Source organism: Dipteris shenzhenensis, chromosome 2 (assembly GCF_047967505.1).
Source record: "Dipteris shenzhenensis isolate YYH24624 ecotype China chromosome 2, Dip_SZ_1.0, whole genome shotgun sequence".
Lineage (NCBI taxonomy): Eukaryota > Viridiplantae > Streptophyta > Polypodiopsida > Gleicheniales > Dipteridaceae > Dipteris > Dipteris shenzhenensis.
Window position 1 is genome coordinate 20441281 of NC_141597.1, and position 144179 is coordinate 20585459.

A 144179-nucleotide genomic window follows, 5' to 3' on the forward strand; every position below is an offset into this window, starting at 1 on the left:
GGAAAGATTAGCAACGACTCTTTGAAGTCTTGCCAAAGCGCCGGCAATTTCAGTGCGCGAGGATTTCATAAGTTTAACCCAATCGTTGAAGGAGAGGGCTTTGATGAGTAAAGGGGAATTTTTTGCAAGAGCATTGAGATCGTGAGTCCTAATAAAAGAAAAGAATTCAAAAACCTGGAAATAGAAGAGAACCGCTTGAGAACCGAGAGAGGAAAGTGGGTTGTTGAGGGTCTTTGACTAGAGCGAGACATCCCAAGAATGTTTCTGAAAAAGAAGGGAGAAAAGAGAAAAAACCAAGTTAGATCAGGGAGTCAAAAAGCCAAAGAACAGCCTTGATGACTTAAGGGTCCTATGTGCAACCATCCAAAGTTGCATGGGAAAGCGGGTGTGTGTAGAAGACATTTACAACACCCCTTTCGATAGTGAAGAGTAGACAATTTAGAGTAGGAATGAGAAATATTTAATAGATAAAATTTGAAATAAACATCCACTAAAAATGAAGTAGCATCACTAGAGGATGAACAATTTTTTCTAAAAGAGGAAATGTGAGCAGTAGAGCTTTAATTACTCGTTGGCAGCATCACTTTTATTGAAGAGGGGAGTCTACCTACCTACCACCATCCAACAAGCAAAACAATAAGAACCAATTTTAACTAAATAGTTGGGAAGATAGGTGTCATAAACACCCCTCCCTTGTTATCAGAGTCACAATAAAAATTAATACTTGGCCATACACTTATCAAAGCATAATGAAAAAACAAGATTATTTGGGTAGAACAGTGAGTTTAGAGGTTATGGGGAGAGAAAATAAAAACAAATGAATAGGAAGAAAATAGGGGAAATGATTAAAAAGAAATAATCTAGATAAAAATTAAGGAGATTTGGATGTCGATGCCAAACCACAAGACAAGAGATTAAGGGAAGGTGGGGGTATTGAGAAGTGTGAAGAAATAAATAAAAATTAAAGGACCATAGATTAAAGGGGAAAAACTTAAATTAAAGAAAGATTAAAGGACCATAGATTTAAAGAAAAGTAAAGAAAAAACATAAGGAGTTAATAAATCTAACTATGAGGGAAAATAATATAAATAGGGAAGGGGGAAAAATTTATAGGGAGAATGAAAATAATGTATATAGAGAAGGGGGAGGAAAAAAGAGAAAATAGGAAAAAAAAGGGGGGGGGGTAAGGTTTTGGTTTTGGTTTTAGATAAATGAGGAGAAAGGGTTCATAAGGTTTAGAGAGGGGGTGAAATAAAAAGAAAAGAGGGAGGGTTAGATTAAAAAAGGGGGGGTTGGGGGATAAGGTATATAGAGGGGTTATGAAAAGGGGTGTACAAGTAAAGAACCTGTGAGTCCATAGTGGCATGATGCACGGAACCAGAGAGGTGTACACATGGCAGAGCTCGCATGAGGTGGTACAAGGCACATGGAGTGAGGGAGATTTGCAAGAGGCGACACTATGATAGAGCAAGAATGGGCGACAGTGGGCAAAGGTCCACCGTAAAATGAGTGAAAATGGAGGTAGAGGGCAAGAGAGTAGGAGGCTTGAGAACTTAGACTTGAAAGGAGGCACGAGGTCCAAAGAAGAAGTGTGGAAGATGATGGAGATGGCGGGTGAAGGGAAGGCTAAAGAGCAGACTGTAAGCGGGCAACTGTAAGCGGGCACTGGGGAGCCGGAGTCCAAGGCACAGAGTAGTGTAGACTTTCCTGCAGAGTAGTGCGCATGCACAGTCCACTAGAGAGGGAGAGTGCTCCGGTGAAGTAAAGAGGGAGAGTGCATTGGTGAAGCACTAAGGCACAAAGGGAGAGTGCACGGGCGAAGCACAGTAAGTCTGTGCACTGTAGACAATGTTGAGGTAGGGAGAGGAGGGATAGGGAGTGATGTAAGAAGAGGGTCTTGTTTTATAGCCATGTAGAGGCTAGTCGACGGGCATAGATAACAGGAAAGTCAGGGATATGAGGCGGTGAGGACTCACTGTGGGGCCCGCGGCTCTAGAAATGGAAGAAGGGGGAGGGGGCGGGGGGGGGGGGAAGAAAGGGAAATAGGAAAAAGTGAAACTAAAGGGGGAAAGGGATGGGAAGTGTGTGTGTGTGTGTGTGTGTGTGTGTGTAGTAGTAGTAGTAGTAGTAGTAGTAGTAGACATTAACAACACCCCTTTCCATAGTGAAGAGTAGACAAATTTGGAGTAGGAAAGAGAAATGTTTAATAGATAAACTTTGCAATAAACATCTGCAAAAAATGAAGTAGCATCAATTAAAGAATGAACAATTTTTTCTAAAAGAGGAAATGTGAGTAGTAGAGCTTTGATAAGTAGATGGCAGTATCACTTTTATTGAAGAGGGGAGTCTGCCTACCTGTCACCATCCAACAAGCAAACATGATAAGAACCAGCTTAATTTTGGTTGGGAAGACAGGTGTCAGAGACACCCCTCCCTTGTTATCGGGGTCATAATAAAATAGAAGCTTTTCCATATACTTAACATGCTTGATGTAAAAAAATGTAATGTGAAAAAGGGTTAATTTAGGAGGATAATCTATTGTAAGGGACTTATAGACAAGTGGGGGGGGGGTTAAGGGGGGAATAAGGAGGGAAATTTAAGGAAGAAAAAAAGTTTTTGGTAGAGGGAAAAACCTGAATGAGAATAAGGTAATAAATAGAAGGGGTAGAAGGGAGAAATATATAGGAGAGGTTTTCTTTTAAATATCTTGGGAACTAACAATTAAAGAAACAAAGTGGGTGAGAGTGATGCATTCTTAATAGCGAAGGGGAAGGTAAAAAGACAAACTAAGCAAGGGGGATTTTGCATTGTGTGAGATGATGAAAAGAGGGAGAAGTGAACGGGTATAGGAAGGGTGAGGAATTGGGTCTTTATTAGTGAAAATTTTAGACAAGGGAAAGTTTGATAGAATAAGGGAAAAAGATGACACAGAGAGAGAGAGAGAGAGAGAGAGAGAGAGAGAGAGAGAGAGAGAGAGAGAGAGAGAGAGAGAGAGAGGTGTAGGGGGAGAAGGAGATCTTTGAGGAAAAAAGGGGGGTGGGGGGGGGGGGAAGAGGGGGGAGAAGATCAAGTAAAAAGAAAGGAAAGGGAAAAGATATAGTAAAAAGAAAGGAAAGAAGAAAAGATATAGTAAGAGGGGGGTAATATAGTTATATATAGGGAAGCTTACGGGTTAGAAGAGGGGATTCTAAAGGAGCAAGGTTACAAAGTTACATTTTGAAAACAAAAAAGAGAAAAAGGAACCTTAGAGTTCACATGTAGGTGGATGCCATGCCCAACTTCTTTCATCATCCCTTCCTCCCCTCGCACATTCATTATGGCCTCAATCACATTTTTATCACACCCTTGGACCCACATCTCGCTCTTCAAGCACTTATCCAAACCTTCCATTATGTCTGCTGTCTCTCCCTAAACTTGTACCCCACTCCTCTATTAAAAAGCCTCTCCCATCTCTTTTGGAAAGAATTTTGTTCTCTTTTTCCCCTCCTTAAAATCCAAAAGTCTCCTCTTGAAGACAAAACTCTTCTTGATGAAGTTAACTGGCTTCTTGGCCATGTGTTCATCACCGGTCTAGGTAAAGCCTCCCAAACCTCTTTGTAGATGTTTAGTACATACCCTGACCCTTGAAAGATTAAACTCCCCTGAATTTCTACCCACATCCAACCCCCCTTCCACTGCTCTTTCATCCCTTTCTGTTACCCTTGACTCTCTCAATCTTCCTTTTACTTTCAATTCTTTACCCTATCTCATGTGTACGTACAAGGCACACAAACATAACTTTTGTTGGCTTACCAATGCCCATAACTGCATCTTCTTCTCACTGACTGATCTCTTAGCTTGAGGGCTCAAAGAGCTAAAAAATGTCATCTCCCTAGAGGGTGAAAAACAACATTCTACGTATAAAAATTTCCTCAATGTATCCACAAACATGCTTTAGGGCATCGATTCTAATGAGGACTTCCATGACTTGTTAAAAGAATGGTGTTTGAACCTTGCTTATCAAACTTTTTTTTTCAAAGCATTCCATATATTATGTAAAAAAAGAACTTGAAAGTTTGAGCACTAGTTATTGGAAGCTTGAACCAAAAAGCATGGGGAATCGACTAGTAATTGCAAACTGACACATCCTAAAAAAACAATTTATATACTTGTGTTACATGGAATGGATACCCTAATGGTACAAGAAAGCATGAAAGGAGGAACATCTAGACAACTCAAATATAACTCTAGTAGTTGCTGCTGCGAATGAGTGTGTGGAGCAAAGGAGGAGTTCAAAGAGCTAAAAACAGTCATCAAACTTGATAGAAGTAGCTAAAAAATGACTTAAACTATGTAGTGGCCTAGCAAAATCTCCAAGAAGTATTTTGGATGGCAATAGAGTAGCCACAACGAGCAGCAGATAAGTGCCCAATGAGGAGTCACAAAAGCTTAAAGAGAGATTGCACCCTATAGAAGAAGGTGCTGCATCAGAGTAGTAGGCAACCAAACATTGAAGAAAGGCATTGAATAACTTGCACGAGCTCTGGGATATTGGAGAAGAAAATTATGATCAGGTGTGCAAGAAGAGAAGAAGAAACATAGGAGGCGACAACAAAAAAAGGTGCATAAGTTCAACCTAGAATTGCACCTTTTGTAAAGTTAGGTTAGTAGAGTTATCCCAATAGTAATGACCATCCTAATTTAATGAATTCTTGGCCATTATTGACCCCTTGCTTTTTTTCCCCTCCCCCTTTATACATATAGTGTGTAAATAATGGTGATGATTTTTTAAATGTATTCTTCACAATGTGCCACACATATAGGTCTAACATCTTATGGAAGTATATGATTAATATGGCCAATTAAAACCTTCACTTTCATTATATTTTCATATATGGAGTAAGTAGATATGTAAAACCTTGGTTTTTATTTCCTACGCATGGAAAATTTGGGAAGAAAACCACTTAACATACATGGGACCTTGTATTTTTTTAAGGGATGTTATAAAATCACAACACTTGTGGATGACATGTTTATGCATCTCAAGACAAGAAAGGTACTCTTGTTTGTTATGGTGTACTTAGAGGGGGTAGTGAATATGATATTGAATTGCCTTAAGAAGTACCACTTGCTAAGGTTTGGTGCTTTGATAAAATGTAATTGATAATGTATGTGCATTATTCAAGTTTATCATACGAACATGATAAATGGGAGAAGCAACATCCGATGACATAGCCACATCTACAACAGGTAAGGAAAGGACTCAACCTCGATCCTAGCATTGAATTTAGCTACATAATCATCTACCACAATAACATCAATCATCCCATGCATGATATAAACATTTTCCAAGGAATCCTCCATGACTACATCCAAACAACGCAAAGCATGGGGTTCTAACTGAGTTGAATAAGGTTGAATTGAAGGAGGATTCGGTTAAGATATAGTAGCATTAGGAAAAGGCAAAGGCATCAAAACATCACAATCAAAAAATGGTGAAATGGGTTCGGGACCCCACCAATGGGACAACCATAGATTTTGGTTTTTTAACTTGTTTGTCCACTGACACTAATATTTTTTATGAGAAGGTTATTTTAAAAGGGAAGGAGTTCAATGTAAGCCGTAACAAGGGAAGGAACCTACTAGCACTAGTTCCCAAAGTGCCCAATTCGCCTACATTTATAATAGGCATTCAAAAATGAGGTAAAAAGGATCTTAATGCAAAGAGGGGAAGCAACCCCCCAATCAATGCACAAGGAGCTACATGTCCCATAGCACACAAACATGAACATCTCAATCTAGCATGGGGAGGTGAGGTTTGGCATGTGAAGTACCCTAGTTGATAAATATGCAACAAAGAAAAGATGAGGACAAAGAGGAGTTGGGAGGTCCTTCACTGTAAAATATTGAATAGTGAGACATGAATTCTTTGGCTAGATCAAATCGTAGATCCTAGGGCATCACATGGGCAAGCTTCCCTTGGCTCCAAAATTTGGCTTGGCTCATAAGTCGATATACCACATCCTGAGAAATACAATGGGCATAATAGAAGCCTTTGCCGTGGAAGATGAAAAATAAAATATTATCCTCAACTAAAAATAATTTAGCCCAACTATAAAGTTTTTTCTCAAAGAGATCTAACTCCATGAAGAAGACACACATCCATGCTGCTATGAAGGATTTTGACCTAGTGAAATGTGGATTCATCATTGAGAGCACGGAGAGTCTCAATCTATAAGGTCGAAGTCGGGAAGCTGAAGCGGTCCAATTTCAAAGCTTTATTAGGGACACCTAACCTCTTAATGCTACCATGCCCCACCCCATGTGCATTGTTCACAATTGGTGATGTGACACACATGACTCTGAATCTACATAGTGGCTGACTCGCCAAAGATCATGAGGGACTACATACTGAATACATTGTGTATGGACTCCTAGCCCTCAAAAATTCTCTTTAAGGGCAACTCTCACTAAATAGTATCACCTATCAATGTGGTGCGGCCTTGAGGAAACTCTTATATTGCATTGGTAGTATCATATTGAGGTGATGGTACTCTAGGTGGCAGCTCAATTGGTGGAGATGGTATTCCAAGTATATTTTAATGTAATGTTGTAAGTCTGATAGGCTAAAATTTTGTGTTCTTGCTTATCCATTTGTTACAATAAAGTCTAACTTGGATTACAAAGGTGAAGATGAACATCATTCATACATAGAGGAGCAATTAGCAACTATGGAAAATGATATAGATTAAGAAGTCATACATGAAGTAGTTGGTTGTGTCAACTGGTTCTATATTATGCAACATATTCTTTACATTACTTTTGCATACATCTCTAATAAATGAAGGAGATATATAAAAAGAAGTCATATGTGAAGTAGATGATTGTGTTACTTGGTCCTACAGTAATGCCAAATATATTTTCTTCATATGTAATTTGCATACACATTGGATAAATGAACGAGCTATATCAAAACTGTGGCTTTAATTAGACATACATGAAATGTTAATGCAATAGTAGCTAGTTGCTACTCAATTATTACTCTATTTTCATATACAAAACTGAGCATACTAAATTGAATTTTCCACCAGTGGTAATGCCCAAGAAATTTATAGAGCAAGTGTTGGAAAGATTGCTGTAATAATTCATAGTTTTCTAGATAGTTACAATAAGCAACTGTGAAATTGAACACCTAAGTTTCCAAATGCAAAAGTTGGAACGGGCTACATCATTTGTCATTTCACCCCTAATTTTTTAACTTTTCTTCGCATCATTAAGGAGGCATAAGAAAAGATATGGTAGGATAAAAGAGAAGTGAAGCAAGAGAGGAGGGGAGATGAAAGACAATTTGAGACAAATAACAACATGCTTGAGAAGGAAGGAAAAGAAAGGGAAGGATAATTGAAGAAAGATGGAGGGGGGAGGAGGGGAAATAAAAAATGTGGCTTATATGATCAAAAGTAAGGCCAAATATTGAGGAACCTTTTCATGGGATCAATCTTGGATGGATAGTAATTTTCCTAGCCATATTCCCCCTTCTAGTGACCAACTAATCATTTTCATCATTCCAAAATGATCTACCCAAGGGAATTTATTTCCATAAATATACATGAAAAAATGTGTTTTCTATCACCACAAGAAGTATGAACCACTTATATAATGAATTTCATCCTTTGTTTCACATGTTGGGAAGAACACTTGTTTGAGATGGTAATCGTTAATTTCTTTATGCTACTTGAGACGGCTCATTACAGCAAGGTGTCTCATTTTTAATGATGATTCTATAATAATTTTATGAGACGTTTTTCATGTTGAATTGGGAGAAGTTCCATCATATGTACTTCATTTAAAAACCTTGTTCGTTTGAGATTACAATCCAATAACACTATCTTTTAAAATGCATGCAATCCTATAATTCTATCTCTATATTTTCAAGACATATTTGGAAAGTCCAATGCTTGTTGACATGAAATCTAAACCATTGATATCAATGTGTGAATCTACGAATGCTATTGTTATTACGAAGTGTACAAGTGCACGGATGTTTTAGGCTCACTACTATTGTGGAATTGATTTCACTTAATGAAGTACAAATGGCATTATCATGTGTCCTCTACCTACTTTAATGCTTACTATGCACTAGATTTCTATAACCTTGTATCTCAAATTAATTTCAATAGCAAGGAAGAGGAAAGAAAGGTGTGGAAGAGAGAAAGTGTAGAAGGACGATAGATAAAATATCATAAGATATTTATAACCAATGCAAGAAGAGCATCAGGATCAAAGTTGATGACGATGCAAGTGACGCACATGGTCAAAGACAAAGAGAGGCATAGGCTAAGAACTCTACAGTGGTGAGATGTATGTGAGTGACCATGGGTGTGTGACTTTAACAAGGCAAGAGGGAAGTGAAAATACAGATCATAAGAGGAAATGATGTTGCGATGGGAAGAATTGACAATAGAGGAAGAGAGGAGTCAATGATGGAGGAAAGGCATTGTAGGTAGGGTAGAGTTGTTGGACAAGAAAGACTATAAGCAAAAGAGGATGAAATGTGTAGGAAGAGGGTTGGGATCCTTGGGCCAATGTCTATTAAGTGAAAGTAAAGGAAGGCCATTTCAACAGAAGGGTAGAGTCTTAGTCTCTCATAATCCATAGAGTAGAGTCTCAGTCTCTTAGCATCATAGACCAAGTAGGAGAGCCTAATAGTAAATTCTTTCACCTAGCCCTCCATTATAAGGGACAACCCTTGCAAACTAAGTGGACCTCAGATATAATGATAGATTTCCAACCAAAGGCTTCTCTAAATATTACATTAGGTGATTTGGGTATCTCTATCATTTTGAAAGAAATGATTTGGAAGGAAGCATTTTTAAAAGGTGTAGAGATTTAAAAAAAGTGTAGAGATCTTCCATTTGGAATTATATTTAAAAGGTGTAGGTCAGAAACCTTCCAAGTGATCACAATTAGAGAATTCCATGGATAAACAAGAGCTATGGAACAATGTCAAGATGATGCAAAATGACAAGGCACCTAGGACTAGGTAGCCCTCCCTAGGAGGTTGTAAGGAGATGTTGACGAGGGAGACCTTGCCTAAGTGGTAAATGAGACCTAGCTAGAAGATGTCCTCTCTTATTGTGTTCATGTGCACTCTATGGCCTTCATTTTCAAAAGTGGCGATACCTACAAGGGACTAGTGGTTACCTTCCTGGATGTCTCCTATAAGATCACACTATGAGGAATTCATTGAGTGTTTCAACCTCATCCTTAATAGAGTAATTTCAAAGATCCCATCTCCTATATAAACACATCCTTGATAATGGGTACATGACTTGAGATGGCCTCAAATGGGCCAATAAATGAACCAAATTTTACCAAACTCAAATTTATGAATGCCGTTATAGAGATGACTAGCACTTCTTGACAGCCATCCCGCCACCTTGCCTCTATCCTCCTAACTATCGTCGTACAAGACTGTATAGATGCGTGTACACTCCGTACAGCCTAATAAATGGTGTGGGATTGGTTGGAAAATTTTCTCGTAGCTCATTGGTTTTGTGTGTGAAGTTGTGGTTCAATCTGGGTCCAATTCGGGTCCCAAACGGATGAGTTACGAGGGGTTAAAGTAAGGGTAAAAATGGTCCTTTTTTGTGGGGGGGTCCTTGCCCTTAAGTTTGGTGTGAATGGTCCTAAACTCTAACTGGAATGGACTAACTAAACTAAGGAAGTTAAGCTAACTTTGTAGTTACAATAACTATCCTAGCTAATTAGGTGTGGTGGTTCACATTAGTCGATGGTCATCAAGCTGCTAATTTATGTTACCAACATGTGATTGTTGTAGCCTAACTACCCACCTCCTCTATTCTATGGCTTGCTAAAAGTTTTTTTTTAAAAGCCTACAAAGAAAGGGGTTGAGCATTAAAAATGTCTTCATGCATTCCCAAGTTATCTCCTTGAAGCAAATATACAAAATGCTGCAAGAAGTGGACGAAACTCGACAGCCACAAATTTGTACAAACCAAATCTGGGGGGAGGGGGGAGGAAGAACCTTTCTCGACACACCCAAATGTTTAGACCCCAATGCCATTTGATGTGGTCTTCTCCAAGCTTGAGAATCATTTAACCCCTCTTTCCATTTTAAGGGTGGAGATGCATGCGCATGGAATACCTTGCCTCAATTATTATTCACATGTTGAAGCACTTGAATGAGTGGTGCAAAGTGGAATATTCTAGGATCTCCAAATGCACATTAAAAGTTCTCTCCTTTGGGTCTTTAAAGCCTTGGAGGATGGGAATGAGTTCTAGAAGTTTCTAGCTTATCTCACAAGGCTTGGTCAAACCTAGTTAATTAGCGAAGGAGGGGAGTGGGGTAATGTGTTATTTTTTAAGACCACCCATGAGACTAAACCTAATAAAATTTGTGGAGGCATCTTCCAATCTAGATTTCTAGCCTATCATGACCTTGGTCGAATCTAGAAGTTTCTAGGCTATCACAAGCTTGGTCAAACCTACTTAATTACAAAGGAGAGTGGGGTAATGTGTTATTTTTTAACACCACCCATGAGACTAAACCTAATCCAATTTGTGGAGGCATCTTCCAATCATAGGTGAGCTTCGTCCACACTTGTCCATTGTAAATCGAGCCTAGAGAGGATGACTATATTTGTGGAGCTGAGACAAGGAATTCGTTAGTCAAGCAACTTGCTTGGCAAATGTTGTATAACCTAGGAATTCAAAAAGCTACAAGATGTGGTTAGTAATAAGGAGGACGTTGATTATTAAAATACCTTGTAGACATCTCACATGAGGGGGTCACCTTGTAGGCATGTAACAAAGCACCTTAGTTAATGGAGAGATTTTTAAAATTAGGGAGCTTACATCTCATTTATATACAAGAGGGGATTGTAATTCAACACTACGAAACTATAAAGGGAAGTTAAACGAAAGATGTAAACAATAATGTAAAACAATAAATTTCTTGCTCACACATGCTCTATGGGCTTTTAGAATAACCAAACACTACAGTGCCTGCATTTCCATGACAAAGATTGATGACGAAAAAAGGACACATCTCCCAAGGCGCTTGTGAATGATTATGACAAAGCTTCATGAGTTGTAGAAGTAGGATAACAAGGGCCAGATTGTGGATCAAATCTTTGGAGGGTGGGCTTGAAGATGAGGAGCGCTAGAATGCCTTGATTTGAACGTTGGGGGCTCTCTCTAATGCAAAGGCCATGGAGATTACCAAGAAGAAAGTGATTGAAATGATGAAGGGTAAGGGAACAAATCTAAATATCACTATCAAATTGATGTTTAGGAGTAATATACCATTGAGCACAACGTGAAGCTTACTTTCTGTGATACTCCCTAGCTTACCTACATCAAAGGTAGTGACCCACAACTTTGTCCACCTAATTACTCAAAGTCTCAACGAGAGCAAGACCCCATAATGGTGTAAAGGCTAACCCAAGGGCGACTACTTATCAACAATACATCAAGGTTATTCTGATTGTGGAGGTTTATCAACATGATGAAGGCTACAATAGATTGAAGCAAATCACAAAGCAAGAGAAGATCATTCAAGTTACTCGATCTAGACATTTGGATAGTCTTTCAACTTATGATGGAACAGGGCCATGCCCCTAGTTGGGTTTAGCATATTTGAAGAGTTGAGAAAAATATTTGCTTAAATTAGGAACGACAAAGGTTTAACGATTGCATGAAAAGACTCTCTAGTGCCATGTGTCTACATGATTTGGAAACGCTAGATACACAAGTTAGCTAGTTGTCTACCCTTTCACATTTCTACATGGAGCTCGATGCATCACATCAAACCTTCAAAACAAGAAGATTGTAAAAGCGAAGAAATGCTTGGAATTGGTTGGATAAAGTCCATGTTTGCACTCAAAATGTTATTGAAGTATCATCATGCATCAACAATATCCTCAAGTTGGTGGATTTTACAATCAAAAGGTCAGAACACTTGAAATCAACGAATATAAATGTACATATATACAAAGGAAGAAAAAGGAATTCAAAATGTTGCACATGCCTAGAGAACTAGAATACTACAATCAAATTGTGTACTAAAGGCATAAGAGGTTGCATCATGCAGTAACAAGTGGTTGACATCCTTGATTTTTAACAAATCAATTGTCTATTCACTTTGGCTCTTGAATGGTTTCAGAAGGAATTTTTGTTGGGTGATTTTTTCCAAATAATAATTTTGCTACCTTAAACCTTCGTAGGGTCTTGTTGGGATAGAATAAGGATATTATTCACAATTAGAATGTTAGTACAATGTCATTGCACATTAACAAAGCATTGTAAACATGATGGATAAAATTAGAAGGCTTGGAAGGCCATTAACTAGCTAGTGTACATCTACATATATATAGAGGAAGTGAGAAATGACAGACACAATGATACCATGTACCTAGAGAGCCACGAGGTTATCTTCAAATTATATGCTAAAGGCACAAGAAACAACTTTGTTTACCAAATGGTTGGTAGCCTTGGTTGAGATATTAACTATTTGTTTCCTTTAAGTATTGGAGGGTTTGGGGAGAAATTCTCATTGTAGCAATGTAGCTTGTTCCTTTTTTGGTGCATTAGTAATGAGAGACCCTAGATAGGATATGCGTTCAAGGGGTATTAAAAAAACCCCTTATTTGTAAATTTTGTGTGGATTTTAAAAAAAAGCCTTTTTAAATGGGTTTTCCCCCCAAAAGTTCAATTAAAAACCCCTTTATGTAAATACATTTTGTAAATTCATTAAAAATTTTTGAATTGAAAAACCCCTCCATTTGAACCACATGGTATACTTACATATTTTTAGGTCCACCCCAAATTCTTTTTATTCAATTAAACTTTTCTCCATAAGGTTACTTCTATGTTGAGCTAATAGTTTTTTTGGACCATACATATAACTACTAAAAATATGTTTAAAAAGAAGTAAAGTTTCTAGCAATGTCCTTAAGGATCCGATCCACAAGGTTAAAGGATTACTGTCCTTGGTTATCACAACATTAAAGTGTTGAAGTACAAAAAAGTTGAATTTCTTACTTTTGTAATTACTATACAAAACATCTTTTAGAGTGCATTGTAGGTATGATGCTTTTTATAATTTTCATCTTCTATGATTCATCCTTTACAAACCTACCTTGAATGAGGCTCATATAATATACAATCTCTCTCTTTAAGGCGATTTGGTAAGCATTGATGGAACCATTAGCTCTTTGTATAACTAAACAAACATCTTTAAGTTCAAGAAGGAAGCCATTTTATGCTCTAGTTGTTTCTAAAGGGTGCCAAACTCAAATGAGGATTAGCCTACTATAATTGCTCAAGTAAAGCTCCAATACCACATCCTTTCTCTTGTGTAATTGATGGAAAGATAAAGCCTAAAATCTAGTCTATCCTTATAACCTTTGGAGTTGAAATCAAAAGTTTTTACGAAACCCATTGCCCCTAATTCTATTCAAAGCATCGATAAGAGATGTCCTAAGGTGGCCTCTAATCACATAATGCATTGCAAAGACACCAATAGCGTTCTCATTAAGTTGTCAAAGCTAGACTAACCCCACATGATCAAGACCAATGAATGAGTCAAGGTGGTGCCTTTTGTCTAAGGCATAGAGTACAACATTACACTCAACAAGTGATTGGATTAACTTGTACCAAGATGCTACTCTAAGATAACATGCTACCAAGGCATGATCACATTGGTTGCCCTCCAAAAGATCATCCACAAAATCTTCAACATCTCCTTAATAAAGGGGACAAGGCGTTCAATGCAATTCATGCTAAGGTTCCTATAAACTATAGCTTGCTAATGAGTAACTTGTTTGCTCCTCAAGCTACAAAGTCTCAATGCCATGTACCACCACATGGGTAGTACCCTTGCCCTACCCCAAGGCTTGTATTGTGCATCAATCAACCAAACACGTGAAAATAAGAGAGGTAGGGGATGGCAAGGTATGCTAGGTCAATGATGCTTATTAGCAATAAGTTCAATATTATTTGTCATTTATTATTGGAGCCTTCTTGTTCAAAACCTAGAAATGAAAGCAACATGCAAATACTTGATGGATCACAATATTTGTCTTGCTTTGAGATCTCATCCATTTATGTTCCTTGTCTAAGCAAACCAACTTATTCACTTTGGGCTTGGGATGCGGGGTGCAACGTTACGAGTGTTATTTCTTCTTGGACATCCATGCCCCTTGGAGTATCTCGTAATTGGAGCTTCTTCAAGTTAAGTAGATACACCACCGAGTGCCTATTCCACCACTTTACACGGTTGGATCTTTTGGAGGAGAGTGTGCCTATTCCACCACTCTACGCGGTTGGATCTAGTGGAGGAGCTCCCAACCTAGGTTGAGATCAAGTGACAACTTCTACAATGGTGTCTCCATTTTGATAACATCTATCGAGTGTGCCATGAAAGGTGACCATAAATGGCATTCCATAGCCAAACAATCATCTTGGAATTTCAAGAAATCCCACCAAGGATCTTTAGACTTTCAATCATTACATCATGGTGGAGCCCCATGTATTAACGTGGATTCAATTCGCTAGTATTGATACTCATCGTTGCCACTGATACTCATCATTCTGACAACAACAATTTGACGGATGGCAAGGAGGGAGACATAGTTCAAGAAACAAAGCAATACACGAGGGGTCCAATAATGTGGGCGATACAATGAGCAATAGCTTGAGTTCCATAAGCACATGAGGAAAGAGGAGGTAGATAGGAGTTCTTGAACAAAGCAAGCTAGACATCAGAGAAGAGTGTGGTGTGACTAACTGACTAGATAGTCATTGATGTAAGGGGAAAGGGCACACTGGGGTCGGGCGTTGAGGCGTCTCCTACATTCCCTTCAAGTAACAACATTTTCTATACAGTCCGCTTGCAACTTGCCTAGATAGTCAGATGCACAATGAAGAGGTGTAAGAAGGGCATACACCAGTTCTCGTAGCTATTCGAACTCCTCCATGAGGGGAAGGTGCACATGTGTCTACCAAGAAGAAATGATTCACATTTGACCACTATTTGAGGTTTATATCCTTGTGTGTCCATACCTCGAGAACCTCCAAGGTGCTGCCTAGGGAAGTGTTGCCGGAACAATCTTGAAGGATTGAAAATAGTGCTTCATCTTCCACCCTTTGATGAGGACAATGCCATGGTTGGGAGGTAATTTTCCTACCAACCATCTGACAAATGCAGGCAGCTGGGGTAAGGTCATGACGATCACAGGTAGGGCTGCTGCTTGTTTCCCATGTCAATTCTGTTCCATATACCTCGTGCATTTATCTAAAGGAAGAAGGTGCAATTTCACGCTGGAGGAATCAATCCTGTATGCCTGACAAGTTGAGAGACCTTGGCTCTTTGCTTTTGTGCATCTCCCCTGTTTACCTCAGGCCAAGTCACAAACAGCCTTGATATTTGAGCTTGGTATATATTTACTTTAACCTATGCAATATTGGATACTCAACCATCAAGAGCATCATATGGGCTAAGCCCTCACTCCTAGTATGAAGAGCACTTTTGACTTAACTGAATCTCTTCCCGTCCTGATGCCCCTTGAGACTTTGTCATCTGCCACAGCCCCAACGAGCCATAAGATAAAAGTAAACAAGATAGCGACATGGACAACCACTTCTCCTTAAACAGCTAGATGAGTAGAAGAGTACTCTCAACAAGAAAGGCCAATTTTGTGTGTGCGTGTGCATGGACGTGCGCGTGTGTGTGTGAGTGAGTGTGAGAGAGAGACACATTGTGAAGCTGAGCCAAAACCTTCAAAAGAGTTCTGAAGTCAGAACATCCTCCCAGTTTTTGTAATTTCTTTCCAGACGATCTTATAGCATTCACCACAAAGCATTTATATCTCACAGTAATGCAGTAGCTTATAGTGACTATTTCAAGCCCCTCAGAACTAAGTAAAATCCTCGCTGCAAAATGTCTCTATATATTATAAAATTTCTTGGACTGCACATTAACCTTTACCTCCTCCTTTTTCCTTCTTTCTTGAGTTCAAGCTGATAGATCTCCATATTTTTGTGGATCCATAGACGTTTGCAAATCAGTTCATCTTTTACCATTTCACCTACAGAAAACACATCAATAATGAAAAAAGGTGGCAAAGACACACCAAGCCAACGTATATGATATGAGAACAATATTTAGGCTCTTGATTACAACCTGGACGATTCAAGAATCCAAGGCCATTGAATGCCCAAACAAACCTCAATCCAGTCGTAGAAATAATGTATCTATTATTATACCTGGATTTTGTTCAGGATGGGGTTTTCAAAGACAAGGGAAACTGTGACATGAATGGTAAAGGAAGCGTATCTATATTTCTGGCCTTCAAGATTCTTGCATCTACTTCAAAAGCAGGCTGCCACATGCCTTGTGAACGTCTTGCATGTCACACGGTAAAGGATGAAAATCTCAAATGAAAAAAATATTCAACTTTTTCTTACAAGTTCCTAATGAGATTTAGACTCAGGAGGCGGCAAGACTGATAATACAAGGCACAGTGAAAAGACCTGTATATCTTCTGAGTTTGATAAGATGCTTACCCATATTTTTCCATGTGGTGTAAGGAATCCCAAGGCACCTTCGAGTTAGATAGGCTGCATCCTCCCAAGCATAAGGTAAATGCTTTATCCAGTAACTCCAAATCCAGCTAGCTTGCCAGTATATCAGCTGTTTTATTTTCACATAGGCAGCATCGAGATGAAGATATTATATGTTTGGCTGCTGTTACAGGAATAAAAAATGGCAAATTTTTGTTTAAAAAAAGGTAATATCTTGTTTGTATTCATCATTCATCACACAAGTAAACTCCTGAAAAAGGAAACCACATGAGAAAGGAGTGCTGTTTCACAAGACAAATGCAGGTTAGCCAAGACTATTTCCAAAAACTTTTGAGGAAAAAGTTCTCATGCCAATGAGAGATTGAAGAGTCATAGTGATTAACCAGGGTCATCAATGTGCTAGAAGTCCTCAGGCTGCGCTTACTCAAGTGCTGAGGGGGGATGACTCCAGAGTCGGTATTTCAGGTTCAAGGATGCATAACAGAGTATTCCTAGGGAAGCATACTTACCCTGAAGCTAAGAAATGGAGGCAATCTCTAATCACAACCTACAGAAGTTTACTCCTTGGACAATAGGCAGTTACAGGGCCAGCTATAGCAAATCTTTGCGCTGGAGCCTCCTTCCCCTTCTTGTCTGGTCATCTGTGGACAGAACTACAACCAAAGCTCACTACAAAAAAGCCAACTGATCAGCTAGCTTAGATAGACAACGCATACTGCAGTACAACATTACCCTCTACAAAAGCCAAGCCTGATGGACGCTCCCTGCTGCTGCAGCTGCTAGCCCTGCCCGCCCCCAGCCTGCACCCCCTTCGCCTCTGCCTCCTTCCCATGCTCCCTGCCCCACCCCTTTTGCCTCTTTCAGTGGAGCAACAAATTGTCCCTATGCTATAGAGTGTGCGACAAGCTTTTGTATTGGAGCTCGGCCAACTCTCCCTGGCCTCATGGCTAACTAGGTCCTCTTGACCATGGCCTGTACATAGCCTCGTGTTGTTGTTTTCACACAGGATGCATGGGACAGCTCAAGCGCTTTGTTCGCAACTTCTTGTGAGAGGCGAGATCGGATGGTATGAGGAACAATAGAGCCATATTCACTATGCATGTGGTGTTCCTGCCCCGGGCAAAGGGATGACTTGGCATCGTAGACCCAGAGATGCAGAGGAGATCCCTCTTGAGCAAGCTGGTAGTGTGAGGTATCACCCAAGCTTGGAGCCCTAGCAGCTATTGCTTCAGAGGGGGCTTCTCACGAAACCCCACATAGGCGGTTAGTGGCAACAACCTCATCAATGGATCTTCTTAGAGCCCTCCCTCACAATGAAGGGCTCATTGTTGATGAGGAGTCTACATAGAGTTTGGCATCTGTGGGACTTATTCAGGCCAGACCTTGATGTGTGAAGAGTTTGAGCACCAGCTCCTCCTCTGGCATCCTGAGGTTCGAGATCGGGAGGGCTTCATGCAAGCGCGTAATGGGATATTGGCCCTGCCAGATCTTTCAGAGCACTGGAGCCATCTCCCCACCAATATAGATGCACAAGCACAAACTCTCTCACATCTGAGGGAGCCAGCACGTGGATGCTTAAGATAGACTCCGCCATCCCTAAGCCTTGGAGGGATGGACAGAGCCTCAGTTCCTCTGCACTGGTATGGACAGTTCTCTAGGACACAGTACTTTAGTATTTGAAACGAGCCCTCAGACCCTTCCGCTCCAGAACTTACAAAGAGGAGCTCGAAGGCCTTCTTAAGCCAGCCACAGATCAACACCTAGAGTGGGACGGGACCCTCAACTTGCTCGAGTGGGTGTAACCATGGCTCTTTCTATACATTTTTTGAACATTATTACTATTTTTTGTTTATATTCTTGGAATCTCATACTTACTATTCACACATGTTTTTTGCTGTATAATGCACGACTCCCCATTCTGGTTGGGCATCTTCTGCTATCATGTGCACATGCTCATCTGCGGTTCAGGGTACTCTTTCATGGCTGTCACCATGCATGCTATCTTTAGTATAGCTCATATCACCTTCAGTGTGACTATTAGATATCAGAGCTCTTGTCACCTTCAGCCTGACTTTATCTTTGGCATGGTCTATTTCTACCATCTTCAGCATGGTTTATTGTTGCCGTCTTAAATACAATACTATGCACCATCTTCAATATGGTGATGGATCTCCAGTATCCATCATAGTCACATCCAGTGACAGGTTGTCGGAAGCTAATGCATGGGGTAGGCTTCACCTACATGAAATTACGAGTCAAATGACTATCCTACTGGACCACCCTCCACCTGATATTAATTTATCAACATGCTGTACGAGATTGATGACGCCCCTAACACCTTCAATGGCCTTGGGGGTGAGCCTTGGTGTGTTAGGTTGTGATGCTTAGTTTTACAAGGATAGATCAAGATCACATAGCTTTTCTGAGGTGGAAGTGATCTTCAAAACCAAATTCTTGAGTGCTAGAGCAGCTTGCATGCTCTCTTGGAGGTCGCGCAGTTGACGGTGCTCCTGGAAGCCAGTTCTCATCATTTGATTCTGAGCCCCCTCAGTTCGCAATTGCTTCTAACAAGGGCTAAAATGACGACATGTGGCAGAGGGAACCATCTAGGCAGTTGTGGGTTTTGTGGATAGGCATGAGAGACAAAAATTACGTATCAAGATGAAACATGCGATCCACGAAGTTGGCTGGGTGGAGATACGAGATGCCATCGCCCGTGATTGACAAAATCGAAGTAGAGAATTAGCAAAGGTTCGTTTCAGCAGGTGGTAAAACAATAAGCAATCTACTAATGAAATAACTGACTGCATTAAAAATTTGAGTCAAGCATTAAACCACTGACCAGCCTGTAAGTTAGACCAACATAGCACATTAAACAAGTCATAGTTGTATCAGACTGCCAAGTTTCTACGGATCTTTTGTCAGGTGCCACTTGATGAGACGACATTCAGAATAAAGAGGATCCCATGTTGGTAGAAATATGAATGGGCTGCCTCACATGGACTCAATATGTTAGCAGCCAACCATAAGATCAGTTATGTCCAATGAAAATACCCTGGAAAATAAATAAATGATGATAATAGAACAATAATAAAGGGACCAACCATTTCAGAGGGAAAAAGCAGTAGCTACACATGATACTAGAACTATGTCAGATTACCCGCAATGTAGAAGTGCCTCACAAATTGAAATAATAAATAGCCTCATGAGCCTTGGGCTGCTGCTCCTCCCCCTCTAGCTGCCCTCTCCCCTCAATCCCTCCCCCTCAGCCCTCCCCTCCCTCTCTCAAGATTGATGAGGTGGGACCTGACTATCGGCGGGGGACTCCTATCAGAGGGGAAACGGCCCATTCCCATCACGGACCCAGAAATTTGGCACAGATATGCATGCTCCTTATACGACATCCCAGGTCAGATGCCACCAGATATGTCCTTTATGCCCAGACCCACTACTTGTCACTTGTTCACTGCGCAGAACGTGAGGAATGCCCTCCTTCGTCTGCACAACTGGAGAGCACCAAACCATGAGGGGCTACGTACAGAGCACTTCGCACATGGATAGGAGGTCTTGGCCCTGGTTCAACCATGGAGTATGTCATGGGTTCCCATCTACTTGGAGCACCACCACCATTGTACCGATACATAAGGCAGGGGACCCTATGGATACTCGAACCTACCGCACTCTCATGATTGGTCACACTTTGGCTAAGATTTATGGATCAATGTTGGAGAGGGTGATCAGTAGTTATACAGAGGATCATGGACATCGAGCTCTTGGGCAGGTGGGCTTCCGGAAGCAGCACTCCACACTGAATCATATTTTTACTGTGAGAGCCATCATCGAGGAGGCGAAGTCGAGACACCAGAATGTCTACACTTGCTTTGTGGACTCTCGGAAGGCTTTTGACACAGTCCCTCACTCTCACTTGATTAGGCGACTATAGGAGCTGCATCTCCCAGAGGTCATGATTTGGGGAGTGATGAGTCCATACGAGTCCGTCAGAGGGTGAGTCCGCGTTCCTAGGGGGCTATCAGTTTGGGTTGAGAGCACCATAGGGGTAAAGCAGGGTTGCCCCATCTCACCGACTCTCTTCGGGCTATACATTGATGAGATCACATCCTTTGTTGATCGCGTAGGAGGAGAGGGCTCCCTATTGGCTGATTTGATGGTGCAGATACTACTATATGCAGACGGCATGGTCCTCATTTCGTCCTCAACCGAGGGTTTGCAAAAACACTAGAAGGCCTTGGAGATGTTTTGTAGAGAGAGGGACCTGACAGTCAACCTTGGGAAAACCAAGGTTATGATCTTCAACACATCCCAAGCAGTGCTTCATCAACATCGACGTCAACATAGTTTCACTTACTGTGGAGAGCCAACGGAGATAGTGCAGTCTTACACGTACCTAGGGGCGGTATTCACGGGACCAGGCTTCACGATGACCCATGCCACCAGAGCGCAACTCATGTGAGGAAAAGGGGCCCTGGCCCGCCGTTTAGAGAGACAATGCTTCCAGGCGCATTTCCAGGATCCACCAACGAAGGGCTGGCTCTTTGACACTCTCGTGAAACCGACCGCCATGTATGCAGCACCTTTTTCGGGGAGCAACGTTTCAACTATTGACTGGAAGGGATTTGAGAGGCTACAGGTGATCATGGGATCCATGATGATTCGAATTAAGCCTTCAGTTCCCCATTAGATCATACACAACAGTAGGCAGAGTTCGCTATGACACCGCTCCAGGTGGACACCCTCTTCTAGACCGTGACGTTTCTCCACAAAGTTTGGGCCCTACCTCAGTGGAGATTACTGAGATTGGCACTGGAGTCACCTCGACGCCTGGCAGAGAGAGGCTTTGATACAGCATGGTATGTGCGAGTGTCCACATGGTTTGATAGCCACGGTATCCAGATGGATAGGCTCCCCCCCTTTTAGTACAGCATGAATGCACCACCGGAGCTCCTTCCACATGATGAGATAACCGTATCATATGGTTAGACCTTCTCCAGCTTCACACATCTCGGGCTTTGGGGGGGGATCAAGAGCTTCCCATCAAGACCTAGTTCTATCATGACCACTTTCTGAGGATATCGGAGCATGGTCTCATCATCAGGCCCCAGTACCTCGAGGATAGGAGAGTTTCACACGCCTTGCGGATTGCTATTGGATAGATACAAGTCTCGTCCCATCAATTGTGGATTGAGGCTGGGAGAGCGGCCGGCATACCTAGAGAGCAGTGGGTCTGTAGACTATGCACGATGGAGGAGATCGAGAGAGAGGAGCATTTTCTATGTGTTTGTCTGGCCTACTATGAGATCCGAGGGCGATACCACTGTCTCTTTTAGGAGGGGCTCGGTTTTGGACCACTCACACGGCTGATACATTTCCCCGACCAGATCTGCATTGGGCTTTACCTGATTGAGATGTGGAGACATAGAGATTCCCTTGTGCGGTAGGCCAAAGTTCAACTACAGTCGATGCCTCAGGACACCGAGCTAGACCGAGCACAGACACGCGTCACTAATTTTGACACATCCGAGCCAGCTCCAGATGAGATTGAGGGTGAGGAGCTCGAGGAGACGAGAGCACTATGGATCAGGAGTGAGACCCATCATCACCACGATATGGTTGGACGAGATACGTGGAGACCACACACGACACGTGGGGCGGCTAGAGCATGCACGATTGAGGTTCGACCTATCTCAGCCCTCCTCAGAGGGGACCACCAGAGACGAGGCATTACTCTCGATGTAGCCCATCGGACACACAGATCCAAGAGAGCGCACCCCCCGCCACCATGGGAGACAACCCGACAGAAAAATATGTGAGCTCTTTGCATCACATCAGAGGGCCATCAGGGAGCCGGGCTATATAGAGCCTCCACATGTACTTGGAGCTCTGGTTCTGAGTAGTTGATTGCCCTCTGTTTTCTACTAGTTGTACTAGGGGTTTTTCATCATTTTTATCATTTAGCACTCAGCAAGGGCCTTAGTGTGCCCTTTGCTTCAGCCCACATTGGCTTGTATGGGTTACATATATCTTGTATATCTGTCTCATAGACCCGCGAGGTCTCCTGAAGACATTAATACAACTTTCTTTCTTTCAGCCCCTCCCCCTCAGCCCATCCCTTTCGCAGCCCTCCCTTCCCCGCCTCCCTCTCCCGGTCTCTCCCTCCCCATCTCTCCTCTACCCCTCTCCGCCTCCCCTCTCCCCGCCTCCTACCCCCCTCCCGTCTCCCTCCTCTCCGCCTCCCCCCTCTCCACCTACTCCCTCCCTGCCTTCCCCCTCCCCGCTTCCGCCTCCCTCCTCTCTGCATCCTCCTCTCGACTGCCTTCTCCTCCTCCCGACTGCCTCTCCCCCCCAGCAGCCCCTCCCCACCTCCTCCCTCTCTCTCATCATTTTCGTCATCCTCCCTCTCTTCCTCCACCTCCTCCTCAGTCCCCTCCTCCTCAGCCCTCCCTCCTACTACTACTCCTGAGCCCACCCTCCTCCTCCTTCCTTATTGGGCAGCTTAGCGCAGAAGGAACACCTGTTCGAGTTGGCCTCACTCACCTCAATTGGCGATGGCTCAGCCTTCAGCCAATCTCCGTCCACTCCCACCGGCCACGAAAACAGTGATTTTTTCAAAAGATGAGTTGCAGCAGCTTAAGAAAGACGCAGAGCAAGAAAGTTCGACATCACTCTTTGCTCACATCCATGGGTCCCACTCTTCCAGATTACAGGCTAGGAACCGGATGCTCTCCGCTCTACCTGAAGACCTCTTAGGACACCTCACAGATGTTCGTCTGCTTGGGCAAGGATTCTTCCAGGTTGTTTTTAACTCCTTGGAGGTAGCAATTACAGTGCTTCAGGCTAGTCCGTTAGCACTAAGCTCCAGGAGGATTTTTTTGACCCCTTTCTCATTGGGGTTTGAATCTGTCGAGGAGGATAGCCGAACGATGTCACTCTTCATCAGATTTCTCAGCCTTACCATCAACTTTTGCATTCCATTGGAGCCGCCTTTGGGATGGTTATCGAGATCCCCCCTCTCCCTGGGATGCCTTCCTTAGCAGCAGAGGCAGTCAGGTTAGATGGGGTATCGCGTGTTAGGATCATTGTCTTTGACCCTAACATCTCGGATGACCACGTTATGCTTCAGCGTCCAGACGGTTCTTTCTTCAGACAGAGAGTCGAGATTGCAAGGAGACAGGATCAGTGTAGGATTTGCAGGACCCTTGGGCACTTTGCCAGAGATTGCCCAAGGAAAAGAAAGAAGAAAAGAACTAAAAGGTCCACAGGTGCATCTCATAGCTCCACCCGACCTGGACCTCCCTCACGACCAGCTCCGTATCCTATCTCTTCCCATGCTACTGGACCTTCGACTTCACAGCTAGGACCGTTAGCCTCTTGTCCTTGTACTTCTTCAGAGCAGCCAGGACCATCAGTCTCTCGTCCTGTACTTCAGTGCAGACAGGACAGTTAGCACGTCTTGTTTCTGACGTCCCCCGTTAGGTGCCTGTCAAAGTTGGTGAGCTAGTTCCACCTCAGGCTACCACTGATGGCGCCGCGGACCCGTCTCTTCAGGCAGGAGACATTCTTGTCCTGGTTCCATGTGCTAATGAGACTGCTCCTGCCCCTTCAAGTGTTCATGTGAAGGAGCGCTCACCTAAGGAGATCGTTGTGGTAGAGACTTGTGTGTTACTTGAGTATAATGCCAAAGTCGTGGCCAAGGTCATGCAGCACCAACCTCCTTCTCTTGCACTTCTGTCTACACCTGATAGAGGTAAGGGGGCTATTGGTTTCACTCCTCCATCCGCATGGCTCCTTCGCACTCTTGCGCCAGAGGTACCTCGCAAGAATTCATTTTCAGTTCTGATAGACTTGGCAGAGTTTGAGGCAGAGGAGGAGTTTGTACCCTCTACGCTCGGGGGGCACATCTTTCAGACATCGTGGACAGAATTTCCTCTTCAGCATGTGTGGGTGTGCTATCCCCAGTGGACTTCCCTCCTCTTGATAGGAGGAACTTTTCTCAGGAGAGGGCTTTCTCTACTACCAGATTGGGTAGGATCTTCCATCCGGCCTCTTCCTCTCGTAGATGAGGATTGTCAGTTGGAATGTTCAGGGTCTCGGGGTGTACCTCACTGCGGCCATAGGCAGCTGATTCGTAACCAACTTCGTCCAGGTGTTACTGGGAACCCATTGATATTCTTATGATTCAGGAACACAAATTGGATGTCATGGATTGTGCCAAGTCGGGTAAGCTTCTCTTAGGCCATACTTTTTGGTCACCTGCCTTGGGCACTAGGGGGTGCTTGCATCTCTATTTCTTCTTCTATACTCTCCTTGGTGATTGGACACGGAATCATAGTCCCTTCTAGAGCTCAGTTGATTATACTTTTGATTGGTGGGCATAAGGTTGGTCTTTTAAACCTTTATGCACCCAATTCTAGAGGGGATCGTGTCCTATGGAAGGAACTACTCTCTTGGTCACATATTGCACATGCTTGGATTATAGAGCTAAGTGGATTATACTTTTGATTGGTGGTCTTTTAAACCTTTATCTAGAGGGGATCGTGTCCTATGGAAGGAACTGCTCTCTTGGTCACATATTGCACATGCTTGGATTATAGGGGGCGATTTCAACATGGTTGAAATGCTCTCAAACAAAAGGGGTGGTAGGGAAGGTCATATCCACTCCCTAGAGAGAGCAGCTTGGGATGCCTTCCTTTATTAGTATAGTGGCAAGGATGCTTGGCATGATGATTCTTTTCACACTTAGCCACATTCTCTCCTGTTTTCTTGGTCGAATAGGAGATTGCAGATGCCTATCTATGAACGGATTGACAGATTTTATGTGGATGATTGGGCTCTTGACAGAGGTGGTACAGTTAGCATTGCAACTGGGGTGTCCACTTCGGATCATTTTCTAGTGATTCTGATGGTTTCAGATCCTCATGTGAATGGCCGCTCTGCTAGTGTTAGGATTCCATATGCCTTTTATACAGAGGAGAGCTTTACAGAGACAATGTTGAGGACTTGGGTATCTCATATGCATGTTGGGCAGCTTTCTCCGCTAGACTTAGCTGTAGCCCTCCCTGGTATTAGCGACTTTTATCTTTCAGTTGCTCGTATCAGGAGGGGTGAGATTCTCAGGCGTGAGATAGGTATCCGTCAGCAGTGGGCTGAATTGTAGAGGGTTGATACTCCTCTGATCCATGCATCTTAGAAACCAAAGCGAGTAAGTGTGTCCTCCTGAAAGCCCCTGTCTACCCTGTCATAAGCTTTCTCAAAGTCCAAGAGTAGAATGGCCAGCCTGTGGCCATTATGCATGGCCCAGTCAAAAGCCTCCCAAAATGAGAAGATGTTGTCAAAGATGCTCCTGCCATGCACAAAGCCCGTCTATGTATCATGGAAAGATCTGGCAGAAAGGGCTGCAAATGAAGGCTGACAGCTTTTGCTAAGATTTTTTACAAAGTACCCAGCAAAGTAATCGGTCTCCACTAAGACACTAAATTCCTGCAACCCCCTTTCGGAATCAAATGAATGAGGCCCTCCGTAAGTGAGTCTAGCATCTCACCCGAGTCCCAAACACCTTGCAGGGCTGAAGTAATGTGATCCTCAATCTGATCCCAAAAAGTAATTAAAAATAACAAGGTAAGTCCATTTGAACCAGGACACTTGCCCTTGTGAAGGGAAGAGAGAGCAATCATGAACTCTGTGTTGGTGAAGGGTGAATCAAGTGAGACAGTCATATCCCCAGTCACCAACCCAAGTAATTGCTCCCAAATAATCACTCTAGCATCATCTGTCACCTGAGTGTCAGGATCTGCTGTAAGAAGGGAGGCATAGAAATCGGTGGCAACCTACAAGACGGTATCCAAATGTGTCAGAAGAACTCTGCATGAGTCAACAAGCCATGAGACAGACGCTCTCCTTAGTATGTTTGGGGCCAAGAGTAGATAAGAACTGCTTGTTGACTCTGCCTCCCGTCTGAGTCTAAAATGACTCTCTGGCATGAAAGGCATACTCTGCTCTCTTATCTAAAAGTGACTACTGCTGGGCCCTTGTTGCAGCAAGGCGCTCTTGAATCCAAGCATCTGTAGGCCTCTTCTGCTCCTCTCTCTGGAGAGCAATTATCCTCTATCTCCTGAAACAAAACCACACCTTCGATTAGTGAGTCACCAGTATGCAAAAATTTCTTTAAACGAGAAACATGAAACACTGGGTGCACCTTACACCCCGGTGGTAATTCTAATTTATAGGCTACCTTGCCTATTCTTTTTAGAATTAACCACGGCCCACAGTATCCAGGTGATAACTTAGCACACTCTCCTGAAGTCAACGACTTCAAGTGCGAAGGAACTCTGAGAAAAACTTTTTCTCCTTTCTTAAATACTCTGATTGAACAGTTTTCATCCGCATACACCTTGGCTCTATCCATAGCCTGGCGGATATTAGCTCCCGCATCTGAACTACAAAGTTCGCGGCACTAGGCACTTTCTGAGGTACCCCAACTATAGTTGGATTTGCTGGTCTATAACCATAGTTCAGCTCAAACGGACTGAACCCTGTAGAGGAATGTTTTCTATCATTGTAGGCAAACTCCAACAATGGCAACCACTTGTCCCATGTATGTTGCCTCAATGAGACATATGCTCTCAGCATATCCTCTAAAGTCTGGTTGACTCTCTCTGTCTGACCATCCGTCTCAGGATGATCCCCACTACTCATTCCCAACTCAGTCCTTAGTGTCTCAAAAACCACGGTCCAAAAATGACCGGTAAATCTAACATCTCTGTCTGACACTATGGATCTAGGCAATCCATGCAGACGAAATAAATGTCTAATAAACAAATCCGCCACTTGCGGGGCACTAACAGACTCTCTAGTCGGAATGAAGTGAGCCATCTTGGTTAGACGATCAACCACCACAAGGATAGAATCATACCCTCCTTGTGTCGTAGGCAGCCCTACAATAAAGTCCATGGAAATGCTCTCCCACTTACTTAGTGGTATCTCCAAGGGCTGTAAAAGACCGGGTGGCTTCACCCGCTCGGCCTTACTTACTTGACACGAGAAACACCGTGTCACATATTCATGAATATGCTTTTTCATCTTTGGCCAAAAGAAATCTCGCTTCACGAGATCATATGTCTTCTCGACCCCTGGATGTCCCGCACATGGGCTATCATGGCACTGTCGAATGACTCTCTGCCTGAGATCATTCTGACTAGGTACTACTACCTTGCCATTTCTTTTCAGCATACCATCCCTTATGGTTAATCTTGCATAAGTTTGGCCTTTTCTGGATGCCAGGTCATCCTTTTCATTTTCCCCGGGTTTTAACACATGAGCTTTAGGCCATAAGTTCTAGACAAACTCATCCACCTTTTGAGTTTCTCTGATCTCGGTCATTAGAGCACTCTCTAATATCATGAAACTCAGGTTATGCATAATGCGAGACAAAGCATCAGCAACCTTATTATCTTTTCCTCTTCGGTACCGAATCGTTAAATTAAACTCCTGCATGAGCTCTGCCCACCTAGCTTGGCGGCCCCTCAAGTCAAGCTGTTTACAAAAATGTTTCAGAGTATCATGATCCACATCCACATAAAACTCTGAACCATACAAATAATGCCTCCATGTTTTCAAAGCATGGATAACAGCATACAACTCCAATTCATGAGTTGGCCAATTCCTTTGAGAGAGAGAAAGCTTCTTGCTTTCAAAGGCTACTGGCCTTCCCTCTTGAAGGAGAACTGCTCCTACCGCAATGCCACTTGCATCGGTTTCTAGGAACAACGGTTTCTGGGGATCAACTATTTTTAACACCGGTCTTGTGACCACAGCTTGTTTTATGGTGTTAAAACTTTCTTGTTGATTCTGTCCCCATATAAAAGGTACTTTATCTGAGGTCAGATCAGTCAATGGCGATACTATTTCGGAATATCCTTTGATATACCTTCTATAAAACTGGACAAATCCCAAGAATGAGCGCAACGCAGTCAGACTTTGAGGGATTGGCCAAGTTAGTATCGCAGCCACTTTCTTCGGATCCATTTCTACCCCCTGTGGAGTAATTATGTACCCTAAATATTTAAGCCTAACCATACACAGTATAGTTTTCTTTTTATTTACATAAAGACTGGCTTTCCTCAAAGTACTGAACACTATTTTCAAGTGTTCACGATGCTCAGTAATACTTTTACTGAACACTAGAATATCGTCAATAAAATGTACTACAAACTTTCCGATATACGGACGTAGTAAATCGTTCATAAGCATGACGAATGTCGTTGGAGCATTGGTAAGTCTAAAGGACATTACCAAAAAATCGTAATGACCAAACCTGCTTCTAAAAGTGGTTTTATGCACATCCTCGGCTCTAGCCACACTTAAGATCTATCTTGCTGAAAATCACGGCTCCATGTAATGCATCTAGCAAATCATCAATCCGAGACATCGGATACCTGTGCTTAACAGTGATATTATTCAATGCTCTGTAATCTATACAGAGGCGAAACGTATCATCCTTTTTCTTCTTTAATATCACTGGCGAAGCAAAAGGTGAGAAACTTGGTTGAATCTGTCCCAACTTGAGGTATTCTTCCAGTTGTCTACGCACCTCCGCCTCTTCAGTAAAACTCATTCTATAGGGAGGTCTATTTACAGGTTCTGCCCCCGGGATCAGTTCAATCTTATGCTGAACTTTCCGCTCTGGAGGTAACCCATAAGGTAGTTCATCCCTAAAACATTCAAAGAACTTCTCTGATATTTCTTTAGCCAACTCGGCCAATTCCCCATCTTGGGTAGCCTCAGTGCTAGTCGATGCATCATCAATCGACTCTACCGATGCTATACACAGACACAGAAACTCTTTCGGAGTCTTCCGAATTTCCATGGCTGAAATCAATGGTCCTCGAGGTAAATCCTTTTCACCTCGCAAAACATATTCTACCCCGTTCATCTTGAACTGATAAATATGCTTTTTCCAATCAATGGCTGGATTTTTTCAAAATGCCTAGGGCTATATCTGCGTGAGCAAGTCTGGTCAATTCAAAGTCCAGCTTCTCAACATAGTCCTGAATTCGAAGTTCCAACTGGGTAACCCTTTGGTCCCATACTTCAGTTGAACTTCTGTTCGCCATCCTGACCGTATAAGCATAGTCAGACGGACTAGTTTTCAACTTGAGCCTCTTAATAAGCTTCGAGTTGATTACATTGTGTGTTGACGCTGAGTCAAACAACACAATCACATCATGACTGGCTACTTACCCTTTCATTTTAATCAACTCGAGCTCATCGAAAACCGTATACCCCGTTGCTGCCGGCTTTGAAAGGATGTTATCAGGTGCACCGCTTACTAACTTAGTAACAGACACACTTAACAACACAGGTACTAACCTCTGAGAAGGTCCCGCCAATTGCATCTGTATATGTTCCGCATTGGGACTCTCCTGCATTTCCGCGTCGCATTCAGATATTATCCTATTGGCCGTGCGACTGTCTTTATTCAGTGGACAATCTTTCCACTGATGTCGCTGAAGGCAGCCGAAGCACAATCCTTCTTTTCTAGCTTTCTCTTTTTGTTCAGGGGTCAACGAGGACTTTGACCAAGCCCGGGCTGCCATTGGAGTTATTTTCCTTTTCACCCCAACGGTGGTACTTGTTTTTGCTGGTCCCTCAACCGGCTTCACCTGCTTGGTTTGGCCACTTGGCTGGGAGACATTGGTCTTTGAAATCCATTTCCTCTGAAATCCCCCTTTTCTCAGGTACTCATACTGAGTCCCTGCCTGCACAAATCCACTAGATCTGCCTCTGGCATCCTCATAATTCAGGGCTACTACAATAGATTCATCTAATGTAGTCACATATTTAGCCCGAACTTCCATTTTAATTTTGTCGTTCAGTCCATAGATATAGTCTTTTAACTGAACCGACATAGGGAGAGGGTCTATTATCTTCATAACACATTTCCTAAACTTGTCAGTGTACTCTGCCACCGACAGATTCCTCTAACGAAGGTTTCTATAAGCATCCCAAGCTCGGGACTCTTCGTCAGGTGAAAGAAAGTGTTTCTTAAATTCAGCTTTAAACCCTTCCTAAGTGGTAGGGGCAACTTGATCTTTCTATTGCTTTATCCACCATCTATCCGCTACCTCAATAAACAGGTGAGTGGCCTCACGGATTTTCTTTAGATCAGATCTGATTTCACAAATGGCGAAGGCTTCTTCCCACTTGTGTAACCAAACCTCGATCACATCAAAACTGCAAAACTGCGCTTGGTCATCCGACCAGCATACTTCTCCGATCTATAGTTGGCAATAATAGGCACCTTGACCTTCGCACGCTCTGATGAGTGTATACTGGGCTCTGGCTCTGCTCTCTGCTGGAGCTTTGCCCTTATCAATTCTAGATGGCCTAGCCGACAAGGCTTGCACCATCTCCCTAATCTCATTCTGACCAGCGTTCACTTGAAGCTGCTGGTTCATGATTTGCTGTAAAGCATCTTCTAATACTGAAATCCTACCCACCAGAGTAGGTGTTGTGTGATGGGACATTTGTTGTGTGACCGTGCTCTAGACTCACTAGGATTCACCCTGGAATCTTGTCCTTCTGCCTCCATAGTTTCAAAAGGGAAAATAGTTTTTTTTTTTTTTAGATTCCCCTTTTGTTATACAAGAATAATAAACGGCAGCCTCTGCTGTACAGAATGAATCGACTACAAACTCAAAATTTATATAAAAGAGAAAAGGACTGCTCCCTGGAAGCTCCACGCAGGCTTTAAAAGGAATCCGGGACAAGGTTCCGCTCGCCAGTGTTCGGGGTCTGATTTGAAACGATGGACAACGCTTATATGGAGGAGAGCCTGCGTAAGTGCCTTCCGCTTGTGAGGCAAGCTTGAAAAAACTCGATGTAGATTATATCGACTTGTACCACCAGCGCCGCGTTGACACAAGTACGCTTATGCCACCACAACAAAATCCACGCAAAGCCCGTCCGTCAACAGTGCGCCATGCCGTCACAGCACAACGCCAATCTGCTCCGCTACTTTCCCCCTCGTCAAACTTGTACTCTACGCCTATTGTTCGTTTGGAGAATACCGTCAGCCTGCTCCGTTCATCGACACCTCATCGAAATCCCCCGCAACCCGAACTCAGCCACCACGAAGGTCTCCCGCTCAACGAACTCAACCACCACGAAGGTCGTCGTCACGGGCAACCGATTATCACGCATTCCTTGCACCGCATCGCTTCGGATCACGCTGCACTTCTCATCCCGTTCGTCCAACCTTTGATCTCTACCATAGGCTCTGATACCAAAATGAAACGAACCTTTGCTAATTCTCTACTTCGATTTCGTCAATCACGGGCAATGGCATCTCGTATCTCCACCCAGCCAACTTCGTGGATCGCATGTTTCATCTTGATACGTAATTTTTGTCTCTCATGCCTATCCACAAAACCCACAACTCCCTAGATGGTTCCCTCTGCCACATGTCGTCATTTTAGCCCTTTTTACTTGGTACACCATTTACCCCTCTCTTGGGGCACAATTAAACCATTTGCCCCTTGGCATTATTACACATTTAGGTGCACCTAGGCCTTAGCACTGAGACCACCTAGTCAATGCCATTACACCCTCACCTAGGACCTTGGCAGTTACTTCTCTTGACCATTTTATTTACGCACATTAAATATTACAGAAATCGGTCATCTAAGAGAAAATGCCCACCGATCTTTCCGAGGTCATGCTATCTCGGCTAGAGCATAACACCTGCTGAGTTCTTTAATGGGGTGTTCAAGTCTATCTGAGGATTTGAGCTTTATGAGCAATGGGACAGTTACCACTAAGGCTAATATGCATTAGTATAATTAGTGGATGGGTTGTTATGACAATATATTGCTTGCCTACTGATTATCTGCTACAGCAGTGATATGTTCATGAGCACGCCTCTATTGGAGATAGCTGACTTAAAGTCGTTGCATGTGCTGGACTGATTTCACAAAGACAGAGAGCTATGTGGAATTTCGACAGATATAGGGAATCTCAATGATCATGAATTTCAGGTTTTAGTACAGAAATTCAACATTCACCATCCCATTGGACGGTCTGCATGTGGTTTATACCAACTATCATAACCAGCACTCATAGGATGATGTGGGAAAGAATAAATTCGCATAATACCACAAAGGAGCTTATGTATGGATATTCATTTGGGTTAAACAAAAGCCCCCCTCCAGTTATTTTCTTTGCTAATAATTCAGATCTCTACTACTGGATGTATATATAAATGACTCTAAATGAGTTATAACATGTCTTGGGTAAGGAACACATTTCCTTGCTTCTGTTTATGACTGATTTAAATGATGACAAATAAATTCCTACAGTCTGAGCTAAAATTGAGTCTCTGAAATACCTGTGTGTATTGGACTGAGTGAGGCACAGTATAATGCTGTAACTGCTGTCCTTGTTTCCAGTTTGCTTGATTGGATGAGACTGCCTGTGGATAAGTATCTCTTCTAGCATAGTTCTTTGTATGCTGTTTAGGAATAGTAAAATAGCATATGGGCATTTAACTCTTTACTGCTGGCTTCCTCGAACATTTTTTGGGTGGTACTTATGTCATTAAAGTAAGCTGTTACTTGCAAAAGGTATAACAACTTTATAACAATGACTGATTAGCTTACTTTTTAGTCTACGCTTTAAATTATCTCATATATGCAGTGACGCCTTTTTGGTTGTACCACTGTAACAGCATTGTTGAATGTATTTATTGTAGCTGGATTCATTAACCCTCCTATATGGTGTAAAATTGCATGTTATAGCCATTTTGGAAAGAGTCAGTAACTATCTATGCAACATGAGCTTTATAAACTAACATTTATGATACAGGTTAGATGCTTGGATGATCTGATAGTCCCTTGGTCAGCTTGTGGAATACGACTTGTTTACTTTCATGTTAGTCTTACAACTGTAATGTTCTGATTGTGTTCATGTAACAACTTGGACTTAGGCTGTTTGGCTTCTTGGCAGAATAATTACCTTTTCTAATAAATTGATCTCAGCATGCTCTGCATCTTTAGCACTTATATACTAGTATTCTCTTCTGTTGCTTTTCTTTCTAGTATATTTTCTAGATTTTGTCTAGCACACAACTAATTCATGATATGTTGCTTAGGTCGCTCTTTCCTTTTTTTCTTACTGATTGCACAAATATGCCCAAAAATGTGCCAAGATTATGTTACTCCGTTCTAGTGCCTTTTTGTTTACACTTTGCTTATGTGTTGCATGTGCCTTGACCTTTAATATAAAATCGGTCTACGATCTAGCTTTGTCTGATCTTCTTGGCTTGGTATGTCTGGTTTGCTTGATTGGTTTGGATGGTGGATTGCAACATGCTAGTTTTGCATGAGGTGCCCCTAGATTGCATAGAGCCAAGTAATGGCTGGTATACACCATAACCTAGCCCAACATTCCTGTACAATCCAACTCACTGTCCATTTTCATGCTTTATAATTGTCTAGTAAGTTTGTTTTAGACATTTTCCACCTTTCACTTCATCATGTGTCTTTGATGCACTCTTGGCTGCAATAACAAGCAGTCCGGACTTGCAACACCCGCAGTCCCAATAATACCTGGTTGTATTTTACCAGATGGATGTAGGTAACAGATCTTGACCTTGGACTACATATCAGAACATAAGCTGAAGGTTTAAATAAACCTGTGTCTTTTTCATATAGATTGTAATTTTCTCATTTATATACCAAAAGCCCTTTTCAGACCAGTCACCGTTTGCAGGAGTGATTATCCAAGCACTAAAACACGCACACACACAAATTGAAACAGGAGAGAGTGAAAGGACCTTGCACATGGTGTAAGGGAATAACACAAACTGAATGCCAATCAAGTTCCAAATGGATGGTTTTTCTCCTCCCTGAATCTGCAATTCTAGCTCCTTGCTGAGCTCCTCCTCTAAATTCTCTCTATAATCAAAAAAACATAATCCAAACAAAAGCATAACTTGATGTGGTTCTTGAATTGATGAAATGTGACTAACAATTCAAAACTCACTAGATTTCACATGAGTTTGATGCATACAATGCTATTTTTGCATAATTCAATGGATGCTTATCTGATGGATGCATGCCTTGTATTCCAAAATTCAATGCATGTTCTTTTTAAGATTGATAAATACCATGCAAACTTTGTAACAAAACTTCAATGTCTCTAGCAAAGTGCAAGCAAAATATTATAGATACTGAATATGTTGCATGCTCAAGGTTTTTCTAGTAAGTGTATAGATTGTTCTTCTATACCCAAAGTCAATCACATTGTTTGTTCTGTAAACATGCAAAAGAAGGCCTTCCACATAATCATAAAACTGTAATATGAAACAAGGTCAAACACTACAAATGTAACATGTGATCAGCAACTAAAAACTATTTAAATGAGAATTAATAATCTCAAATGGAATACACTATCCAATCACAAAGTTAAACAAAATTTTATGGCTTCACATCACTGCAAATCACGTTGTAGCTGTAAGATGTTTCAATGGAATGATCTTGTAGGTTAGAATCATCATAGCATTGGCCTTGCAATTGCAAAGGTTAGTCATATTCATGTTCTAACTTGACTTCAAACATGCTTGAGCTATTGGTTCTCAGAGGTTAATGCTCAATTTTGCATACTCACTCATATAATTTCTGGACCAACAAGTGATCATTTCAAAATTTGACATCGCATAAGCTCAACTAGGGTAGCTTATGACCACAATGGGCCAGTACGAAATTTCGGCCTGCCATGTGGCATTGCCTTGTCATCATAGATCTAGACCCTAGAAGTGTAATACATGTGTTTCTAGTGTCTTGTTTGTTGGGTGTAGGAAGCAATGGAAGCTCAAAAATGAGTGCAAGAAGCCAAAAAATGAGCTGCTGTAATAAAAATGCTGCAAGTCCAAGTGAGGAGGCTCAAGGGAGAGCCAACATAACAAAACCCTAGGGCTAACTACCCTAATTGGACTAAGTGCCCTAACAAACCTAGATGGTACATGAACTAACTGTACCAATAGTCCTAATTGACTATAACTAGGCCTACAAGGCACATACCAAGGAATAAGTGGCACCTATGGATAGCCCATAAAATAGCCTACAACCCCCCCTCCATGGTATAGGATGAACATGTGCAACCATGACATTAGATATCTAGGTATCCTGAGCCATGTCCGGGATACTTCAGCCCATATAGGGATATAGCAACCAATGACTGTACAGAGTCTAACAGATCAAGTTACAAAAGGTACTAAGTTTAAAGCTTGCCAAAAAGTCTCAAACTTAGGTCGAGGTAGAGCCTTCGTAAAAAGACCTGCCAAGTTGTCTTCAATAGGAACATAAGACAACTCAATATCACCTGCTGATAATCGCTCTCTGACATAGTGATAGTGAACCTCAATATGCTTTGTGCGAGCATGGAAAACAAGATTCCGTGCAACAGCCAAAGCACTCTGGCTATCAGTGAAGATGACGATCGGAGCAAACTGACATGCACAAAGATCTACAAGTAGCTTCCGAAGCCAAATACACTCCACTGTAGCTGTAAAGGCTGCTCTGTACTCAGCTTCACAGGTAGAAGTAGCAATTGTACTCTGCTTCTTGCTAAACCAAGAAACACATGAAGTACCAAGCATAAAACAGTTGCGACTATGTGACACATGAGTGTTCGAACAACCAGCCCAATCACTATCAGTGAATCCATGCATGACAAGTGAAGTATCAGTCCCATAAAGAAGGCCTATATGCTGAGTGCCTTTAAGATATATGAAACACGCTTCACGGCATGCCAACGGTGCATAGATGGGCTGTGCATATATCTGCTCAACTGTGAGACAGCATACTGTAGATCAGGTCTCGTATGGCATAGGTAAATCAAACAACCAACTGTCTGCTGATAGAGAGTGACATCACATGTACCGTTGCCATCCTCAGAAGAGAATTGAAAACAAGGCTCTAATGGTATGGATACTGGCTCGCAATCCTCAAACTGAAAACGCTGCAAAAGCTGTCCAATGTACTTGGATTGTGACATCAAAATGCCCCCCTCACTGCTAGCAAATTAGATGCCTAGATAGTAGTGCAGAAGACCAAGATCAGACATAGCAAATGTCTGCTGCAAATCAAGTTTAAAATCTGCAATTTGCTGAGCATGTGTCTCAGTCACAAGCATGTCATCCACATAAAGGACTAAAATCAGAAAATCTGTCCCACACTTGCGGATGTAAAGGGTAGCCTCTGTAGGGCTGTTATGAAAGCCAAGTGTGAGCAAATGAGTATGAATTTTGGAATACCAAGCCCAAGGTGCCTACTTCAATCCATAGACGGCCTTTTTCAAGCAACATACCTTGCTTTCAAAACCTTCAACCTCAAAGCCAGGAGGTTGGGAAACATAGACCTCTTCCTGCAAATACCCATGAAGGAAAGCTGTCTTGATATCAAGCTGATGTATCTGCCAATGAAATTGGGTAGCAAAGGCAATAACAATGTGAATAGTAGTGATCCTAGAAGTGGGAGCAAAAGTCTCCTCAAAGTCAATGCCATGCTGCTGTCTGAGCATAGCCCTTAGCAACAAGACAGGCTTTGTAACAGTCCACTGAACCATCAGCTTTCCGTTTGATTTTATAAACCCACTTAGTTCCAATAACATTCTTGCCAAGAGGCAAATCACACAAATCCCAAGTGTTATTCTGATGGATGGCAAACACTTGCCTAACAAGTTGTGGTTGGATGTGGTCATGTGTGCAAATGACATCTTGAATAGATGTCCTACAAAGGCATTGCAGACTATCACACCTTATGAGGCTTGGACGGGTCGTAATCCTCACATTTCCCACATGAGGACTTTTGGATGCTTAGCTTATGCTCATGTGCCTTCATAGACACGCCCTAGGTTGGATGATAAAGCTGTCGAGTGCATTTTTATTGGGTATAGTTCAGAAAGCAAGGGCTATAAGTTATATCACTCCCACACGGGCAAGTGTTTTGTCAGTCGGGATGTTGCGTTTGATGAATCTTCCACTATGCCTTTGCTGGACTGTCAAAAACAGCCCGTTGTTGATGCCCCTCACATATTTGACAGCTTGATGCCTTTGTTTCCATCCGATGCTCGGAATGATGTTCCATCTAAGGTTGTACCTCCTCCCTCTGTTGGTCATGTGCAGCCAGAAATTCAGCCTGATATGCCTCTCATTGATCAGGATCATTTGCACAGGGCTCTTGACCAGGAAAGAGCTGAAATTTAGGAGCCCAAAAAGGTACCCCGTTGGCTCCTTGACACCCTAAAAGACAGCAAACAAGATACTCCTTTGCCAACCTGTACTAGAGCCGCTGTCCGAAAAGAGCATGCTAGTTTTGTTGCTTATGCTTTGGTTGCTACAGCATGCAATGAAGAGCCATTATGTCATCAAGATTCCTTTTAGAATGATTGTTGGATGAAGGCCATACAAGCTGAATTGGATTCAACATGCACCTAGCCATTCCCATCACTGATCTATTTTTCCGCTCAGCCACAAGATTCTGTTGAGGAGTATAAGGCACCGTGCATCGATGATTTATGCCACAAGAAGCCAAAAAAACAGCAAACTCGTTTGACATGTATTCACCCCCCCTGTCTGTATTAAGGTGAGCAATGTGCAGCCCACTCTCATTCTCAGCCAAGGCAATGAAGTGCTTGAAGCATGAAGAAACTTCAGATTTGGATTTCAATGCGAAAATCCAAGTGTACCTGGTGAAATCATCAATAAAAGTAACAAAATAATAGAATCCCCCAAGAGTTGCAACCCTCATGGATCCACAAACATCACTATGAACCAAATAAAGCTTGCGTGAAGCACCAACACTCCCATCCTTGGGAAACGCAGCACGGTGCATCTTACCAAGCGAGCATGGTTCACAAACATGCTTTGTAGGCATATGCATTTTGGGAAGAGCAACAACCATACCTCCTCATATAACTTCACCAAGGCTCCAAAATTGAGGTGTCCAAACCTCTCATGCTGCAAATGGGTATCTGCCATGGTAGAATCAAGAGCAAAGGCATGTGCATCTGCAAGTACAGCATCATCATCCAAACATCTGTCATAAGCATCAAGTCTATAAAGACCTCTAGTCAATGTGCCAGTCAAGACCATGGTAAAGGCATGTGTAGCATCATACTTTGTACACCTAACACCATCAAAAAGAACCTGAAAGCCACATGTAGCAATGGCAAAAATAGAAATGAGGTTCTTACCAATGCCTGGAACATAAAGCACATGCTCTAGAGTAAAGAGACAGAAGTAAGAGCAACTTGCCCAATACCTTTCATGGTATATGATGCATTATTGGCACATGTGACACTGCCCCCCTGAGATGTATGCTCTAATGAGCTGAATAACTTCCGGTAGAAAGTGATATGCTTGCTAGCACCACTATCAAAGAACCAAGCATCATGAACATCTGAAACTGCCATACAAGCATCATGAACATCAAGATAATACTGACATGTAACCAAGAAATCCCAATGCTGGTCTTGTGTAAAATCAGCTGACTCATGTTGATCTTCTACACTAGAAGAACCAAATACTACAAGATCAGACTCTTTCTTCTTCTTTTCAGATGCTATGTGCTTCCTACATTCAAAAATATCATGCCCAGGTTTCTTGCAATAATCACATCTCTACTTTTTGTTATCCCTTGAAGGAAGAGGCACCATGTGAATGATCAGCATGGGAATGAGAGGTTTCCCAACTGAAACCTTGCCTTTACCTTTGTGTTTGTGATGGGCAGCAAATGCTTGATCACTAGCCATAGAAGCATTGCAATTCGCACGACTTTGCTCCTCCTGAAGAAGAAGAGAAACCAACTAGTCAAATGAGAAATGATTGGCATCACCCCCTGCAACCAACCTCAATGTAGTAGCAAAGCCTTGATATGAATCACGCAACCCATCAAGGGTATTAGAAACAAGCTGAGAATCAGGCATAATCTCATCAATGTTGGCCAACTGCTCTTTCAAATCCTTCACATTAGTGAGATAGGCATCCATGTTACCACCCTCTTCAAGCTTCAAGTCTTTCTCTTCTTTTGGCTTTCTAGTGAACCTGTGGAGATCCAGGTTCGGACCTGACCCTACTTGTCCTCGATGCCACGCAACAATTGAGTCAGTTCAGCATTGCCTTTGGGAGTGCAGACAGGCGAGGACGATTTGGAAGGGTGTTGCCAGGATTGTTTACATATTTCATAGAGTACCCTTCTTTATGACTTGGGGATCAATGGCATGGTTATCTCTTACTGGCCCTCAGGTGTTTTTCGAGGGACATGACTCAAACTTAGCCTTCATTATACAATAACAGTCATGCTCTCTCCAGGATGTTCCCTTCATTCCTTTCAGAGCTGCTCATGCCTCGGTAGACACATCTTGGGGAGATTCTGGCTAGCATTGCAGCTTGACATATTTGGAGGGCCAAATGTACGGAGGCGATGGAGAATTCACAGGTTCACCCTTCCCAGTCTATGGCCAGTATTTGGACTGATACTATACACACACTAATGGCCATCTGGGCGAGTATGTAGGGATCTTCTAGAGCAGCTACAGCTAGGAGAGATACTTTTATCAGAGTTTGGAGAGGATCTCCGTTCTTCTCTCAGTCTTCTTTTGGGTTCTTCTCTCAGTCTTCTTTTGGGTTGAGGTGGTATTTTCAGCCTCCACCTTGGATTTTTGTTAGGTCCTTTTGAGCTGTTTTTTCTATCATGCATGACATGATGTACTCCGCATTTGAGCTTGCTCTTGCAGCTTTCATTCATACTTAATGAAATAATCTTTTTAGGGGAAAAATAATAATGTGTGTTGTGTTTTATGTATTATGGTTAAAGCGGTTTAATGTCTATGTCTAGGTCCTTGGTGAGGGTGATTTACATGACTAGGTTGGTCTAAGGCCAAAGGCCTAGGTGCTTCTATTTATGAATGGTGCTTAGGGGCAAATAGGATTTTAATGTATCCCAAGAAGGGGGTAAAAGGGGGGCATCTAAGTAAAGCCTTAATTAGTTGGCATATGGCATCTAGATCAATCAAGGGGGATTGGGAGCTTTGTAGAAAAAACACACATGAACTGAAATTGATGGTGTGTTGAATAGTGTGTGTGACTGCATAGCAAGGCTGGGAGTAAAAATTGATGCAAAAACTTATGATTCTCCTAGTAGAGCAGAAATGGTTTTTTTGTGCCTTTGTCATTTGGTATCAAAGCCTTCAATGCAAGTTCAATTGCACTTGGACAATATACAGCGTATCGTGGAATAAGTTTTTTCACAATTCATTGTACACTGGAGCAGCTAGTAAAGAGTTTAAGGATGGAGTAGTAGGTGTCCTTCTTCTAGTCCATTCAAGATGACTTGAAACATTTTTGCAGGATTCATGGCCTCTCCTGTTTGCTATGAGTTGATTGTCCTTGTAGTTAAGCCAACACTTCCCATACGATCAAGGCAACAACTTAAGCCGCCACATCGAAGGCCGGCTGCGTGACGGGCCTGGGCAGCTATTGCATAGGCCCAAGGTTTGCTTCGTAGTGCTTGTGTGACCAAGTGCTTCGAAGACTCCGGAGTTGCCCTTAGTGGCATGTAATTAGGAAAATAAAGTAGAATTTGACAAGTGGCTTGTTGCTAAGAAAAGGAGCCTGAGAGCTCATGTAACAATTCATTCACGTTGGATTTTGTATGACAGCTTCTACGCTGAACTCATGTACTCAGTTTTCTCTCAAGTAATAAAAACCTTCGGGGGGGTCCAGCCCGACGATTGTCCTGGGCCCTAGTGAATCTCTTGAGAGAGGGAGAGGGGGGGAGAAATCAAAGAGTCTTTGCTGTATTTTACGTGGAGGGTTTTGGCAATCCTTTACGGGTAGATTACATTAGGCACTAATGAATTTGTGATGAAAAAAATAAAATCTATGCTTGAAGCTACCTTGATCGCACTCTTGTTGGTAGATGCGATGAGTGCAGCAGCGACTAGTAAGCATGGCCATACTCTCTATGCCAAGGCTCGGACAGGGATTAGCGTAGCAACGCGGGACCATGAGCAGAGGAAGAAGATGAAATGAACGAGAAGCAAGCAGTTCCGTTGATGGAAAGACTGATGCAGAGATTCCGTTCACGTAGCAAGTACAAGCCACGAGATTTTATTCGGAGGTCTTGTCGTGAGCAGAATACTTTGTTCATCGTTTGGAGCCTCTGATGTTGTGCGTCAAGTTGCAGGCGTTGATTCGCAATCGCTAGAAAGGTGTAGAGAGGGTGCAAAGCAGCGGGTCTAGCCATCGTTCCATTTTTTCGGTGATGCTGAGCGCTAATAGAAGTCCCGCGACAGAGGGCGCAGGCGCGAGGCACGACGCTGCCCAGCCAACCAAGGTATGAAACCTTAGGGATACGTGGCTTTGCTGATGTGGCCAGGGTGCTAGCTAGGAGTACACGTGGCAGATGAGCAGCAGGCACGTGATGTGGCAGGTATGCACAGAGCTGACGTGGCGCTTACACATGGCACACATGTGACGTGGCAGCCACACATGCGAGCTGACGTGGCAACCAGCAGGTCCAACTGACGTGGCAGTGGGAGCTAATGCTGACGTGGCAGCACATGCAGAGTGATGACATGGCAAGACACATGGCAGCTGACCTGGACTGCCAACTGGACTGCTGAGGTGGCAAACCAGTGGCTAGACTAACTCTGGTTAGTTAACCCTGGTTAGAGGTTCAGTTAGTTGGTCTAACCAAACTAGACTGGTTAGTCGAACCAGGTCTGACCAACTAACCTTAGTTTTAGTTAACCAGACCATACCTTAACTAGGCTACAGATGGTTGAGGTCCAATTGAGAGCTAACCAGACCAGAGCCAGTTAGTCTGGTTAGAGTAACCAGCCGGTTACTTCATCTAGTTACTCTCCACCCAAAAAAAAGAAAAGAAAAAAAAAGACAGTTGCAGAGACTGAATCTGCTAGTAGTTCTCGCCTATCTGAGAGAGTATTTACTGTCAGAAAAAAAAAGGCAGAAATTAGCGAAAAATCAGAAAATTGCACAAGGAATGCATGCCTTTGTACTCAGGAAAAGGGAATCAAATGCATACTCAGTGTTTTTTTTTTTGCATACTCAGTACTTTGTGGGTATATGCCTTGAGTTGACAGCCCATTACTGGCACAAGTTGTGAATGCAAGATACCTCTTGTTGAGGTAACTTTTCTCTTTGAAAAGCAAAGGCAACGTGCATCAGTTGCACACAGTGTGTGTGTGAGAAACTTGCATGTGGCCGCCCAGTGCCCAGAAAAGCCTTCAACTTCGAAGGGAAAAGAGGCAGAGAAGCCACGAGGACCGCAAAAGCCAATGGCAGGAGGAATTCCTGACATACTGGGTCATGTTTCAAACCCAGAAGAACGAGAATTGCTGCTATCATGGGGCAAAGTCAGAGACCAGCAAGCGCTGATTTTATTTGATCCAGGGGCTACTGATAATTTCATATCAGAGGACCTAGCCCTGAGGCTGGGAATAAAGACGGAGGAGTTGGGCAGGGCTTTGGATGCCGATCAGATGTTTTGTGGAAACCCTGTGCCAGTCACTCCCTTGATAGGGAAGCTCCGTCTTCATGTACAGAGTTATGTGGATCAGAAAGACTTCTTCATTTCTCCACTGAAACATCATGATGTAGTCTTGGGTATGCCTTGGTTCCATCGCAAGGCAGTGAAGTTGACTCTTCCTGAAAGAGTGCTGGAGTTTGTACATAGGGGCAAAGTATATCTGTGGTTGCTAGGAATTGAGGGGAAACTATTCCCATTGTATCAAATAGTTCGGTTGGAAAAGAAATAAAGTCTGCAATTTCAGCTTACATGATTTTTGTAAAAGAGAGAGATGTGAAAATGCATGCTGAAATAAGTGAGGCAGATCGAAATAAATTTCAGTTCCTTGAAAATTTTAAAGATTGCTTTTCTGACACTTTGCCAGGGGAGCTACCCCTTCAGAGACCTAAGGATCATGGCATAGAACTCATTCCTGGCAGCGAGCCACCCAATAGGCCCCCATACAGAGTTAGTGCAACTCAGCGAGAAGAGATTATGACTCAGGTGCAGGACTTGTTGTCCAAGGGGTTGATTCAGCCCAGTTTCCCCTATACTGCTAGTACAGAAGAAAGATGGTTCATTCCGTATATGCGTTGATTACCGCACACTGAACAAAATGACCATTAAGAATAGATTCCCTATTCCGCACATTGATGATGTGCTGGATCAGTTAAATGGAGCTTCAGTTTTCAACAGGATAGACTTGAAGAGTGGCCATCATCAAGTCAGGATACAACCGCAAGATGTGCATAAGACAGCTTTTTGCACTACATTCGGGTTGTATGAATACTTAGTGATGCCTTTTGGATTGACAAATGCCCCAGCTACCTTCAATAGGATGATGGATCGTATCTTCTGACCCTACAAACAATTCACTGGTACCTTCTTCGATGACATAATTGTCTTTTCTAAGTCCGAACAAGAGCACAAGGAACATCTTGCTATAGTGTTTCAAGAGCTGAGAAATCATCAGCTCTATGCAAACAGCAAGAAAAGTGAATTCTTCTTGGAAGAAATCCATTATCTGGGGCATATAATATCCAAGAATGGGATACAAATGGATCCAGCAAAGATCCGTGCCATCCAGGAATGGCCAGAGCTGAAAACTATGCATGAAGTTCGAAGTTTCCTAGGCCTGTATTCTTACTACAGAAGATTTATCAGGCATTTTGTGGATATAGCCGCTCCACTCCACGATCTTACTAAGAAAAATGCAGCTTTTAGATGGGAAATTCCTCAAAAGACAGCCTTCACCACACTCAAGGAGAGGCTGACTACAGGGCCAATCTTAATCGTTCCAGATTTGTATCAACCATTTGATGTGGATTGTGATGCTTGTGGGGAATGTGTTGGGGCTGCATTGCATCAGAATGGTCATGTAGTGGCTTATGAGAGCAGGAGACTCCGGGATGCAGAGAGATATCTGGGAATCTATGAGAAAGAGTTATTGGCTGTAATCCATGCCATCCATACATGGAAGCATTATCTTTTGGGTGCAGATTTTACTGTTTAAACAGATCACAAAGTCTGAGATACTTTCTAACTCAGACAAAACTTTCCGAGAAGCATATGAAATGGGCAAATATGCTGTCAATGTATCATTTTCAGATTGTCCATACCCCAGGAATTCGGAACAGAGTGGCACATGCCTTGTCCCGAAGACCCCAGGTCAATAATGTGACTATTGCTTATCATCAGGACGTGGAAGGCATGAGGGAGCAATATGCTAATGATGCAGATTTTGGTGAGATTTTACAGCAAATGCAAGAGGGGCAATCCACCAGTCACTATTCCCTGAAAGATGGGTATCTAATGAAAGATGATTGCCTATGCATCACCCAGGAGATGAGGAAAAAGATTTTGGAGGAATGCCATGCACCTCCCTATGCTGGACATAGAGGAATTACAGCAACAACTCTAGCACTAGAGAGGTATTTCTTTTGGCCAAGGATGCGAAAAGATATACATCAGTTTGTTACTGAATGCCTTACGTGTCAGAAAGTGAAGTATGATAGACGGAAGGCACCTGGCCTACTTATGCCTCTTCCCGTGCCTCAGGCACCGTGGGAAAGTATTACAATGGACTTCATTTTTTATTTGCCAAGATCAAAGTCAGGGAATGATGGGATTCGTACTATCATTGATAAATTCAGCAAGCAAGCTCATTTCATTCCGTTCGCAAAACCATAAAGGTAGATCATATGGCTAAACTTTTCATGGCACAAATCTTTAAGCACCATGGTATGCCTAAGTCCATTGTCTGTGATCGAGATCCCAGAATGACCAGTCTATTCTGGAGAGCTTTATTTGATAACATGGGAATGAATCTGAATTTTTCTTCTTCTTTCCATCCCCAAACAGATGGTCAAAGTGAAGTAGCAAATTCTACAGCATTGGATAATGCTGAAATGCTACGCGGGTGACCAAGGTTCAGATTCGGAAAAGTACCTACCATTGGTAGAGTTTGCTTACAATAATACAATACACAGCTCTACAGGGAAAGCCCCCTTTGAAATCATTTATGGGAAGGTGATTCTGCCACCTATCCTAAGGACCAAGGATGAAATATTTGCAGCTGATTAGTTTGTGCGAGACCTCCAGACAGCTTACAGCCAAGTCCGGACAGCAATTGAAAGGTCTCAAGAGAAACATAAAAGAGCTGCAGATAAGCATAGGAGACAATTAGATCTCAAGGAAGGGGATTGGGTACTTTTAAAGTTCGAGAAAGCTAGGCTCCGCAAGTTTAAAGGCAAACAAAAAGTGTATGCAAAGTTATCTTTCAGATATTATGGCCCTTTCAGGGTTACAAAAAGAATAAATGAGGTTGCATACAGGTTGGCATTGCCAGAGCATTGGAGGATTCACAATGCATTCCATATGAGTCTTCTAAAGAAATTCCAGGGGCCGGAACCTACAGAGTTAGTATCAAAGGATCCACCAGAAGTGGATGAGCTAGAGGAGGTCCTTCAGCCAAAGCAGATTGTGTACCATACTGTACGCAAAGGCCCTCAGGGCAAGGAATTGTACAGGTATCTTGTAAAATTCAAGAATTATACGGCATTAGATGCCAAGTGAATGGATGAAGACATGTTGTCCGATCATCCACAACTTTTGGATGTTTACAAAGAAGCTTTTCAGTTGAGGTCAACTGAATAGAAGCCGAGGAAATGTCACCATCATGTAAATATCCTAAGTCAAAGTACAGTTGACCATTTATTTGATCATAATTAAAGAGTTTTCATGTGTGTTAATTATGGTCAAAGAATTGACTACGGTCAAAGATACTTGACTCTCGTCAAGTAAACCTGACTTCGGTTGGGGAGACTTGGTTTATTACCAAGAGGGTTAACCACAGTTAACTAGAGAACCACAAAACTGACTACGGTCAGAGAGTGTTGACTTCGGTCAACGAGACTTGGTTTATTGCCAAGAGGGTTAACTACGGTTAACCAAGATGTGCCAACTTCGGTTGGAGAGACTTGACTATAATTAAGGCGCCTCGACCCTTGGTCAAAGCCTCTTAATTATGATCAAGAGTGTTGACTCCGGTCAACCAGAGAATAAATATATTTATTATATTTGTTATGTGTGCACATGTGTTTAGTGGGGACGCCCACCGTGACTAGAATTAGTCCACAGTGTGTTATTTGCATGCAAAGTGCTAACAATTAATATGTGCCATGATGGTGCGCTTTAATTAATTATTGCAGGTACTAGGAAGAGTGACTCTCCTAAGCGCTACGGGAGCCTACCAAGAGTCTAGGAGGCGGTTCGCGTGACCAAGTGCTTCAAAGACTCCGGAGTTGCCCTTAGTGGCATGTAATTAGCAAAATAAAGTAGAATTTGACGAGTGGCTTGTTGCCAAGAAAGGGAGCCTGAGAGCTCATGTAACGATTCATTCACGTTGGATTTTGTACGACAGCTTCTACGCTAAACTCATGTACTCAGTTTTCTCTCAAGTAATAAAAACCTTCGAAGGGGTGCAGCCCGACGATTGTCTTGGGCCCTCGTGAATCTCTTGAGAGAGGGAAGAGTTCTCAACTGAAAGAGCCCCCCCTGCGTGCCTTACTGCACTACGAGTTCTGCCAGGCAATGGGGCCTCAAGCTTACTCTCCATGAGAGTCTGTAGCAACCAATTCGGGACTGTTTTGGCTGCGTGTATCTCTTGAATCTCTTGCCTGACAACTTCATCCACACCCTATGGAAGTACAAAATCAGCCGGTGGCTGAATCAGGGAGTGTGGATCAGGAGGAGGTTGCTGCAAATTCTGATTTTCAGCGGGGGAATTAAATGCTATAGGAAGCATCCCCTCAAACACATCATCTGAAGAAGCTGGAATCTGAAATTCAGCATGTGTATGTGCTGAATTTTCAGAGAATATAACATCTCTACTAACAAAAATCTTGCGTGTAGCAGGATTGTAGAGATGATAGCCTTTGCTTTGTGAACTATATCCCACAAAAATGCATTTAAGTGCCTTATCTAACAACTTGTGTCGAAATTCCACAAGCACGTGGGCATATGCAACACAACCAAAAACTTTGAAATGGTCCACTAAAGGCTTTCTCCCATGCCAAGCCTTTGTAGGAGCCCGATTCAAAATATAGTTGGCACACATGAGGCCTTCAAGCCAAAATCTGTGAGGCAACTTCTTACTTGTAAGCATGCATCTATGCATCTCCATGGCAATGCGATTCTCCCGCTCAGTTTTGCCATTCTGTTGAGATGTAAGCCTAACTGTAAGCTGATGCGTGATACCTTTCTCCTTAAAAAATGCCTCAAATTCATGAGACATATACTCTCCCCCTCAATCTATGCGAAGTGGCTGCACCTTGAGTCCTGTCTCATTCTCAACCATAGCCACAAAGTATTTGAAATGCATAAACACTTATGATTTTTCCTTGAGATCATAAACCCAAGTGTCATCTATGAATGTAACAAAATAAAGATAGCCCCCAAAAGCAGGTGTCCTCATGGAACCGCAGACATCACTATGAATAAGCTGTAATTTCCGTGTAGCTTTCACAGCACCATCCTTCTTGAAAGGAAGTCTATGCATCTTGCCAAGGATGCAACCTTCACATGCATGAGGAGGAGGCGACTCTCAAGGAAGCAATGCATCAACCATATCATGCTTCTGCAGTGTCATTAAGCTGCCATAGCTCATGTGCCCATACCTGGCATGCCATAGCTCCGCATTCTGCATCGCAACAGTGGGAGTGCTCACTGATAATGCAAGATCAGATCTTTTTTCATATAGATCAAGTTGAAAAAGACCCCGATACAAAGTGCCAAACAACGTCATTCTCTTTGTCTTTGACTACGCACTTATCATCATAAAAAACAACCTGAAATCCTCCTCTATTGAGTGAGGACACTGAAAGCAAATTCTTCTTTATGCCTGGCACATAGAGAACATCTGAAATTCTGAAATCTGTGCCATCAGTGGATGTGAGAATAATGTCTCCCACTCCACACACTAAATAAGAAGAATTATTTGCACAAGTCACCTTCTTTTTGGTGGGTGGTGGGTGCAGAGATGCAAAAAGACTCTTCTTGGAAGTGATGTGCTTTGAAGCACCACTATCAAAATACCAAGTATTCAATGTCTCATTAACACTGAGAGAGCATGCATCCTTTGAAGGATCATAGCTGCAAGTCAAAAAAGCATAAGGGTCATCATCATTAGTGGCTGTAACATCTGAAGTACCCACTGAAAAATCTGAAGTGCAAGACAGAAAGGCATAGTGCTCTTCCACAAAGTTGGTTGCAACATCTCCCCCATCATGAGAATGTGGAGCTAATGCATCTAACACAACCATACCTGAATCCTTTTTCTTCTCTTTGGCTATGCACTTCTTGCATTCTCCAATATAATGACCTGGCTTCTTACAATAATGACAAATGCCCTTCTTTTTCTACTTATCTGCATCACCCTTTGCCTTATAAGAGGGCTGTCCTAAAACAGCTTTATGCTGATGTGCGGGCTGATTGGCATGTGGCTTTTGCTGTCCTTTACCCTTGGGCTTGAACTTGGAAAGCATGGCATGCTCACCAGCCCAGGTTGCCATATTTCTGCGAGTCTGCTCCTCCTGCAACAGAAGTCCTACCAACTCGTGAAAAGAGAGAGCATTGCTGCCCCCCCTCAATGACAAATTCAGCGAGGTGTGGAAACCGAGATAGGACTCAAGAAGAGAATTCAGAGTGATGGTGATCATCTCTGAATCCGGAATGACTTCATCAATATTCAGCCATTGTTCCCTCAGATGCTGAAGCTTAGTGAGGTGAGAATTCATGGAATCTCCCTCATCCATATGCGTATGGTCTAGACTCAATCTTTGGGAGGGTTACCACATCTCTTGTGATGATGGTCTGTTAGTGCCTTGATTGGAACTTTGTGTTCCTAGATTAGAGATCCTAAGGGCTGGATGATCATGTGATAGGAGCGGTTTATTGTGCACAAGTTTATACAAGATATCCGATAGTGGATCTTGTTTTGAAAGATCTCGGATTGCATATTTTCATAATCTCTAGATCACATAGGATAGTCTTGCCTCCGGGATAATTTAATCTTATGCTGAACATTCTACTCTAGAGGTAACCCATAAGGCAACTCATCCCTAAAAGAATCACATAACTCCTCTGCAATTTGATCAAGTAGCTTGGCCGTTTCTGTTATAATTATTATTATATTACAGGCAGTGGCCAATGTAATGTAATAAGTTGGTTAGGGGCACTTTTCCCTCTTAGAGGTTTTTCCCCCTAACCACGGTCTAATCTCTAACTACGGTTTAGTGATTAGATAGGGTTCTGTCACTTAGACAAAACCCTCATCTCTTTCTTTGTACTTCACTTCAGTTACTTCACTTCAGTACACTTTGGGGAGTGAACTACGTTCAACTCACTCTCTCTTTGCACACTCTTGCTTCCATTCTGTTTTTTCACATTTGGAATAAGAGCTCTTCCTTCCCGGACCTGCTACTTGCTCCCTGCTTCTTGCTTTCCTCTTTCAGCTCCTACATCTCAGCTCCATCACCAAGCTTCCTGCCTCACGTCTGTACAGCTTCATCCACGACTTGCATTCTGTACAGTCCGTACAACTGTACAGATTCCGTACCAACTGCCTGCTCCCGTTCGTACACCTGCGCAGAATTCCGTTCGTACAGTTCATACAACTGTATGGATTTTCGTACCCACGTGTCAGTTTCGTACGTCTGTACGGCTCGCATTCCGTACAATTACGCAATCAATGTCCGTACAGTCGGCCGTACAGGTTTCCGTACACTTCGTCTATACAGTCGACCGCACAAGTTTCCGTACACTTCGTCTGTACAGTCGTCCGTACACTATGCGGATCCCGTACAGTTCCGTACCAGCAGATTTTTGCAAGCTGAAGATGTCCCCAGTGTCCGTCATTTTTGGCAGGGTTCATTTGCAGGTTCAGATGTGCATTCAGCCATTGTTTGGCTTAGCTTTTGGGAGCACATTTGAAGCTTTAACAGACATTGCAGTTGATCTGCAAGTTTGGGGCTTTTGCAATTACACTGCAATTTGGCAGTAAAATTTGGGGCTTTTGCAGGCAGAGTGCAATTTGTGCAACATTTGGGGCTTTCAGAGCATTTGCCCTCTTCTGTATGCAATTTCCCACAAGAAATTGGGGCTTTTGCATTTAGGTTGCACTTTGCAGGTAAAAGAAGATTTTGGAAGTTTGCAAGCAGTTCTGGACTCAGTACGAGTCAATTTGCAGACTTTTGCAACTTTTTGCAGATTCTATTTGCAGATTTTTGGGCATTAAGCAAAGCATCGTGGTGCATTTTGAGCCTTTGATAGGCTGTGACAGTATTTGTCACTGTGGGCAGATTTTCTTTGCAGATTTTACTTGTGCATTTGACATCCCAGAAAGGGATTTTACTTGGTCAGTTTGCTGTGTTTTTTTAGTTTATCTAGCATAAATGGCTCAGAACAACCCCAATGAGGTGTTCGGAGTTCTCACACAGGAGGATAAGTTATATGGCACCAACTACTCCTTGTGGAGTTTCATGGTTCGCAATATCTTGGTTGGCAAACATCTTTGGGATTATGTCAATGGAGATGAAGCACGACCAGATACAATGCCTACACCTATCACTCCTACAGCTGGAGGCAGGGGTAGAGGTGCAAATGCAACACAAGTAGTTGGAGCAGCCGCCAGGAGCTCCCACAGCAAAGCAAAAAAGATGGGACTCTAGAGATGCATAAGCTCTTTCAGTGATTTCTCTCTCTGTCAAGAGGTTCATTATACCTCACATTCGGTCATGCAAGACATCTATGGCAACTTGGGAGATACGAGACAGTATGTTTGCAGCAAGAAATGATGCCAAGGTTTCCTTTCTGAAGCTATGGAGCTCCAGGGTTGAATCCAATGATACTAGAGAGTTTCTGGCAGAGTTCGGGCAGGATCCGGGTGGATAGACGAGATCATGAGTACCATCGGGGTCAAACAAGGGTGTCCTTTGTCGCCTACCTTGTTTGGCCTCTACATTGACGAGCTTGAGACAGTGATGCAGACACAAAGGGGTGTAGGTTGCTCTCTTGCGGGCACGCTGATCCACATTTTGCTCTATGCAGATAACGTGGCTCTCTTGTCTTCGTCAGCAGAGGGGCTTCAGAGACACCTAGACGCACTACAGTCCTTTTGTGAGTCTCATGATTTGAAGGTCAACCTGGGTAAAACCAAGGTCATGATCTTCAATACATCTCGAGCCATCATGCGTCCGGAGCAGTTCACATTTGCGGGGTCATCTGTTGAGATAGTTTCATCATACACTTATCTTAGGGTTATCTTCTCCGGACCGAGCTTCACTATGAGACCCGCGATGTAGGCATGCTTGAGTAGAGGGTATGCCTCATTGGCCAGGCTAGAGAGGCAGTGCTTCCGCTCACACTTTCAGGTTCCACGCACCAAGGGATTGCTTTTTGACTCCTTGGCTCGCCCAGCAGGGATGTACGGCAGTCCTTGTTGGGGGCCAGACTTGTCGGATACAGAGTGGGCTCGTGTGGAGCGGCTACAGGTTCTCATGCTATCACGGATGATTCGTGGTAAGTCATCCGTTCCTCACCAGATCATTCAGGCTGAATTTGGGTCACCCCCTTTATAGCTAGATGCTGCATTTCAGGTCATCACATATCTATACCAAGTTAGGGGATGTGGGGATTATACCTCCGGGCGTAGCAGGCTACCATGGATAGCTCTATCCTCTTCTATGGCACTTGCAGCAGGAGGAGATCAGAGATGCTGGTATTTAGGTGAATGCTAGAGACTTTCAAAGCCTTTACATATAGGCAACCAAAAACACATTCACTTTGCACTTCTGCTATGACAGCTTGTAGCATACCTGGTGAAAAAAAATGAATGGAACATGATAAATCATGTTTAGGAAGTTCACAGGATCCAAAAGGAGGGGACTGGATTCCTATTATAAATCATATGCACAAAACAATCATGCATTGAATCAGCATAAGACTATCACCTGCCCCTTGTTTTCATCTTTTTCTTGCCTTTAGCAGACCCAACCCGTTCAAGTTCCAGTGCCTTCAACTTGTTTTTATAAGCGGGAGTCTGCTTCACCATATCTAGCATCTGCCCAATGCCAAAACTTATTAGTCTCTCAAGTATGCATGTTACTTTCTCAGAGTAAAGAGCACATCCACCAGCAAACACGCTCCTGTTTTCTTGTAAATAAAACGTTGTTCATTTCCTGACTGATTATTAAGCTAGTCAACAAAAAGAAGTAGCACACATGATTAATTCTTCCCATCAATAAAACCTTGCTTGAGAAAATCACCTCCCTCCTTTTCCCGCACATGTAGCTCCCATAAAGTTGTTTCATTTCCCAAAAAGAAAAAGAAAAATAGCATCTTGAGATATACTGTATTTGAGAAGACCATTCACAGAAATAGAGAGTGGTATCCTAGCATGTTTCTCTCAAAAGCTTCATGTTTCGATGGATAAATTCCAATTAAAAATGAAGACGCTTAATCTATAACAAAACTCGGGATCAAGATATTGGAGAATCTGGATTTTACAGGATTCTAATAACAAGTTTCAAACCTACTGACCTCTTCAGCCCTTATCAGTTTATGTAAATCACATGTAGAAATTGTAACCGGAAGTCACATGCATAAAGCCTCATCACTTTACTATTCCTGTATTTCTACAAAAGATATGTATATCAATTGTGTAAAGTTCTGTTCACTACAGTGACCCTGTATTTCAGGAAAGAAAGCCATCTCCAAAGGTAACTCAACTTTTATGAAAGGGAGACAAAAAATCAGCGCTGAACAAGGTTAAAACTTGAGCAGACCGGATGAAGTATGCTTTTTAATGGAAAAAAAGTAGGTGGCCTGGATATTCTAAAGTCCACAAGTTGTATATGTGTGTGTGCGCGCCCGCTCTTTGGACCTGCCCAGCTGCCAGAGATTTTCTTCCTCACTTGGGGTCTTACCTTCATACTCGATTTCCTGCTGTTTCTTTTAGCAGGCGTTTTGGTTGTTTGGACTATGATTACTTTTTTCGCATGGTGTCGTTACTAAGCTTTATGGTTGTTATATCATGCCTGGAACTCTCACCTGTATGGCTTTTCCTCTATGGATCTTTACAGTTTTTTCAGATCCTCCCCGCATCGATCCCTTCAAGATGTGTATGCCCAGCAAGATCTTCCTTCGGCCCAGCTAGAAGCTTTCTTTCACTGCTTTTAGTTATCAGTAGAAGTTGACCCTTTTGGAGCAACTTTGAATGTACATTTTCTTTTAATACATTCTTCCTTTTACAAAAAAAAAAAGTGTGCGCGCACGCGCGTGTGTGTGAATATATATACTTGTCTTACAATGAAATTTTCTGATCTTGTATTTGGTACTCTCCATTTGGGGACAGCCTCTTGTAATATAAAAATATATGGATTTCACTATGTGTGTGTGTGTGTGTGTGTGTGTGTGTGTGTGTTTTATGGAATATTGGAAAATTTCTACTTGGCCACTTCATGTCAGGCTCAGAATAGTCCAGTCTATTGTAATGTCTTATGTTCAGTTCTTCTTACCTTTACTACATTGGTCCTCTAGAGATATCTCAGCTTTTATGTCTCAAGCTATGGAGCTGTTATGGAAGACAAAAACTGCTGTTAAAGCATTGAGACTGCTGAAGATGGAAATGGTGTGCTCCCCTAAGATGCATGGAGGACTTAATGTTCTAAATATCAGATATCATGTACTTGCAAGGAAGGCGACTATGCTCCAAACCTTTTTCCGTCAAAAACAGCCATGGACTTGTATGATAGCATCCATGTGTGTCAACATGAGGACAAATGCTTATGGCCATTGGACTACTGATCTTTGGGAGGTTGTCATTGGGCGATTTGTAGGGAAGATTCCTGGATGCCCTTTCTCTACTGCTCTGATACTAGACTGGAAACAAGTGCTTTCTAAAGTCAAATGGGCTCCTGATAATCATTCGGGGACAAACTCAATGAGGAAAGAAAGTATTCATTGGAGTGCCATCTTTGACACTCCACTTGCTTTACAGGAACCGGTTAGGGCATATAATCTCATGAAATTGGGAATTAGATACATCAATGACGTGGTAGATGATCATGGCCATGTCTTATCTTTTCCTCAGGCCACAGCCTCTTATGCATTGGGAATGCATCACAGATTGATATGGAAGAAAATTGCTGATCTCTTGCATCCTTTTCTACCTATTCCCCCTGTGGCTGACACAGACAGGCTTATGGATTGGCAATTGTACCCCTCTGCTACATGCTCTCGTCCTATTCCTCTGCCTGTTTTGACCTCCATCAAAGTCTACAAGCTTCTTCAGCCTGCCCCTTGGATTCATTAATATGCTAATAATCCGTGGCATATCAGGCAGCCCCTTTCTGGTGGCGGAAGAATCTCCAACTATTATGGAGGTGTAAAATGCCTTTGAAACAAAGACTTTTTCTTTGGAGATGCATGACCGGCACACTGTCAATGGGAATCACACTTGCCAAACGTCACATTGCTTCACCCACCTGCTTACGGTGTCACGCTCCTTCAGAGACTGCTGTCCCTCATTTGCTTTGGCATTGCCCGTCTACTCGGAACCTCCTTGGGAAAATTTCAGATCATCTTCGCCTCCGTTTCCCGAGTCACATATTTGGGAAACATTTTTGGTTATTTGGCAGATTTAGGATGCCTTTATCTCAATACTCACTCTTTTTCTCATGGGTGAGATATTGGGCTCTTTGGACAATTTGGGAAGAGCATAATCTGGCATACTTGGGTCGTCAGTTTCAAAAGTCATATGAATCTTTTAGAGCCTCATTGCGGCAATCTTTATATGATGCCTGCCATGAGGGTGATATACATGCATCTTGCATTGAGCTTTTCTTTTTATGCTTCTGATCTGTGGGATACTCTCCATCTTGGAGACTTTCCCTCTTGTAAAGTTATGACAATATAAATACAATGCACTGGAATTTACCCCAAAAAAAAAAAAGTGTGTGTTTTATGGTGGACTTAATGTTCTCAATATAAGATATCATGTACTTGCAAGGAAGGCGACTATGCTCCATACTTTTTTCCGTCAACAACAGCCATGGACTTGTATGATAGCATCCATGTGTGTCAACATGAGGACATCTGCTTATGGCCATTGGACTACTGATCATTGGGAGGTTGTCATTGGGAGATTTGTAGGGAAGATATCTGGCTGTCTTTTCTCTACTGCTCTGATACTTGATTGGAAACAAGTACTTTCTAAGGTCAAATGGGCTACCAATAATCGCTCGGGGACAAACTCAATGAGGAAAGAAAGTATTCATTGGAGTGCCATCTTTGACATTCCACTTGCTTTACAGGAACCTGTTCGGGCATATAATCTCATGAAATTGGGAATTAGATACATCAATGATGTGGTAGACGATTAGGGCTATGTCTTATCTTTTCCTCAGGCCACTGCTTCCTATGCATTGGGAATGCATCATAGGTCGATATGTAAAAAAATTGCTGATTTGTTACTTCCTTTTCTACCTGTTCCTCCTATGGCTGGCACAGACAGGCTTATGGATTGGCAATTGCAACCCTCTGCTACATGTTCTCATCCTGTTCCTCTGCCTGCCTTGACCTCCATCAAAGCCTACAGGCTTCTTCAGCCTGCTCCATGGATTCAGCAATATGCTAATACTCTGTGGCATATCAGGAAGCCCCTCTCATGGTGGCGGCAGAATCTCCGGATATTATGGAAGTGTAAAATGCCTTTGAAACAAAGACTTTTTCTTTGGAGATGCATGACAGGCACATTGTCAGTGGGAATCACACTTGCCAAACGTCACATTGCACCATCCACATGTTTACGATGTCAAGCTCCTTCAGAGAATGTCCCTCCTTTGCTTTGGCACTGCCCGGGTTCTAGGAACCTCCTTGGGAGAATTTCAGATCATCTTCGGCTCCGTTTCCCGAGTCACAGATTTGGGAAACACTTTTGGTTATTTGGCAGATTTATGAGGTCTTTGTCTCAATACTCACTATTTCTCTCATGGGTGAGATATTGGGCTCTTTGGACAATCTGGAGTGAGCATAATTTGGCATACTTGGGTCGGCAGATTCACAAGTCATATGAATCTTTCCGAGCCTCATTGCGGCAATCCTTATATGATGCCTGCCATGAGGGTGATATACATGCTTCTTGCATAGAGCTTTTCTTTCTATGTTTCTGATCTTTGGGATACTCTCCATTTTGGAGACTTCCCATCTTGTAAATTTATGAGAATATAAATACACTGCACTGGATTTTACTATAAAAAAAAGTGTGTGTATATGTTTTATCTTTTTAGTCGAGAAACTATGTGCTTTGTCCTAGCCTTCCAAAACAATACCCCTGAATTCCTACTGAAACCTCTCCAAAACAGATGGGGAGATCCATCGAGATCTTCTATGATGTGATGCAACACAAGGGATCAAGTATCCCTTGAGTGCCCCGATGGGGAACTTGTCGACATCAACCTTAAATGAAAAGTTGTATGTCTCTCCTCGCCACCTTAGCCTCTGCTTCTCCACCTCCTCGCTGCCTCTCCACCTCAGGCTTCCACCCCGCCTCGCCACCACCTCGCACTGGGCATGCCTCCCATTATGGGGGGGAAGCCGGTGCCCCCGCTCCCGGTTGAACACTAAGACCTGCACCCCGGAAAAAAAAAAAACAGTCCAAGAGAAATGGGGGACAAAGCCAAGAAAGACGACAGCAGCAACAACAACAAAAAAAAAGCAAACGACACAACTAAAACTGGAGGATGTGAACAAAAGTTACAACCGAAGTGGACTCGGGTAGACAACAAGGCAAAGGCAGGACCCGCCTCAGCTTCTTCAGCCTCTATCTCTACCTCAACCTCAACTCCCGCTACAGTTTCATTTCAGTTTCAGCTCCCTCTATCTCTATCTCTACTTCGACTTCAACCCCCGCTTCAGGCTCAACTCTAGTTCCAGTCTCAGCTCCCTCTACATCTACGATCAGTGACATACTCATGCCCATGGCGCCGGTTGTTCCCTTCCCCTTCTCTCTTGTTACAGCTCTCGCACCGCTTATGAACCCTACTTCGGAGGTGTCATACACTGTTCCGCATTACGCTTCACTCTCCCCTCTCCCTCTCAGTCAGAGCCCACGCTCCCACACCCGTTGGGACTGCCTCATCCATTCCACTGTCATCTCCGTTCCTCACCCAGTTCACCCAATCACCGTCCAGTTTCCGGACTCAATCCCACACTTTCATGCCACAGTCATCACAGTTTCAGCATGGACATGGGTGGGCTGATACACCAGAGGCATGTGAGACCTTGCTCATGGAGAAACATAGTTTCCATGAGCGTGAGATGGAGTTGACTCGCTTCACACGGGAGCAGGTCCGCTTCAACCAGGAGCCGCATCATACAGGGGCAGGCTAGGGCCATTCGGGAGCAGGCGGGTCTTATTCAGGGGCTCAGACAAGATATCATGCACCGATAGGAGGTCACAGCCATACACACTCCCAAGGAGCACCCCGGTGGTCGAGGCACAGATTGCGAGCATGCAATCTGCTATTGAGGAGACTTCCAGATGGGTTGATGTGGCCAAACAGGAACCCGCAAGGGTAACCATTTCGGCTATCCTCCTGGAGCAGCAACAGAGAGTCAGTAAGGCTCTCAACATGAGAGTACGCGGGATCCCACGCACTGAGGCCACACCGATGGTAGATGCGACTGCGTTCGTGGCCGCTACCCTAGGTGTGGCTGAGCACAGGATAGAGAGGGCATGGCGGGTGGGGAGAGATCCCAACCGAGAGCAACCCCTGATCATACGGTTCCATGACACTCCGGCATGACTTTCATCTCTACGACGCAGATCTGTCCTTCGAGATCAGCCAACGATCTCTATGGATGAGGACCTCACACCTCTACAGGTTGAGGAGAGGCACTCTTTCCTGCAGCAACGGGATCAAGCTCAGAAGGAGGGGAAGTGGATAGTGGTACAAGAGGGAGGACTTCTTACACGCCCCCGTAGGGCACCTGCCCCTTCCCCTACATAGGGAAGCGAGGTCTATGAGACTTAGATATCCGAGACCCTGTCCTGCACCATTTGGAACTGTAATGGTACCTTATGGTCAGATCCAGGGAACTTCTCAAAATCCTATACAAGCCATGACAGTCTTTTATACAAAGACACATTCGAGTCTAGAGCGCCCTCTTCCAATAGTCAACGGATATACATGGAAGTCTGCCTACAGAGATGAGACGAGGGGTACAGGAGGAGTTCGAGGTTTAGGTGGAGTTGCAGTCCTTTTCAGATCCACACTTCTAGGGACCATTTCAGTAGAGCAGAGAGATACATATTCCAGATTTCTTTGGATCCGGATTCGACACAAGGACAACCGGGATTTGTTTGTCGTAGTTTGCTGCTTCCCCCCTGAGACCTCCCACTTTGCCAGAGATATCCGAGGTGATGATGAGGCATCCCCATTTGCTGCTCTTTATCAGTCCATCGTTGACTTCTCTAGAAGTCCTCCTAGTGGGGGACTTCAACGCGAGGACAAGGGCCCGTCAAGTACCACTTCTTGACTTCAGAGATGATTCCACTCTATTGCCAGATATTAACCTTGAGGAGGCAGGTATGCTACAGGTTTCGGCTGACAGGTGAGGTCCATTCCCATCTTATGGGCAGGCCCTATTAGACCTCGGTAAGATACATGATCTCATTATCTATAATGGTCTTGACAGATGGCCCGCTTCAAGTGGTTTCACATGCTTTCCACATGGGGGGGGCTCCAGTGTTGTTGATTACATCATGGGATCCCCTGTCTTCACATCTCGCATTACTGACTTCACTGTAGCACCTCTCCCCCCAGAGGCTGATCATACAAACCTTTTCTTTAGCATCTCCACCCCCCCTTCGCATAGCACCTTCCACCCCACTCAGTGCTTACTCCACCTACCACGATATACGCTTTGATCGGGATCACTCACCTTCTTACTTTGGCCGTCTCTACATACTTCTCGCTTATATTGACTTCATACCCCTTTTAGAGGATCGTGCTGCCCTTGTCACGCGCTCACTACACGAGGTTGCCATTCACGCTTTCCCCCACACCACCCGCTCGACCCGCCCACCACCCCCTAGAACCGTACCCTATAATAGTTGGTACGATGATGAGTGTAAGGCTTTACGCCGTCAACTTAGATTCAAAACAAAAACAGTCTTCCGAGCGCACCAGATACGCTACGCGAATACCGTAGACTGGCAGGGAGGAAGAAACTAGACTTCGTTCGTCGGAACGAGAAGGAGCTACTGAACATTTTGTTTAGTAACAACTCTAAGAACTTTTGGCAGAGATTTCTAGAAGGACGGTCCCCTCCGCCACTCACTGACACTCAGATCTAGTTTGATTATGCACTCACACTTTATGACATCCCAAATCAGCCAATCCCTAATCTCTCACACATGCCTCGTCCCACATCCTGCACCCTCTTCACTAGAGGAGGGATAATGGATGCCGTAATGAAACTTCATAATGGCCGAGCGAAGGATCATGAGGGGTTATGCACTGGGTTCATTGCATATGGGATTAACCTCCTCGCCCCAATCTTAGCAAAGCTTTTTAATGAAGTTGTTTGTTTGGGGTTTCCACACACTTGGACCATTAACACTATCTCACCCATCCACAAGGCACGGGATCCCATGAGCCCAGAGAACTACAGGACCATTATGATTGGGCATGTCATGTCCAAGATTTATGCATCAGTACTTGACTCCGAGGTTAGCAGACTTGCAGAGTGTCGAGGACTTAGAGCAGCAGGACAGGCCGGATTCCGGCGTGATCATGGAACCATGGACCACATTCTCACGCTCAGATATATCATCGAGGAGGCGGACCACGGAAGCAGAGGGTTTATTGTTGCTTTGTGGATTTTCGCAAGGCATTTGACACGGTTCTGAGAGCCCGTCTCATACGGCGCCTACAGAACTTGGGTTATGACCAAGAGATCATTTGGGCTGTCATGGCACTTTATGAGAGAGTTTTAGACAGAGTTCGGACAGGATCCAGGTGGACAGACGAGATCTTGAGCACCATCGGGATCAAACAAGGGTGTCCTTTGTCGCCTACCTTGTTTGGCCTCTACATTGACGAGCTTGAGACAGTGATGCAAACACAGGGGGGTGTAGGTTGCTCTCTTCCGGGCATGCTGATCCAGATATTACTTTACAGATGACATGGCTCTCTTGTCTTCCTCAGCAGAGGGGCTTCAGAGACACCTAGACGCACTACAGTCCTTTTGTGAGTCTCATGATTTGAAGGTCAACCTGGGTAAAACCAAGGTCGAGCCATCATGCATCAGGAGCAGTTCACATTTGAGGGGTCACCTCTTGAGATAGTTTCATCATACACTTATCTTGGGATTATCTTCTCCGGACCTAGCTTCACTATGAGACCCGCGATGCAGGCACGCTTGAGTAGAGGGTATGCTTTATTGGCCAGACTAGGGAGGCAGTGCTTCCGCTCACACTTTCAGGATCCACGCACCAAGGGGCTGCTTTTTGACTCCTTGGTTCGCCCAACGGGGATGTACGGCAACCCTTGTTAGGGGCCAGACTTGTCGGATACAGAGTGGGCCCGTGTGGAGCGGCTACAGGTTCTCATGTTATCACAGATGATTCGTGGTAAGCCATCCGTTCCTCACCACATCATTCAAGCTGAGTTTGGGTCACCCCTTTTACAGCTAGATGCTGCATTTCAAGGCATCACGTATATGTACCAAGTTAGGGAATATGGGGGTTATACCTCGGGGCGTAGCAGGCTACCATGGATAGCTCTATCCTCTTTGATGGCATTTGTAGCAGGAGGAGACCAGAGGTGCTGGTATGCACGTACATAGAGATGGTTTGAGTGACTGGAGCTCCACATGGATAGACTACCTCCCTTCCAGTACAGCATGGATGCTCTCTTTTCTCCCCTCCTATCACACGAGGTCAACTAGGTTATCCGTGAGGATCTACTACAGCTACACACATTTCGGACTTGGTTGGGACCGAGTGAACTCCCAGGGAGGCTTAGCTTCTACAGAGATCACTTCTTACATATCACAGCAGAGGGTTTCATTGACCCACCAGGATACACGCAGATTCACCTACCCCACTCGTTGAGGATCTCTCTTGGGCATTTCCGGATCTTTTCACACAGACTTCGCATCGAGAGCGGCAGAGCAGAGTGACTACCAAGGGAGAGGCGCATATGCACACTGTGTGACATGCAAGAAGTTGAGACAGAGGAGCATTTCATCTTCAGGTGTCATGTGTACTATGAGATCCGAGGGCGTTTCCACTGCCTCTTCAGGGTAGTTATGGGATTTTGGTCCGTTTCCTCTCCTACCCAGACCAGCGGTGTTTGGCAGGTTTCATTCATGAGGCACTTGATACTCCCAGCATGGAGAGAAGAGCAAACTTCTTCCTCGGTTGATCCCTCTCAAAGCTCTATAACGGAGTTCTTTCAACTAGATCACATGGACTCCCATGAGACGAGGCCTCGACATGACCGTGACCCGAAGCTTGTGACCCGATAGCTTAGACAGAGGGTCGACACAGAGATCACACTTGGGGACATCCCCTCCTTGTTTAGAGTCGACCGACCGGGGGTCACAGTAGCCTGGTCAGACGCAGAGCTACGACCAAGAGACGTGCCAGGACCACACCTCTGAGTGGCCGACAACACTCTATTGCCGACTTCATGCCTCCACTGCCTCATCCATCCTGATATCTTGCTGCTCCCGATGATGATGATGATATTGATGATGATACTGAGATTGATATATAGTCGACCATCGACATGACTATGTGTTGTACTTAGGACTTAGTACTGCCATTCTACGTTTTGCATTGGTATGGATGCTCGTTTAGTAGCTCCACTACCACAACTTGTTATATCAGGATTTTCACAGTCTCATGGACCCATCGGTCTTCGGAGACTTTAATAAACTTTCTTTCTTTTCTTTCTACCGATCCAATCATGTTGCAAAAAAATCTTAAGGATTTTTTGTGACTGCTCACACCCTAAAGCCTTTGCACCCACCCTAAATACTTCACCTTCCAAAACCCCAAACTTCAAGTGGATCAGGGCACTCATCAAGACCTCATCTACCACCCGTCAATGACCGTAGTGACACCAACCAAACATAACATATCGAGACAACTACAAGAGTCCCTCCCAGAGTTGATCCTCCTCGATCCTAGAGGGGTACACTTGATCAAAGAGTGGCGAACTCCGGTCTACCAGGCCAATGTCTTCATTGCAGGCAGATGGGCCATTTAGCCCGAAAATGCCCTCGTGGTCAGGGACGGACTCCTTTCCCCCCACCCCCATAGGACAGGCAGAGTCAGCAGGCCAAACCCAGGTAGGAGCAACACGAGTCGCAAACCCCCTAGGGAGAGTGGACCTAGGTGAGCAAAAAGAAAAAGAAAAGAAGCAAATTGGCTCGAAAGCACCGCAGGCAGTGGGCTAGACGCAGGGGGAGAAAGAGAGAGAGAGAGAGAGAGAGAGAGAGAGAGAGCAGGTAGAGGGGCACCCGCAGAGGATTAGTTGCAGGAACCCTTCGTTGGAGCTTCCCCCAACCCCTCCTCCCCCCCTCACCACTCCTACTATGGTCATCCTCACCACCGGCTCCCCTCCCCCCGCCTCCCCCTCCCTCCGCCCCGCCCTCCCCCTCCATAGCAACTTCTTCAGCCCTCCCCCTATCGGGCCTGCATCGGCTCTGCCTGTAGGCAAGGGCACAACTGCGTCCCCCTCCGCTTCCTCATCTCAGCATCTTGTACCCCTCCCTTCTTAGCCCCCCCTTCAGAGGGAAGGGGCTCGTCCTCCCGATCAGCAGCTCCCAAACTTCATCCTCAGCACTCTCTCTCGAGGGACTTTTGGAGATTGGGGCCCTTGAATTACCTGGAGATCCTGGACTCTTACCCTCTGCCACTGGAGGTGTGATGCTCATGATCTTGCAGCCCCGAAAAGGGAGTCGATCAGCGTAGTGGACTCCCAAACACATCCAATTTGGCGATTCCGGTGTCGCCTCCACAGGGTTGGAGAAGTGGACCCCCAGGGGTATTTGATACTATGAGGGGGGATTAGATCTCACGCATGATGGAAGATTGGATGGGTCCACAGGGACTAGATCTTTGACACGCCCATGGTGCTAAAGTGAATTTCCAATTGAGCTTCACACGAGGGAAGCTGATCTATGGATTGACAGTAGGGGTTATCAGATTGCCACCCGAGGCAAGGATTGATCCGGCACACTATTGGCCACTCCTAAAGTGTGTTGAGATGTTCAGAGTGGATGTCTCCTTCATGTTGCAGTGGGCATGGAAGATTGGCATAGAGCCGGTGTCAACCCTGGTACACTGTCGCACAAACACGGACTACTCACCCTCCAAACCTCCCTTAAAGTCACAAAAGGCAATTTTTCTAGAACAAGCACCCACCCACAAGAGAGCCTTATTTCCTGCTTCCCCGTCCTCATGGTTGGACCATAGTGAGTTGGAACGTGTACAGGCTCCACAACCGTGCACGTATTCAGCCGCAGTACCTAATCCTTCGGCAAGAGTTGCAGAGGGCAGTAATAGGACGAGTAGTGGACTTCCTTTTGATACAAGAGCACATATTCTCAGCATCAGACATCCGACGGCGCCATCACCTTTTTCCAGGGAGAGGCCCGGAGGTGTGGTCTCCTGCCGTAGGACGAAGTGGAGGGGCCTGCATCTCGGTCTCCCAAGCAATGGCCCCAGAGGTCTACGATAAGGGTGAGCTTATCCCAGGGCGAGCAGTTTGGATGGGAGAGTCCAGGATTGGGATCCTGAATGTGTATGTCCCGATGTACAGACAGCACCATCCAACTTTCAGGAGGCTGACAGTGTCTCTGTCAGATGTTGACTCATGGATCGTTGAAGGAGACCTCAACAACCTAGAGTTTGGGGAGGACAAGCAAGGGGTCTCTGAGATGCCAGCATCAGAGCAGAGCACATGGGAGCAGTTCATCTTTACGATCAATGGCAGAGACCCGTTGAGAGAGCCAGAGTTCTAGCAGCCTTCTCTTCTGATTCGGCCAGAGGCGACTTGATGGATTGCTTAAGAGGTTGCATCGCTTCTACGTCGCAGACTGGACACTCCACAGAGGTGGCTCTACGGGGATTCTAACAGGCACCACAATGTCAGACCACTCTCCAGTAGTATTATACCTATAGTAGCCCCGCCGTGGTCTTCCCCAAAAGGGAGTCTACATTCCAAAGGACCTACTGCAGGATGAGATTCAATTGGTTATTGCAGAGATTTGGCAACAGCCAGAGTCAGTACCCTGCGAGGGCTGGGCTTTGTGGGTGGCCGATGCAATTCAGAGGAGCAACGAGGAGTTGTAGTCTCACGCCCTTAGACGGAGGAGGGCTCTTCAAAAGTGTGAGCGTGCACTACAATGAAACCGAGCCTCCATAGAGAGGCTCAGGGAACAAGACCCACGATTCTAGTGGCTTAGTGATATATATGAGAGTGCGAGCCTATGACGAAGCAGTTTTTTCAAACCATTGGACCTTGATCAGCATGCACGCAGCTATAGAGATTACGGGATCCGTATGGCATCTTGCACACTGATCCACAAGAGATTCTAGAGCTGGCCACGGATTTCTACAGCCAACTCTTTCAGACGAAGAGGATGACTCCAGCTTGCCTTGTGGCCTGTGAGTTAGTTTGGGACCATGTTCCGACAGTAGTCTCAAGGGAGTTGTACAGGAGACTGGAGGAGCCTTTCACAGATGATGAGCTTTGGGAAGCCCTTCCGACCCAGAAGTGTCCTGGTGAAGATGGCTTGACTCCGGCCTTCTTTCGTAACTTATGAGAGATCATTGCCAACCCTTTCCGCTGAGCCCGCCAGGAGATCTTTGACACGGGTTCCCTTCCTTAGTCCCTGAGCACGTGGTGGATTTGTTTGATCCCGAAAGGGGGAGAGAGAACACCCAAAACACTCTTGGAAGAGAAGAGGGAGCTTGTATTCAAACTTGTGCAAACAACAATGAAGACTAAAGTCAGCTTTTGAAAGGAGGGCCAACCCTTCTCCTTTTAGCACTCTCCCTCTCTTTACAATAAAAGGCTCTTGGGCCCGTAGGGTGCCAAGGCATATTGCTATTCTTTCCATCTCTCCCTACTAGCGGAAATAGCGCTTGGGACAAACCCGACATTAGGAGGTGTTCCTAACCAACCCCCAAATAGCGCTTGTGTTAGCCTTGCGCTTCTAAGGCTTAGGCTATTTGGGGCTCAAACTCTCTGAGCGCCCTCAAGCCTTAAGCCATTTGTGGTTCAAACCCCAACAGGGATACTGCATACAAGATTGTTGCTAAGGTCTTGAGTTTGGGTTGCAACCTCATCTCACCGACATCATCCGTGATACACAGACTAGCTTTGTACAGGAGCGCAGCATCCTGGACAACATTTTCACGTTCTGGGAGGCAGTGGATTGGGCCAAGGCGGAGTCACAACCTTTTCTCTTGGATGAGATGGCTTAAGACAGGGTGGAGTGGTCTTTCTTGGCGGGCACTATGCAGAGGTTGGGTTTCTCAAATGGATTAGAGGAGTCTCAACGCTCTCTGCGGGGAGCCTAGTCAGATGCTTATAGGTGGACACATGGGTGGGGCCTTTTCTCTCTCTCGCTTGGTCCGCCAGGGCTGCCTCCTAGCTCCCTTTCTTTTCCTTTTTGTGGCAGAGGCATTGGGCTACTACTTGAGATTGCAGTGGCAGGTCTCACAAGGTTGAGGCTCCCAATCAGACGACAGGAGGAGCTGTTGGATTCCGAGTTTGCAGATGACACAACCTTGTACGTAGAGGACACCACAGTGAGCTTGGAGAGAGTCCGAGGAGCCCTGCCTATTTATTGTGAGGCCTCGAGTGCACGGATCAACTGGACAAAATCCATCGGTTTCTTCACAGGCTATGAGGAGACACAGGAGATTCGAGAGTGGGGAAGTGCCTTTGGCTTCCACTAGATACTACGGGGCCAGACAGCGAGATACCTCAGGTGCCAGGTGGGTATTGATATTACAACAGAGCAGCAGATCGCCCCGATTCTTGAGAATGTTCGTCGCAAGCTTCTCTACTTAAGCTTCGCCAAACTCTCCCTAGCAAGCCGTGCCTTAGTAGGAAACCAGGTCCTTGCCACAGCCTTACATTGCCTCCTGCTGGTGCTTCCACAAAGGGTGCATTGGATAGCTCCGACGTTTGGTTCGGAAAATCCTTTGGGCGATCGCTTGGCAGACAGTGATCATGCCGCAAGCATTGGGAGGCTTGGATATCATTGATCCGAAGATGCAGAGCAGAGCAGAGCCCACTTGGGCAAGTTGGTTGTGTGTGGCCTCACCCCTAGTGCAAAGCCCTAGAAGCTCCTCTTACAGCGAGGGCTTCTCAGGAACACCCCACGCACTGGGGGGCAATGGCAGCACTCACACAGATGGATCTTCTCAAAAGCCCCCCTTACCGGGAAGGGTTCCCCCATGAGGAGGAACCTCCATAGAGTCTGGCAAAGATTAGCGGGGGGCATCATATGTGCTCAGCCCCGTTGCAAAGAGGAGTTCGAGCCCTCAGGATTATGACCCGCATGTAGAGCCTTTAGAGGGACTACACCTGGGGGATGGTAGCCTGGTTGACGCGGATGGAGGTCACGCGTTCCAGATTGATGAGGTCTATCCAGCTTACTGGATACAAGGTCAAAGCATTCAGAGGATAGAGCTCCATGAGGGGGTCCCTCCTCATAGCCCGGATCCTCGTTCCCATCCGGAGGATAGCGTGTGGGAGGTAGTAGCCAATATCACAGCGTGGAACATTTGGGTTGCTCGCTGAAGTCTGATGATGGGTGAGCATCCGGTTTCACCCTCGGCTACCTTGGTCGCCATTTGGCAAGATATCATCTACACCCTGCGCTCCACCTGGGAGCGTGGGCTCGAGGGCAACTGTCACAAGGCGCGCACATTTCTACAAGGATTGGCTTGCAGGAGTTTTCTACATATTCAGTCCGCGAGGGATTCGCTGGTTGTATAGTCTCCCCACTTGGCTGTCAGCCCCTCTACCAGAGAGATTCCCTAGGCAGTGAACTGGGGCCTTATTGGTTTTTCCATACCAGCACCTTCGGGGCTGCTGTTTTGTATGAAGTTTTTCAAGCATTAATAGAAGGTTTCTTTCTTCGCAAAAAAAAACCAGCAGGTCTTTAGTCATACGTCTTTAGTCATACATGCTCACTAGCTTCTTCTCATAGGGAGGACCATACAGTTGGGTAGCTAAGTACTAACCAAGTGCCCAAAAGGCAAAGCATGAATTCCAACACCCTCATTTTACTTGCCCAAGTCATTAGGGCCTTTTGCTCTCCGTGGTCTTGGCACAAGACTCTTGACCGCTACATCGATCTCTCCGAACTGTCAAGGGAAACCTACATCTCAGAGGAAACTTCTTTGACCTTGGAGAACCCATGATGATGGAGTCAAGCGCTGTAGAACGTAGTTTATGTATGGCCAACAGCTCAGATTTATATTTTCTCCAAAAAGTGTATTCATGTAAATTCTTCATATCGTTATATTCTAGGAGCACTCTTTGGAATCTTCTTTTTATATAACTGGACCATCAGCCTGTCCATGTGTGTGTATGAGAAGCAGTCTTTGTGAAGATGTCAATTGAACACACAAGAACGTTTCATGTCCACCTCGCCTTTCCTATATCAAGGGACCGAAAGATAAGCAGTCAATATTCTCCTTCAAAATTTCCTTTCCAGGCTAAGCAGCGATAGGGGGTCTATCTGCAGAGAGTCCTAAGAATGTAAGCAGACGACTTGTACTTGTGGAGAATGAAACGAACAAACACAAAGCTAATCAATCACGGGTGATGACATGAAGAATATCCGCCCAGCCAACCTCTGTCAAAGGCAAGGACAACAGATTCAACGCGACTTTCTTTTCCAGCAAGCCTTTGCAGAGCCCTCAACTCCCTAGACAAATCTGGATGCCATGTGTAATCATCAGGAAGCCCCTAGCATGCACCCTTTTTACCCCTCTCTTGGGATAAACATTAATTCCATTTGCCCCTTGGCAATTCACACATTTAGGTGCACCTAGGTCCTCCGTTTAGTCCATGCCATGTCACCCACACCGAAGGCCTTGACATTGATTCATTTAACCATATATTTAAAGCACAATAAAATGTAATACAAAAGTTGATCCTCTAAAGGAAAATGTCCACCAACCCTTCCAAGGTCATGTTATCTCGGCTTCAGCATAACAGAGAACCTTAGGTTTGAATAATGTACAGTGCAAGATGAGATTGCCGACATGTAATGACATCACTGATTAGATAAGATTGTCATACCCTGGAAAGTATTGCAAATCTGAAACAATTAAACAAGCTCTTTCTTTAATTTGCTGGCTAGTTTCAATACACAAACATATAGAAAACGTACAGATGTATAAAATGCATGTACAGACTTCGCTTGACAATCATTTGGCACATGCCTAAGGTTATATTTTCTCACACCTTTCATGTAGGTATTCCTGTGGGTATATGAAAAAACAAAAACATTACGCAAAAAGTAAATTTCACACAGCTGCATCTACTGGAGATGGAAAGTGCTAGAGGATTTACACTTCATTATTTGACTACGTGCTTTTACATAGAGAGTCCAGAAAAGCATCGACCTGTTTATATCGTGTGAACTGATTCAGGTATTGGAAACCCGAGAGAATAACCAGAAGCCCGACTAGCACAGCTCGCAGATCCTGTTTGTTGATCATCATTAAAGCTTTGTTAACAAAAATCAAATAGAGCTTGACTGTCTAACAACCAAAAAAACTTGAGCTAAATACTTGTAATGGATACCAAAACTGAATATGCAAAGTATGAAATGAAGAAGAGAGCTAACCGTTTCAGGACCGTAATAAGTTTGATAATACCTGGCCGTGTTATAGAACACCTATCACACACAAACTATTATCAATGCTGAAAAGTGAATTTAAACACAAATTGCATTGAATTCCCAAAAAAGCAATTTGCCAAGAAAAAACTGGCGCCAGATAGCAGGTACATTCAGATGCAGTAATAAACCTGTTCAGGATGAGCGACAGCATAATCATACTGTTCTCTCGTTGCATCATCTTTCAAAATCTGTATTCACCACAAAATGAATTTACATTGTCAATACAAAAGATGCCATCATGAATTTTGCCATCAACTGCCACATTCAGTACTATATGTGCCACATGTAACAGAATTTACGTGAAAGGGGTCATCCCAAGAAATAAAAGAAATGAACTCTAATGAAGGGCAAGCACTAAGGCCGTTGGAGAAAGGTTGAAAAAGCTGAGATGACACACTTGTGAAATACAAAGAAACTGTGGGATTTGTAGGAAAGCCTAAACCCTTGATGATTAAGTCCTAGAAAAACATGTGACGTGTAAAAAATTATTAGTGCAGAAAGAAAAATAAAATAAAATAAAATAATAAAATATTTTAAAACTATATTAGTGCACCGACCTATGGAGGACCCTAGACTCCTTCATTGAATTGGAATTGGATTGTATGGACTCTAAACATGGTCCTAGATCCTACACAATAGTTACACATTGTCATAATTTAGTGTTGACTCAATCTTGCAACCCATGAGGGCATTATCAGAACAATGGGTACATAAGCCTAATAATCCCACCATGATTGAAATGGAGCCATACTTGATTCTTACAAAATTGCATCATGCATGATACAACTCTCCCTGAAGAAACAAGTTATCAGGCATATGAAGGACATGCCTACATAGGAGAAATTTCTTCACTGTTAAAGCCTTGGTGAATATGTAGCTTGATTATCCTTGGTACAACAATAAATCATCTAGACCTACCAATTTCTCACCTTTTCTCAGATGAAGGTCAAAGCAATTCATCATTGGTCGGTGAATATGTCTAGTATAGCGTCCTTGGTAGAACAATAGACCATCTGGACCTACTGATTTTTCACCTTTTACACATGAAGGCCAAAGCAATGCATGCTTGGTTATAACAACCAATAACAACTGAACCATCCAACCAGTGTCGTGTCCTTGGTAAAACAACATGCCATTTGGACCTGCTGTTTTCACCTTTTCACAGATAATGGCCAAAGCAATGCATGCTTGGTTGTAACAACCAATAACAACTGAAACATCCTTTGCCATGCCAATATCAGCAAGTAATAAAGCCAAATTGCTTCACTTACTATTGTGTTTCTTGTCCTCATCCATAAAGCAATAGTGGTTGCTTCTTGCTCACCATAAAATATTGCTATTACTGAGTGATGTGGCTGATTTACTCAATTTCTTTACAAAGGGCATCCACATCTGGGCTGTCAATAAAAACGTCCAATTTCATCTTGTCTCCATTGGAGCAGAAAATGGTTTGATATCTTGCATGTCAAGCTTTTGCAGCAAGCCTTTAGTTTGCTTTGTCTGGGTGACAAAAATGCCATCAGGTGGCACCTTCTAAGCCCAACAAATAATTCAGCTGTCCCAAATCTGCCATCTCATACTGAGTTGCCGTAAGAAAGCTTGATCATTGCTTGTAATGATGAGATCTCCACATAGAGGATAACAAAAGTGAAGCTGCCATTTTTATGTGAAAACAAAGAGAATAGGATCTGATTCGTCCTTTTCCATGTCAAATGTTTGAAAGAAGGTGTTAGAAATGACCCACCAGAGGGTACGCACAGTGGAAGACCGATAGAATTGCCCAAGAGCTCACACAGTGTGGTGTGGGGTGTGGAATCACAAATTTCTTAACTTAATGTGCATAGATGTGCAAGCCAGTTAATAGACAATGCTCAGAGACAAATATAGAAGCAACACTTTATATTTCCGTCCGTCCACAAAGTAGGACAGGATACAATACCAAAAGGTTCTCCTACTAGATGTCAAGCACTTCTAGATCTCTGAGCCTGCGTGCTCCACCTCGAGCGTATGTAGACTCTCTATCCAGAGTGTTCTTCTCAACCTTGCTGCCCTGAGTGTCAGCCTAGGTAGGCAGCCCTCCAAGATCAGTCTGCAGCTCTTCCTTCTCTCCTGGTCCTCCGGGAATAGGCTCCAAGAGTAGGTCTCCTGCTGCTCCTGACTGCTTGTCTTTTGCTGCTCCAGAAGATGTCAAATGAGGCCAAGGGGCCTCTCCTTTTATAGGGCACAAGGCCCTTGAATCAACTGACCTGGTAGGGGTATTTGGGCCGACCAGACTGCCCCCCTCCAGTCTGTAAACTGACCTGGTTGGGGGCTGTTCTCCAGACCCGCCTGGCTATATGGCAGCCCGCCATGGTCCTAGGCACTCTGGCCACCTGCTGGCCCTGTTCCAGGCCTGTCGTAGGCTCCATACAAGGCCCAAAGGCCCTGCCATGCAAGCGCCTTTGGCCACTGCAGAACCCACCTTCAGCCAGGACACCAGCAGTCCTGTCCTCCATCCAGTAAGCCTCCCCGTACAGCCCCATACAGTGGGGCCGTACTCTGCTGATGTCATCGCACCCTTCATAGGGCCCTGTTGCAGGCCATACACCTGCTCTGAAGTTCTGTCTTGCCAGGCCAGATCCAGGGCTACATGCCCCCGCCATCTCTCCTGCACAAGGTCTCCTTCTAATGCATTTCTTGTGCTGTCCACATGACAGCTCATGTGCTCCTCATATTGGGGCTTACAGATGGGGAGGTGACCATTCCAATACCCCCTCTCACCGACACATCCAGGCCCAATGCCAACACGTCAATGATGATGCTCCAGTAACTCCCTCGTCGTAGTCCTCTGGAAGTTTTCGATGTCGAAATCTTTTCCTAGCTTTTCATCCAGTGGCTCCTGCTCCACCACGTCTGGTTCCGCTTCTGCACACCATCCTGGTACACAGGTCCATCTTTGGTAGCACCTCCTGGCACCACCACCTTCAGTCACACGTTCCTGCCTTTGAACTCGAGCAATCCAGCCGTCACGATCTTCCAGTTGTCCACCTCATAATGAGTGAATAACCTAGAGTCTTCCAAACACCATGCTCTGAGGGTCTATTTCAACCCGTCCTTCCTTTGGCAAGGTCTACAACAAATGAATATCTCCAGATAACCTGGACCATGAACTCTCAATGAGTTCTCAAGTAGGTACTCTTCTGGATTCAGTACTCCTTGTCCATCGCCTTCCAGCAATCTGTGTCCGAGATTTGAAGAAGCACCCACACTTCTCCTTCTGCCTTCGAAGAAGACCCATTTCTTCCAATCTCGCATTACTTGAGACAAATGAAGAGCAGAGTCTCTCCACAGCATGCTATAAAGGCTCAAATGCAGAACATCAAGTACATACCAGACCGTCGTACTGCCTGTGTGCTTGCTCTGAAAGCAAACCATGCACCTCATCGAGGCACCTACCAATAGCCTGTGTAATCCTGTACTGTCCTCTTCTGACTACAGCATCCATCTGAACATGAGACCCCAGGGCACTCCATGGAATCCATCCTCCTGTCAATGTCAACAGCCACGCACTTGGAAGGTACCAAGCACTCCATCTATCCGTCACCTTCACAAAGGTCTCTAAATCCTCGTCAACCCACATCTCAATGTCAAACATCCTCACTGTGGTTTCTAAATCGGCATATCTGACCTCAGTAACACACGGAGATGTTACCAAGAACAACTCTTCGATATTTAGTTCCTTTGTTGTTTTGCAAACATGTCAAATCTAATACATTAGAATTGCAACAGCTAAGAAAATGGTTGAGGTCATTCAAACCAAGCATGTTTATACCCAATCTATGAAGGGGGGGGGGGGGAGGGTGTAGGGCGGGAACGCCCTCTACTACTGTCACCATGGGGTTCCAAGGGGGGCACAAAAATACATGAAAATTGGTGCATGAATTGTGTGGTCAAAATTGTAAAATAAGGGTGTGGCTCACATAGCATGAGAGCAGTGGATATACTACTTACATCTTGTATCTTCTCACTAGCTAGATCGAAGAACACAAGACTGTCTATTTCTCCATGGAAGAGGTCGACATCTCTACTGCTTAACCGCACAACAAAGTCAACCAAACTCAATCTTCAGTAGACCAAAACTCTGAACGCACCTGACTGAACCTAAGTCACCCTCCTCGCAAGGGCACTGTCCTCTAGTCGTGGAAGTTGATTCCCAAGAGCTTATGAATCAAGGTCGTCCTTCAACAAGGTCCCTACCTTCAGGCTCCCACACCTATGAGCCTCCTACTTGGGCTCTGATACCATGCTAGAAATGACCCACCAGAGGATACACACAGCAGAAGACTGATAGAATTGCCCAGGGGCTCACACAGTGTGGTGTGGGGTGTGGAATCACAAACATCTTAACTTAATGTGCATACATGTGCAAGCCAGTAAATAGACAATGCTAAGAGACAAATATAGAAGCAACACTTTATATTTCCGTCCATCCACAAAGTAGGACAGGATACAATACCAAAAGGTTCTCCTACGAGATGTCAAGCACTTCTAGATCTCTGAGCCCGCGTGCTCCACCTCGAGCGTATGTAGTCTCTCTGTCCAGAGTATTCTTCTCAACCTTGCTGCCCTGAGTGTCAGCCTAGGTAGGCAGCCCTCCAAGCTCAGTCTACAGCTCTTCCTTCTCTCTTGGTCCTCCAGGAATAGGCTCCAAGAGTGGGTCTCCTGCTGCTCCTGACTGCTTGTCTTTTGTTGCTCCAGAAGACGTCTCTGCATAACTCAGTTTCCTCACTCTAGGGCTGTTCACTATCACATCAGGCATCAAACCACCCATGGTCTTCTATTTCTTCCCCTTCTCATCACCTTTGCATGCATCAGCCTTCTCCTCGTTCCACTTTGGGCAATCCCGAGACACATGACCTAGTTCTTTGCATTTAAAACATCTCTTTTCTTCACTGAGAGCTTTCTGCTCCTCTAGACTCAAATACACAGCTGCCTTTTTATTGTTTTGTCGCCTCCCTGCAACAAACGCAGATCTCTTGTATGTGCCATCCTTCTTAGATTCCTACTTCTGTCCACCTTTGAACCCAGAAGTCTTCCCCTGCAGTTGAGACATAGTAGAGACTTTAGTCTTCGTGCAATAGTCTCTCAACTCCTTAGGCAGACCACAGCAATATTTCTCAACCTGCTCATCGAAAGGAACAATCGGGTAGGAGCTAACAGGCAACAAAGCCACCCAAAACTTGCTGTTATACTCCTCTAAATCACGGCAATTATGGGAATTCAGCTCATGCTAAGTAGTCATGATATCCACTTCAAAAGTCGTGGTAAGCCACGCAGCTGAAATCACCTGTTTGAAACCTACCCACGTGTTTGGTGCGGTTATTTGCATAAGCCTAGTGGTCACCACTGAAGGAGCTAACAGGCAACAAAGCCACCCAAAACTTATTGTTATACTCCTCTAAATCATAGCAACTATGGAAATTCAGCTCATGCTAAGCAGTCATGATATCCACTTCAAAAGTCGTGGTAAGCCATGCAGCTGAAATCACCTGTTTAAAACCTACCCACGTGTGTTTTGCATAACCATAGTGGTCACCACCAAAGTGCATTCCCCTTTAGAAAACTTGCATCCCAGCGTATTTTGGATGACTCTGTGAAATTCCCTCCTATGTAGGCTGCATCAAATTGCTGCAAAAAGGTCAAGGCCTTAAGTTTATCCTGCACCACACTAAATGGCTCAAGTTTTACTGCTGCACCAGCCTCTTTAAAGTCCTTCATCTTCCCTTGAGGTGCCAAATTATCGTATATAGATGCCTGGGCAAAAGGGACAGCAGCACTCACTCTATCTCCCACCACCAGCATTGGGAAAAGCTGTATTATTCAGACCAGCACCCATATTTTGCATATTTCCCAAACCAAGGTTACATGCTGCTGCATTAGGCATACCTGTTTGCATCCCTGGGGCTGCTCCAACATTTGCATACAACATATTCTGTCCCATGGGCTGTAAATTAGGCTGAAACCCGATTGTTTGACTAGCAGGCATACCCGGAAATTGGGCTTGTGGGCTGACCATGGCCTGAAACACTGAACCACCACCAAAATAACCTGGTTGCACCGGGTGTGCCATAACTCCTTACTGTCTGGAAACCATGGACTGAAAATTATTACCTTGAGTTGGCCCCGGAATAACACTCAGCTGCTGCAGACCATAGAGGTTTTGAGAGGGCTGATCCTGAAAGCTAACATGCAGTCTCTTGTTAGCTTCAACATCCTTATCCCCATCATCGGGCTTCCTTTTCTTCGGCTGCACATCAAAATTCAGCATTTTCTAGAAGCAAGGATCCTATGTGAACTACGTGAAAAGCACTCATGAAACTCTACATTTGTGCCCTGAATAAATCCACATCCTCCTCATCAGTCTGATCATCCTGATGCTCAACAACATGATGGGACTCCTCTCTTGGCCCCTGATCATCATCATGAGTCTGGATATCCGCTCTTCCTCTTCCTCTCTAGTAAGACTCAAAGATCTCTTCCTGTGAGATATATTTACTGAATAGTATGATGTCTTCTTCGCCTAGTCTGCTGAATAAATCCACATCCTCCTCATCAGTCTGATCATCCTGATGCTCAGCAACATGCTGGGACTCCTCTCTTGCCCCCCTGATCATCATCATGAGTCTGGATATCCGCTCTTCCTCTTCCTCTCTAGTAAGACTCAAAGATCTCTCCCTGTGAGATATATTTACTAAATAGTATGATGTCTTCTTCGCCTAGTCTGCTGGACTTGCATCTAGCCAACCACAGGCTCCCCTCTTGAAGAAGTTAGGTGGATCCCGGCAATGGAACCACTGAAACCAACCTCAACAACGTAAAGGGTGGTAGGATCTAGAGAGCTAGAGCACTCCTACTCATATACAAGAACACCGATTTGCCCCAAATGTTGGTGCCCCTTGCGGTATTTATTTAACATTCACTTGAAGCCAAGCCGCTAATTACAAAGGTCTCTGGGAAGCTGCACCACAGGCAAACCAACGCCCGTAGACTCCCCGTCCAACCCACCGTGTAATTCCATGCTCAACTCCAAATGGTGAAATGGCATCCAATTACTAGACAACCCTCTGTCCTCAGCCAATCAAAGCATGCAGCAAAGACCCCAAAAGCATCCACTGTTTGTGCCACACTTGCAATTGCACAACCAAGTGCCTAACCAGCCAGACACGGCTGAACAAACGCAAGACAAGCCCTCAACGGCCAAACTTTGGTGCAATCAATCAACACAGCGCTTCCAAACAGATTGCCTCAATCTATAGCCTCTATGGCCACTGCCCAACAACATAAATCAACCTTTCTTCGAGAGGAAAGAAACCCAAAGGCAATAACTAGCCAGCAACCAATCAGGGAACAGCAAAAGCAGGCAAAAAGCAAGCCTTCTTCTACCTAGTATCCACAGAGGATAGGTCACCGGGGCTGGAAAACCCTAGATCCTACAGAGACAAGCTGATTCCAGCCCCAAAAGCAGCTTAGAAGAGAACTCCCATGCATGGAAAGTTACCAAAATCAGCAGCAACACCCAGAAGCTCCCCGGAATCAAATCGCAAGTTCCCTATAGAGCCTGGACAGCCTGGAAAGCAAATTGCAATCTCCAACAGCAATCTAGACGGGTCGCAATCACCTGGAAGCACCCTGGAACAGGTCGCAGCCACCTGGAACAGCCCGGAAGGCCTGGAGATCAAATCGCAATCTGAAGAAGACACCCTAGGAGAAATCACAATCTGCAACAAGCTCCTGGATCAGGTGCGATTTCTTCTAGCAGGCTCTGGATGCACTAGAATTGGCCTTGGCTGATGGTGATTTCCCCTGGTAGGCTCTGGATGCTCCTAGCAGATGGCCATCTAGCTCTAGCAGGCTCTGGCAGCTCGCAACTGATGATCTGGCTCATCTGGAACTGATTTTGGCCCTCTATTCCCAAAAACAGGGCTCTCTGCTCTTTTTAGAGTCCTATGCTAAAAGTAGCAATTTTTAATGGCACCACTCTTTTGGCCCCTTTGTTGCACACTTTGGCCCTAGGAATTAATTGCCTAGTAATTGGGTGCACAATCACAATTCCCAAGGGCCCACTAGCGAACTTTAATTCCCCAAGTCCCGCCCCATGGCCGGACCCTCGCGCCTCAGAGGCTCAAGGCAGTCATGCACAAATTACAAGAGTCACAAATCAAAAGTCCCATAATTTCACATCCTCGTGACAGTAATCTAAGCAAGAGGTAACCTCACCTAATCTCTTTAGAATTAACCACGTCCCACAATATCGGGGTGATACCTCATGCATTGTCCTATAACTAAGGATTCAGCTTATAAAGGAACTTGAGAAAAACTCTCTCTCCTTCTTCAAATTCTCTAAAAGGCATTTTCTCATGCACACATGTCTTAGCTCTATCCATAACTTGGACAATGTTTGATTTAGCCAGTCCCAATATCCTTCACATTTGGATTATATAATCCATGACACTAGGCACGTTTTGTGAAAATCCCATCGTAGATGGATAGCTAGCTAAATCCGTAGTTCAGTTCGAAGGGACTCATCCCTATGGATGAATGGGGTGCCACTCCATCCAAACACTCTTGCACGAAGCCTAATGATGTCTCCTCTTTGCCTCTCTCTCTCTCTCTCTCTCTCTCTCTCTCTCTCTCTCTCCACACCAAGATCCAGTTCTACCGAGACCACTTCCTGAGAGTATCGGAGGCTGGACTCATTATTAGACCCCAGTACCTCCAGGACAGACGAGTCTCACATGCTTTGAAGATTGCCATTGGACAGATGTGGGTCGCATCCCATCAGCTGAAGATTGAGACATGGAGGGCTGCAGGTATACCTAGAGAGCACGGATATGTAGATTATGCACGCTGGGCAATGTCGAGACAGAGGAGTATTTTCTATGTATTTGTCCAACCTACTATGAGAACCCGAGACGATACCACTACCTCTTTCAAGAGGGACATGGCTTTGGTCCACTTTCATGCTTCATCCACTTCCATGACCAAGTCCACATTGGGCTCTATCTCCTTGAGATGCGACAACACAAAGATACTCTATTGCAATAGATCAAAGAGCAGCAAGAGGCGACCGCACCACAGGTACTGAGGCAAACCGAGAATAGAGACATGGCACAGATTACTATGCATTTGAGTCAACTCCAGGACACTGTTGGGTGGAGGAGGAGGAGATAGTTGATATGAGGGCTGCATGGATCAATGGAGAGAGCTGACACGACGCTCCTAAGTGAGGGCCACAGAGACCCGACACGGAGAGAAGCTAGAGCACATATGATCAAGGTTCGGCCTATCTCAGTCCTCCTCAGGGAACCGCCAGAGACGAGGTGTCAGTCTTGACATAGCCCATCGGATCCAGAGATTGAGGAGACGACGCCCTCTACAACTCGAGACAACTTGACAGGCACAGATCCGAGATATCCTCACAATTCACTGGAGAGCCACCATGGTGCCGGGCTTCGGTTTCTAAGCCTCAACTTTCAATCTGTATCTGATATTTGAGTTGTCAGTTTTGTTTGAGCTCTTAGGCTCTTTAGCTTTAGTTTTAGATTATCATAGTACTCAGCAAGGGCCTATCGCGCCCTTTGCTTCAGCCCTTCAAGACTTGTATGAGATTTTTTCGTTTGGTATACTTTGTCCCATAGGCCCGCGAGGCCTCTTGAGGACGTCTCTCTCTCTCTCTCTCTCTCTCTCTCTCTCTCTCACCTCCTGTGCAGATCTCCTATGCGGATTCTATCAACCCCTTCATCACAGGGCCTCTATTGCAGTTTCTATCCCTAGCCTGTTGCTGCTAGAGCCTCTGATGTCTCTATTGTTGTACTCCCAAGTGAGGGCTTTCCTGAGGAGCACCTCCCTATCTCTCCTATTGCACTAACGCAAGACGACTCTATCTACTCCTAGGGCACACTATTGCTAGATCCCAATTGTTTACAAATAAAGCATTGGCTTGGAAGACTTGTGCCTCAGCAATAAACTACATGGGGTGCTACTCTATGCAAACACTCTTGTATGGAGCCTAATGACGTCTCCTCTTTGCCTCTCTCTCTCTCTCTCTCTCTCTCTCTCTCTCTCTCTAACAGTCAACCTTGGGAAGACCAAGGTCATGATTTTCAACACCTCATGTGCAGTTCTTCACCAACACACCTTCACTTACCAAAGGAAGCCAGTGGAGTTTGTATAGTCATACACTTACCTAGGAGCAGTCTTTGGCAGTCTAGTCTTCACGATGACTCACGCAACTCGGACAAGATTTACGCAAGGGCAGGGAGCTGAGACCAACGGCCATGTATGCAACACCCTTCTAGGGGATAATCCATTGACTGAGTGACCCGAGGACACCTACAGGTAATGATGGAATATGGATGATCATTGATCGCTTCAGCAAGCAGGCGCACTTTATTCTTGTAGGGAAGAAGATTGGGATAGATCATATGGCGAAGTTATTTATGCAGAATATCTTCAAGTATCATGGTATGCCAAAGTGAGGATTACCAAAAAGTGAGCTAACCAAAAAAAGCGAGCAAGAAAAAGTGAGCAAGCCAAAAAAAACCATCAAAACAAAACAATTATAGATTGGCAAATCCTTATTTTAGCAACTGTCTAAGTTCTTCAAAGTCCATGAGAGAGTTGAACCTATGTCATTGCCAAGGCATCATTAGTAAAGATGCACCCTATCTTTGCTCACTTTTACTCATTCAATTTTTTGTAATCCTCCATAATCAAGTTCTCTCTCTCCACCAACATAAGTGAGATCACCAATGAAATCTTCCACACAAGCCAAAAGTTTCATAGGATTTCTTGAATGGAATAGTCCACATTACATGCATGTGCAAATGCTTGGTTTTTGAAACTCTATTCACTCTTGGAACAAAACCTATGTTTTTCTGTTTGCAAAAAGACCCTCCCTAATGAATCACTGTTACATCCCACCAATCCAACAAAATCTAAAGAGTAAGTACATCCCTTTCTTTAAAATGAATTAAATTCCAAAACAAATCAATCTTTGCTTATAGAAATCAATGGTAGAAGCCAAAATAGACAACATATTAACATGGTCCCTATTAGGTAAACTTTCCTCTAGATCCAATGCAAGAAATCAAATAATTGTTTATTAAATTCACATTTTGATGCATGAAGTTTTACTAAATGGTGCAAAAGATCATGATAATCATCTAAATCATGCCTTGCCATTCATTTTGATATGTAGCATGACCCCATTTGGATTTGTAAATCAAAAGATACAGGACATCAAAATTCTCATCTTTTGGGCCAAAAGAGGGAGTGCGTTAACGTGCTGCCTGTTTTGGCCCAAAAGATGAGAATTTTGGATGCCTAAATTCTCATCTTTTAAGCCAAAACAGGTAGCGCGTTAACGCGCTCCCTCTTTTGGTCCAAAAGATGAGAATTTTGATGTCCTGTATCTTTTGATTTACAAATCCAAATGGGGTCATGTTACATATCAAAACGAATGGCAAGGCATGATTTAGATGATTATCATGACCTTTTGCACCATTTAGTAAAACTTCATGCATCAAAATGTGAATTTAATGGAATTTTTGCTAGTTTCTTGCACCAGATTTAAAGCAAGGCCGCTCGTAATAGGAGCATGTTATAACTCTATCTATATATTGGGACAAAAAAATCAAATGTTTTGTATGCAAGTTCTTCCAATGAAAATATATATAACACTTTTACCAAGGTAGACTTTCAATAACATGTTATGATCATGTTTGACGTTGAAGTTTTTATTGAATGATGCACTTCAACTATATACTACTTGTTGGTAGCCAAAGCATTTCTATGCAAGCTCATCTCATGAGAATAAATAACACTATCACTAATGTAGACTTATAAGCTTATGTTATAATCATTTTCAAAATTATGATGATACTATAAAGCTTTATTAACGATCAGACATACATATAGTGAGGTTATGTTTTTCAGGCGTTTTTCTCAAGTGATGCACTTCAACTATATAGTACTTGTTGTTGATAGCCAAAGTATTCTATTTAAGCTCATCTCATAGAATATAGAACACTATTACTAATGTGCACTTGCAATATTATGTTATAATCATGTTCAATGTTGAGGTAGCACTATAAATCCTTATTAATGATGAGTACATACATACAATGAGATTATGTATTGGTAGCCCAACCATTTTTGCTTTGCTCGCTTTTTCTCACTCGCTTATTTTGTCCTGCTCGCTCGACATCGCTCGCTTGATCGACTACCTCTGCCAAAGTCCATTGTGAGTGATAGAGACCCGCGCATGACTAGTTTGTTTTGGCGGGGATGTTTTGAGAATATGGGCACTACTCTCCTATTTTCTTCTGCTTTTCATCCACAGACCGATGGGCAATCCACAGTTCTAGATTTGCTGAAATGCTATGTTTCGGAGCACCAGTCACAGTGAGAGAAGTTTTTACCGTTAGTGGAGTATGCATACAATAACACGGTACATTCTTCCACAAGTAAAGCCCCATTTGAGATGGTGGAAGGCCGACATAAGATTCCGCCCATCTTGCAAACGAAAGGTAAAATTTTTGAGGCTGATAAGTATGTGGAGAGCTTGGACATAGCTTATCAGAAGGTGAAACAAGCATTGCAGAAGTAGCAGGAGAAGCAGAAAAAGGCAGCAGACAAGCACAGGCGTGACAAGGAAGGTGATTATGTCTTGCTGCCTTGTCAGAAAGCAAGGTTGAATAGTACACGAGGTCGTACTCGGCTATTCCCTAAGCTGAGTATGAGGTACTATGGGCCTTTCAAGGTCAGCAGATTAATGATGTAGCATTTCGCTTACAGTTACCTGACCATTGGAAGATTCACAATGCTTTCCTTGTGAGTCTCCTTAAGCCTTTTCAAGGTGATGTGCCTACGGATCTGCCTCCGGAGATCCAACCAAAGGTGGAAGACATGGATGAGATCCTTGTACCCGAGCAGATTCTAGCACATAGGGAAAGGAAGGTAAGAGGTAAAGCTGCACAACGCTATGGTGAAATTTTGTAATTATTCATCAGTGCATGCGAAGTGGATGGACGAGGACGAGTTAGCAAATACTCCCCAGGTGTTACAGCTTTACCTTGAGGCTTTCCAATTGGGCCCACTTTGCGTGGCACTCATTCAACAGAGCACCAGGTGTCTGTAGCATTACCTGATGCACAGGGGGGGAGTTAGCACTTCTATTCCTTTTGTACAGACCCGCTCATGTATCTAGAGGACACTTGGTGCTACATTTTGTTTCAACCGAGGTACTCGTTGCTGACAATATCTTCACAATGAGGGCCTCTATGATTGGTGTGCTAGCCACTTGGTTATGATGCATCTTATGTGCAATGTATTTTGTACCTGTTACCATGGCTCTACAGATATATATTCATTGTTGGTTGACCTGTTGGCAGCATTGGTACGCTGTCCTTTCAGGTTTCGTCGTTGGTTTGTTGGGTCTCTCCCAATTCAGAATTCGTTGATCTCTTGGCGGCATTGTTGGTTGTCTTTCAGATTTGGTTATTTGGTTATTTTTCTATTTCAGCTTTGGTTATTTCACTTGCTTTTGATTTCTCCATTGCTATTATTTCTTTTTGTTTGGTTTGCCAGCAATCGATGACTTTTGCCTTCTTTCAGGAGGGGGGTCTGTCACGAGGACATGAAATTATGGGGCTTTTGATTTGTGACTCTCGTAATTTGCGCATGACTGCCTTGAGCCTCTAGAGCGCGAGAGTCCAGCCATGGGGCAGGACATGGGGAATTAAAATTCCCTAGTGAGCCCTTGGGAATTGTGAATGTGTGCCCAGTGACTAGGCAATTAATTCCTAGGGCCAAAGTGTGCAACAGAGGGGCCAAAAGAGTGGTGCAATTAAAAATTGCTAATTTTAGCACACGACTCCAAAAAGAGCAAAGAGCCTTGTTTTTGGGGACAGAAGGCCAAAATCAGTTCCAAAGGAGCCAGATCATTAGTTGCGAGCTACCAGAGCCTACCAGAGCTAGATGGCCATCTGCTAGGAGCATCCAGAGCCTACCAGGGGAAATCACCATCAGCCAAGGCCGGTTCTAGTGCATCCAGAGCCTACCAGAAGAAATTGCACCTGATCCAGGAGCCTGTTGCAGATTGTGATTTCTCCCAAGGTGTCTTCTTTAGATTGCGATTTGATCTCTAGGCCTTCCGGGCTGTTCCAAGTGGCTGCGATCTGTTCCAGGGTGCTTCCAGGTGATTGCGACCCGTCCAGATTGCTGTTGGAGATTGCAATTTGCTTTCCAAAAGCTGTCTAGGCTCTGCAAGAAACTTGCGATTTGATTCTGGGGAGCTTCTGGGTGTTGCTGCTGATTTTGGTAATTTTCCATGCATGGGAGTTCTCTTCTAAGATGCTTTTGGGGCTGTGCCAGAGCAGAATCAGCTTTTCTCTGCAGGATCTAGGGTTTTCCAGCCCCGGTGACCTATCCTTTGTGGATACTGGGTAGAAGAGGCTTGCTTTTTGCATGCTTTTGACGTTCCCTGATTGTTGCTGGCTAGTTATTGCCTTTGGGTTTCTTTCCTCACGAAGAAAGGTTGATTTATGCTGTTGGGCAGTGGCCAAAGAGGCTATAGATTGAGGCAACCTGTTTGAAAGTGCTGTGTTGATTGATTGCACCAGAGTTTGGCTGTTGAGGGCTTGTATTGCGTTTGTTCATTGCGTTTGTTCAGCCGTGTCTGGCTGGTTGGGCACTTGGTTGTGCAATTGCAGGTGTGGCACAGACAGTGGATGCTTTTGGGGTCTCTGTTGCATGCTTTGGTTGGCTGAGGACAGAGGGTTGTCTAGTAACTGGATGCCATTTCACCATTTGGAGTTGAGCAGGGAATTACAAGGTGGGTTGGACGGGGAGTCTGCGAGCGTTGGTTTGCCTGTGCTGCAACTTCCCAGAGGCCTTTGTAATCAGCTGCTTGGCTTCGAATGAATGTTAAATAAATACCACAAGGGGCGCCAACGTTTGGGGCCAATCGATGTCCTTGTATCTGAGTAGGAGCGACTCTAGCTCCCTTGTGATTTAATCTGTGGTGCATTTGTCAATTTACCATGTATGCTGTAATTAAGTGGATCCTACCACCCTTTACGTTGTTGAGGCTGGTTTCAATTACCACAAGTTTGCAAGGTGCATCCAGTATTTCATGTGTCTTTGTTAACATGAATTCTACAACCAACTGATTCATTAATTGATGGAAATGTTATGTTACAGGAACTAGAGGAAAATGCATGATAGAAGCTAGCCAAAATCCTAGACTAGAGAGAAATGATTGTTCGGAACCATAAGATACCTATGGTGCTGATTGCTTGGCATGGTCTCCCTCTATCTGAGGCTACCTTGGAATCCGTTAACCAAATATGGAAAGCATTCTTAGATTTCATCATCAAGGATGCTGATGCTTGAAGAGGGAAGGCATGTTATGTTCCAATTAGAATGTAGCATGACCTTGGATGGGTCTATGACAGAAAGTCGTTAAGAGAGTGTAATGGTAATGCATATAAATGGAAATAGTCAATTGCTATGTCCTATTAACAAGGATTGGTCAAGGATTTAGCTATCGAATCTTTGATGATTGGGGTTTGAGCTGACTAGAACTGAGATCCCCATGCACATTAGTTCAGGTTAGTTCATTAACTCCAAAAATAGGGACATGTGCCGAGGGTCAAGATTAACGTTAATGAATTAGTAAGGACACAGCAAGGGCTTGATTGATCAAATGCATGGGGATAGGGATTAAGGCTTAGCAAAGAGCTAAATATAGCAAGAAACCTTCTAGGGACAAGGGGGCATGAGTTTGGACGCTACGATTGATAGAGATATATATTTTGTGAAAAAGAATCAAGTTGGGTGTCTTCGAACGTAACAAGTGTGTTTTGGCTTAGCATTTGGTTGGGTGGAGATTCAAGCTCGGATAGGTTTATGAAAGAGTGAATAGGGTTTAGCATAACTTGATCATAACATCCATGCCGTGCTCCCTCTCCTACAACGGGGGCCTACTTTGTCCTTGAAGGATCCTCCCGCACATGGGTTTACGAGACTAATGCTTCTGCAGGAATAAGAAATCAATGTCCGCACTCACAAAAACTGTACGAAGCTCATATGCTCTCTGCATATTAGAAGAATCTTGTTGACTCTTTCTGTCTAATCATCTGTTTCAGAATACCCCACTACTCATTCCCAACTTAGTCCTAAGTGCATTAAATACAGCAGTCCAAAACTGACTAGTAAATCTTGTATCCCTGTTTGGTGCTATCAATTTGGGTAATCCATGCAAATAAAACATGTTCTTTAGAAACAAATCCACTACTTGTAGGCCACTTACTCGCTCTCAATCGCAACAATGAAGTGAGCCATCTTGGTGAGACGGCCAACCACAACAAGGATAGAATCATAACCTCTTTGTGTCTACCGCAAGTCAACTATAAATCCCATGGAAATGCGCTCCCATCTACTTGGCTAGGTGCCTTCACCCATTTTGCCTTCCTTACCTAACATGAAAAACATCACGTGGCATATTCATGAATATGCTTTCTCATTTTTTGGCAAATAAACTCACTTTACGAGCTCATATGTTTTTTCAAATCATGGATGTTCCACACATGGGCTATCATGGCACTGATGTGCCAGAGATCATTCCGATTAGGTACTATAACCTTGCAATTCTCTTCAGCATACCATCATCTATGGTATATCTCGCATACGTATAGTCTTTCCTATATGCTAGGGCAACTATAACCTCGGGTTTTATCACGATAACCTTATGCCAATGGCTCTAGACATACTCATCCAATTTTTGAGTTTCCCTAACTTCAATCATTAAAACACCTTCTAATACTATGAAACTCATATTATGCTTAATGTGAGACAATGCATCAGCTACTTTGTTATCCTTGCCTCTTGGGTACCGAATCTCCATATGCAATTCCTACACGAGTTTTACCCACCTCCCTTGGCAGCCACTCAAATCAGGTTGCTTACAAAAATATTTCAACGTATCATGATCGACATCAACATAAAACTCTCCACCATATAAATAATGTCTCCATGCTTTAAAAGCATAGATCACGGCATACGACTCTTGTTCATGAGTTGGCCAAGAAGGTGAAAGGTTCTTGCTTTCAAAGGTAAGTAGCCTCCCTTCTTGTAAAACAAAACTACTCCTACCGCAATGCCGCTTGCATCGGTTTCTAGAAAAAACGGTTTTTGGGGATTAACTATCTTTTACACGGGTCCTTCAATCACTACTCTCTTTATTGCATCAAAGCTCTCTTATTGATTCTTTTCGCAAATGTGAGGTACCTTGTCTAGTCAATTGAGAGACAATCTCCAAATGCGCTCTAATATATCTGCTATAGAATTGTACAAATCCTAAGAAGGACAGCAAAGCTACCACATTCTTCGGTACTGGCCATACCAAAATTGCAGTCACCTTCTTTGGATCCATTTCAAACCCATCAAGAGTTATAATGAAACCCAAATACTCTAGTATGCAAAACACAATTTTCTTTTTATCTACATACGATCCGAGTAAAAGCTCCCTAGGAGAGGTTGGGCTCTATCCAATGGTGTGTCTTAACACCATAGTGGAGGGCTAGGCATTGTGGACCAAGAGTGCTAGAGCAGAGTGTTGAGTGTTGCTCATGAAGTTCATTATCAGAGACATGCTACTTGGCAGTGAGTTGTGGAAGGAGTTACTCCTTCACAGACTCCATGAGATCCGGATAGAGTTGGGAGCTCCCATGGGAGAGGAGTAATAGGTAGATTTTTTCTAGGATGAGGGCTACTCGCTTGGGTAGGAGCTTAGAGGCATGATTTGTAGTAGCTATTCTCAGGGCTTGGAATCCCACGTCGATTGAAGAAAGGGGTGACAACCCCTCTTTTCCAATGACCTTATTAGGTGACTCTATCTGAATAATGACGTCTCAAGCCACCTTCGTCCTAGCCGGGCAGCCATCCCCTCCTAACCAGATGAAGTTCCTTGTGAGTCACTTCAACTGGACAATGCAGATCTAGGAAAGGCCCAAAAGGAGGTTATGTACCACATAGTAGCAAGCAAACCTAGATGGCAACCAATACTTTACCTACCAGGATAGCTTGGCCAAGCTCCAATGCAAGTGCTTCCTCCAAATGCTCAGAAGTAGTGGTGCCAACCTTTGCTCTGGCATGATGTCCAAACCTGCATGACAACCCAAATATTGCACTGCAGTCCCTCTAGTCACCTAAGTAAAATCTCCATGCAGTCCTCTAATCTAGGTAAGTTGACTCATTGACCTAAATCCCGCAAGATTTGTGCCACTTAATAAGAGGTCACGAAGTGAGGCGAAACACCTCCATGGCTGAAACAAACGCCCTGAAGTTGTTCATCTTTCCGTCTGGATACACTACCATATCATCTGCAAACTCTACATCAAGAAGCTCCTCCAAAACTGCAATGGGCATCCTAAGGCCACGAGTAACAATGCCTCAGAAAACTGCTCATAGCCTCTGCAATAAAAGCAAAAGCAGAGGGGCCAAGGGACATCCCTATCTCACCGATCTGGCTATATGAAATCACCATGTGCCATAGTTGCCAGACGTTTGGAAACACGTTTCCAAATGTTTGGAAAATTTTCCAAACGTGTTTCGATGCAAAATTTTCCCCAGGTGCCTGTTTTACCAAAAATTATATGCCTACTATATAAGTACACATTCCTGCGACCCAAAATGCATGATTTCATGCACTAATGGCACCCAGAACACCGAGGAACATAGAGGAAAACTGTTACGCTCTAGCCGAGGTAGCATGACCTCGGAAGAATCAGTCGACATTTCCCTTATAGGATCTATCTTTGTAATATATGTATTTGCGCTTTATGTAAATGATCGGGAGGGATTAATGTCAAGGTCCTAGGTGAGGGCTGATAGCACCAGACTAGATAGATCTGAGACCAAGGGCCTAGTGCAAAGATTGTGCCTAGGGGCAAGGAATTAAATGCATCCCAAGAGAGGGGTGAAATGTTGCATTAGGAAGGCCCTATATGGATGACATGTGGCATCTAGATCTATCTAGGGATTTGGGGTTTGCTAAGGCTAGTGAGAGAAGAGAAGGATTGGATTTACGTGATTTCGAATAGAGATCTCTCTCTTGCTTGGAAGTCTTGGCAGAATAGGCTGGGAGGAAAATCAGGGTGCTACTCCCGTGATACGTAAGAAAAGGCTAGTATAGAGACAAGGAAGGTGACAGTTGGTATCAGAGCGCAAGGCTTGGAAGAGCGTAGCGGGAGCGTCCACGATGAAAAGACTATGAAGGTGGAGCGCTGGTGACGGATCAACCGACGGTGACGACGAGGTCCGTGAGGAGCGGCGCTCACGTGGACGGTCCTGAACGGATGAAGCGATACGTTGATTGCGACGAACGGACTGATGCAGTGATTCGACGAAGATAGCTCGTGGGGTGAAGCTGGTTCTCCGCTCGTGGACTCGAGGGACGGGGTTTGCTGGTAGGTCGGCGCAGAACGACGGAGCGTAGGATCGTTAGCGCAAGTGATTAGTCCGTGGGCTGGGAGATAGTCATCGACAGGAACGGAGGGCAGGGTTCCCGTAACCCTGACGGAACAGGGACCTCTGGAAGGCACGGCGCCGATCAGTTAACTCAGAGATTGCAAAGGCTTTGGCAGAAACGTATCATTTACGATCAGGAAGTTACGAGGAGGCTACAGGCTTCAGGATACCTGCATACGTGAAAATCCAGTTGATCAAACCGTGTAGCGGGAGTAATCGACCAGGGAGCTCTCTTTGACCTCCGTCAATTCTGTGTTTTTTTCCTGATTTAGTTTGCTGATGCTCTGCTTGCGTGAAGAGGGTTTTGTTAATAATTAGTCTGCGTGAAGGTTTGATGTTGTAGCAGGGACAGATTATGCTTGAGACTATGCCTATGTATTTTAGTCTGAGTTGACTTGCAGGAATTTCCCTAGTATAGGGAAAGCAGGATTTGGGATATATGCATGTATCAAATGCCTAGTTAGTGTGAATCTGGGATTGCAGGTATTCCCTAGTATAGGGAATTATGTTCAGAGTGTTAGTACACTGAATTGTGTCAGCCTTTGATTACAGTGTTCTAAGGGTGTTTTTTTTTTTTTTTTTTTATAAACACACAAGCCCCAAAACAAAACACCTACTGAACTAAATGGAAGCAGAAGAAGGGGCTTCCAGGAGGGACCCTGGTGAATCAGGAGTCCGGCCGACCCAGCAGGGATCGCGCCCAGTAGCTCACACTTTATCTGGCAGGATTGCATTGCTGGAGGATGCCTTGCAACAGTTGTTAGCGCAGCAGTTACAAGCCAACGCAGGGCAATCTGAACTTAGAAGAGCGTTACAGAGTATGTCTGCCAGACCTTCTCGAGAAGAGAAGGGAAAGGCTCCAATGGAACTGGAGTCTAGTGTCCATACGGTCGTGCCTAGGAAGGCTAAAGTGCCAAATATTGCTAATTACAGACCGGAAAAGTATTCTGGTCGGATGAACGACCGTAGCTCCGATGTCATTGAGACCTGGTTACACAAATGGGACGAGGCGTTCGCCATTTGTGAGATCAGAAATGACATCAAAAAGATCCGCGAGGCCACCCATATGTTTAGTGAGGCTGCGGATCGGTGGTGGATTAAACAACAAAAAGATGGCATAGCATCCACTCCCTGGGAGGGGTTTAAAAGAGAGTTCAGGAAACACTTCTTACCTCCTGACGAGGCATCCCGAGCTTGGGATCAATATAGGAACCTTCGTCAGAGAAATTTATCAGTGGCAGAATACACTGATAAGTTTCGAGAGAGTGTAATGAAGGTTGACGAACCCCTGCCTCAATCAATCCAAGTGAAAGATTTCATATTTGGATTGAATGATCGAATAAAAATGGAAGTTCGGGCTAAGTACGCGAACACGCTAGATGATGCAATAGCTATAGCCCTGAACTACGAGGATGCCAAGGGCAGCAAGCCAAGTGGGTTTGCACAGGTCGGAACCCAGTATGGGTATCCGAAGAAGTCTGGGTTTAAGAAGAAGTGGGCTAGCAGAGGGAGTGGTTCGCAGCCGAGTGGTCAAGCCAAGCAGGCGAGACCGGCTGAAACTCCTAAGCCAAGTACCACCATTGGAGTGAAAAGAAAAGTAACTCCAATGGCAGCCCGGGCTTGGTCTAAATCTCCCTTGAACCCAGAACAGCGGGAAAAAGCGAGGAGAGAAGGCTTATGCTTTGGTTGCCTTCAACCTCATCAGTGGAGAGATTGTCCACGTAATAAAGATCGTCGGATGGCTGAGATGGTGATCTCAGAGTGCGACGTGGAGATGCAGGGAAGTCCCAGAGCGGAAGAGATGCAGATTCAGCTAGCGGGATCTTCTCAGAGGTTAGTACCTTGTTTGTTCTGTGTGTCTGTTACTAAGTTAGTGACGAGTGCACCTGATAACATCCTATCTAAGCCCGCAGCAACGGGGTATACAGCCTTCAATGATACGGAGTTAATCAAAATGAAAGGGCAAGTGGCCAGTCATGATGTCATTGTGTTGTTTGACTCGGCGTCAACTCACAATGTGATTAACTCCAAGCTCGTGAAGAGGCTGAAATTAAAGACAAGTCCATCTGACTATGCGTATACAGTCAGGATGGCCGATGGAAGTTCAACTGAAGTATGGGACCAAAGGGTTACCCAGTTAGAGCTTCGGATTCAGGACTATGCTAAGAAGCTTGATTTTGAAATAACCAAGCTTGCTCATGCGGATATAGCCCTGGGAATGGCGTGGCATTCTAGGAAGAATCCAGCCATTGATTGGAAAAAGCACGTATATCAATTCAAGATGAATGATGTGCTTTATGTCTTGCGAGGTGAAAGAGATATACCTCAGGGACCGTTGGTTTCCGTGATGGAAATCAGAAAAGCTCAAGTAGAGTTTTTGTACCTTTGCACAGCATCGGTAGAGTCGATGGATGATTCTTCGACTAGCACTGATGTTACGCAAAGTGGCGAGATGGCCAAGCTGGCTAATCTTATAACAGAGGAGTTCTCTGAATGTTTTAGGGAGGAACTACCTTATGGGTTGCCTCCAGAGCGGAAAGTCCAGCATAAGATTGAACTGATCCCGGGGGCAGAACCTGTAAATAGACCTCCCTATAGAATGAGTTTTACTGAAGAAGCGGAGGTGCGTAGGCAACTGGAAGAATACCTCAAGTTGGGGCAGATTCAACCAAGTTTCTCACCTTTTGCTTCACCAGTGATATTAAAGAGGAAAAAGGATGATACGTTTCGCCTCTGTATAGATTACAGAGCATTAAATAATATCACTGTTAAGCACAGGTATCCGATGGCTCGGATTGATGATTTGCTAGATGCATTACATGGAGCCGTGATTTTCAGCAAGATAGATCTTAAGTGCGGCTATCATCAGATCCGGATTAGAGCCGAGGATGTGCATAAAACCGCTTTTAGAAGCAGGTTTGGTCATTATGAGTTTTTGGTAATGCCCTTCGGACTTACCAATGCTCCAGCGACCTTCGTCATGCTTATGAATGATTTACTACGTCCGTATATCGGAAAGTTCGTAGTACATTTTATTGACGATATCTTGATATTCAGTAAAAGTGTTACTGAGCATTGTGAGCACTTAAGGATAGTGTTCAGTACTTTGAGGAAAGCCAGTCTTTACGTGAATAAAAAGAAAACTATACTGTGTATGGTTAGGCTTGAGTACTTAGGGTTCATAATTACTCCACAGGGGGTAGAAATGGATCCGAAGAAAGTGGCTGCGATACTAACTTGGCCAATCCCTCAGAGTCTGACCGCGTTGCGATCATTCTTGGGATTTGTCCAGTTTTATAGAAGGCATATCAAAGGATATTCCGGAATAGTATCGCCATTGACTGATCTGACCTCAGATAAAGTACCTTTTATTTGGGGACAGAATCAACAAGAAAGTTTTAACACCATAAAACAAGCTGTGGTCTCAGGACCGGTGTTAAAAATAGTTGATCCCCAGAAACCGTTGTTCCTAGAAACCGATGCAAGTGGCATTGCGGTAGGAGCAGTCCTCCTTCAAGAGGGAAGGCCAGTAGCCTTCGAAAGCAAGAAGCTTTCTCCCTCTCAAAGGAATTGGCCAACTCATGAATTGGAGTTGTATGCTGTTATCCATGCTTTGAAAACATGGAGGCATTATCTGTATGGTTCAGAGTTTTATGTGGATGTGGATCATGATACTCTGAAACATTTTTGTAAACAGCCTGACTTGAGGGGCCGCCAAGCTAGGTGGGCAGAGCTCATGCAGGAGTTTAATCTAACGATTCGGTACCGAAGGGGAAAAGACAATAAGGTTGCTGATGCGTTGTCTCGCATTATGCATAACCTGAGTTTCACGGTATTAGCGAGTGCTCTAATGACCGAGATCAGAGAAACTCAAAAGGTGGACGAGTTTGTCCAGAGCTTATGGCCTAAGGCTCATGTGTTAAAACCCGGGGAAAGTGAAACGGATGACCTGGCATCCAGAAAAGGCCAAACTTATGCAAGATATACCATAAGGGATGGTATGCTAGTTAGAAATGGCAAGGTTGTAGTACCTGGTCAGAATGATCTCAGGCAGAGAGTCATTCGACAATGCCATGATAGCCCGTGTGCGGGACATCCAGGTGTCGAGAAGACATATGATCTCGTGAAGCGAGATTTCTTTTGGCCAAAGATGAAAAAGCATATTCATGAATATGTGACACGGTGTTTCTCGTGTCAGGAAAGTAAGGCCGAGCGGGTGAAGCCACCCGGACTTTTACAGCCCTTGGAAATACCACTAAATAAGTGGGAGAGCATTTCCATGGACTTTATTGTAGGGTTACCTACAACACAAGGAGGGTATAATTCTATCCTTGTGGTGGTTGATCGTCTAACCAAGATGGCTCACTTCATTCCGACTAGAGAGTCTATTAGTGCCCCGCAAGTAGCGGATTTGTTTATTAGACATATATTTCGTCTGCATGGATTGCCTAGATCCATAGTGTCAGACAGAGATGTCAAGTTTACCGGTCACTTTTGGATAGCGGTATTTGAGACACTAAGGACTGAGTTGGGAATGAGTAGTGGGGATCATCCTGAGACGGATGGTCAGACGGAGAGAGTCAACCAGACTTTAGAGGATATGCTGAGGGCATATGTGTCATTGAGGCAACATACATGGGACAAGTGGTTGCCATTGTTGGAGTTTGCCTACAATGACAGGAAACATTCATCTACTGGGTTCAGTCCGTTTGAGCTGAACTATGGTTATAGGCCAGCCAATCCAACTATAGTTGGAGTACCTCAGAAAGTGCCTAGTGCCGCGAACTTTGTAGTTCAGATGCGGGAGATGCTAGCACTTGCGAGAGCTAACATCCGCCAGGCTATGGATAGAGCCAAGGTGTATGCGGATGAAAATCGGTCTATAAGAGTATTTGAAGAAGGAGAAAAAGTTTTTCTCAGAATTCCTTCGCACTCGAAGTCGTTCACTTCAGGAGAGTGTGCTAAGTTATCACCTCGATACTGTGGGCCGTGGTTAATTCTAAAGAGAATAGGCAGTGTAGCCTATAAATTAGAATTGCCACAGGGGTGTAAGGTGCACCCGGTTTTTCATGTTTCACGTTTAAAGAAATTTTTACATACTGGTGACTCACTAATCGAAGGTGTGGTTTTGTTTCAGGAGATAGAGGATATTGCAAGGCGCAAACCAACAAGAATCCTGGACCGAGGAACAATGCAAATACGAAATCGGAAGATACCCACGGTGTTGGTTGCATGGCATGGTCAGCCTCTATCCGAAGCTACCTGGGAATCCGTATATCAGTTGCGGAGAGTGTTCCCAGACTTTATCATCGAGGACGCTGATGTCTGAAGAGGGAAGGAATGTTACGCTCTAGCCGAGGTAGCATGACCTCGGAAGAATCAGTCGACATTTCCCTTATAGGATCTATCTTTGTAATATATGTGTTTGCGCTTTATGTAAATGATCGGGAGGGATTAATGTCAAGGTCCTAGGTGAGGGCTGATAGCACCAGACTAGATAGATCTGAGACCAAGGGCCTAGTGCAAAGATTGTGCCTAGGGGCAAGGAATTAAATGCATCCCAAGAGAGGGGTGAAATGTTGCATTAGGAAGGCCCTATATGGATGACATGTGGCATCTAGATCTATCTAGGGATTTGGGGTTTGCTAAGGCTAGTGAGAGAAGAGAAGGATTGGATTTACGTGATTTCGAATAGAGATCTCTCTCTTGCTTGGAAGTCTTGGCAGAATAGGCTGGGAGGAAAATCAGGGTGCTACTCCCGTGATACGTAAGAAAAGGCTAGTATAGAGACAAGGAAGGTGACAAAAACATTTCAGCAATCTAATATGTTCATACAGTTAGAAGTGAGCCCGGGAAGGCGTTTTCCAACAAAGCGTGATGGCGACAACTCCTTTGATTGTTTTGATAAAAAATAGGGCATAGATGTGTTCTTGGAGGAATTAGAAGTCAACCTCCCGCATATCCAAACTCTGTGAAGCTCCTACTTGACGATGCTCCTCTCCTAGCAAAAATAAGCACTGCCTAGTCCCCAAACATTCCAAGAAACAATCCTCATGGATAGGGAGCAGAGCGAGTCTAGTATATCTACATGACTCAGGGGCCATCTCTTGCACCCGTTGTTTGCGGCCATAAACCCCAGTGTAAGCCTCCGTGGGCGTAGGGTCCTCGAGTGGGGTGGGGAAATGGAAGGAGCCGCGGGCCAAGATAGATGGGGCTCTGCTCCACAAGCGCTAGGGTGGTGTCAAGGGAGCTCAACTAAAGAAGAAAAAAAGCTCTTCCATAGATGGTGACCTCCTGAAAATGGTCCCTCTCTAGTGCTAGGCTTGCCTATAACCAGTCCAGGATCTGCCTCCTCGAGGGTGTGAATCCCACAATTCTACCCACCACCGCCTTATATCTTAAGTAGCTAAGCTGCTAACTCACCTGCTGTTTGTCTTGGGGAGAACGTAAAACCTTGACAGTTGGGGGAGTCGAAGGTGCTACCATTGAACCAAACTTCTTTCTCCAAGGTAAAATAAATAACCCGGCACTGCAAAAAAGATAAGGGGAGGCAGGAAAAAGGGCTAGCTGGCCAAGAAACAAACCGAAAGAGGCAGTTAAAAGGGCTGTCCCAACAGGCCTGGGCCAAGCTCACAAGACAAGCACGAGAGCCAAGGCCCAGGAGCTGAAGGTACACCTCGGGCAGCCAAGAAATTGCTCCGAACTTCCAGCAAAAAAGCACCCCCAAAAGCTGACTCAGACCAATGAACAACGGCCTCTAGAGGCAGCCCAAGCTGAAGGGCTGCTTCTAGAAAGTCTTCAGATAAGCTCGAGAGACTTCACAAGACCAATGCAAGCCAAAGTCTCCTAAGGGGAGCTTGCAATAGGCCGCAAAGTCCTCACAGCTCCCAAACGCTGCCTCGACCAAAATGATTGCGCCAACCAACACCTAGAGCTGTCGTGACTACCTAGAAGGGGGTTTGAGCCAAGGTAAACCTAGGACAATCACCACAATCTGAGGGACCTGCTGAAGGAGTTCCTGGGAGTTCACGAACAGCCCGTACTGCTCTAGGAGCCCACACAAGCAGGCAGAGCTCTTTGAAGCAAGCTGGAGCCGCAAAACAAGGTTGAAAAAGCCAAGGAAAGAAGGCAAAAAGGGGGCTGGACTGTAGGGGCTTCTTGGAGAAGGCGTGACCAAAGGGGGAGTGCATAGCTCCCAAACTGGCTGCAGCTACAAGAACCTCCACAACACACTAGGAGAGGCTAAAGGTAACCCTGCAATCAAGAAGACACCTGGAGGCTGGATAGAGCGCCTGGAAAAACACATTATCCACGAACTGCTCCAGGGATCAATGAGCTGCTTGCCGGGCTGAAAGCGCGCGGAGAACGGGTTGCTGGTGATCAAAAAACGGGCAGAAAAAGGCAGCAAAGAAGGTGAAAAAGGACAAGAAAAGCAATCAATAATAGTTAAGCACTGAGTGTTGAGCGTACCTACTGATGCCATAAGGGGCACCAGGAATCCACGGCTATGTCCTGGAAAGGACCTTCTGCAATAGGCAACGGCATAAGCAAACAAGCCCCCTTCTTGTGGGAAGCCTTGACTTTTTGGTAGATCTGGCAGCTCTACACATAACTGCAAACATCCTTCCGCATCTTGGGCCAATAAAAGTAGTGTTCTAACTTCTCCAATGTACTGTTGATGCTTGCGAGGGCATCATGGAGAAGCACCTGTCATTTGTCTTGAAGCACACATAATATGTTTTTGTAGAAAAGCCACCCATCTTGAACTGAATAATGGCCAGGAGCGATAGTGGTGGCCAAATGGCCAAAGTATATGAAACCCCATACTATGCCTTCATAGTATCAACGTCCTTTTGTTAAATCTCTGGCACAATGACCCCCCAAAGTGTCTAGATGGAGGTTTTTAGATTGAGAGCATTGACAACGGGCTTGTTCTTGCCAGGGACGTGCTCAATCATAGCCCCGAACTATTGAAATAGTTGGCTCCATCGTGATTGCTGGTCACTCCACTGATTGTTTGAAGCCATTTCAAGACTTGATGATCCGTCTTTACCGTGAAAGTCCATCATAAAGAAAAGGCTTCCAGTGCTTCAATGCCTGAATAACTCTGAGCAATTCTCTATCATACACAGGACATTTTTTCTCGACGTCACTCAACTTCCGATTGTAATAAGCCATGGGTCTATCTTCCTACTGTTGGAACACTGAAAGGAGAGAGTAGAGTTGACACAAAATCAGAATACTTGCTTATAGAATGAAGAAGAAAGAGGTCCTTAAGTAGGCACCTCATACAAGGTCACTGACATCACTGATGACCTCAAAGCTCCTCAATCATCTCCTCAATCTGCTCCTAGATTCACTCAATCATCCTATGTGGCTTTTCCACCACCTAACTGTGCTTGTGGGCACCTAACTGTGCCTCTAGCACTCACACATAGAAACATAAGGTGTGCCTGAGGCATACACCTTGAGATATCCCAACAAACCCCCCCTCAAGGAAATGCCTCAGGCTATGTCAAGGATACATCTAGTCTCATAGTTTCTCATGCCATCTCATGGTGGTCAAGGATAAATCTATGGCTAGGTTCTCATGCTAGCAAGGGTTTCCTTGGGTGTAAGGTAAACAGAAAGGGATACAAACAGACCTTCCAATGGTTCTCTCTCCTACATGTACATGCACACAATGTCTGTAGGAGGTACCATGGAACAAACATACACATGGCCTACATCATAAGGTGACCAGAGGTGTTTACAAAACACACAACACACAACACACAATAATTTATTTTCATTCATTTTGGAGGACTATCCAGGCTGAGTACCTTGACATAAAAAGAGAGATCTGGAGCATACATAGAGATGATTTAAAATGCATAATCTTCAAAGGATGCCTCATCTTGTGGAGGCTCATTCACTGTAAGTAGATTTGCATTTTCTGTTTTTGCTTTGTTTCTGCAAAACTTCTCACTATGGTTGTTTTTGCCACAGTGCTTGCATGGATTAACTTTGAAGCAGTCCTTTGAAAGGTGATTTGTCTTTCCACAGTGATTGCAAGGAGAATACTTGCCCTTCTGGAATTTCATAACATAAGCAGTGTCATTGCCTTTCCGTAACTCCATATGTCTTTCTTCTTCTTGGAGAGCTGAGATGATGCCTTCAAGGTTTGGATTGGGAAGATTCTTCAAAGTGCTTACAATGTGATCAAAACTTTCAGGCATACTTTTAAGTAGTACTGCCATAGCATCATCAGGGGTGATAGGAGAGTTGATAGAAGCTAACTGAGTCATAAGACTCCGCATATAGTTGACATGAGCAGCTAAAGTAGTATCACTTGCCATCTTTAATTCAAAGAAAGAGATTTTAAGTGATAGTTTAGAAATATGAGAGCTTGCACCAAAAATCAAATCTAGCTTCTGCCATGCTTCCGATGGAGACTCCAAGTCAGATATATGATGTATGTAATCATCACCCAAAGCTAAAGCAATTATACCATATGCTTTTTCTTCTCTTGCTGGATCCCTTGCCGGTCGTGTCGGAGCTGAAGATTCTCCAGCATTTGAGGCCGTAGAAGAAGCGGTAGGAGTAGGTTTGACAAGTCCCCATAAGTTCTCCCGCATTAATGCAAATTTTACCTTCATTTGCCATGTATGGAACCCCTTTCCATTGAACTTCTCAAGATTATATAAAGTAGCCATGAGAGGGTCTAACCCAGATATTGGGCAGTGTCTATCTCTCTTACAAGGCAAAAAGAACTGAAATACTTCCAAAGTATAGCCACTTGATGTAGCAAATAGTAGTGACTAGTTTTCAAACAATGATGCTACTTTTGCATGCTTCATAGGAGTGAATGAAATAAACACTTTCCAATCACAACCAAGTCTAGCAAGTCAAAACAAAACTGAAGCAACACTTGTAGTGAAGTTATTAAAAACTTCAAAAGACCAAAAATGCTAGAGTAGCATTTTATGTAGCATCATTTTCAAAAGTATGTCAAAACTGTCAAAACTAGAGAGCTGAACTTGGAGGGCTCATATCACACTCTTCAAAGCAAAAGAAAGAGGGCTTTCTGAGGCAAAAGAAAGCTGGTATACCACAGTAGATCCTCTGGGAAGAAGAGGCGAAAATATGCGTCAGGTCGCCTTCACCTTCTTGAACAAAGTCGACTGGTTTTTCTCTGTTTTCTCCTTCAATATGCAGCCATTGCTGCTCAGATTTCAGCACAAGGTAGCTCTAGGTATGGAGAAGCTTGCCCTGGAAGGAATTAGGAAAAGACAGAGCAGGCGCAGAGAACTTGCAGTAGAGAATTTCGACGATGTTTCTGCAATGGCGACGAGCAGCGCGCGTATTTCGTCAATTCCTTCCAGCTCGAAGTTCGCCCAATCAAGAGGGATCTCCAGCAGAAAGGGCGTGGGAAATGGTTGAGGATTGAAGGAGAACAAGCTCAAGCAAATTTTTGGGAGAAGAGGGAGAGATGGTGAAGAAGAAGAAGAAGAAGATGATGATGATGTGGCAGAAATGGGCTCAAGGGGGATCAAATGGCTCTGATACCATGTTGGAACACTGAAAGGAGAGAGTAGAGTTGACACAAAATCAGAATACTTGCTTATAGAATGAAGAAGAAAGAGGTCCTTAAGTAGGCACCTCATACAAGGTCACTGACATCACTGATGACCTCAAAGCTCCTCAATCTGCTCCTAGATTCACTCAATCATCCTATGTGGCTTTTCCACCACCTAACTGTGCTTGTGGGCACCTAACTGTGCCTCTAGCACTCACACATAGAAACATAAGGTGTGCCTGAGGCATACACCTTGAGATATCCCAACACCTACTGCAATAGATTTTGACTATGGCTGCAGATAGGTACATCAACACGTAAGGACAGATGACAAGCCACACAAGGGTTAGGCTACAACTAAGATTCACCCATTCTTGTGTAGGGCAATCAACTTATATTGAGAAAGTTTCCAAAGGTAAATGCATTTGATGAGGCATTCGTATATATAACTTATGGAGTGATGCACGTTGAAAAGTCATGATTACTTATCTAGATGGCCAGAACTTGGCATACAAAGATTGCTAGAGAATAAAATATCTTATGGTTAAAACAATATCTAAAAAGCTGCCCTCTCAAATTTTTACAAGTAAAATTGCTTGCAGCTTGAACTTGTCCACGGATACTACACTGTCTCATTATAGTGAAGCAGCTGCACGGTACACTTCGGAACGGGAAGTTCTATTAAGCCTCGGGAAATTAAACATCATTGGCAAAGCTGAGATATGTAAACGCATTGTAATCACGCAACTTAAAGTGTGAGAACTCCGTGTTACAGTACGATGTTTCAGATTGCAACCTATTGAGTCCAAGAAAACAAGCTTCTCTGCGGACTAAGAACGCAATCACCAAATCGAGACACTTACCTCATAGGCGTTTGCGATCTTCACAAAGATTTTCTTTGCCTCCGGATCCGGATTTTTATCTGGATGACTGCGCAGCGACATTTTTTATTACTCAGGCGGTTCTAGTCAAACCATACTGAGTAATCCACGTGCTTTAACAGACAAATTTTGTTGATCGGATTAGCCAGAAGTAAGAGAGAGAAAGAGAAACATACTACTTCAGAGAGAGTTTGTAGTAAGCCCTTTTAATGTCTGATGCTGTCGCAGATTGTGTCACCCTGTAAGAAAACACGACACAACTCAGTAACAACTCTCTCTCTCTCTCTCTCGGTGCCACGAGACTTCGACAAAGTTCCACATGATCAAAATCTAGTCCTACTGAAAAAATCCTTGAACAGGTACCCAAGAAGGTCATAACAATCTGCGTCGTCGCAATAAATAGCCGAGGTGCCCTGGAAGAGGGCACTGAACACAATGACGAGGATTACAAGCTGCATGATTGGCGCGATGAATGCCGATCTACATGCTGCTGAAAGGGCAAATTTTGCTGGCGCTGAGACAAATTTTGAATGAGAAGAGAAATGACACTGCTTGAATTCCCGGGAGTTCGTAATGGGTTCGTCTTCAAAATGGACAACCCACAAACGTCTCAAAGATTGTAGGTTGTTTTCCTTGCATAAATTGGAGGGCGTCTTGCTCACGTGGCAGGGTATCCTGTGACGGCAAACTATGTGCAATGAAACTTCAAGTTTTTCAAATTTAACTCATAGATTTATGTCAAAGTGTCAGCACAATGGACAACCAGAAAAGTCTCAAAGCCAAACTTCGATTTTGGAGCCGGGGATACTAGTCTCAAAGCCAAACTTCGATTTTGGAGCCGGGGATAATAAGCTAAGAGCTCTTATCGAGACAGGCACCTCGATGTTGACTCATCACACTCTTGCAAGGCTGTCCTGCTCACGTGGCAGGGTCCCATACATCACCACAACACTGTGAGGATGCCAGCTCAAGGATGTCTACTCTAGCTTCGTGTTCACGAAAAAACGACAAATTATGTACAATGAAACTTCAAGTTTTCAAATTTACCTCAGAGATTTATTTCAAAGTTTCAGACAATCAAGAAAGTCTACTTTGATTGTTTTGAGGACGTCTACAATGGACAACCGAGAAAGTCTCAAAGCCAAACTTTCATTTTGGGTTCTTTCTACCATGTAAGTGGATGTGAAGGATCATAAAGCTACACTCTTGTAGGGGCATGCAACTCACGTGGCAGGGTCCCATACATCACCACAAGAGTGTGAATCACTCGGTGTTGACGAAAAACGACAAACTATGTATGAGCTTCAAGTTTTTCAACTTTACCTCAAAGATTCATTTTAGAGTTTGTAGAATTGTTCGTATTTTAGTGATATTTTAACTTTAAAAGTACAGGGAAAACCTGTGAGTACCTTTCTCTCTACAAACATAAAACTTCTCCATAGTGGACAAAGCGTCTGAGGGTTACAAGTTATTTGTTGTGCGGACACTGCAAAATATGGTGAGATACTCATTGAGAAATATGGCGAGATACTCACTGCGCTCGTTCGCCTAGGTGTGTAAAGAATACACACCCGAACAGGGAGACTCGATGCACCCCCATGTAGACGTGTCTAAAACCTCGTTAATCTAAGTATGCATTCCCCCGCACAGTCGCCTCCCTACCCAATCAATCATCGTGGCATGCTCCATGTTGCTTGCATCTGCCATCTTCTTCCCCTCCCCTTGCCTTTCTCACACAACCCCCCCTCTCTTTTGGGTCTTTTTCACAAAACATATGTCTCTATCAATTGTACCATGCTCCACGTCCCTATAAGGTTCCTTGCTATTTCTAGCTCCTTGCTAAGCCTTAGTCCCCCTCCCCATGCATTAATATTGACCCTAGGTGCATAGTTAATGAACCAACCTAAACTAATGTGCATTGGGACCTCAGAATCTTCTAGCTAGCTCGCACCCTGATCATTAGACCTCCATAGCTAAATCCTTGACTAATCCCTGTAATACAACATAACAATTGACTGTTTCCATTTATATACATTACCATTATACTCTCTTAAGGACTTTCTGTCACCAACCCATCTGAGGTCATGCTACATATACTAACTTGAGTGTAACATTCCTTCCTTCTTCAAACATCAACATCCTTGACTAGAAATGCTCTTCATATCTGGTAAACGGATTCCAAGGTAGTCTCAGATAGAGAAAGACCATGCCAAGCAATCAACATTGTAGGTATCTTCCGGTTTCTGGCAGTCATTTCTCCCCAGTCTAGGATTCTTGCTACCTTCTATGCTTCATTTTCTTATAGTTCCAGTTACATAACAATTCCATCAATTATTGAATTAGTTGGTTGCAAATTTCATTTTAACAAAGACACATTAAGGAAATATATTAGAAGAATCTAGTTGACTCTTTCCATCTACCCATCCCATTTCAGGATGATCCCCACTACTCATTCCAAGTTAGTCCTAAGTGCGTGAAATAAAATAGTCAAAAACTGACTAGTAAACCTAAAGAATAGCTTTAGATTCTTGATAGACCCATATGTTCCCTTGTCTAGCTTTACTTTGCAACCAATGTGCTAGTCCTCCACTCCCTGTAGATGCTTTCCAAACGCAATGCCTTTTGTTCTTTGTATGACATGAACTACTCTTGCAAGTTCTAACACCTTTGGCTTTTGACAATTTAGAGTCCTACTTATTAAAAGGTCTAAACAACCAATCAAACATGTCATGTAATGCATTAATACAAGGGATACCACCACCATGCCTTGTGTTTTTGAAGTAGGATGCCTTGGCTAACTTCTCACTAGCTTGTGTGTTCTAAATGGATAGAGTCCACCATTTCTCTACAAATCATGGTCCATGCACATAGCGAATATGTTGTAAACATGAATGAACATCATTTTAGTAACAAAACTTTAAATTAGCAAGTGCAAAAAGTTGTGATGGTGATAGGATTACCATGTCATGCATAATTTGAAACTTCCCCATGCTTTCACCATTAACTCCATAAATTCTTTAAATGCCAACTTGAGCCTTTCATAGTAATGTCATCAATTTGACATGCTGGTGAAGCAATCTTATCAATGCATCCAACTTTGGCCACATTTTTTCTCTTAAAGTAATTGTTTGAGGATGTGAATCCTTATCAATAAATCATTCACACGAAGCTTTCTACTATTCCCAATCCATAACTACTGTGAGATAATCTATGTTTTCCTTTGTCAAGATTGTGGCTAGATAGAAACTTCCTTGCATTTGCTCCACCCATGGACACTTTGGTAGGAAGATTTTGTGTTCTTAGATATGAGTATCCACCTTAAGTGTCCTCCATGGACTCCCATCTCTGAAAACAACTCCTCCACTTGTGTAGTGCAAGGTGTCAATGCTTGAGTATGTAAAGTTTAGCATGAAAAGTACATATTTGTAATCTCTCTAGTTGGATGGGAAAGATGGGATCCTACTTGGAATCCTTATTTTCATAATTGGGGGATAGCCTTTAGTTACAAAAGAGAAAGACACTCTCCCATTGTAAGCCTCCCTATTGCGTTCGTTTTGAGAATGCATGCAATACATGAATGTCTATTTTGCATTTGCACCTGCATTGTGACCATACAAGAACTTGAGTGTCTTCAGATCACCAGCAACATGCCACTCAACTTGAATTGAATAATTGATGGGATGCTTTTTCTCTCTAGAACTGATTTCAATGTCTTTTGGAGTTTCAAATGTTGCACAATGTTTCTTTTTTAGGTTGGACTAACAAATCTTGCATAATCCCTCATCCTCTTGAATAAAGTGCAAGGCTTTGTTTTAATACAAATGATTACCTCTCTAGCTTATGCTCTCTAATCAATTGAGCTTCATCTATTTTCATAACAAATACGATCTTACTGTAATGATTAAGAGTTACACCAATGACATCACAAGCTCCAAGCATGTCCTTTGCATCTAGAATGCCCTTAAAGTCCTACATCACCTCTCGAGCAACTTGTACATGTAGGTCTTTGTGTCTTGGGTCCTTCAGCATTCCAATGACATCACACGGCTTCAACAAACCTTCTAGGGGTATGAAGAGTCAATATCATCCACTTCCAATGTTTCCATCATAGCCTCCATGACATCCCTAAAGAAGAGCACAAGTAAATCTTAGCAAAAATAGTGTAGCACCATGGATATTCATCCGATATTTTTGAAATTTCATTGAAACACTTGGTAACCTTGTATCTTGGATTCTTTTCTTTTGAGGACCATCAGTGGGTGTCAATGTACAAAGGTGTTTCCTTTAGCTTTTTCAATTGTTCTATTGTCTTCTCCCATTCCTTCTCTAAGGACCATTGAACCTAGAAATAGATAAATCTTTCCAAAAAAAATTTTTGTTCAGCCAGCTTATGGATTTGTTAACATCGAAAGCATGGACTGCGTGCTGTGGTCCAATGATTCATCCCAAGGGCCCCTTGTCTTTTGGTGGTGGGGCAATTGCCATTTCCAAATAGCTGGATGAGTGTCACTCTACATCGAAGGTATGTAAAACAAGTGCAACATATGCAAAGCGATTCATACTAGGAAGACTAAGTGCATGAACGAATGTGGGAGTGAAGGTGAAAGTGAATGAGAAGCTTGTTGAAGAGAAAGAGAGTTACTATTTCATATTGTCAATTGACTAGATACAATAGGATAGGTTGCACTTAACAATGTTCAGCTCTTCCTCTAGATTTTGGACCCTGATTATAGGACTTTGATCCCTATTAATATTGGCATCAAGATGACACATGTTGTAGGTACTACCCACTGTTTTTACAAGAGTTTAAGGGCTCTGGCATTCACCTGCCTCTACTGTGTCAAGCCTTTTATTTGGCTCTCACATTTTCTCATGCTGCATTGACTTTTGTGTCTCCTACTATCCTACGTCTTTACTGCCTCTAGAATGGGTTCCCAAAGGTGGTGTTGATTATTGGGTTGGTGGTGTTAATGCACCTGTTGAGCCCATCGGCCACTTGATTCAGAAAGTCAACAGAAGCAATACTTGGTTGCTTTTCCCTTTGCCACTTTGTCCCTCACTTTGCACTTCACCTCTTTGTCCTTTACTTGGGGCTATTCAGTTGGGTGATTGCAACTCTAGCTGCAAAAAATTTAGTCTGGGAATTCTTATTGCTCCAAGTCTTTCCAAAGATTATTTTCCTTTAGCTAGCATATGGATTGAGTTTTGCAATTCCTATCACTCCAAGTCTAATGCATTGGCTTTGTCATAAAGATCCTTCTTTTGTAGCTAAATCTCTTGTATGGAGTTGTGCATTGTGACCATGGTACTATTTCCCAAATGTTCTAATTGTTTAGGCGTCATTGCACCTCATTTGCTTGCATAGACATTGTTTGAGCATGTTTTAATTGGTTTTAATAACCAAGAATTACATCATGTCCATTGCAAACAACCGATAAACAAAAAAATATCATGCATTTTGTGTAAACGAGGGTTATTTTAGGTGGCAAGGTCCATAAGATACAAGGTTCCTTCCACCCAAAGGTCAAGATGGAGCACATACCCACATACCTAAATCCCAAATTGTGTGTGCATGAGCCTCAATAATAAGTCAACATGGTGGAAGGAGGGAAGGAGGGAGGGAGGAAGGAAGGAAGGAGGGAGAGAGAGAGAAAGTAATTCAAACTTTGAATTTTGAAATTGACATGAGGTGGCCCCCTCCCATGGTGATGTGTAAAGGTGACAGGTGGTGGGTTCAATTGTGGGCTCAACCCACCTAGGTAGGGGGTTAGGGCTCCTTGGGACTCCACTAGGGGCTTGAATTAGCCCACTAATCCTCCCCTGATCCGTTCCTTGTGGAGATCTTTTGAGACCCCATTTCCCTCCTAATGGCCCTTGGTATAGGAAAATCACTCCTTGTAATATTATTTTTTGCAGAGATTCTTGCAATATATCTTGATGAGAAGATTATGCTTCTAGCACCTAAAGGGATGTTTATTATATAGCTTACATCATGCACACAAACAAGCAATCCTCTAACAAAGCCACTCTAAGCTCCTATGCACTAGTTCTTTGTCTGATAATGATGAACTTTGTCTATCCATTTGCACACAATCGATCATAATGCCAAAAATATGTCAATGTTTTGAATGACACCTTCAAATGCCAAAAGTTAGAGCAAATTCTATTTCATTGGTATATACATCAATATAATTGCCGATGGTATATTGTTCTTCTTGATGAATATACCGATGGATATATTGAGAATATCTAACAAAAATACTAATGGAATTTTGTGCAAATTTTTGAAACTTGAAAGCCTCCATCTTAGTTTCATTTTTGCAATTTGAGAGTTCTCCTCCCTCCCTTTCTTTCTTCACCTTTCCCCACCCTCAAATTATTTTATCCCCTCACACCCATCACTCTTTCCTACCCTCTTCCACTTTCCTATTCTCTTCCACTTCCCTTTGGAGGAGAAAGAAGATTGGATCTTGGATCTTGGCAAGTATTATATATAACACGTAATCATGTGGAACTTTTGCATGAATCACATTCATGAACATCTTTTGGAGAAATGATGCATGCAATGACAACAACAAAACCTTATCGGGGAAAACGAGAGGAGAAATGGCATATTACCATCGGTAGTTTTTCAAATACCACGAGTAAATAGGCCAATATTGCTAATAGATTGGGTACTATCATTGGCAAAGGCAATACTATCAATGAAAAGATGGGCAATAGACTTACTTGTCAATAGTATCATTATTATATCAATATATGATCCTATACATTGGTAACATCACCTTTACCATTGGTAATATTATCTTTATTACCAGCATAGAGTTGTTGCTATCATAACAACTTCGAGCTCTTACTAATGGACCTACAGAAGGAGCTCGTTGATCCATCTTTGTTGCTTTGGATTTCAGAGGTAATTTTCATGCCTTCTCCTAATCCCCATCTAGTTGGCTGAGGGTGTAGTTCTTAGTTTGTACACCCACAAGGTAGGGGGCTAGGTGGATACTACTCCTGAGATCAAATGCATGAAGACTATTGAAGTGGGAGGTGGTTTTGGTCTTTTTGTTTTTGCAGACATTGCGTATCATTACTATTTGTTGTGCACCACAATTTGCACTAACACATAGATTATGTAAATGTAGATATTGTATGCGATTTGCAAACTTTTGCACAATTTTTTCGACAAGATGCCCCTTTACATTGGCTCTAAGTGTAAGCATGCTAAATTAACAAAGTCACAGTGCACATTAGTTAACCATTTACTTAGAGAGTAATTGCAAGAGAAAAATAATAGCATACATGATAGAGAGATGGAGGCCATAATAGAGAGCACAGATAGGTTGCATGATTTGAAGAGCAAGGTTATAAAGGACATGAAGAGGTTGTTTCAATCCTGTGGGCTTGTCAGCATTGTGAAATGGGAGTCTGATGCATTGCTTTGGATTGAGTCCCTCATTGTAAATGTCTACACATGGTTTAGGGAATTGTGTGCTACAAAACCTACATTTGCCAATGATGTATGTGCATTACAGATGGAATGATGGGATGTAATATGGGCTTTGCATAAAACTTAAATCCTATGATTTGACAAGAAGACCCTCATGATTGAGAGTTGGGAGAAGAAAATAGCATGGTAGACAAGTGAGTTGGGTAAGATGAGGAAGGAGGCACTGCAATCTTAATAGAGAAGGTGGAGAGAGGTGAGATGCAAACGCTGTTGTAGCAAGCTAGGGACATAAGAAATGTCACTTAGGTGACATTTATATCACAAGGAAAAACACCATCCTTGGTGGAAAGATTAAATCTGGAACCTAAGAGATGATCCATAAAGTCCATCTAATAGGTTGTCCTCAACACATATCTATTGTAGCCAGTAGTAGTACAAGGGCGCTACTATTACTCATAGACTCGAGGGGTCCACTAGGGTTTATCGTATGGTACCACGTGAGTGTAAGGGAGGGGGGTTATATAAGGGAAGGAAGGTACATTTTATAATGTTAGTTCCCGTAAATAGGGGGTAGATAAGGGGAATTTTCATATATTTATTGCATGCAGGTGACGTCTCCTTATTACTACTAGTGAATCCCCCGTGCTCATAGATAAGAAGCACAAAGAGAGATGTCCATTCAAACAATACACCCTATCCTCATCCAAGTTATTACTGCTATGCACCAAGAGGATCCCCTCTAGACCATCACACCATACTTCAATGGTGGGAGCATTTCTTAGTTTTTCCTCAAGTTGCCATTTAATGAAGGGTCCTTCAAGTGTTATATTGATGCACACTTGAAGGCATGATTAGAGATGAGGTCCTAGGTAGAAGGCACGCTAGAAGATGCAATCAAAGGAGGAGACATGCAATACATGCAATAGTAGAAAATCAACTTCTTTTGTGCCAATGTGCACCATTTAATCTATGCTCTCTTGGATGGAACAACATGCTTGCATGGGGCCCAACGGTTCCATATAGGCTTGCACCTTAGCAACATCTTGCTCAAGTTTACTTCAAATGGTATATTTATTAGGTAAAGGCACAATATATATTAGAGGACGGTAGAAAGGCTTTGGTAATCATGGATATGCCTAAGAACGAAAAGGCTAGTGGAGCACTTGTTACATTTAACGGCAAGAACTTCCCTTCATGGCAGTTGGTGACCTAGTTGTTGTTCATGCAGAAAGGTCTATAGGGGTGGTAGCAAGCTAAGGTATGAAAATCACACACGAGCACAACCGAGCCAAGCCAATACCTCGATCGAGGTATTGGGCTTTTTCACCGGACCGAGTCTCTACCTCGATCGAGGCTTGCTGGCAAGCCACCTATACATGCCACATCTACCTCGTTCGAGGTATTGTGGCAATCCAGCTCAACCTCGATCGAGGTCAGGTGGCATGTCCAGCATACCTCGATCGAGGTATGTGCCATCTGACAGGGCAGCCATACCTCGTTCGAGGTATTGTGGCAATCCAGCTCAACCTCGATCGAGGTCAGGTGGCATGTCCAGCATACCTCGATCGAGGTATGTGCCATCCGACAGGGCAGCCAACAGGGCGGATGACATACCTCGATCGAGGTATGCTGGACACATGACTTGGCATCCCGCTTCTGCCAACATACGACGATCGAGGTATCATGGCATGTCAAAACCTCCATCGACGTGGATGTACCGAGATGTATGGGCATGTCACAATACCTCGATCGAGGTATTGTGGCATGGCAATACCTTGATCGAGGTAGATGTACCGAGATGTATGGTCATGTCAAGAATATCTCGATCGAGGTATCGTGGCATGCCAATACCTCGATCGAGGTAGATGTGCCGAGATGTATGGGCATGTCAAGAATACCTCGATCGAGGTAGCTAAACCCTAATTTTTCTTATAAAAGGAGAGCGACCCCCCTCATTCCGCATACCTCGATCGAGCTCCTCCTCATCCATCGATTTCGGATTTGCGGGACTTCGACGGAATTGCGCGAGCGACGGAGAGCCAGCAACGGACATCGACGGAGATGGACGGAGCCGGAGCGGGAGAGTCCAGGTAGGGTTTTTTTTAATGTAGCATTTTCTTTTTGGTAGAATTTGATTAAATTTTAGTTTATAAGAAAAATTATAAAATGCATTTTAATGTTTTTTAGAAATTTATGAATTACGAGATTTTTTATTTAAAATGTGAAAATTAAATTTTTTTTAAAAAATAGAGCTATTTTTAGTAAATAAAAAAACGTTCATATTAATAATTATAAAATATATTTATTTAAAATGAGAAAATGTAAATATTTTGTTTTTAAAATCATCTTTAAAAAAAAGAGATTAAAGTTTAAATTAGTGCTATTTTTATTAATATAAAGAAACGTTTAAATTTTAGTTTATAGGAATAATTATAAAATATTTTTAAATCTGAAATGCATTTTAATGTTTTTTAAATTATTTTTGGAATTATTTTTAGTCTTCAAAACCATCTTTTAAAAAATCATCGTTTATGTGGAATATTATAGATTATATAGTTGATTAAGAGTTGTTTCATAATTTAGGTAGAGTAAGTAGGCTGTATAAAACACCACATGGGCACCACACCACATGGGCAAAGACCCGAGCCTTCGTCATGGTTGAGTTTGCCCTTCACCTCCGGAGTGCCGAAGAAACTCAGTACAAAGATTTTGTATAAATGGATGCTCAAGTATGTGTGGGTGTGTGGATTTGTATGTGTGAGAGCATACTTTTATATTATGGTCTACACCCACTGTTGGGCGTTGATGACGTCAGTGGGGATGTCATAGTAGCTTCCAACACTAGAGTGGTTAGATGCATAAGCATATGGCTAATTGGATCTTGTAAATGCACCAGTGCATCGAAAACACATACGTAATTTATGATTGTCCAAAGGTCTCCTCTCTCCCCAAGCATGGGAACCAAGTGATGATCTATAGGAATGGCCACTAGTTGAGGTGGATTGCCCAACCAAAATAGATAATATTGAAAAGGCTTAATTATTTTCTCAAAGTTCTCGCTTTAAAAGGTCTGTAGTGTGAACCCGCTCTCTTTTTTAATGTGTAGTCCGAGAAATACTAGATGCGCCTTGCTTGTGTATCGTTCAAAGTAATGTATTAGGTATCCTTCTATCTCCTCCATATCTATTGCAAACCCAAGGGAGTAAAGCATTCAAAGAAGGTCTTATTAACCAAACCTCTCCACTATCTGTCCTTAGTATAGGGGCCATAAGTGGACAATGTGGTCCTTACACCACATGTGGAAAAGTTTCATATTGGATAAAAAGTGAAAAAAGGGAAACATATAAGGAAAAAATATTTGAGACATCTAAGTTTAAAAATGCAACAACTAGAGTGAAAAAATTCTAATCAAAATTAAGAATTATTAATAATATTGATTAATATTGAGCCACACATTTGGCCCATCTACCGGTAGGTGCATAGGATTTACCTCATCAAGGAGTACGTAAAAATAGTTTTCATTACGTAAATAGATTATAAGTCATATTGAATAGAATATTATTTTCATTACCCAAATAGAATATTAATTTCCATGTGTTTTTTTTGTGCATGCGCCAGCAGCGCACAGGTTCTAGCACCACTATTCGTATGTAGATAGAGATGCTGAGAGCTGAGATGAGGGCACTGCAGGATGCTAGGGCACCCCCTCACTTGGTTGCGAGTCTGGATTCAGTTATTGAGGCTCTGAGTCGATTGGACACAGTTGAGGACGTTGTGGATAGCTTTCAGGCACAGGCTGAGGCGGAGATCACTGGTGGTGGCTTGGATTGGAGAGCCATTCGACAGTTGTTTGAGCATGAGTCACATCACAGGGAGGCCTTGGAGGATATGTTTTGGGATGGTCACACCGAGGCGATGCGACCACGATCAGGGCTCCCCTTGCATATTTTACGTTGTAGGCACCCCATCATAGCAGCACACATTTATCCGAGATATCTCGCTGCGAATGGTGGTCGATTGCCTCACAACCGCCAGATAGCCAGGTCGTTTGCCATGCAGCTTTACGCTGAGTTTGTCCTTGGTCATCGGGTGGACTACCTTAGTACCCGTCCAGGATCAGGAGCGGGACGTGGTAGGATGGGGCGTCAGGAGCGTCAGATTGCAGGTGTTCGCGGCGTCGACGCGAGGCACCAGAGTTGCACACCACCGGCATTGCGAGCGGTGGGAGGACACATTAGGGGGGATGTTCATTCAGTGGCATCATCCTTGCAGCACATGGTCTCTGCCCTATCGAGATCTATTGCGATTCCACCTCCCCCACCTCGATCATCGATGGAGCATCCCACATCTACACCACCTCCCACATCTACGCCGCCTCAGCACGAGTTGGAGGCTCGAGACACACGGATTGCAGAGTTGGAGGCATTGTTGGCCGAGTCTAGGGACGAGGTTAGTTATTTTGATTATGTTAGTTTATTTTTTTGTAGCGTGTTTTGAACTGAAGTTTTTTGGTTAATTCTTACCATGTACGCGACATGTTTGCATTGCAGGCACATCTATTGCATCAGGAGATGGAGTCTCGTGTACGACTGTTGTGTACGACTGTTGCAGACAGATTTGGAGGAGCAGAGGATTCGGACACGCATAGCATACCATCGCGCAGAGCACTATATTTTGTAGTTGAGGCATATTAGTCGTGATCCATCGCGCCAAAGGATTCGACCCCAGCGTGGCCCTATACCCTGCTCCTCCTGTAGATGTGCCGACTAGGACACCCATAGACGCAGCAGTCATAGCGAGGCTTCCTACTGCCACTTGTGTCCTCTGCCACGAGGAGTTTGACACCGTAGGGTGGTTTGGACTAGGGTGCGGCCACATCGCACATCTCCATTGCATGACCCGCCACATGGTGGCACGTTCAGTGTGCCCTGTATGCTTTGCTGACATTGATGTGGCGACATACAGAGGACTGGGCATGGATGATCTATATCCTAGTCATCGTCAGGCTGTTGATCCATTCGCCCGTGTAGTCTTGACAGAGCACTACAGGGAGGAGGCACAGAGAGCGTTGTTGATGCAGGAGGGTGCTGATACATCGGTGGTTGCATCATGCGTTCCACGATGCTTTTCGTACGGTGATTTCATGCCAGGTGACGAGGCACGAGCGGAGGCACGAGCGGAGGAGGCACGCCGGATTGAGCGAGAGGCAGAGCTGCAGACATCATTGCAGCAGTGGGTGGAGCAGCAGCTAGGGCGGGGCCGAGACCAGCGTCTTTCACATGTAGAGACGATTACTCGCGCTGGATTTGAGGCACGAGTATTCGCAGATGCACGGCTATGGGAGCTAAGACGCGCGTACATAGAGGAGGCGAGGGAGGCAGAGATGGCAGCAGTGGCGCATGCAGCATGCCCTCCTCTTCATCAGGATGAGGCTGGCCCATCTCATGCAGGTGATGAGGCTGGCCCATCTGAGCCGGCTTTGCCTGAGGGCACACAGCGGACGGTTGGGCAGCGGGTCATACAGGAGCCACATTAGCGTTCCACTAGAGGATCATATGTAGAGTTATCAGATTCGGATTCAGATTGATTGTTTAGGCTTCACACGTTTCTTGTATAGGGATGCACTTTTGCAGCATGATGATGATGATGTACAGATTCATTTTGGTACTTTCATGATATTGTTCCCACTTTTATGATGTATGAGCATTTTCGTACTTTCATGATGTTCTTCACACTTTGTTTATCTCAGTTTATCTCAGTTTATAGTTTGTTTAATACATAAGGTATTTAAAAAAGAATGCCATGTGAAGTAATTGTAAACATTAAGCATTGAAAAAGTGTTCAAGTTCCAACTTTATCATTTTGAATATCATATTGAATTTCGTATATATCAATGCTTGCAATTATTACACTAAACCTAAGAGCCGTGCAAAGTTTCATCCCCATGTGCGTATTTAAAATTAAGAGTATGATTTTGAATTTCAAATATCTCAATTCACACATCTAATACATAATGTATTTTAAAAATAATGCCGTGTGTCGTAATTGTAAACATTAAGCATTGAAAAGGTGCTTGCAAAAATGCATGCACATCGATGTTATACTTCACCCAATCTGTATCATGCACAATCTTCTTTACTACATGTGAGATTTTGGATGTCTCAAATGATAGCAACATGGGGAACTGGGTTGGGATTTTTGAAAGACCATCATGGAGGAGGGATTCCATTTAGAATCTATTTGAAAAAAAAGAACCAAATACACACATATAAAACACACATTACAAATCATATCAGGGCACTCATTCAAGATATGTTAAAGAATTCATGGTACAAACAAGCTACATTCACATTCACTTCTATTTAACAAGTCATATATATCGCACAAGAATTATATTCCTAAAAAGATAATTCTAGGAAACTTTAATGCATCCACTCTCCTTTATTCCACAATCTGCGTCAATCACATGATGGACACATTGATGTAATGGGGTGTACCTAGGGGTACAAGGTTTGTATGGGTGTGTGTCTCACCACATGGTGGTTAGTGTGACTAGGTTTGGTTGTAGAAGGTTCCATTAGGTGTGATTGATAGATTCATGGGCTTGATTGAGAAATCAGTGGAGTGATTTATGGATCTAGATGCTCTATTGAGCTCACATGTGATGTCACTCTTGGATGTAAAGTGTGCCTATATATGCAGGATATCTCTCATGAATAAAATCCTCCATTTTGCTTCATCTTTTGAATACTTCTTGCTACTCCAACATGTGGCATTAGAGCTATGTTCACCCTCCTTGAGCCCTCTTTGAGTGCCATGTCATCATCTTCTTCACAATGAAGGATTTCTCCCCTCTCTTCCCACGTTTTATCTTTAAGCTTGTTCTCCTCCATCTCTCAGCCATTTCACACAACCTCTGAGCCCAAGATTCCTTGTGATGGGGCAAATCCTTGGCTAGGAGGAAAGTGCTTTCATATACAAAAAATATTGCAAAAAATAGTATTGTTAAGCAAGAGTTTTCATATATAAAAATATCACGAAAATAGTATGGTTAAGCAAAATTTGTCTCCAAAAGAGACATCCTCCAAAAATGCCAAAATAGAGGAGGAGGTCTACTGCTTTGCATTACTATTCGAGGTACTTTCCTCCTCCTCAGCACTAGATGGGTCACTCGGGACCTCATCTTCCACTTCTTCTAATATATAATCATACTCTTCTTGGACTATGTACTTGCAGTCCAAGAAGACCTCTACACAACCCATTATGTCCTTTATAGTTTCATTCTTGCTATATTCACAGTCGTAGTGGTCTTTCCAAAGCCCCATAGGTCGTTTTATGCCTGCCTTAGTCTTTCTCGCTCCACGCACGATCGGTCAAGACCCCACCCAGGTGCACACACTTTGACGTTATACTTCACTCAGTCTATATCATGTGCAATCTTCTCTGCTACATGTGATAGCAGAGTTTGGATGTCCCGAATCACTACAACGTGGGGAACCGGGTTGGGGTTTTTGGAAGACTGTCATGGAGGACGGCGCTCCATTTAGAATTTGTTTGAAAAAAAAGAACCAAATATGGCTAAGAAGCAAAAGAAAAAAGAGGTGGAGGATAAGAAGAAGAAGAGAGATGACAAAGGGGAGGGCAACACTTCATCGAAGAAACGATGAAGAATGTCTTTATAGTTTATAAAGTACTCCGAATCTTAGCTTGCAAAAGAGAGGAAAAGAGAGGAGGAAAGAAAGGAAAAGAGAGGAGAAAAGAGAGGGAAAGAGAGGATGAAAAGAGAGGAAAAGAGAGAAGGAAAGAGAGGAAAAGAGAGGAAAAAAGAGAGGGGAAAAGAGAGGGGAAATAGAGGAAAAGAGAGAATGGAAGAGAGGAAAAGAGACAAGGAAAGAGAGCAAAAGAGAGGAGGAAAAGAAGAGAGAAGGAAAGAGAGGAAAAGAGAGAATGAAAGAGAGGAAAAGAGAGAACAAAAGAGAAGAAAAGAGAGGAGGAAAGAGAGAAGGAAAGAAAGGAAAAGAGAGGAAAAAAGAGAGGGGAAAAGAGAGGAAAAGAGAGAATGAAAGAGAGGATGACAGAGAGAAGGAAAAGAGAGTGGAAGAGAGGATGAAAGAGAGGAAAAGAGAGGAAAAAAGAGGGGGGAAAAGAAGACGAAAAGAGAGAATGAAAGAGAGAAAAAGAGAGAAGGAAAGAGAGGAAATGAGAGGAAAAAAGAGAGGGGAAAACAGAGGAAAAAAGAGAATGAAAGGGAGGAAAAGAGAGGATGAAGAGAGAAGGAAAAGAGAGGGGAAGAGAGGATGAAAGAGAGAAAAAGAGAGGAGAAGAGAGAGGAAGGGAGGAAATAAGAGAGGGGAGAAGAGAGAAGAAGAGGGGAGAAGAGAGGATAAGAGTTCCTACGCCCATCACTGTAGCTAGCGCTTAAGGTGCTAGCTGCAAGCTAATGCAATCATGAAAAGAAAAATAGGAAAAGAGAGGAAGCACTGTCTTACCTTAAAATGACATGTCCTGGCACTGGATAATCCCGCTCGAAAGAGGAGGTGTTTCGTGTCCTAGCCCTATAAAAGAGAGGAAACATACCATTTTAAGAAAACTAATTAGTGAAAGGAGGAGTTTGGAGAAGCAACATTCCAAAGGGTATGGATTGAGGAGACAAAGAGAAGCCTACAAACAAGGAGAAAGCATGAAAACAATAGGTATAGCTTTCATACTCTTGTCTTTCATGATTGTTTTTTGTGTATTGTTTCTTTCTTTAAAGAAAGAAAAGGAAAGGAAAGGAGGAGATAAACTTTAGAAAAAGGAAGGGAAAGTGAAAGTAGAGGAAGGGAAAGTAGAGAAATACCAAAAAAAGAAGAGGTGAGCCTTCTTTCCTTCAGCAAATCTCATTTTTGGTCCTTCAACTATGAAAATCAAGCATGAAAATGAGCACATGGGCTTAGCAATTCAAGGAGAAACATGCTTCAACACTCACAAAACAAAATGGAAGGAAAAAACTTACATTGTTTAAATAGACACACCTTCTTGGAAAATGTCCTTTCATGCGAGTAGAGAGGGAGAAGGGTGGAGAGGGAGCACAAGTGGGGGCTGGGTAGGGCTGAGGAGTCTGGGGAAGAGATTGGAGGAAGGTGAGGAAGGAGGAGAGGTTTTTGCTTTTTCCACGATAGAATTGTGAGTGGCGGCAACACGGGTTTCGAGTTTTAGCTCCAAGAGCCGGTATATATCGATGTTGTTCCGTCAGTATATACCAACTTTGTGTATCCCTTAAGGGTTAATATATACCGACGAAACATGCTGAAAGTTGATATATACCGACGGTACAAGGCATAAAAGCTAGCAGTAGGCGTAAAAGCTAACAATAGGCTATTTTTGGATCTTGAGTGGATTTCCTTGCATTTTGCATTGTGATTTTGGAGGTGTGCAGATGGAAGGGATGAGTGGAAGCTTGTTAGATGATGCACCAATGCCCAAGAGCATGGAGTGGATTACTAAGAGGTTGTATTGTCATTGCACTCATTGCAAGCGAGAAGTACGCCATCTTGGGCTTGCCATGGATGGTGTGAACCCTTTCGAGTTATGGCCTATAGTCTTGGTGAATTACAATATCCCACCATGGCTAACAATAAAGAAGGGACACCTCATGCTTGCACTGCTTATGCCAAGGAAGTACAAGGCAAAAAATATGGATGTGTATATGGCACCTTTGATAGAGGAGTTGTAGATCTTACGGAGAGGCATACGAATCTTTGATATTTCTAGAGCTCCTAGACATACCAATGACATTTTGGTCAGGGGAATCTTGAGGTGGACCATGCATGACTACCCAAGATATGGAGAGTGCACAGGTATGTTGTTGTGAAGTTTACATGTATAATGATAATTTTATGACTCTCTTTCTAGTGCATGTCTTATACTAACACATTCATGCATGCATGCAAGACTTGCAATAACTAGGTACCATGCTTATCCTATTTGTGGGAAGGGTTTGAGTGTGCTTGCATGACACTCCAAACATATGAGGAAAATGGTTTATGAAGATCATGCTCGATATCTTCCACTGGACCATCTTGCGCATGAAGTCCAGCTTGATTCACCACCACCATCTTTGAAGGCGAGTGACTGGATTCAGGCTTTGGATTCGGGCTTGGAGGGTGAATGAAGAGGAGCCTCCTCCTGGTATGAAGAGGCTATCCATCTTTCACGAGCAATTACAAATCAATCATCTCTTGGATCCCATGCATATCTTCAAGAATGTGGGGGCTACTATTTGGGCACACTTGGTTGGTGCACGCTATGGATAGGATGCCTCATTTGTGGCCCCAAGTGCGTGGTCATAAAGTTGTCCTCTTGAAATCAACATGGATCCTCTGCAAGAGAGAGGAGGTAGTGGTTAAGGCGAACATTGCCTCTTTTGAACACCGATAGGGTACATGCATTGCTTGAAAGGAGCATTTTCAAAGGACAATAAGCTTAGTGGGCTCAAGTCCCATGATTGGTACAAGGTCTTATAGCAGGTATTCTAAGCTATAGGATTAGTGTACCGATAATCGTTATGCGTTAGTGTAATTATGATTATGTTATATTATTCACATGACTTCTTTGTTGCTTGGATAGTTCATCCTCCCAATTACAGTGAAAGGTTGCTTACAAGAAGATGTTAGAAATGCTATATTCAAGATAAATGGTATTGTGAGGTATCTTACTATCAACTCACATTGATTACATTTTCTTAAATTTAATTTGAATAATCTGTAGAAAGATTATGAATCTTACATGGGCACGTAAAAAGGTGGATATCTAAAAAAGAGATCTCCATATCGAGCATTGAGAAGGCTAGGGTGGACTCCATCAAAGCCATGTGCTTGCTTGAGAAGCACTTTTTCTCGAGCATTATGACAACTCAAGTGCACTTGCTTGTGCACATAGTTGATGAGGTGGCCATTGCAGGTACCATTCATAGTCGGTGGATGTTTTTTCTTGAGCAGTTTATGAAAACTTTGAAGGAATTTGGAAGGGGCAAAGAGCAAGACCAGAAGCAAGCATGGTAGAGGGATGGCTTGTGCAAGAGTCATTGTTGAGATATTGAGCTTCACTCGTGATGTGCCAGGGTGACTATTGTGCATTTATGTCACCGACTTGTTAGCTGCAGATGCGGTTGGTACACCGCCCATGAATAATAGCTGGATGATAGCTATCTTTATGTACTCTAGTTAGAAGCTCAGTTAGTATGCCACCTAGGTTAGTTGAGTTTGGGTTTGAGACCCACATATAGGGTTCATCTATTCCTTTTTGTAAGAGAGAGAGTTTTTTGGCTTTCACAACTAAGAAGAGGAAAACTGTTTTCAGCCTCCACCTTTGTGTGTATTCCCCCATTGTGTATGTGAGAAAGCTGCAAGTGAGACTCCTTACTTCTCTCCCACTCTCTTCACATGGTATCAGAGCCCTTGGTGACATTATTTCTCTGATTTGAGGCCATTTCGGGGGTCGTTTTAGTGGCGAAAGTTTTTTCGTAGGCACTTAGAAAAGTGGCCTGTTTTGGCTGTGCGACCATCGTTCTGCAGGTCGGTGAAAAGTTGCCATAGAAATTGCATCGTAGGCCTATGCGCAAAGATATTGGGAGTGATAGTATCATTCTTATTGCTTGTTGATGCAAAATCATCACTAGGAAGTGACTGTGTGGTCAAATATCACTTTCGTCAGTTTTGCAGATTTGCCTTGTGAGGCAGAAGTTGTGTTTTTTGCAGTGACAGAATATTTTGCAATGTTCTGTAATGGCATCTGACTCTCTTTTCATAGATTGTCACTGAAAAGCTTGACAAGAATAACTTCCAAGCATGGAAGTTTAGAATGACAAATTTCCTTATGGGAAAAGGCTATTGGGAGTTCATTACAGGAAATGAAGAAGAACCAATTCTTCCTAATGTTCCCAATCAACAGGAAATGCAGGCATTTAAAGGCTGGCATGAGAGAGCCATAAAATTTATGTACTGGCTGTCTATGAGTATCTCAGATTCTATGATTGTGCATATTCAGGATGCAAGCACGCCAAAGGAGGCGTGGGATACTTTGGCAAAAATGTACATCACAAATACGCAAGCCAGGAAAATGTAGCTCAAGCAAGAGTTGCACAATGTGCAGAGAGAAAATATGAGCATCAATGATTACCACATGAAGGTGAAGAAGATTGCAGATGCACTTGCTTCCATTGGGTCGCGAGTGGAAGATGATGATTTAGTTTCTGTGACCTTGAATGGTCTAGGAAAGGATTATGCACAGTTCCGGACATCCATTCCGTCTGTGAAAAATTTCCTGATTTTGAGGAGTTGATTACTCTTCTAATTTCTGAAGAGCAGAGAAATGGTGGTGCATCTTCTTTAGGAGGAGCTTCAAAAGAAACTGTCTTCTACTCAAATGCTAGAAGAGATAGAGGTAGAGGTAGAGCAAGCCGATCTGGAGGCCATGGCAGAAATCAGAATATGCAGCAAATTCAAGAAAACCAGTCCTATGGAGGAGGACGTGGTAACCTTAGAGGCAAGGGGAGCCAAAGAGGTCGTGGTGGATGGTAGAGAGGCCAAAATGCAAACAGCAATGTTGAATACTACTATTGTGGTAAAATGGGTCATATGGCTAAAGACTGCTACAAAAAGCAGAATGACATTATGAATGGAAAATTGCAGCAAGGCAATTATGCATCCTCTAGTAGACAGGGTGATGACAGAAATGAGCATTTTTTTATGGTGCAGCACATGACCAATTCTATGACAAGTGTAGAAGAAAGCAATGATGTGTGGTATGTTGACTCAGGTGCATCAAACCACATGACAGGTCATGCAGAATGGATGCAGGATGCAAGGAAAATGGAAAAACCAGGATTTATGGAGACTGGTGATGATACTGCACATCCTATTGTGCAGATTGGTAAAATTCCTTTGTCTATGCAGGATGGGAAAAAGAAATACTTGTCTAATGTATTTCATGTTCCGAACATCACCAAGAACCTGGTTTCTATTGGTCAAATGGTTGAGCAGGGCTTGTAGGTCAGATTTAATCCTCATGGATGCTTTGTTGAGGATATGAAAAATAAAGGTCGCTTGATAGCAAAAGGGAAGAAGAAGGGCAGGATGTTTACATTGGATGCGGACATGCCTGAATTGAGTGCAGCAATGTTTGCACATGGGACTGGTGTAGTTGCAGATATTGATATCTGGCATAAATGCATTGGTCATGTTAATGTACAACGACTTAAATTAATGCAGGCCCAAAATATTGTTGCAGGATTGCCCAAGTTCAAGGTTGCAGAAATGCATAAGATATGTGAAGCCTGTCAATTTGGAAAACAGGCAAGGAAACCATTTCCTAGACATGTTCAAGAGAGTAAGATGCCATTGGAATTAATCCACTCTGATGTGTGGACTACTAAAGCTGCATCTATTGGAGGCTATCATTATTTTGTCACTTTTGTTGATGACTACAGTAGAAAAGTTTGGGTGTATTTTATGAAAAAGAAAAGTGAAGTGCTTGGGCATTTCAAAGCTTTTAAAGCTATGGTTGAAAAAGAAACAGGCTTGCAAATAAAATGCCTAAGGCAATGAGTTTGCAAGGTTCCTACAGGAGCATGGCATAAAGCAACAATATTCATGCAGCCATACCCCACAGCAAATGGACTTGCAAAAAGGAAAAACAAGCATATTGGAGAGGTATCTCGTGCCATGCTCAATGAAAAAGACCTGCCAGATTTTTATTAGGCTGAAGTAGTTGCTACAGCAGTCTACATAATGAACAAGACTCCCACTGTAGCAATACATGGCATGATACCAAAGGAGAGGTATACTGGTAGGAAACCAGATATTTCTCATTTGAAAGTTTTTGGTTGCATTGCCTATGTTCATGTGCCAGATGAGTTGAGATCCAAGTTGGATCCAAAAGCTGAGAAGTGCATCTTGATTGGTTATTCTCTATAGCAGAAAGGGTATAGATGCTATAACCCTTCTACTCGTAAGTTTACAGTAAGCAAAGCTATTGTTTTTGATGAGATGAGCAGCTGGTATAAACCAGTAAATGTGGTTGATGATGTAGATGCACAAAATGGTAATCCTGCACATAATTCACAGTAGCAATCACAAAATACTAGTGGACCTGTAGTGTCCTCTAGCAGTGGTCCACATACTTCGCCATGGATAGGCAGATTGAGATCAAGAGAATCCCCTCAAAGCAATGCAGATAGTGGTATGCAGGTATCACGAAAAGGAAAAGAGAAAGTAGATCAGCCCATGGTTGATGTGAATGCAGGTCACTCTTATGTGGATGGTGAATCCAATGGCTCAGAACATAGCATTGACGATGAGTTGGGTATTCCTTCTGTTGTTACACGTGGAGTAAGGAAGACCAGGGATGTTTTGAGAGCACTTGGTAGTGAGCCTATTTTGCACAGGTCTACCAGAGTCAAGTATCTTGTGGATAGGATGAAATATGATGGATTTATAGCCATTCACTATGCCTATATGGTCAAAGTGATACAAGAACCAGAACCCACTTCTTTTGAGCAAGCCATGGGAAAAGAAAAATGGGAGAAAGCCATGGATGAAGAAATGGATGCCTTGGAAGAAATGCTACATGGGAATTGGTGCCTTTGCCTAAAGACAAGAATGCAATTGGCTACAAGTGGGTCTATAAGGTGAAGCACAATGCAGATGGTTCTGTGAGCAGATACAAGGTAAGATTAGTTGTCAAGGGGTATGCACAGACCTATGGCATTGATTATGAAGAAACATTCAGTGCGGTTGCAAGGATGGCAACTGTAAGAGTAGTCATTGCTATGGCTGCATCAAAGGGATGGTCTTTACATTAGATGGTTGTAAAGAATGCCTTCTTGCATGGTGATTTGCAAGAAGAGGTCTATATGGAGCAGCCACCAGGTTATGTTCATGCTGTTCATTCTGAGTGTGTTTGCAAGTTGAAGAAAGCCTTGTATGGCTTGAAGCAACAAGCACCTAAAGCATAGTTTGACAAGATAGGACAGTATCTTGTCACTATTGGCTTTCAGATTTCCACGGCAGATTTCTCACTTTATGTGAGAAAAACGAAGAAAGGTATTATGCTGCTTGTCATTTATGTTGATGATTTAATCATCACAAGTGATAGTGATGAAGATATCCTTCATGTGAAAATGCTATTGAAGCAAAAGTTTGAGATGAAGGATTTGGGAGAGCTGCGTTACTTCTTGGGCATTGAGGTGATTAGATCCACAAGTGGGATATGGCTCTTACAAAGGTAGTATGGATTGACATGCTGTCCAAATATGGGATGACAGGTTGTAAGCCTATTTCAGTTCCTTTGGAGCAGAATGTGAAGTTGAGTGCAGATGCAGGTGAGCTTTTGGAAGATCCTACTATGTACAGACGCACAGTAGGAAGTTTGATTTATATGACTATAATCAGGCCAGATTTGAGCTATGCTGTTGGGTTGGTAAGTCAGTTTATGCAGGCTCCAAGGAAACTGCATTTGGATGCGGCTAGACGGTATGTGAAGTCCACATTGCAGTATGGACTATTTTATGAGACTGGGGTTCAGATACAGTTGCATGGATACACTGATGCTGATTGGGCTGGTAGTATTTCTGATAGACGATCTACCAGTGGATATGTGTTTTCTTTTGGGAGTGCTGCATTCACTTGGAGCAGCAACAAACAGCCTATAGTTGCCCTATCAAGCACAAAGGTTGAATACAAGGGTGCAGCAATGGCTGCATGTGAGGCAGCTTGGTTGCATAAGCTACTTTATGATATGCATCAGTCTATAGATGGGCTAGTTGTCATTTATTGTGACAACATGAGCAGTATATACACTTGGCAAATAACCCAGTCTATCATGCTAGAACAAAGCACATTGAGGTGCATTACCACTATGTGTGGGAGAAGGTTCTAGTAGGCTTTATTGATCTAGTTTATGTCAGCAAGAGGATCAAGTAGCTGATATATTCACGAAGGCATTGGGCACAAAGAAGTTGCGCAAGTTCAGAGACCTGCTTGGTGTGCAAGAATTGGGATTGAGCTCGAGGGGGAGTGTTGAGATATCGAGCTCCACTCGTGATGTGCTAGGGTGACTGTTGTGCATTTATGTCACCGACTTGTTAGCTGCAGATGCAGTTGGTACACCACCCATGAATAATAGCTGGATGACAGCTATCTTTATGTACTCTAGTTAGTGGCTCAGTTAGTATGCCACCTAGGTTAGTTGAGTTTGGTTTGAGACCCACATATAGGGTTCATCTATTCCTTTTTGTAAGAGAGAGTTTTTTGGATTTCACAACTAAGAAGAGGAAAACTATTTTCAGCCTCCACCTTTGTGTGTATTCCCCCATTGTGTATGTGAGAAAGCTGCAAGTGGGACTCCTTACCTCTCTCCCACTCTCTTCACAGTCATTAGTATATATCACGTAGTTTCTTACATCCATGGATCCTGATATGCCGCAGGCTTGGAATAACAAGGATGATGATCGCATTGTTGGCGAGGTTCCCCAAGCAAAAGGGATTGAAAGAAAGATGAGCAAAGAGCAATTGGAGAAATTCAATAAGTTTTGTATCCTCAATAGCAAGGAGATGTAGAAGTGGATTGAGAGATATGAAGTGGCCCAACCAGAAAGAACAAATGCAAGGATGAGATTCAGAGTCATGCACAGGCAAGCGCAACCATATCTACGGGATCTCGCCCTTCACCCCACTCACATGCCACTTGATTGGCTACAACTGGCTCTACGTAAAGCCGAACATGATGGAGAGACAATAAATGAGCGTGAGCGAAAGTTTTCATCTGTATGTATGATGCATGTAACTTTCTTACCTCTTGATGTAATTAAGTTATTTGTGGCAATATACACTATAAAATAATGCATCCTCATTGTTTTAATGATGCTCTTTTGCAGTACAAAAAGTACAATGCATTATGGTCGTATGGACGACATTTTCTCGTGGAATGCATCGATTCAAAGAGAGTCACATCTGATTATGGAGTTATGGCTAACTTCACACAAGATAGCCGAGTAAAGTGCTTCAGATACCAATCTTCTCTTCTCATAGTTGGATTATTCTGGGACCATACGCGAAATCTATGAAATTGATTTCAGACGATTTAGTATTTTCATTCTTGATGTAAAATGGTTTAGAACTATTTACAATGGTCCCCATGATATAGTGAGAAAAGACAGTTGATTTCTTTGTGATAGACTCCACCAAACTCTGGACCGATGAAAGTGATACTTTTGTTCTTCCAGAGCATTGTGAGGAGGTGCGTACTAATGATTTAATTAATCAAATGCTTTCATTTTTAAGATCGATTGGTACATGTTCGTATCTACTTAAGCATAAATTCATATAATTGATGGCATTTGACACCCATCTTCAATATAGGTGGTTTTTCATCTGGATCGTTCTGATCCAAGATGGTGGTACATGATCCAAGTTGCAGCACAAAGTAAACAGATTTTTGAAGATAGAGATGTGGATATGGAGATGCCACTACCAATGCTAGATCCAATTGATCCAAATGGATCTAGCGAAGAAGATGAAGATCATAGTATGAGCCAAGAAGAAGGTGCATATAATGACATCATATGGAAGGAAGATGGACATCACGATATTGAGGAAGAAGATGATGATCAAGAATCACCCGACTTTATTGAAGAAGGGAAATTACAAGATCAAGTCTTAGGTGAATGTACGATGCCAAAGTATGATGATGATATAGGAGATCAACTCAGAATAGAGTTGGAGATAGACTTGTTTGGCATGCACGACTTGGATCAGGATGAGAAGCTCTAGATGTAAATGCTCTTGATTGTTTTTTTTAATCTCAAACTTGGACATGAATATATGAGCTTCAAACTTGATGTACATGCTCTTGTAATTTTATTCTTTCAAAGGATCAAACATGTATGAAAAGAATTTTTTTTTTCATTGGGAAACACTCTTTGTTAAAGGTTGGTATAGGGAAAAAAACTCTCTGTAAAAGGTCGGTGTAGGAAAGCATCTCAGAGTCGGTATATACTGACCTTTACACTAGTCAAAAGTCGGTATATACCGACCATTACACTTCTATCAATAGTCGGTATATACCGACCATTAATAAGTCTATCAAAGGTCGATATATATCGACCTTTTTAATTCCATCGTATGTACCAACGATTAGCATACCACGTGCGGTAAACATCGGTGCTTAATCATCGGAACAAGGCCCATGTGTAGTAGTGATAGAGATTGTGTGAAGGTAGGAAAAGCTGCTCATGTGGTAATGTGTGTCGAGCTATGTGATGTTCAGAACAACAAGTTTTGACAGATTGCATCTCATTGTTATAGCAGTGTAGCAATTATGATGCCGGGAAAAATTCTGGGGAGAGTGTGAGTCCTCCCCAAATTCAAAATCTCACCCACTTGTGCATCACACAACGGCCCCAAAATTGCCTCTAAAATAGTTCCACTGTTGGCTACATCTGATTATGCATTGACCTAGATCTTGATGATATAGGAGACTTAGGGAGAGAGCTAGAGAGAGATGCATTTGGAATGTAGGACTTAGTTGAGGATGCAAATATTGACGTAAATGCTAATTCTTGAATAATTTATTATGGACAGCTCTTTCCTTCCTTTGTTAATGAATTTGTATTTGCATAATAAGATTCCACTCTTTGATTTCATCAGGACTATACGAAGGTAATTCAGCCCAAACTTGGTACAAAATCTCTCAACATCTTTATCTTTCTTTTTTATCAAAACTACAAAGAAATGATGAGGTATAAAAACCCAAATTTTATAATTTTTAAAGGAGATTTTTAGCAATCCCAGTGTCAATATAGACCCTGGTATTAGTATTGAAATAGTCATTAGTGAGTGTCATATATATTGACATAAATATTGATGAAAATGCTGATATTTATTGAACATATACCAATGATAACTTGACTAAGTTAGCACGAATAATTTTTTCAATGGAATATCTTTTCTTAGTACCTAAAAGCATTGAAAATACATGATAGGAATAGCCTAGATAGTGTATATTGTAAATATGTGGATGATCAAATTATGTAGAGTACTCTTTTTGTGAAAATTTTATGTATGGCTATATATAAATGCTATGAAAACCTATAAGTTTATTCAAAATAAAAATTCATTAAAAAAATCTTAAAGTAGTGCATGCCACAAAGAGACTTGAAAATTTCCTAAAACTGTCATCATGTAGAGAATTGTAGACTTTTGTATTATTAAGCATGCTTTACCAAATTCACATGTGCTTTTACAAATTAAAACCGACTCTTTAGAAGTTAGTACATGATCGAGACATGATCCTATAGTCTAGGAAGAATTTCTTCATAAGATACTATCATATTTTTTATAACACAATGCTATTCCACATTTGACGACATCTTTTCAACTTGGAACTCCTAAAGGATATTTTGACTCCTCAAATTCACTCCTTAGGATATAGTATATGATCTTATAGAATTTCTTGAGAACATACTTCAATTTTAAAAAATAATACAATGCTATTTTGCATTTGAGGATAGATTTTCAACAACTTGATACTCCCAAAGGATATTTTAAATTATGTATATGCTAGTATTTGTTTTTTTAATAAAAAGATCCAAATACTCCCATGTGTTGTGGGAAAGAAATATTTCCTTCTATTTGTAAGTTCCATGAAATTGTCTAATGATTGTCGTAAATATTATCTGTAGAATAGTCAAGATTACTAATGGCTCAATGTATGCATGTAAATAGGTCTGATTTAATAGACCTTAAGAGAATAAGTCAACTATGCATTTTTTGAGATAAAAACAAAGCTTCTATTTCAAGAGCTTGTATATGTGGAGGGTTTTTAGAAACCCTATAAAAAACCACATGCATTCAAGAGGTGTTACTAGAATCACCAATTTCTAAACTTTGGGCCTTTAGAACAAGCTAGTTTCTTTATTGTTGAAAAATCAGGGAATATGATTTCCTCTAGAAGCCCAAAACTGAAATCTCACATGAAATATCCCATAAACTAATAAAACATTGAAATTGCATCCCACAAGAAAACTCCTATATTCCACGACCAAAAAACTCAGGATAGCTGCTCATTTTCATTGGCTTTTCATAGCTTTTTACAAAAGAGATGAAGGTTCATAAATTGACGCTGCTCACTAGCTAATACAAAAAGACATCTATGATAGAAAGACAAAAACAAGCTATTGCACATCCCCATCAGGCTTTTAATAGTGATTACAAGACACTTGGAAAGAGCAAATCTCAATTACGAAGACTCCACAAAGCACTATAGAACTTGCTGCTACACAAGTAGCTTGACAAAGGACATCTCCGTACAAGACTAGAAAGAAGAGTGACACATGCTAAAAAATATCCTAAAGAATGAGGCTGGCATATAGGTGACAATAGCAACTCAAGCTCTCAATGACTCCTGCAAGCTAGGAAGAGCGATAATATATAGAGTTGTTCCATTGCTTTGAGAATGACTCCTGCAAGCTAAGAAGAGCCATAATTTTCCTCCACCATGTGCTACTCCAACCACCAAGCTGCCAGCTATGGCAGCCTATCATGAGGATGCTCTATGCTATTAGCAAATCATAGGAGCTTGCTACAGCTATACTGAGCAGCTCCACAATGCAAGGAAAAGCCGTAGATGACTGTATGTCATGCTACAAAGTGATTGTTCTTATCCTTAGTTGTCATTGAAGTGGTATTTTTTCTAGTTGTCATGACTTCAGCAAACCATAAAGATGATGCCCTTTTGTATCTATTGAACGATGAATCCACATAGTGTAGACCAAATCGTACTGTTTGCCCTACAATATACTCAAATCCATCAATTAATGACCATGCAAAGTATCCTTCAACATTTGCTCCATCCCTACAAAACACAAAGTTATGACATTTAGCAGCTTTTTAAAAAAATCAGCATGGAAGATTTTGGTTGATTACTAGCATGTTCAAATAACTTTTACTGTTTTAAATAAGGAAGATTGCATTTTCAGTTTACATTATTGCCTCCAAAAGACACGTTATGTATGATTGAAAGTATGCGATGCGATCCACATCATTCAAGGTTTCCTCCAAGGGATTGTTGTCCAAACCCCATCCTACAAAATTCAAATATTAGGCTTTGTGAGGCAAATTTTAGGGCCGTCAATGTGTATACATTTGTAAACACATATATTCACAATCAACTAATAAGCATACATATTAAATATGCATTTAAACGAACCAAAGATTAATTAATAGACATTTACATTAAAGCATTGCATAGTTTTTTGTTATTCTCACCATTTTCTGTTATGTAGATAGGAAGACTTGTGTAGTTTTCCTTGACATAGTTAAGAATGCTCCCCATACTCCATGGTACTGCAGCTACAGAAGCACTCTACAAGAAATTAATCAATTCTGTTTAGTTTGCAAGACTAGGTCATTTGTAGCAAGAAGATAAGGTGGTAATGCTTAGTGGGAGCCGTTGGGTACCCATAATAGATTAATACTATACCATTATTTAAATACAAATGACAATCTATTTTTCTCTTTTTTGTTTGCATAATGGAACTTCATTACCTCAAGAATTTCTCCGATTGGTTCTCCATCACGATAATCTACATAGGAAAATTCGTTATATAAAATATTTCTAAAAATAAGCATAGAAAGTAAAGAAGGCACATTAAGGTTATCAAAAACTTAACTCGCAATGAGATGCTTACCAATTTTCTCCATCTATATTAATCTTAGCATAATAATAAGCTTAATGACAAGTTTCACGACATTGATGTTAGCCTTAATTAAGCCCTTCCATTTCCATGTCAGTCTTGTAATATTATGTGTGAATTGGTTCTAGCTTAATAAGTTTAAAGATTCCCTTCATTCCCTACTCTAAAATCATAAAGGATTCTTGTTAGGTGTTTTGGAATGTTGAGTGTCAAATTATCAAAGGTTTTGGTTAAGTGGATTCTTGATACACAATCCACTATGCATGACAAGGTTGGTAGGTCACCTATATGACCTTAAAAAATGACGAGAACCTAAAGAAAATGGCAAAACCTACCTACTTTTATGAAATGATCACTGAATAGGACTTTCCTTTAAGAAACTTCCCTCTTGTTGCTATCCTGTGAGGAAAGGAACTTTTGATGCCTTTCCCATTATTTGTGAAGGATGGGCAGAGATGACAACTCCTATCATTGATCTCACTTAGATTCTACTTAGAAAAAGGTGATTGCTTGTAATGAGCATCATCTTTTGATTTCATAATATGGTACATACCATGGTATGATGATGTGCCTAGCTCCTCCCGATTCTTCCATAATTGTGAGAGGTGAATAGTCAAATTTTTAGGCTGATTTTTGGCTTCTAACAAAATAGTCATTTCCAAAAATGTCTCCCATTGATCGTTTTCTTTATCAACTTTTAGACACCCATCCCATGCTACTTAGAGGGTGGGAATTATTATTTAAAGACTTTACACTAAGGTTAAAGAGTTGATTGTGGAAAGATGATCCTCTCTCTCTCTCTCTCTCTCTCTCTCTCTCTCTCTCAGACACACACACACACACACACACACACACACACACACACACACACACACACTTTTTTGTGAATCTCTCTCTCTCTCTCTCTCTCTCACACACACACACACACACACACTCACATACTTTTTAGTGAAACTCTCTCTCTCTCTCTCTCTCACACACACACACACACACACACACACACACACACACACGACACACACACAGATGCACACACTCATGCACACACATGACACACGCATGCACGCATGCACTCACTAGTCACAAAATTTTGAACATTGGCTTTTGCTTTGGTTTCTTACAAACCCTGTTTAACTTATAGCTAGTGCATAAGCCTCCTTCGCTCCCTCCCTCCCCTCCCCTCCCCTCCTCTCATAATGATTATTGCTTTTGAATTTGAATGGAATATACATATTTATGGAATTTTGTACTTGAATTTGAATTTGAAAGATACAAAGCAAGATGGATGCATTGGAAGGATTACTTGTCCAGCTTGATCGCATATCTTCATAGAAGCCTGGGCTGCTATAATCGTCCGGCACGTCTGTTCCGTCGTAGGCATATGCTGCAGTGGCAACGTTGAGCCCAAGAAAATCGATGGAATTTTGCACACTCTTCGACTCTTCTGCTGTAAATTCTGGTAGCCTCGAACCCACTGCCGATCTCATCGACTCTGGGTAGCTCCCGAACACTATGGGATTCAAAAACCTGCAGAAAACCAGCATAGGTTACCAGCATTCAAACGAACATCCGATCTTTTGCCTCGATCTCTGGCGACTAGGCATTGATCTCTGGAGACTCTGGCGACTAATCAATGGTTTGAATCAAAGAAAACAAATGGATTGTACGTTTCGCGAGGCTTGATTTTTGGCATGCAACCTTGTACCGCGGCACACTGGGATTCAAAAACCTGCAGAAAACCAGCGTAGGTTACCAGCATTCAAACGAACATCCGATCTTTTGGCTCGATCTCTGGCGACTAGGCATTGATCTCTGGAGACTCTGGCGACTAATCAATGGTTTCAATCAAAGAAAACAAATGGATTGTACGTTTCGCGAGGCTTGATTTTTGGCATGCAACCTTGTACCGCGGCACGACTACCGCCCAGTTTTTCAAATGCGCCCAAAAAATGAAAGGGGTTGCTCGTATTGAGAAATCATCTTGACTTCAACTGCAGCGAGTTGAACGAATTGATTCAATCACGGCAGCCAGTACAACCAATGAAATTCAAATCCCGGCTCCTGAATGAATGGCAGCAGCCGTCCTCATGCTAAGTACGCAGCTTTCTGCCGCTCCTTCCATGAAGGATTAATAATTATGCCAACATGCTTTTCAGATACAATCTGAAATACTCGGTGACTCACCACCCAACAAAGAAGTCAATTGCCCTCTGCGCCGCTGCCACATCCTTTGCACTCTCCGTCAGGGGCTCATACCATTCGAACCACAGCGCTATCCCGATTCGACCTTGCTGTTTCGCCTGTCACCCACAGCCTCAGCCCGTTTACTTTCTGCATACATGATCTCGAACTAGTTTCTCAACGAACTGTTGCATCCACCTTCGCACATATCACCTGGTATTTTGCTCGGTACAGTTCCACCACGGCGGCGTGTGCAAGAAGCGCATTGTGACCCGCAATGTAAGGCTCTGTGGATGAGTTTCCTGCATAGCAGCTGGTACATCGTCCTGGCGGTTGTAATGTAGAATCAAATCCTAAATGCGAGTAGTCATTGGGCTCATCCATAGTGATCCAATGCTTCACTCGATCTCCGAAGGAACTGAAGCAGGCATCGGCGTAAATGACAAAATCGCCTCTACATCCAATGACATGGGCGAGGAAAAGCAAGGGAATTGTCAATGAATTAAGGCCAAAAGATGAGATAAACTAACGAAAAATTGCGCTATGACATGCGATCCAAACACGATCGAACAAGTGTGCGGCAACACGATGCCAAGTTACGTTTAGCTTACATAATGGACGAATTCAGGAATCCGCCGTAGGAATCTTGGAGATATTGGGGGTGGTCGATAGCCCAAAGGGTTACATGCGGCTGTATTCCTGTATTGACGAAAAAGAACTTGTAAAAGCTCCCCTATAACGATCAGAATTTTCATGTGAAATAGCAACCCCATAGGCATTACCTTTCTGCAAGAGAAGATCGATCACATCGTTGTAGTGTTGCACAGCATCTTCATTTATTTCTCCAGGTCCATCTGCAAGGGTAAGATGGTTAAGAAGTATCAACGAAGTACCAACACGACTGATTCGATTTCAGGTACTTGTGAATATCCCTAAAATGATGCCACTGCGTTGAATTATGCTGCAAACGATTCAGCTTCTAAGCAGAGGGACTCTTAGAAGGAACAAATTACCTGGGAAGATCCTCGTCCAGGCGATTGAAAATCGATATGCATCCATTCCCATGTCAGACAAGAGATCTATATCGTCCTAAAGAGAAATAAGCAACGCTTGCACAATCAAAGTCAGAAGCTGGGGCTGCTGGGCACCCTGCTGAAAGCGTATGCTGATTCCTGAAAGCCATTCCATCTTACCCGAAAGCGGTGGTAATGGTCGCCCCCACTGCTTGGCGTGGTACCGTCGAACACAGGTGCTGTAATCTCACAAGCACGCCACGCCAGAAGCATGTAAGCTTTTACTCGATTAACAGAAACGCTGAGGATATACGAAGAGTGCAGTTTCAGAGAGCAATAAGGAGAAAAGTACAGTTAGGAGATGCCGCGTAGGTATCCCAGATACTGTCGGCTTTCCCTGGAGCTGGAGAAGCACCTTCGTGCTGCAGAAAGTGGGGAGGAAAGATAAGCAGCCAGTAGACGTCACTAAACATGCATATTATTGTATGCCAACAGCACAGTTGCAAAGGACTCTCTCCGAAACTTGTTCATGCATGCAGCAATGTACTCGTACTTTGCATCATGTTGCAAGTCAAACAAAATTTACAATTCTCCATTAGGATTAAGCAATGCCAACTGTTCGTTACTTACACATTGCTTCATCAACGCATCATATAGCCCTTGCACTGGAACGAATCTAAAACTCTGAGCTCATTAACAACCATCTAGTACAAGGAGTGTCAAATTGTCAATAACTCGAGGGAACCACTAATTAACAATCTGGCAGGTGCAGCATGGCAATAAATGGATGACCAGCCAGTACAAACAATTCTGTACCGATGACCCATTCAATTCTCTCTCAGCGCTATTGCAACGAGAATTCAACGCTCATCTAGCAAAACACAGCTCGTCCAAGTTCCAACCATTCACTCTTCCAGCATACGACTTTTCAGTTATTCAGCAAACAATTCATCGTCGAGAAGCAGCTGTTGGAGCGGAGTGACAGCACTCTTCGCTTACATACATTGCAAATCCTCCCAGGATGTTCAAGGACAGCTCCTCCTTCCCAAGAGAGACAGTAGACCTCTCTCAACTCATGTGGTTCGCCAGACATGGTGCGTGTCTGCCATCTAGTGCTAGCGGCTGTTCACACAGTAAGTCAGCAAGCAGCCAGTGCGGCACTGCAGTAGAGTGTCAACTTTAGACTTATGTAGGGCTCACCGTCCCCGTTAAAGCTGCAAGTTTGACGGTTTTTCTCACAATTCTGTAAAGTCTAAACGATCGGACGCATCGTGGATGATTAAGAATAGCCAGAACGTCTGCGCTATATAGAGGCGCCGCCACTCTTCACGTACGCAAGCAAAGAGCTCGTGGAATAAGCAACTAATTCGGCGTAAGCGGCCAGAAATGCTATGACAAAACAGAACTACTTTTAGGGATGCTGTAAGGTGATTGAGCAAAAGGACTAGCGAGTGGGATGAGACAGCGAATGATAAGAAGGCAGACGTGCAGAATGGGGTACCTTGACGGCCAGAGTTTGAGCACCGAAGACGAAGCCAGGAGGGAAGAGGCTAAGGTCGAGAGCATGCAAATCTTGGAATTGAAAGGAGAGGATTAGCAGGAGGAAGAGCATCCATGATAGAATTGCCATCCACACAAAGTAGAACAAGATCCAATGCGCTTATCTCTTTTGATGTCTATTATACGTACATATATACTTACTTATTTGCACTTTTCTTCAAAACATTATGCTTGTGATTTTGCGTTCCCTTCCACGTGATTGCCTTCCATAATTACTCGTGATCCTTCTTTTCTCCTTCACACTTCATGTTTTTTCAAGGGTAGATATCTTATTTATTATTATGTATTTCTAGAGATATGAAAACAACAACACGTGATCCTTCTTTTGCCTCCTTCCTCTCCTTTAATGCCATCCTAGCACGTGACCCTTCTTTTGCCTCTTGCCTAGATTAATCCCCCGGGTGCTAAAATAATCTAACTAGATTCCTTTCGCTTTATGTATTACCATTTTATGGATTAAAAAACCCTTCTATATGCATATTTTTGAGATCAACTTGGATTTAAAAGCCCATTATGTTGAACCAACATCATATGATTACATATTTTTATGTGCACCCTTTAGGTCTCAACCACACCTTACATTTTCGGTTTCCTTATACATATTAACATTAGTACTCAAACAAATGTTAGGTTGTTTAAAATAGACTAGTTTATTACACCTACTTTGCTCATAGAAGCTTTAAACTCATGGTACGAATGAGTCATGCTCATAAAGCCATAATCAAAACACATAATTGTACATATGATGGATACTTTGACATATCAAACCAATCTACATACTCTCTACATATAATATCCTCTAGTGTTTTTAATGTGAGATGAAGAGTTTAACATGTAACATATCTCTAAATATTATATCCAAGATAAGATAGTAAATGTAAATTTAGGACCACCCATTAATTTCATGGTGTTTATTCTAGTGACCTAATTGAAACACACACCAACAAGAAAAGGACTTTCAAACAAAAACAAGATGTGCAATAATGTGATTGAAAAGTGAGATAATAAGAACAAGGAATTCAAACCAACACATTCATTGAAAAGAGGCACTATCTATTACGCCCCTATTAGGACTCAATATAAGCGGCAAATATAAAGGGTCATATTTCTATTACCAAGAAGCTGAAAGGAAAACACTAACAATTAATATATGCTTGAATATAATAACTACATTACGTAATGTTAACCTTGAATGCACTAGTGTGTATACAAGGAGAAATGCAGTCATTACTAACACATGTTTCATTAATTTGAGACTCATATGCTCTCCAAAGCTAAACAAGGGAAGTCTTAAAATTTTTTGATAATGAATATCACACACAAATTTTAAAAATAAAAAATAACATAAATCTCTCTTTAAAATCAAGCAAATGGTACATCCCTGGCCAACATGGATTATCAATAGTTAGCCCTAGGGTATGTTACCATTGTGGCAACAAGGGTCAAAAGCTCACCCTAGAGCAAAAAATATGAGATCATTGTGTGTCATGTGGAGTAGTGGCAAAGTTCAACTTGTGAGATTCACAACAAGACAAAGCACCTACAGACGTGCACACAGACGCGTTTACTGAACTAAAAAAAAAACTTACGGGCGCGTCTATTTCTGCATCTATTTTCGCATCTAGAGACCCGAATCTAACAGCGCACTATATAGCAGACACACGCACATATAGATGCGCATTTAGATGCGTAAATAAACACTCTGCTTAAAAATTTAAAAAACAGACAGACGCATCGTTAAACGCGTGTATAGACGTGTCTTAAACAGTCTTATAAACGCGTTTATAGACGTGCAAATAGACGCATCTCGAATAGACAGACGCATATATAGACGTGTTTATAGACGCACTGATAGACGCACTTTATAATATATATTTTTTAATTTACAGAATGTTGTGTATGTTGTGTATGCTATATAGTTACAAGAATCCCATTTCCACATTGTGTAATTCAATTCTTATAGCCAAACGCATTTTAATTACAATTCCAAATAAAACATTACAACTCCAAAACAAAATAAAATTGAAAGCTCAAAAAGTGCTTGTATGTACATATAGCACGAAGCTAAGCCACGTCATGTGGCTTCAAGTACAAAAAATAAGAGGAGTGTATATACAAGAGGCACGAAGCCAAGCCAGTGGCTTTAAGTACAAAAAAGAATAGCTAGCACTACTTCTACGACTAATCCTCACTCCCTTCCATGCTCCCTTCTGCGCTCCCTTCTCCGCCTCCTTCCTCGTCTTCTTTCTCGTCATCTTGTGCAGGGACGTGTAAACAAGGGACAACATATATCAATATATGAAAAATCAAATCTTTACTTATAATATTGACATTATTTAATTACTTTCAAATACCTCGGGGGCCGCTCCAGTAGCCTGGATATACTGCTCCTCAGTAATCAACCCGTCATGATAGAAGTGCCTCCATGTATCTCCTCTGCGATGGTGGCGGTGGTAGGCTGTCTCGACAGGAGTAGGGTATATGCCCACGATATCAAGCTGCAAGACGACACAATTTGCGGAGGGATTAGTACAAAGAAACAACCTCCTAATAAACTACATAAGTAATATAATTTGAGATTGATACTTACAAATTGGGCCTCCCATGAATCAACACCCCCTGCTCCAAAATGCACACTTCCATATTGCTCCATCTGGACCCTTCGTGCCTCCACATGCTGCAGACTGGGGTCCTCCCTCGCTGACTTCATTGCTTTCTTCCACTCACGCTTGTGAGTGGTGTGGGGCGGGCCCCTTGGTGGTTGACCTCCCTCGAGCCTGATAAGCTCCACTAGTGCCTGCCTCTTAAGCGAAGATCTTTTATTGCCAAGTATCATAACAATCTTTGACTTGGCCCATTTATTTGTGAACTGGCGATTGGGGGGTTAGGATACCTAGAGCGAACAGCAGCGAGGGTCTCATCAGCCAACCTCTTTGGCTGGTCTTTGTAGTGGATAAAGCAATCTCTATAATTGTTAGCAATTACAGAGCGCATGAAGGCCATGATGTCCTTTCCCCGTGCATCCATCAAGATGCCTCCTGTCTGAGTGATGTCATAGAATATCGTACCATCACCCGGAGGCACATCTAAATCATCTGAATCATCATCGTCCCCACCGCCACCCCTCCCAAAGCACTGTGCCATGCATTCCCCACTGCTCTCCCTGCTACTACGCCTGCTACCGTGTCGTGTTGAGCTAGTACGCTGGCCACTCATAGCTGGAGACTGCACAGGACTATGTGGACCACTCATAGCTAGAGAACCGAGTCTCGATTGCACAGTCTCGATTGCACAGGAGTACGCCGACGGCTCTGTGAGACAGAAGGACCTCCTGACGGCATGGGGGAAGGGGCATAAGACGGCATGGCAGAAGGGGCATAAGACGGCATGGGGGAAGGGGCATAAGACGGCATGGGAGATGGGCCCGCGCTGTGTAGCCGGCTGGGCTGTGCTGACTCCACTAGGGTGATCTCAGCTGGTGTGGGGTGGTTTGGAGTCTGTAGTGCCGACTCCTGGGGGGTGTTTAGAGTACCCATCATATACCTGTATAACTCCGCAGGACTAGGAGGGTGTCCTAAAAGGTTATATAAGTCCCTAAAAATAGACTCTCGGAGATCAGGTGAGCCCGAAGTGCTTCCTGGCCACATGATGAACTGGAAAAAAGATGATTACTGATGCGCTGAGAAGAAAGGGGAAGGGAAGAGAGGATTACTGTCGGAGCACGTCTATAGACGCGTCTGACTAACGCGTCTATTTTTGCATATAACAGCGCATCTATAGACGCGACTGTCTGTGTCTGCAAACAGGCTAGACGCGCGTCTAAACGCGCCTGTAGACGCGGTTTTAGATGCGCTCTGAGATGCGCCTATAGATGCGCTCCGACCGACGGACTTTTCTAAAAAGTAGAAAAGGACATGTGCCCGACACAAAAACGTAACAGTGATACCCAAATCATGCGTTTTTTAGATACGAGAAAGTACAAATCCAAAGAGAGCAAACTTCCAAAAAAGATCAACTGCAAAAAGACTTACCTTGGATAGAGGTATGGAAGGTTCTTCTCCTTTTTTAAAGTTGCTTCTCTTCTTTGTTCACCCTCTTCTCCTTTAAGCTTGGAAGTAAGTGTGGGTGTCTTCCTCTTAAGTGTAAGCTTGGAAGTAAGTGTGGGTGCCTTCCTCTTAAGCATAGAAACTGTGGATCTGCTAATAGCGAAGCAAGCAAGCCACGCGAAGTATAAGTAATGTGAAGAAAAGCAAAGCGAGCGCGCTAAAAGCAGATTTAAAAGCCACATCTATAGACGCGTCTAATAGTGCATCTATATATGCGTCTAAATACACAGATCAGACGCAGTTTTAGACGTGCTTGTAGATGCGCACCACAAAACAGACAGACGCGGTTTTAGATGCGCTTGTAGATGCGTATCACAGAACAGACAGACGCGGTTTTAGGCGTGCCTTTACACATGCCACAAAGTTTAAAATTAAATATTTGAAGAAAAGCAAAATTTTTTGGGTTGTTTGTTTGTAGGATGTCTTCATCTTCAACAAGTAGCTCCAGTGAGGGTGAATCCCTCCGTATCCACCATCGCGAAATGTGGTTGGAGCAAAAAATCAAATGTATGTGTGATCGATGTCGAGGAAACATGTATCATGCACGCAGGATTATACTCAATCACATCTCAAAGTATGGAGAATGGGATGCGACCGTAAACATGGAAAGGGTTTGTAAGTTAAGGTTGATTGAGATACCTATGGGTGTTCATATGTTTGAGTTATGATCCCATTTTAATTTGATACAGGGATGCAGTGCCACACCTGCATATGCTGCCCTATGCTCGCCGTGAGGAGGCGAAGCGTCGGCGATATGAGGTGGGATCTTCAGGAGGGACCATCACGGATGCATGGAGTGATGGTGATAGTAGCCCTCCGCCATTACCTCATGAAGCCGTGGAGGAGGAGGTGTTTGATGATATGGTGCGGGATTTATATGTCCATCAAGGGAGGGATGATAGCATGGAGCAAGATGATCTTTTTACTACAGCATCGACTCCACTATTTGAGGGGTGCACATTCTCTGTTCTACGTGCCTCCCTTGAGTTACTAAACTTGCACACCATCTATGGATGGAGCAATGCAAGTTTGAATGCATTACTCAAGTAAGCTTTAAAGTCTATTTTGCAAACATGGTGAATTATGCTAGTCAGTTAATTACTCGAATGCTTTTCCTCATTTATGGTCTTCACGTGCAGGCTATTGTGTAAAATGCTTCCAAGGGAGAATAAATTACCGACCTCAAGAGATATGGCAAGGCAACATGTGACCTCTCTTGGAGGATTAGATTACAAGCGCATCCATGCATGTGTCAAGGATTGCGTTTTGTTTCGTGGACTAGATAAGGATGCAAGAGAGTGTCCTACTTGTGGAGATACAAGATATAGAGCAGATCTCAAAACTTTGGACGTGCCTCGTAAGGTTCTGCGACATTTTCCCATAATCCCTCACATCCAACATATGTTCAAGTGCAAATCTATTGCAGAGCTCATGTCATGGCATTCCTCCCATCGATCAACTGATGGCAAGTGGAGAACTCCCGCAGACTCTCCTGCATGGAAGCATATTGAAGACACATGGCCAAGCTTCAAGGAAGAACCTAGGAGCTTGAGACTTGGATTGGGAATGGACGGTGTGAACCCACGGTGTGAACCCATTTGGTCTCAAAAGCACCTCTTACAGTGTATGGCTAGTGATATTGGTGAATTATAATCTTCCACCCTCTATGGCTATTAAGAAAGGACATGTTATGCTGTCCCTTCTAATTCCAGGGAAACGTAAAGTCAAAAACCCTGATGTTTATTTGGAGCCTTTGATTGAAAAGCTAGAGATACTTTGGAGAGGTATCGAGGTGCATGATGTGAGCAGGCCTCCCTCGTCACGAGACTTCAACTGTAAAGCAGTCTTGATGTGGATGATGCATGACTTCCTAGGCTATGGTGAGTGTTCAGGTAAGCATTGCACTTCTAATTATGAATAGGCAAAGGATGTGGCACCCTAAACCCACCTTCAACTCTTAATTGCATCTATTGTTCAAGTCTCACTACATCGGGTTACCATGCATGTCCTGTTTGTGGTCTTGCGCTGATGCATTGAATAAGGTCATCTATGAGAATCACCATCGATTTCTCCCACTTGATCATCCTAGATATGTTGCCCCTTGGAATGAAGTCCTCCCACAATTACTCACCGCGAGAGATTGGATGAGAATTTGGGATGGTTTCATGACTCCTCCACCACTTGGCATGAGCCGGTAAGGGTTTGTAACTATTGTGTGCTATATTGGCTGGAAATAAAGATTGCCTGCTAACACTTTATTTTGTTTAGATACTCCATCTTTTATCATTTACCATATTGGTCCCACCTCAAGATCAATCACCTGCTTGATCCCATGCATATCTTCAAGAATGTGACATCTACCATTTGGGAGCATTTGAATGGGACACGAGATTCCGTAGGCATAAGGGAGGATGCGTGAAGCTTGGCCACAAGAGAGACCAAATGGGCATGTTTTTTTACCTCGTGCACTGTGGAGGTTATCAAAGCTAGAGATGGCGACAGTGAAGCGCGCTATTACTACAATTCATACTCCCATTGGATGCATGAGGTGTTTGAAGGGAGCCTTTACAAAGAGCAAGAAAAGAGGTGTAGAGCAATTATATGGCTTGAAATCTCATGATTGGCACAAGATGCTCAAGTAAGTTTTTTATGTGCATAATATCTTTTTCCTTTCAAATTTGTGAGTGAATAATTGTAGGTAACTAATCAACCACCTCCTCGTGGGTTCAGTTCATACTACCTACTAGCATTTCACGTAGTGCATCGAAGGACGTGAAAGATTGTATTTACAAGATGGGCGAGCTTGTGAGGTACTTTACATGATACAAAATATGATGCGTATCAATGCTCCATGCAAGGTGTTCATATTGCTAATATGCTGTACTTTTTCATTTCTAGGTATGTGAGCTCAAAGGAAATAGATCCCACCACGCTTGAGAATGCTCGAGTTATGTCAGTGGAGGTGGTTTGTTTAATGGAGGAGACATTTCCACGTTCTATTCTCACAAGCCAACTACATCTTATAGTGCATTTGGTGGATGAGATTGCTATATGCGGTACTATACATGCACGATGGTTGTTCTTCCTCGAGCGCTTCATGAAGACCTTGAAGGGCTTCGTGAGACAAAATGCAAGACTCGAAGGTAGCATGGTTGAGGGTTGGTTGGTACAAGAGTCACTTGTATATATTTCTGAGTTTCTTGTTGATGTGGATAGCTCTCTCCCACGACTATGGAGAGATGATGAAGACCTAAGGATGACCTCTATTGTGCCTCAAGGGAAAGGACACAACAAAGTAATAGACACGAAGTTGCATTATAGTATCAACCTCTATTGCATGCTTAATAGTGATGTGATGAAAAGATGGGTGACAAGATACGAGGATGCAGAGGCAAGAAGACAAGAAGAAAGGGCCCTCTTTCGTACACACCATGGATCTTGTGTGCCATACCCTCAGTATCTAAGAGCACTTCCAAAGGATATTCATGTGGATTGGCTACTTGATGAAATGGAGAAAGCAGAGAAAGATGAGGGGATGCATATCACAATGGAAGAATGGGAGTATGCTAGGGGATGCATGAGCAAGGTCGGTATATAGAATGTTATGCATAAGTTAGGAGCTTTCAATAATTTAGATTGCTTATTTAATTGATTTTTTCTTGGTGTAGTGCACTATGTTCAATGCTATATGGTGTGAGGGCAAGCATTTTCGAACACAACGGATTGATGATAAGAGAAACACACAAGATTGCGGCGTCATTGCTAGCTTTGAGGGAGCCAATGGAGCCATGGATGATTATTGTGGCATAATCCAAGATATTATTAAGCTTGACTTTCGACGCTTCTTTGTGTATGTTTTGGATGTAAAGTGGTTTAAGGACGTGGTGAAAAGAGGCCCTAATGCAATAATCAAATGCCATGCAAGTGGATTTGTAACTATTGACTCCACAAAGTTTTGGCAAAGTAGGAAGGACGCACTAGTACTACGAGAGTACTACCACAACAATGTGAACAGGTATTGTGCACACATATAAAAATACTCGCTTTTAAATATTTGATGCAAGAAAAATAACATGATTGTATTTGTGTTTGAATTAGGTTGTCTATCAACCAATGGTGGATAATAATAGATGTTGGCATCTCATACCTATTATGCCACATTCCAAAGTGATGTATAGTACATTTACTAATACGGAGCGTATGGAGGATGATCATGGCCATGGACATGATGATGACCATGATATGAGAGAGGAGGATGATCATGAGATAGGAGATACAGATATTGAGGCCATTACCCATGAGGACGAGCCTACCATTGGTGATGCTGATTTCGATGAGCACATGAGTAGCACAAGTAGTAGTGGGTTGAATGTATTTGTAGATCCAAACACTTGTTTGGATTTTGAAGTAGATAGTTTGGCAAGGGTTGATCTCATTGAGGATGAAATTGAACCGTAGCCCATCATTGATATTGGCAAAACTATTTTACATATTGTCTCATTCTCCTCACCTCACTTAATTCTTGTATATGTGGGCTTGCAAAAAAGCATTGATATTTTTGTTAAAATTATGTGCTTTGGTAATCATGGGCAATGTTTGGAAAGCAATGATGTACACCAAAATCTCACTTTCTGTATTCTCTAGTTTGCATCTAAATACGCGTCTAATTCCCAGTGTAAACGTGCTAATAAACGCGCTAATAAACACTTTAATACATGCGCAAATAGACGCGTTAATAAACGCAATTTTAGACGGGTCCATATTTTCTCAGTTTAGATGCGCAAATAGACGTGTTAATACATGTGCAAATAGATGCACTGATAAACGCAATGTTAGACGGGCCCGTATTTTCTCAGTTTAGATGTGCAAATAGACGTGTTAATACACGCGCAAATAGATGAGTTGTTAGACACACTATTAGATGTGCCCGTAATTCCTCTACTCAAGCAACGCCTATAGACGCGCCCGCTATTTCGCGCGTCTACCAAGCGCGTCTATAGTTGCTTTGTGTTGTTGTGATTGAGAGGAGATTTAAGGAATCATAATAAGCTAAGGATAGCTTAAATGCTTTCTACAAAATATCTAATCATACTTGCAAAATCATGATCTAGAGAGAGAAATACTAAAACCTACACTTTTGTGTAAGAGAAAGAAGTCCTTACATGAGAGAGAAATCCTTACAAGAGAGAAAGTCTTACAAAAGAGAGAAATCCTTACAAGAGAGAGAAATCCTTACAGAGAGATAAGTGAGAGAACATCCTTACACTTTTCTATTAGAAAGAGAAAGCACTTACACTCAGTATATTAATGATGGAAACTTAAGAATATGTACAAATATCTCTTAATGCAAAGAAGCTCCAACTCTTTGGTGTTCAATATTAAGTTCACTTTCGTGTGTTCATCTGCTTGACCTCCTAGAGTCCATGC

General features: G+C 43.1%; 2 protein-coding genes across 8 annotated transcripts; both read right to left on the reverse strand.

Moving 5' to 3' along the window:
- Positions 1 to 14511: 14511 nt before the first annotated feature.
- LOC147904461 (Chaperone DnaJ-domain superfamily protein) lies at positions 14512 to 101475 on the reverse strand. 5 transcript variants are annotated; one of them, XR_015542281.1, is made up of 12 exons: positions 101076 to 101475; positions 100889 to 100951; positions 100695 to 100761; positions 69830 to 69889; positions 69648 to 69698; positions 69424 to 69504; positions 52700 to 52809; positions 34433 to 34553; positions 16570 to 16696; positions 16270 to 16396; positions 15992 to 16091; positions 14512 to 15583 (listed from the first exon to the last, which is right to left on the reverse strand). XR_015542281.1 is itself a non-coding variant. In XM_087386596.1 (12 exons), the coding sequence occupies exons 1-11, from the start codon at positions 101168 to 101170 to the stop codon at positions 15580 to 15582; spliced, it is 879 nt and encodes a 292-aa protein (XP_087242722.1). In that variant the 5' UTR covers positions 101171 to 101469; the 3' UTR covers positions 14517 to 15500; positions 15553 to 15579. The 5 variants fall into 5 exon arrangements, 3 of the variants coding, with proteins under 3 accessions (XP_087242722.1, XP_087242702.1, XP_087242713.1); XR_015542283.1 differs by having other exon boundaries at positions 16270 to 16407; positions 101076 to 101470; XM_087386596.1 differs by lacking the exon at positions 16270 to 16396 and having other exon boundaries at positions 14517 to 15500; positions 15553 to 15583; positions 101076 to 101469.
- A 26785-nt stretch (positions 101476 to 128260) lies between these two features.
- LOC147904462 (beta-glucosidase 6-like) lies at positions 128261 to 134731 on the reverse strand. 3 transcript variants are annotated; one of them, XM_087386618.1, is made up of 14 exons: positions 134588 to 134642; positions 133717 to 133790; positions 133439 to 133508; positions 133267 to 133325; positions 133087 to 133162; positions 132856 to 132927; positions 132685 to 132772; positions 132287 to 132527; positions 132077 to 132192; positions 131196 to 131419; positions 129744 to 129781; positions 129465 to 129561; positions 129181 to 129280; positions 128261 to 129051 (listed from the first exon to the last, which is right to left on the reverse strand). In XM_087386618.1, exons 2-14 carry the CDS (start codon positions 133726 to 133728, stop codon positions 128835 to 128837), a joined length of 1410 nt encoding a protein of 469 aa, XP_087242744.1. In that variant the 5' UTR covers positions 133729 to 133790; positions 134588 to 134642; the 3' UTR covers positions 128261 to 128834. The 3 variants fall into 3 exon arrangements, 2 of the variants coding, with proteins under 2 accessions (XP_087242744.1, XP_087242737.1); XM_087386611.1 differs by lacking the exon at positions 133717 to 133790 and having other exon boundaries at positions 134588 to 134731; XR_015542288.1 differs by lacking the exon at positions 133717 to 133790 and having other exon boundaries at positions 129016 to 129051; positions 129465 to 129542; positions 134588 to 134731.
- Between the last annotated feature and the right edge of the window lie 9448 nt (positions 134732 to 144179).

Coding starts and splice junctions, on each gene's coding strand:
- LOC147904461 (XM_087386576.1), bottom strand. CDS start 101,170: ATGCAGCTTGTAATCCTCGTCATTGTGTTCAGTGCCCTCTTCCAGGGC. Junction 69,699..69,829: donor CTGTCGCTCATCCTGAACAG/GTTTATTACTGC, acceptor TGTGTGTGATAG/GTGTTCTATAACACGGCCAG. Junction 34,554..52,699: donor AAGATGAAAACAAGGGGCAG/GTGATAGTCTTA, acceptor TTTTGATTATAG/AGAGAATTTAGAGGAGGAGC.
- LOC147904462 (XM_087386611.1), bottom strand. CDS start 134,716: ATGGCAATTCTATCATGGATGCTCTTCCTCCTGCTAATCCTCTCCTTT. Junction 131,420..132,076: donor ATTGACTTCTTTGTTGGGTG/GTGAGTCACCGA, acceptor GGTTTTCTGCAG/GTTTTTGAATCCCATAGTGT. Junction 129,281..129,464: donor TATCTACATAACAGAAAATG/GTGAGAATAACA, acceptor TGAATTTTGTAG/GATGGGGTTTGGACAACAAT.